The 144,179-nt window shown below is 42.3% G+C and overlaps 1 protein-coding gene across 1 annotated transcript; it reads left to right on the top strand.

Moving 5' to 3' along the window:
* Positions 1-34,236: 34,236 nt before the first annotated feature.
* TRPC6 (transient receptor potential cation channel subfamily C member 6) lies at positions 34,237-110,243 on the top strand. The gene is made up of 13 exons (XM_056115035.1): positions 34,237-34,468; positions 74,152-74,926; positions 82,922-83,107; positions 85,231-85,395; positions 86,906-87,122; positions 90,279-90,512; positions 92,680-92,944; positions 96,503-96,698; positions 97,593-97,796; positions 99,484-99,558; positions 107,293-107,376; positions 109,471-109,546; positions 109,998-110,243. The coding sequence occupies exons 1-13, from the start codon at positions 34,398-34,400 to the stop codon at positions 110,147-110,149; spliced, it is 2,700 nt and encodes an 899-aa protein (XP_055971010.1). The 5' UTR covers positions 34,237-34,397; the 3' UTR covers positions 110,150-110,243.
* Positions 110,244-144,179: the final 33,936 nt, after the last annotated feature.

Below are 144,179 nucleotides of genomic sequence, written 5' to 3'. Positions count from 1 at the left end.
AAACTAATGCAATATTCAGTTCCCAGTCTATCGGGTTCCTCAGTTTGCTTCAAATGGCCAGAGATCCTGGTGCCTTATACGGGGGGATAGGGTGTCTCATCCAGCAATACGCAGTTTGTTGGGAGTTTGCATTTTGATGGTTGCATTCCACTTCAGTATCATGTTTTGAAGAATCCTTGTCTTCTCAAGTATTCGCTCCTGCAGTCTCTGTGCCCTCTGTCCCTGCACTGATCAAGACGCTGAGCCCGGTTCCCATCTGTGCTGTCTCAGAATCTGCACCCGCCCAGGCCGTCAGCAGTTTGGAGAGGAAGGCAGAAATGAATAGCAGCATACCAATGAAGAAGAAACACAAAAAGAAATGGCATGATGAGCAAAACTTGGAAGAATTGGATTTTCTTTACATTTAGAAATTTGGGACAAGGGCATACAGAGAGGAAACATTATAAGTGAAGGTAAAAATAGGGAACAAGATAAGAATCTTTCACAAAAATACTTTTTTGGGGGGCTGGAATGATATTCCAGCAGGGAGGGCATTTGCCTTGCATGCAGTCGACCCGGGTTTGATCCTTGGCATCCTGTATGTTCCCCCACGCACCGCCAGGAATGATTTCTGAGTGCAGAGCCAGGAGTAACCACTGAACATTGCTGGGTGTGACCCAAAAAGTGAAAAAAAAAAAGCTTTTTCCAGATTGTCTACCACTACTATTATTATTGTTATTATTATGTACAGTTTTGTGTTTTAAATTATGGGGGCCACTGCTAGTGCCAGAAGCCCCTGAGAACAGTCCTGGCAGAACTTGGCCAGTGCCAGCCCAGCTGTACTCAAGGGCCCCGACAGGGGTGGATAGAAGCCCCAGCCCACACAAGCCACACACTCTCCATGAGAGCCGCCCCCAACTCCTCTGCCACAAATGTGACACTCACGATGTTTGTCTAGCCACCCAGGGGCCTCATCTGCTAAGAAAGCAGCTATTTCCCTCTCAATTAAGGGTGCGTAAGTGAGTCCTGGAGGTGGAACTGAGATAAAGGGACAGAGATGATTTGGGAGAGTGAAGCAGTCGCCAAAGGGAATCTTACTGAATCTGGTGGACAGATGGACATCGGTGAAGGTTCTGGAGCAGTAAATGGTCACGACAAATTCTTTCTGGCAGATCTATGTGGACGTAAAGTGTGTGGTGGAGTCCCCACGGGGTGAAGGTGAGGGAGAGAGCTCTGGCGGTGAACAATGGCACGTGCTCTCCAAGCGGGCAGTGCTCAGAGGCAGCCGCTGGCCAGCCCTGCCATGCTCTGGCTCACCTGCAGAGCCCAGGCGTCCACACTCAGGCCCTTGCAGATGACACTCAGATACGGTGACTTCTTCATGCAGGACCAAAAAGGCCTGGAGATGGGGTAGGAGTGAGAGGACAGCAGGGAGGGAGTTTGCCTGGCATAAGGCTGGTCCAGGTTCGATCCTTGGTGCCCCATTTGGTCCCCCGAGCCCTCCAGGAGTAATTCCTGAGTGCAGAGCCAGGAGGAACCCCTGAGCATTGCCGGTGTAACCCAAAAAGCAAAAATAAAAGGCCTGGAGAGTTTGTTCCAACTCAGGTCAACCTTGAAAGGTCATTCTGGCTTCTGACTTTCAGGGGGCAGGGGTAGAGGGGAAAGGGAGGGTAATCCCCGGCTGCCCTTGGATCCCTCTCTGGCCTGGCAACTGCCTCCACCCTTCGTTGCTCCACAGGGATCGGTGTTAATAGACAGCGTGTGTCTTCAACTCCACTTCCAGGGAGCTCAGGCTGCACATCAGGGTGATGTTGGTGGCCCCCACAGAATTGCTCACGTGTAGTGGGGAGGAGAAAGACGGTCACTGTCTTCTGATCTACCTCTGCCACTCAGGATTCAGGTTTACTGGATTCCTGTCTCACCTCGCAGAAAGGAATTTCAGGAGTAGACAAGCAGTGAAATTACACAGTTTTTATTTGGAGGTTTTGAAGGGAAGGAGGGAGAGAAAGAGAGTGGAGAGTAATGCTCAAGAGAGAATGCAGGCTTCTCCAAGGATGGAGAGAGCCCCTACACTCATCCCAGCATTAGGCATGAGAGCATGAAAGTACACATCTCAAGAGGGGAAGATGTGGGCAACACATGTGCTCAGCGAATGCATGTGCTTGGCTACATAGGCAGGAGCAGCACGTGGTCTTGGGCAGCATATGCACATGCTTCTTTTGTTAAAGGTGGCCTTTATAGGGTTCTCCAACCTGCCCCCATGTGGGGCTTCCACCTAGGTAAAAGTCCATTACTAGGAAGGTTACCAAGGGGGTTGGGAGTGGTGATGGTCTTCTTTAAAACTCCTTTCCTGACTTTTCTTTCTGTAAAAGCTTCTGTTGGAGGGGGTTGGTCAGGTGTCAAAAGAACAGCCTTGGAGTTTCTAGTGAATCTCTATTAGGTTCTTTTTATTTATTTATTTATTTGTAATTACTGGTTTTGGCATATCGAATACACAATGGATAGCTTGCGAGGTTCTGCCATGCCACCCTCGAGAACATCATGTGACGACTGGAATGGGAAGGAATGGGAGTGAAGATAGATGGTCGGCAACTATACCACCTCTGCTTTGCTGATGACATTGTTCTAATAACACCAAACATTAGCCAAGCGGCACATATGCTGGCCGACTTCGACCGTGAGTGTGGAAAGGTCGGATTACAGCTGAATCTTACAAAGACAATGTTTATGAGAAACAGCCTCGTTCCTGAAGCCCTATTCACTCTCAATGGAATGACCAACTCGGAATGCAACAGCTATGTGTACCTAGGTCATGAAGTCAACATGACAAATGAACTGGAACGCCTTCAAAAGCGTCAAAGAAATAGCTAAGAGGACGAAGAACTTTCGGCTGCAGGCACATCTCTTTGATTCCACTGTTCTTCCTGCATTAACATACGCCTCAGACACCTGGGCCCGACACAAACAGGATGAGAACGCTATTTGGGTCTCCCAAAGAGGAATTGAAAGAGCTATGCTTGGAGCGATAGCACAGCGGGTAGGGCGGCGTTCGCCTTACACGCGGCCAACATGGCCGACCCGAGTTCGATTCCTCCGCCCCTCTCGGAGAGCCCGGCAAGCTACCGAGAGTATTCGATATGCCAGACACAGTAACAACAAAGTCTCCAATGGAGATGTTACTGGGCCCGCTCGAGCAAATCGACGATCAACGGGAGGGCCTTTACTTTACTTTACTTATGCTTGGAATATCACGTTTCACTCAAATGAGAGAAAGAATCTGGAGTTCCGACCTCTGTCGACAATCAAGAATCAGGGACGCTGTCTCATTTGCCAAGCTGTCAAAAATCAGATGGGCTGGTCACGTAATGAGATTTAAAGACGACCGCTGGACTAGAGCTGTTACCGAGTGGATTCCATGGGATGTCAAAAGACTGTGTGGCTGTCCACCTACCAGTTGGTCAGACTTCTTCATCAAGATCATGAACGATCGGTTTGAGGTTCTTCGTGTTCCTAGAGCGAACAGACGCCATTGGGCTACACTAGCACACAACAGGGACAAATGGAGACGTTACTGGTGCCCACTCGAGCAAATCAACGATTAACGGGAAGTCATGTGATCAAGTGATCAAGTGATTTATTTATTTATTTTTTATTAGTGAAACACCATGAGGTACAGTTGTAGACTTACAGTTTTTTGTTTCAGTTATACAATGATCTAGTGCCCATCCCTCCACCAGTACCCATTCTCCACCACCCCTAATCCCAGTATCCCTCCCAACCCCATTGCCCCACCCAACCCTGCCTCTGTGGCAGGGCATTCTCTTTTGTTCTCTCTCTCCTTTTGGGTGCTGTGGTTTGCACAAGAGAAATTGAGTGGCAGTCATGTTCTGTCTATAGTCTACTTTCAGCATGCTTCTCCCATCCTGGGTGGGTCTTCCCAACACCCTTTATTTAGTGCTCCCTTCTCTATCTGAGCTGCCTTACCCCTAGAGTGTGCGGCTGGCCTCCAAGCCATGGAGTAAACCTCCTGGTACTTATCTCGGCTATTCTTGGGTGTTAGTCTCCTATTTTGTTACTTTATGTTCCCCAGATGAATGCAGTCTTTCTACGTCTGTCCCTCTCTTTCTGACTCATTTTAGTTAGCATGATACTTTCCATGTAGTACCACTTGTATGTAAATTTCATGACTTAATCCTTTCTAACAGCTACATAGTACTCCACTGTGTAGATTTAACCAGTCATCTGTTCTCGGGCACTCAGGTTTTTTTTTCAGATTCTAGTTATTGTAAACAGTGCTGCAATGAACAAACAAGTGCAGATGTCACTTCGGCTATACTATTTTGCCTCTCTGGGGTATATTCCCAGGAGTGGTATTGCTGGGTCAAATGGGAGCTCAATTTCTAATTTTTTGAGAATCGTTCATACTGTTTTCCAAAAGGGCTGAACCAGTCGGCATTCCCACCAGCAATGAAGGAGGGTCCCTTTCTCACCACATCCGCGCCAACACCGGTTGCTTTTGTTCTTTTGGATGTGGGTTAGTCTCTGTGGTGTGAGATGATATGTCATTTTTGTTTTGATCTGCATCTCCCTGATGATTAATGATGTAGAGCATTTTCTCATGTGCCTTTTAGCCATTCGGATTTCTTCTTTGAGAAAGTTTCTATTCATTTCGTTGCCCCATTTTTTGATGGGGTTGGATGTTTTCTTCTTGTGGAGTTCAACCAGCACCTTGTATATCCTTGATATCAACCCCTTGTCGGATGTGTATTCAGCAAATATCCTTTCCCATTCTGTAGACTGTCTTTGTATTTTGGTCACTGTTTCTTTTGAGGTGCAGAAGCTTCTTAGTTTAAGATAGTCCCATTTGCTTATTTCTGTTTTCACTTGCTTGGCCAGTGGCATGACATCTTTGAAGATACCATTAGCTACAATGTCATGGAAGTTTTGCCAACTTTGTCTTCAATGTAACTTATGGTTTCCGGTCTGATGTTGAGGTCTTTAATTCATTTTGATCTTACTTTTGTTCATGGTGTTAGGCAGAGATCTGAGCCCACTTTTTTGCATGTAGGCTTCCAGTTTTGCCAGCACAATTTGTTAAAGAGGCTTTCCTTGCTCCACTTCACATTTCTTGCCCCCTTATCAAAGATTAGATGATCATATGTTTGGGAGTAGATGTCTGTATATTCAACCCTGTTCCATTGGTCTTCAGCTCTGCCTTTGTTCCAGTAACATGTGGTTTTAATTATTACTGCTTTGTAGTAGAGTTTGAAGTTAGGGAGGTTGATTCTTCCCATTTTCTTTTTCCCGAGAATTGCTTTAGCTATTCGTGGGGGCTTATTGTTCCATATGAATTTCAGGAGTGTTTTCTCCATTTCTTTGAAGAATGTCATGGGTATCCTTATACGGATTGCATTGAATTTGTACAGTGCTTTGAGAAGTATTGCCACTTTGACAATGTTAAAGTAAAGTAAAGGCCCTCCCGTTGTTCGTCGATTTGCTTGAGCAGGCCCAGTAACGTCTCCATTGGAGATTTTGTTGTTACTGTGTTTGACATATCGAATACATCATGGGTGGCTTGCCAGGCTCTGCTGTGCGGGTGAGATACTCTCAGTAGCTTGGCGGGCTCTCCGAGAGGGGTGGAGGAATCGAACTCGGGTCGGCCATGTTGGCTGCGTGCAAGGCGAACGCCCTACCGCTGTGCTATTGCTTGACAATGTTAATTCTCCTGATTCACGAGTAGGGGATATTTTTCCATTTCCTCATGTCTTCTTTTATTTCCTGAAGTAGCTTTTTGCAGTTTTCTTTGTACATGTCCTTTACTTCCTTAGTTAAGCTAATTCCTAGGTACTTGATTTTCTGGGGCACAAGTGTGAACGGGAATGTTTTCTTCATGCACTTTCTTCTCTCTCATTATTTGCATATAGGAAAGCCATGGGCTTTTGGGTATTGATTTTATAGCTGTTACTTTACTATACAAGTCTATTGTTTCTAGAATTTTTTTTGAGAGGTTTTAGGGTTTTCTAAGTATAGTATCATATCATCTGAGAATAGTGAGAGCTTGATTTCTTCCTTTCCTACCTGGATGCCCTTTATATCTTTTTCTTGCCTAATCACTATTGCAAGTACTTCTAGTACTATATTGAACAGTAGTGGAGAGAGTGGGCATCCTTGTCTCGTCCCTGATCCTAGGGGGAAGGCTCTCAGTTTTTTCCCATTGCGGATGATGCCTGCTGTAGGCTTGTGGTAGATGGCTTTATCTATATTGAGGAAAGTCCCCTCCATCCCCATTTTGGTGACGGTTTTCATCATAAACGGGTGCTGGATCTTTTCAAATGTTTTCTCTGCATCTATTGATATGATCATATGATTTTATCTTTTCTTTTGTTGATATGATGAATTATGTTGATTGATTTCCAAATGTTAAACCATCTTTGCATCCCCAGGATGAATCCCACTTGGTCATGGTATATGATCTTTTTGATGAGTTGTTGAATTTTATTTGCTAGTATTTTGTTGAGAATCTTCGCATCCGTGTTCATCAGGGATATCGGCCTGTAATTTTCTTTTCTTGTGGTGTCTTTGTTTCCTTTTGGTACTAGAGAGATATGGCTTCATAGAAACTGTTTGGGAGAGTTTCTGTTTCTTCAATTTTCTTGAATAGATTGAGAAGAACTGGCAATAGGTTCTCTTTAAATGCTTGGAAAAAATCGCTAGTGAATCTATCTGGACCTGGGCTTTTGTTTTTGGGAAGACTTTTTTGATTACATTTTCAATTTCCTTGATGTTAATAGGTCTATTCAGGTGTTCTGGATCTTCTTGATTCAGTCTTGGGAGATTATAGGAATCCAGGAATTTATCCATTTCTTCTAGGTTCTCTTGTTTTGTGGCATACAGACTTTCAAAGTAGTCTCTGATGATCTTTTGAATTTCTTTGGTTTCTGTTGTGATATCCCCATTCTCATTTCTGATTCAGTTTATTAGGGCTCTCTCTCTCTCTCTTTCTCTCTCTCTCTCTGTTTCTTTGTGAGTGTTGCTAGTGGTTTATCTATCTTATTTACTTTCTCAAAGAACCAGCTCTTTGTGTCATTGATCTTTCGGATTGTTTCTTTGATTTCCATGTCATTGATTTCTGCTCTAAGTTTTGTGATCTCTTTCCTTCTGCCTGATTTGGGCTTCTTTTGTTGATCCCTTTCTAAGATCTTGAGCTGTGAAGTCAAGTTGTTTATGTGGGCCCTTTCTTCCATCCTGAGAAAGGCTTGCAGAGCTATAAATTTTCCCCTTAAAACAGCTTTAGCTGCATCCCATAGGTTCTGGTAGCTCGTGTCTTCATTCTCATTTGTTTCCAGGTATCTTTTGATTTCGTTCTTGACTTCCTTCCTGACTCACTCATTGTTCAGCATTGGTTTGTTTAACTTCCAGGTGTTTGATTTGGTTCTCCGTGTTTGTGTGTGACTTATTTCTATTCTCAGTGCATCGTGGTATGAAAAGATTGTTGATACTATTTCTATCTTCCTGATTCTATTGAAGTATGTTTTGTGGCCTAGCACATGGTCTGTTTTGGAAAATGTTTCGTGCACACTGGAGAAGAATGTGCATTCTTTCTTTTGGGGGTGTAAATCCCTGTATAGGTCTATAAGCCCTTTCTCTTCTATTTCTTCTTTCAAAGCCAATGTTTCCTTGCTGAGTTTTGTTCTTGTTGATCTATCCAGAGGTGATAAGACGATGTTGAAGTCTCCAGCTACTATTGTGTTGCTAGCAATGTCCTCCTTAAAATCTGTTAGCAGTTTTTTTTTTTTTAATATTTAGCTGTTCCCTCATTAGGTGCGTATACATTTAAGAGTGTGATTTCTTCCTGTTGTACGTATCCCTTGATGAAGAGAAAATAGCCTTCGCTGTCCCTTCTAATCTTTTTCAACCTGAAATTAATGTTGTCGGATACTAGTATGGCCACCCCAGCATTTTTGAGGGATCTGTTTGCTTGCAGGATTGTTTTACATCCTTTCACTTTGAGTCTGTGTTTGCTCTGACTGTTGAGATGAGTTTCTTGTAGGCAGCAGAATGTTGGGTTCTGTCTCTGAATTCATTTTGCCACTCTGTGTCTCTTAATTGGCGAATTTAGACTGTTGACATTGAGAGAGATTATTGTTATGGGGTTTTGTGTCATCTTTTTTTAAGTGTCTGTTGTGCTTGTTTGGTTTGTCTTGTCTTATAGTAGTCTCTTTAGTCCTTCTTTTAGGTTTGGTTTTGAGTCTATGAAGTTCCCGAGCTGCTGTTTATCTAGAAAATAGTGTACTGTTCCTTCGAGTTTGAGTGAGAGTTTAGTTGGATAGAGTATTCTTGGTAAAGCATTCATTTCAGTGAATTTTTTCACTATGTCCCACCATTGCCTTTGGGCTTGGAGGGTTTCCTCTGATAGGTATAAGGGGTGCTCCTTTGTATGTGATTTCCTTCTGTGACCTTGCTGCTTACAGTATTGTGTCTCTATCTGGGGCATCGATCATCCTAACTATGATATGTCTTGGAGTGTTTTTGTTAGGATCTCTTTTATCTGGCACCCTTCAGGCTCCTTGAATCTGAATGACTGCATTGTCAAGCTCTGGGAATTTTTCAGCAATGATTTGTTTAACCATGGTTTTTTTTATTGGGATTGTTTCCCTGAGCTTCTGTTACTCTAATGATTCTAATGTTGTTCCTCTTGGAATCATCTCCTAGGACTCTGATTCGCTCTAGAGCTATTTTGAGGTCCCTTGCCATTGTTTGTTGTTGCCTACTGGCTTGGTGTAGCTGATCTTCCAGCTCACTGATTTTGTCTTCATCTGTGGTCAGTCTACTGTTGAGGGCGCAGACTGAGTTTTTTATTTCATCTACGGAATCTTTAATTAGTGACATTTCTGTGCGTAGCTTTCTAATTTCTGCACTCATTTCTTCTTGGATTTTCTTGATTGTCCGATCCATTGTTTCTTTCATGTCCTCCTTCAAGTTTACTGGATATCTGTCTGACTGTTTCACTGAGTTCATTGAATATCTTCATGACTTCGTATCTGAATTCTTTGTCTGAGAGGTCCCTTAGGTAAGTAGCACCTACTGAGGCTTCTGAAGTCCTCCCCAAGTGGTGGGGATTTGCGTTGTTTCTTCATGTTGGTGTGTAGGTATGGGGACTGTGATGTTACACCAAATTTCTTGGTATGACTAAACTACCTGTGGCCACACGAGCAGCCGCCCACCTAAGATTAGGCCATGCCCACTTCTACCAAAGCCACGCCCACTTCTGGGTGTGTAAAGGCTAGGTGGGGAAGAAGATGGGCACAATGTTGGGGATGAAGAGGAAGAGGCAGAGGCTCAGAGCTGCTTTTGTTCCAGGGTCCAAGAGGATGTCTGGGGTGCTTGCATGGAGAAAGCCAAGCCCTGGGTTTGAATACTGATGGATAAACTGACCTGGGTAGGGAAGGACTGGCACAGTGGTGGGGACGAAGAGGAAGAGACAGAGGCTCAGGGCTGCTTTTGTCCCAGGGTCCAAGAGGACGCCTGGGGCGCTTGCACGGAGAAAGCCAAGTCCTGGGTTTGAATACTGGTGGATAAACTGACCTGGGTAGGGAAAGAGAACAGCACAACATTGGAAACAAAGAGTCTACCAGGTTCTTAATTGGTCTCTATTTCTTCTGCTGTCATTCCTGTAGGCGTCAGCCTCTGCAGGGTCTTTCACAGACTGGTGGACTGGTGCCAGATAGTTCTCCATGAGGTCAGGGCTATTGCTTTCCAGGAGATTTACTGCCACTGCCTTGGGAAGGGGCCTTCTCTATCTGCCTGCCTACAACAAAGGTAACCCCAACAGGGCAGGACTAGACTAGGGGACGTCACTTGGCCTAAGAAGGTCAGTGTAAGTGAGGCAGCTCTTCTGTGGGGTTTTGCCCCCAGGTACACCTTCCTGGGGATTTTGCGATTATTCACTAGGGCCAAGTCATTGTGAGTGGAAAGGAGGTTCAGCTTAGTCCCTTCAAAGCCTCTAGAAAAATGTAAATGAGTGAATAAAGCAATGAAAAAAATCAAAGTGAAACAGAAGTGATAAGTCCATTTATATTTCCATGAACAGAGAACGCCCAGAAATAGAGTGTCCCCAGTTTGTAGGACGATGCTAATAAGCTACGGCAGAGCTGATGGGCTGTCTTCACGTCACTGCTGATTCTGCTGTTCCTGGGGATACACAGGATGTGTGATAAGGAGAGAAGAGACAGTGTGACTGTGTTACAATGGCCAGGTCTGTTATGGTGACCAGGGATCGAATCAGGGACATGAGAAACCCTACCCAGTTGTATCTTACCACGGCCCACTGTCAGCAGGGGAACCAGGAAATGGAGATGCTGGTTTTATAAGAGGGCTTGGCAAAGCTTCTCCTACCCAGGACCCAAGACAGGGAAATGAGAGATAGCCAGGATTTGTCTTTAATCAGTACTCATTTCATGAACTATTAAAATACAAACTAGGATGACAAACAGAATTTATAGTAAATAAGCTTGCTTTGCTGTAATATGTCTCTACTAAAGATAGGTAAAGGTAAAGGTAAAGGCCCTCCCGTTGATCGTCGATTTGCTCGAGCGGGCCCAGTAACGTCTCCATTGGAGACTTTGTTGTTACTGTGTCTGGCAGAATGAATAAATATTGGTTTTTGTTTGTGTTTTTTTTGGGGGGGTTACATCTGGCTGTGTTCAGTGCTAACTCTTAGCAGTGCTCAGGGGTTGACCCTGTGTTGTGTCTAGGTCAGTCATGAGGAAGGAAAAAAGCACCTTTCCAACTGTACAGTCTGGCCTCTAAGTGCTGGTAACTGGATTCTAGCTAGTTAATTTCTTATCCTGTAAGAAAAGATCTATCAGGAGGTAGATTAATATTTTCACTGATATAGGCAGCTTTCTTCATTGAGAATGTCCATACCTCTGATATAATAGTCCCGGGACATGAAACTACACTTGATTATAATAATAGCACTGCATTATAGCACTGTCCTCCTGTTGCTCATCGATTTGCTCAAACAGGCACCAGTAAAGTCTTCACTGTGATACTTGTTACTGTTTTTGGCATATTGAATACCTTATGGGTAGCTTGCCAGGCTTTGCCATGTGGGCAGGATACTCTTGGTAGCTTGCTGGGCTCTCCAAGAGGGGCAAAGGAATCAATATTAACAATAATGAAATTAAACAATAGGAAAATTCCTTGAAATTGAGAAATATTTAAGGTAAATTATTGTTATTTTGGTTTCTGGACCACATCCAGTGGTGCTGCATCTAGTGGGTCTGCACATAGCCATCACGCCTGGCAGGCTTGGGGGACCATACAGGATGCTGGAGATTGAACCCAGGTCAGTCACGTGCAATGTAAACGCCCTTCCCACTGTACTATCCCTCCAGCCCCAAGAAATTAATTTTTGCTTAGTACATTATTACATCAAGATAATTTGTATTAATTCCACAATATCTATCAACCACCAAGAATATATTGAATACCACACTCAAGAGGGGGATTTGATGTTATAAAAGAATAAAATCACCCAAAAGAAAAAGGGGGAAATGCAGAGATGGAGGAAAGAAATAAATAAATGCAGAAATGGAGGAAAGTGTCTAAAAGAAGACTATTGAATGGCAATCATTCTGAGGCTTAAAAATACCCTAGAGAAATAGAAAGCATTCATTAGGTTTAGTCGCTTACTCATGATAATTTGTACTCTCTTAGGCTAGACGCCAGAACATGGAGGTTTCAGCTTAGGAAGCAAAATGGATGTGGTGGGTTCTGAGCGTCTTTCAGGGAAAGAGACGTGAGGCAAAGAAAAAAAAGGCAGGAAATGACTTGGTGAGAGCATTCAAAGCAGGGGAAGAAGGTGATTTTTTTTTTTCGGATATGAGAGAATTGACGATATTTGGAGCTAAAAGAAAAAATACTACTAAGGAAAAAATATGGAAAATATAGGCATGGGGCCAGATAAGGATGAGGTAAGAAGGAGGCAACCGAGATGTAACCGCGCAGACAGGCATTGGGCACAGGTTTGGACAATAACCTCAACAACAGCAGCCATAAAAACCAAACTTCCAGCCACGTGGGTCACTCCTGCATATACTTTCCATGCAGTTGAAATATTCCCCAAAGTATGATGTGTCTTATGACTGCCTCATTTCTAAAGCCAAGGTAAGTGAGACTCAAAATGGACTACTGTTGATGCAGACTTGATTTCAAGTGTGAGGAAAGGAGTGAGTTTACAATGAACCTCACTTTATTTTTTTAATTTATTTTTTGCATTTTTGGGTCATACTCAGCGATGCACAGGGGTTACTCCTGGTTTTACACTCAGGAATTACTCCTGCCAGTGCTCAGGGGACCATATGGCATGCTGGGAATCGAACCCAGGTTGGCCGCATGCAAGGCAAACACCTTACCCGCTGTACTATTGCTCCTGCCCCTGAACCTCACTTTAATTCTAAGGGATAGAAAATGAGGAAAATCTGCTAAGCTTGAGGAAGAAGTTGGTAAAGGACTGGAGCTGGATTTTGAAGATTAGACATCATTGAGAAGAGCCTGGAGAAAGGTTAAGTGATTCCCTCATAGACCATCATTTTAATGATCTTTTAATACCACACTTACAGATTAAAGTGTTAGAGCCTAAGTAGTTCAAAACACTTTCTCAAGGGAGTGCAGCCAGTAAGTGGCAGAGTGATACTGTACAATGGAGAGTTTGGCAGAAGTTATGGTATCATGTAACAGAATGTTTAGTGCTGAGAAGCAGACATTTGGAATTTTCTCAGAATTCATACAAAGAAACTTCCAACTGAATCACCAGGAACTGTGGGAAGAAATGAGCATCCCCTTACCACTCGTCCTACAAGTATAGAGAGACCAGAAAGGCAGAACGGGGGTGGGGGTGGGTGGGGTAGGACACACATCACAGCAAAGTGGATGAGCAGAGACGGAGGCAGAGTCAGGTGCTGGGAAGAGCCACACTTTGATTCACACACAGACTAGAAACTTGCTGCAGTTATCTTGTAGTTCCAGAAAATGAACCTTGTTCACCCCCTTTTCCCTCATTATCTATAAAATAGAATAACTGTACATTAGTGACTTCACTCCCTTCATAGTACAGTGACTCCTTTGGCAGAAGGTTCCAAACAAAATAACTCGAGGGCCAAGGCATGACCGCCAGCCCTCACCAAAAGGTCACTAAAATAACCTCTCATTGGCATGGACCACTTTATGATGCCGATATTCCAACCGGTAAGGAACTTCTTTCGTGAAAGGGGGGTGTGGTCACTGCAAAGGAGGAAACACAATCTCATGCATGTTGCAACTGGAGGAATGGGAGCAATCAAGAGTGACATCAGTCACTTAGTAGCCCCCGGAAAGTGTGGTGTGCTTGACATGTGTCTAGTCTGCTGGAATAAGACACATATAAAACTTCCCTGTTTTATCATTGTTTTTGCTTCACTGAGCTTCAGTATATTTGCAGGACCAGATCAGCCCTGCAAGTCTTGAGAATCTCGGGGTGAGAGCCTCACGGCCAGCTTCAGACGGGACCAGGAGTAGGCCTGCTCCCCGGGTTGAGTCGAGATCTACGAAACAACATTCTGAGATTCGCCCCATGGCTGCCCACAGGAGAGAAGTGTGTGGGCAAGAAGACTGTCAGATATTTTTGGTCTCTGAGGCAGACTTCATGTTTTTTCAGCTGCTTTCCATCGTGATGCTTATCACAGGAAAAGGCTTTGCCCCACATCTTTGGGCAGGGTGGCAGTTTTTTCCACTGGGCCATACAAGTCTCTGGTGTATTTTCATAAGCATTAGTCAGAGTCCCAGGCCAGCCTTCTCCGAGGCATTGGCCAATCATGTTTCTGAACCTTCAGAAGAGCGGGCTCTGTCCAGTGGCATTTTCTCAGAAGGCACTGCTGCCCCAGACACATGGCTGGCCTCCCACACATAAAGCATGGACAGTCTGTACGCTATAAATCAAAATAGTGACAAATTGCTTGAGAGCTGTGGAAAGGCATCATGGACACTGAATTCTCCATGTGAAAGCCCAGAAAGTCTCGTGTGTGTGTGTGTGTGTGTGTGTGTGTGTGTGTGTGTGTGAAATCCACCTTGTTGCCAGACAGTTGTGGCAACAGGGCCCTATACTGGAATCTCCCATCATCCTTCTCTGCGGCCGTGTTCCCATTTCCTGAGTACTCAGATCTGTGGAAACCAGACAGAATCCTAGTGCTGTAATAAAATGTCACAGCAGAAAATTTAAATTTCACCTGGATAATTCAGTCTTCATCATTTCCAGCTCTAGAAATGGGTGACTGCCAAGCATGCTCGGTGCACATGTGATCACGCCACATTTCAGGAGAGAAGACAGCTGACCCTAGAAGTCTCTCCCTGAAGAATTCTGTCCGATAATGCAGAAGCACACACCACAGGAAGTATGCTCATCAAAACAAACTTTTCTCTTAAAAAGCTATCCCCACATGTATCGGCGTCATTCTGTTACTGCATTTGACGAACATAAAAACATGAGTAGAATACATATCATTTTCTGAAGTTGTCACAAGAGAGGAGAGAGAGATTTACCTGCATGTCTCATGGGCTATAATTTAAGAGAAAAAGCAACTGACTTGGGGACCATCTTTCTTAGCCAGGGCCCTTGAGGCTAAAGGAAACAGTGTGTTTTTCTCTCTCCTGAAGTAGTGACACCCGCAGTTCACTGATGTTTATTCCGTTCGATTTATTTCCCATCTTAAGAGATCTATAACTATTTTGTCAACAGATGCTGACCTTGTTGTGTGATTAATTCTTATAGGAGACACTAGAAGGAGCACTGCTGTTATGCAAATACACATAATATTCTCAGTATTATGCAAATATGCAGAAACCTCATGCTAGGAATGAGGCAATTTTAGGGGGAAGGTCACTCCTAGCTTTGTACTTGGGGATCACTCCTGGCAGTGCCAGGGGACCAAGTGGTGCCAGGGATCAAGCCTGGGCCTCCTGCATGTAATGCACCCACTCCAGCCTTTTGAGCAATCTCGCAGTACTAAAGATTTCAGAAAACCATTTAGAACAAGTCAAAATAAAGATAAACTACAGATCCCCACTATTTATAGATTAGAGATAAATCTGGAAATAGTATTCTATACTCTGCTGGGAAAAGATTGGTAAATTATATTCATCAACCAAAAGATAATTCTTGTCTAGTGTATAACATGACTGAAAGACAAAACAAAATCATAATTGTTGGGGTGTCCCATATTTTGGGAAGGTTTGGCTATAGTAGTGTCTGTCTCTAGAAAAAAGAAATAGGATAAAGTTAAATCTAATTGGGCACTGGAATCATACCCTACAGAAGGTCTTAGAATTTTGAAGGATGGATGCTTTACCAACCAAGGCCCAACTGGAAAAAGGGAAATCAATTTGGTTCTTACAAAAAAGGCAAATACAAGAAATGGGTTTACAGGTGCAAAAAATGCTGAAAGTTCCATAGTGAGGCAACCTAGAGACAATCAGTAGCAGGAAGACCACAGAAGAAATGATGACCCTCGTGAAGAGTCACAACTGGCTGCTGATGTTGGGAAGGGAGAAAGCATAGAGGTTCAAACTCCTGAGCACAGGGGTTTAAACTTCTGAGCCACGGTGAAGGTATAATTTCTGTTACATGTTAGAAGGAGTAGGGGGAGAGGGAAGAAACACTCACTTTCCTCTTTGATTTTCCTCTTCTTCTTCTTCTTCTTCTTCTTCTTCTTCTTCTTCTTCTTCTTCTTCTTCTTCTTCTTCTTCTTCTTCTTCTTCTTCTTCTTCTTCTTTTCTTTTTGAAAAATGGTTAATGTATTGATTCAATGAAAGTTTTTGTTTTTGAAAACAGTCCTCAATGCATGCAGTTCAGGATTTAGCATCACATTTGCAACACATTGTCCAGTCTCAACACAAAGGTGCCCACAGTCACCCCACTTCCCCAGCCTCCACAGCACCTGGTGGTCTCCCTCTTGGGACGCAAGCACACAGCTTGCGTATGGCATCAATAATTGTCTTCTGATCTAGGTGTTTCCCTGCCACTGCTCCACCCATCTCCACCTTGGGTTCCTTTACAGAGGCAGAACAGAATCCAGGCCGACAAGGTCTGTGCTCCCGCGGGCCCTGCATCTGCTTTCAGAAGGGTTGAGTTCCCGTGGCTGTGACCGGTCAGTCAGCCACTCCTGTTTCTCCCTCCATTCTTCTATCAGTGACACCAATGACAGGGGTTTATCAAGACACCAGGAGGATCCATGAAATGTGTGTCTCTTGGACACAGAGCATGTAAGAAGGAAAGGGTGGGAAGTGGGTCATAAATATAGAAAACCCTAAACTCAGGATACAAAATAAATACATATAATCAGTAGTATTTGCTGAGGTGAGGGAAGAGAGGGAGGGAGGGGGAGAGACAGAGGAGAGAGAGAGAGAGAGAGAGAGAGAGGGAGAGGGAGAGGAGAGAGAAGGAATAGGAGGAGGAGGAAGAGGAGGAGGAGGAGGAGGGACTAGTTCTGTCCACAGAGCGATGGAACTCAAATAGCCAAAGCAATTGTTAATGTTTCCTGAGAAAGAAAACAAAAGCCAGAGACATTAACCATAGATTTCAAATTATGTTACTAAGTTATAGTAGTCAAAACAATATGATACTGGTTTGTAAATAGACACAAAGTCTCACGAAACAGAAGTGAGAGGCCATATATAAGCCCACACATACACGGGCAACTAATGTTTGCCCAAGGGGCCCAGCAAGGAAAAGACAGTCTAATAAAAGGTATGAGGAAACTGGATAGCCACACAGAGAGAAACCAGACTCCTGTTTCACACAAGAGTCACCTTGAAGTGGGTTGAAAACTGAAAGAGAGCACCAGCTTCAACACTGTGAAAAGAGAATGCAGAGAAGCCAAGACAACGGTCCCAGGAAGGCTTATTGGCCAAGACCCAACACCCCAAATAATCTTCCGGGCAAAACACTTAAGTTCCAACTTGGTGCTAGTAATTGGGAGGCTCTTGGAGAAACATGGTCTTTTCTCTTGAAAAGAAAAGACAATCCTGTAAGAGCTGACAGAGTTCACGGAAGAGTATACTGCTGCTAACAAACAGTCACTCCCCCACTCCTGCAGAACAAGCTGCAGACCAGGACCTTGTGCAGGCAAGAGGGCTGAGGTGGCCGATGTCACCACACTAGAGCTCGAAAGGGTTATATATATATATATATATGTATATATATATATATATACATATATGCATATATGTATATATATAGTTTTTTTTTTTAAGAAAGAATCTTTAGGTGGGGTCGGAGCCATAGTACACCAGGTAGGGTGCTTGCCTTGCATACTGCCAACCTGAGTTCAATTCCCAGCATCCCATAAAGTTCCTTGAGCCTTCCAGGCATGAGTTCTGAGAGCACAGTAAGGACTAACTTTTGAGCACTACTGGGTGTGGCCCAAACAAACAAATAAACAAACAAACAAACAGAAAGATTTTTAGACAAAGTCTTAGCATGCATACATATTGTCTAATGATTTGAAAACAAAACTATTTTATAGTCTAAAATAAATTCTAGAATAAATTCTATGTTCTGTAACCTATATTCTTTAGCATTGCCCTTTATCCCATTAGTAGGATCATGATGTCAGGTATTTTTTTTTTATTAGTGAAACACCATGAGGTACAGTTGTAGACTTACAATTTTTTGTGCTTGGGTTTCAGTTATACAATGATTGAGTACCCATCCCTCCACCAGAGGCCATTCTCCACCTCCAGTGCTCCCAGTATCCCTCCCACCTTCCCCATCCCCCCCCCCCCCCCATCCCACCTCACCCCTGTGGCAGGGCATTCCCTTTTGTTCTCTCTCTCCTTTTGGGTGCTGTGGTTTGCAAAAGAGGCATTGAGTGGCACTCATGTTCGGTCTCAGTCTACTTTCAGCATGCATCTCCCATTCTGGGAGGATCCTCCCAACACCCTTTACTTGGTGCTCCCGTCTCTATCTGAGCAGCCTTTTCCCCTAGCATGTGCGGCTGGCCTCCAAGCCATGGAGTGAACCTCCTGGTACTTATCTCGGCTATTCTTGGGAGATAGTATCCTATTTTGTTACTTTATATCCAGATGAATGCAACCTTTCTATGTCTCTCCCTCTCATTCTGGATGTCAGGTATTTTTAAGCTACACATTTTTTTTTTACTCCTCATCCTGTGCCTAAGTTCATAAACTTGTATTTTTTGTTTAGGGAACATTAAAAAGCACCAGTAAAAATAACCAGGAAGATAGTCAAGCATCAGAGCACATGCCAGGCAAGGGGGGCATCTTGAACTTCAGGCCAGAACTCTCTGGACCCCATAGTCCTGATAAAAACAGATCATACACTGAACTTTTGGCACAATCACTTTAAAACTTACAGTACTCATTTATATTACAACTATGGTTATAAAGCAAAGATTTCAAAAGGTTTGTAGTTTGAGTGTTTCTATCTAGCCTCAAAACAAAATAAAAGTAAAATTTTTGTTGTTAATTTTAGGCCACATGGAGTGACTCAGGGTTACTCCTGACTCTGTGCTCAAGAATCACTCAGGGTGGGCTCAGGGAACCATATGCAATTGAACCCAGGATGGCTGCATGCAAGCAAGTGCCCTACCCTCTCAGCCCCCAAACGTTTCCTATTTTATGTAACATTTTTATTCAATGTTTTTAATAATAGAAGGATAGACATCATTAAGATATAAAAAAAATGACATCATGACATCAATTTGATGTTACACGTTATATAAAATTCACTAGTGTCTTCTTTTTTCTCTCATTGCTCGGATATTCCAAGTTGCGATGAAATGGGTCTATTTCTTCACTCTTTGTGCAATTTCTTAAAATATCAAGGTCAAGTGGTCAGTACGTATAGTTCTTGATACATCACAAATGCTCAGTAATTGGAAACTCCTATACTGTAAATTTATTTTAGGACATGACAACGGGAATGGAGATGGCATTAAGGGTTGTTTCTCAGCTGTCTGTAAGGACTTAGTCATGAACAAAGTAGGGCCGAGGATTCTGAGTCACCACTTCAATTCTTTTCTCATGAACCATTTTGTTGCTAATCATTTTCTCTACTCTTAAACAGAGCAGAAATTGTATGTATTCTTTAACTATATGTGGAGAATGAGCCTCTGATTTTCCTCCTTTGGGTAACTGGAGCTCTGATTTGTGAATGGAACAGATTATATCATCTCAGGGAACTAAAATGGAACTGAACTTCTTCCTTAAGTATTAATCCCATGTACATGAAGAGGCCAAGTAATGGGACTTGGGGCAGATAAAACCAGCAATATGGACCCCTAGGACTAGAGAGGGATGCAGGGTACAGCCACGGGGGGGGGGGGGGGGTCCAGAGAGCAAGTCCTCCTCACACAGAACAGGGAAAGTTCACCATTGCTTATTTTTGCTGCTTTGGGCAGAGAATAGGCAGATTTAAATGTGTTTAAGGGTTAAGAAACAAAATGATGTTGAGACTGTCTGGGTTATCTAACTGTTGGACGTTCTTAGTTCCACTGGATACCAAACAGAATCCATCTGTTCCATCTGAGGTGTTCAGAAACCCACATGGAAAGCAGAGACCAACAGGGACCACAAAGCTTCTGAGGTAAACAAAGTTCAAGACAGTTGATATGCCAGGCGTATGGACCCTGCATATGTAAATATCACCTGCAAATGTCACAAAACAAGGAACATCCTGAGCTCAGCACCTAATGAAAGTTAGTTTAGTTCTCTTCCTCAAACTTGTGAATGCATTGGATACACTGAAACGTAAGTCTTAAATTTCTACTGAAATTCATCTTACAAGAAAAACACTTGAATGCAATTGATCTACGTTCGATATCTGATAGTTTATTTCCTAAAAGACGTACGTGTCCCAATCACTAGGTCACTATCATAATGCTCAATGGCACAGACTGGATGGCAAGGTAGAGCCTGATGAGGACAGAAGCTGGTGCTGTGTTTCCTCAAACTAGGAGGATTGCCAAGAATGGAAGCAAGTCCCTCCTGGGAGTCAGAATGAAGGCAAAGGGTGGCAGCGGGCTAACTCAGGCTCATGGTTTTCATGGAATCCCAGGTTCTGCAGAGATAGCAAGGGTCCCAGGTCTGATCCAGGAAGAGCGAAAGATAGAGAGCAGAGCTGGGGAGGAGCACAGAATTACACCCTGCCTAGAACCCTACACGAAAGCAAGTGCAATGCAAGATTTCAGAAAGTTGTGGGTGATGTGAAAAGGCAGATGGGTTAGAAAACAACAGGGCTAGAAAGGCCTTGAATATCTCTCTCCTCTTGTGACTACGAACCACCAGGCAACGTTTTCCCAGCCCCTCTGGCCTGCCACTCACAGCAGGCTGACCTTCCTGATGCTTCTCTGCTTGTGAGTCGCAGAGGATCACCTTCAGGCTGTTGTTCCCTTGAGGGACAGCACAGAGTTTGGATCTGAGAGAATGGATAAAGAAATGGAAGCCTGCGGACTAGAGCAGGAAGAATTGGAGTCAAAGAGACATTTCACTGCTATTCCTTACATGCCTTACACTCAGACTGTAACAACTACACACATAGATGAATGAGACTAAAATCTGAAATTTCGTAAAGCTGAAAATCAATGGTAAGTTGATATTTTTTTTCAAAAACTGTATACCTTTATTTTTATGGGTATAGAAATTAAAATAATATAAATAATCCTATGCTAGTATGTTAAAGGGCTGGAGCCATAGCACAGCGGTAGGGCGTTTGCCTTGTATGCGGCTGACTTGGCCAACCCGAGTTTGATTCCTCCGCCCCTCTTGGAGAGCCCGGCAAGAGACCGAGAGTATCTCACTCGCACGGCAAAGCCTGGAAAGCTACCCGTGATGTATTCAATATGCCAAACACAGTAACAACAAGTCTCACAATGGACACGTTACTGGGCTCGCTCAATCAAATCGATGAACAATGGGAGGGTAGTGCTAGTGCTAGTATATTAAAAAATCTACATTGGATATTTGCTCGAGTGGGCCCAGTAAGGTCTCCATTGGAGACTTTGTTGCTACTGTGTCTGGCATATCGAATACTCTCGGTAGCTTGCCGGGCTCTCCGAGAGGGGCCTACAAATATAAAATTTAGTAAGAATGAAGAGAATGAAAACAACATTGAGATACCATTTCACACCACAGAGACTGGCCCACATCCAAAAGAACAAAAGCAACCAGTGTTGGCGCAGATGTGGCAAGAAAGGGACCCTCCTTCACTGCTGGTGGGAATGCTGACTGGTTCAGCCCTTTTGGAAAACAGTATGAACGATTCTCAAAAAATTACAAATTGAGCTCCCATGTGACCCAGCAGTACCACTCCTGGGAATATACCCCGGAGAGGCAAAAAAGTATAGCTGAAGTGACATCTGCACTTGTTTGTTCATTGCAGCACTGTTTACAATAGCTAGAATCTGGAAAAAACCTGAGGGTCCGAGAACAGATGATTGGTAAAAGAAACTTTGGTACATCTACACAATGGAGGACTATGTAGCTACTAGAAAGGATCACTTAATCATTTAACTTCCCGTTAATCGTTGATTTGCTCGAGCGGGCGCCAGTAACGTCTCCATTTGTCCCTGTCGCGTGCTAGTGTAGCCCAATGGTGTCTGTTCGCTCTAGGAACATGAAGAGCCTCAAACTGATCATTCATGATCTTGATGAAGAATATATAATATCCAATATATTATATATAATACTTAAGTACCTGCATGGATAAGTAAAAGATAATAATAAAAATCCCTATAGATGTAAAAAAAATCACCTGAGTAGACAGAGAATGTTCAATATAAATTAAACCTTAGTTCAGTTAACACAAAAGAAAATTTATACCATGCTGCCAACAAACCATTATGAAAGTCCTGCCACTGAGATTTGCTTTTGGCATGAATAGCTGCAGGGGAAAGTGAAATGGTCACTCAGGTTCCGCTGCCCTGCACGGAGAGCTCAGGGCCAGACCACTTGGCAAATGAGGCAATTGCCCAAGACAGCAGCATTTCCTGTCGCTCCCCTTGCAACAAACCCAGGGAGAACCAGTGACGGAGAGTATTACCATCTGAGGGCTTGCAAAGACATACCTGGTCCATGTGCAAAGGTCACACTTAAGGTTGAAAAAGTAAAAAGAAATCAGAAGAAGAAGAGATCCACGGGAAGAAGGTGGGTTCTATTTTCCTGAAGAATGAAAAGATCAATGTTCTGGAAAGACAGCACAGTGGATAAGGTGTTTGCCTAGCATGCAGCCAACGCAGATTTGACCGCCACCACCTCATATGGTGCCCTGAGCACCACCAGAAGTGATTCATGAGCACAGAGCCAGGATTAAGCCCTGAGTATCACTGGGTGTGTCCCCCCAAAATAAAGCAAAAAATAACAATAACAACAAAATAAACAAAATACAAACCCAAAACAAGATAAATGTAGAACCTGAAATGATTTCTTAGGAAACCTAGTAAAACATACAACTAAAATATAGCGTTGACTTTCTGTAATATACTAAGCAACAGTAGTAATTGATTGCCTATGGGACAGGCAAGTCTCAGAGGGGGTAAAGAATTTTACTCTGTCTCTAGACCTCTCTAACCTAACATGCCCCTTTGTCACTTTAGAATTTCATAACAGTGTGCAAGGTTTTATCAGCAGTGAGAACTTAGCCGGAAAATGATAAGGTTATAGCTAAAATTCAGACACTGTGACACAGTAACACTGTCCTCCCATTGTTCATCGATTTGCTCGAGCGGACACCAGTAACATCTCCATTGTGAGACTCTTTGTTACTGTTTGTGGCATATCGAATACGCCATGGGGAGCTTGCCAGGCTCTGCTGTGATGGAGGGACACTCTCGGTAGCTTGCCAGGCTCTCTGAGAGGGACTCAAGAATCAAACCTGGGTTGGCTGCATGCAAGGCAAATGCCCTACCCACTGTGCTATCTCTCCAGCTCACCTAGATAGGGTGTAGTCTTTTATTTGGTAGGATTGCAGACCAATCCTTTAGATCTCAAAAGGCGTTATGACAATTCTATGAGTGAATGGGGAAAATGCAAGCAGAAGTAACTTGGATGGTTTCAAAGTTGTTTAGGCAATTATACCCAGAGGGTAACCATGAATGAATTGGTGCTAGTTTGGAAGACATAGATATATAGGACTGGAGTGGTAGCACAGAGGTAGGGCGTTTGCCTTGCGCGCATTCAGCCTGGCAAGCCAGGTTCGATTCCTCTGCCCCTCTCAGAGAGCCTGGCAAGCTACTGAGAGTATTCAGTATGCCAAACACAGTAACAAGAAGTCTCACAATGGAGACGTTACTGGGCCTGCTCGAGCAAATCGATAAACAACGGGAGAACAGATATATAGTTATATATAAAAATATCAGCTTCGTTTAAGCTAATTTTTTTTCTAGTCTATTTCCCACAGGCATACTAGAGGACTATTTTGAAAACCTGTCACTAGCCTGCTTGGAACTTTCCAAAGTTTCAACATACACTTCAGGATAATGACCCAATCTCTAGTTATTTCTGGTCTCATAATTCCAATATCCAGCCATGTCAGAGTCTGATTCTTGTTCTGTGACTTCAAATTGCAGTTGTTTTGGTGGTTGTTCTTTCTTAGTATGTCTAATAATATTTTGATAGCTGGATACAATGTGCTGAGAAAAACATCACGGTTGTAAATAGACTTTCCAAAATATGGTGGTGCAATGCATGTGGGACAGGATTGTCAAGAACCTAGAATTGGTCTTAGACTTTTTGTGAGCCTTTTTCTCCAGGACGATGAGCTTCAGAGACTTCTCAGTCCCTTCACACCCCCCACACCCATCACTTAGCTCAGGCATCAACAGACTCTTCTTTCTCTCTCATGGAAGGATAGCTGTATTTCACTGAAGAATCCTGAAAATGTTATGATTTTTTTTGTGGGGGCAGAGAGAAGTGGGTGTGAGCATTACACAAAGCATTTTTGAAAAATGTATATTACTTACTGATTTATTTTCTGATAACTATTTTCCAGTATTTTAAGTTCTTTTGGATCAAGTAAAATGAAATAAATTTGTTATATGCCTGCCAAGGGGAGGTAGGTTGGGGGTGGTAGAGAATCTGGAGACACTGGTAGAGGAAAAGGGACATTGGTGGTGATTGGAGTTGAAACATTTATGCCTGAAACAACTCTGTTATGAACAACTCTGTAAATCATGGAGTCTTAATCCAAAAAATTTTAAAAAAGAAAAACTTTTTATCGAATAAGTTTAAAAAATTTAAAAACATTAAAACTGTGTATCATTTAAAAGTCTTCTTTTTACTATGCAGCTGTTAGAAAAGATGCAGTCATGAAATTTACACACAAGTGGTACTACATGAAAGAAAGAGAGGGACAGACATAGAAAGATTGCATTCATCTGTGGAATATAAAGTAACAAAATAGGAGACTAACACCCAAGAATAGTTGAGATAAGTACCAGGAGGTTCGCTCCATGGCTTGAAGGCCAGCCACACATGCTAGAGGAAAAGGCTGCTCAGATAGAGAAGGGAGAACCAAGTAAAGGGTGTTGGGAGAATCCTCCTAGGGTGGGAGATGTATGCTGAAAGTAGACTATAGACCGAACATGACTGCCACTCATTGCCTCTTTTGCAAGCCACAGCACCCAAAAGGAGAGAGAGAACAAAAGGGAATGCCTGACCACAGAGGCAGGGTGGGATAAGGGGGATGAGGGTGGGTGGGAGGGATACTGGGACCATTGGTGGTGAAGAATGGGTACTGGTGGAGGGATGGGTACTTGATCACTGTATAACTGAAACCCAAGCACAAAAATTTGTAAGTCTACCACAGTCTTCTTTTTAAAACCACTGTATTGGTTTTGGTGCAATGTTGGGATGCACAGAATAGTCATGGATGCTCACTGAAAATGGTGCCGTGACTGCAGTGAAGTACAGAGAGATGGACATTTCCTTTCTCCCCAGGTCACTGGGGCTCTGCTGACACATCAGCAGAATAAGATGGTTCAGTGATTTGCTTTCTCTTGAGGGCATAATTTTTTTTGTTTATAATATTTATTTCTTTGAATAAAAATATCGATGAATAAGCAAATTCAATAATAATATAGAAAATAAGAAATTGTTCAAAACATTTTTCTCTGTTTTTTTTTTAAATTTATTTATTTATTGAATCACTGTGGGAAAAGTTACAAAGCTTTCAGGTTTAGGTCTCGGTCATGCAAATATCAAACATATTTCCCTTTACCAGTACTTATTTTTCACCACGAAGAACCCCAATAAACCCCCACCCCCCCACCCCTCCCGATGCCTGTGAGGCAGATGAATTCTAGTTAACACTCTATCTACTTTGACTAGATTCACTGGTTCGACAAAAGATGCACCATTATTATTTAGAGTTTACCCCCCCTCAATCAGACATGCTGAAAAAGCATTGTGAAATGATTTGCTTTCTAGAGCTGGGCACAAGAATTAAATGATGTTGTGCGGCCGCTATTGCGGCTGTGCGGTTTTGGATTTCTGCTATTTTACTTATTAACCCTGGAAGTATTTCTGCTGAGAGTCAGATAATTAAGAGATTGGTTTCTGTACTCTGGAACCATGGCCGTGCCGGAGAGCCGCTCGTGGGGGGGCAACTGGTGACCTCGGTAGGGTGTGAAGGACGAGCTGGGAACGCCCCCCTTCCCATGAGGTTTTAGTCGCCCCATCACCAAAGGCTCATACCTGGCTTTCCACAAGGCTCCCAAGCGGCTGCCATCTTTCTTTCCAGAGGGAAGAAGGCGGAAGGGACCAACACCCTTTCCCCTCCGGGCAGACATGGTGGCGTGGAATAACGCATAGTCCCTTCACTTTTCTGCTGCAAGCTGCTGGGCTCTGCATTAAGTCCTTGTGCTTCTGGAGCCATGGCCGTGCTGGAGAGCCGCTCGTGGGGGGCAACTGGTGACCTCGGTAGGGCGTGAAGGACGAGCTGGGAACGCCCCCTTCCCATGAGGTTTTAGTCGGAGGGCATAATTTGTTAAGGAAAACAAAACACAACCTGGATTATTTCAGAAAAGGTCCCCTTCACTCCACTGCAGCTAGTAGAGCAGGTAAGGTGCTGCCTTGTTTGCAGCTGGCCTGGGTTCATTTCCCAGCAGCACATAACGGCCCTTAAGCACCACCGGAAGTGCAGGCCAGGAGGAAGCCTTGAGCAGCACTGAGCGTGGCCAACCCTCTGACTCACTCCACATGGATGTGTGGGCAGATTCTGAGGACCAGGTTCCTTTGGGGTTTCTCATCTCTCAGACGCTCGCACACTGTTCTTCAACTTATTACTAAAGCCCATTTTGCAAAGACAATCAGTGGATTGGGGGTTGAAAGGGTGATCTGGGGAGGGCAAGAGAGGGACTCTAAGGATGAAAGTGAAGGGCCCAAGGCAGGCAGGTGGTGGGAATAGTGTAACAGCACTGCAAGTCAAAAAATATAATGTTAGTTCTACTGTTAAAACAAGAAAATAATCAGTAAAATTGAGGACCGAGAGATAGTACGGTAGTAGGGCATCTGTCTTCCATATGGCGAACCAGGGTTCAATCCCTGACACCCTATATGGTTCCCCAAGCATAACCAGGAATGATAAGCTGAGTGCAGATCCAGAAGTAACTTCTTTTTTTTTTTTTTTTTTTTTTTTTTTTGCTTTTCACACCCAGCATTGCACAGGGGTTCCTCCTGGCTCTGCACTCAGGAATTACCCCTGGCGTTGTTCAGGGGACCATATGGGATGCTGGGAATCGAACCCAGGTCGTCCGCGTGCGAGGCAAACGCCCTCCCCGCTGTGCTATCGCTCCAGCCCCCAGAAGTAACTTCTAAGCATTGCCAGGTGTGTCCCCCAAATAAAATACTTTTTAAAAAGTACAGATTAGAGCAGCATTTATTAACCAGGGAACAAGTAAGTCTCCGGGATATTTCAAGGAGCCACAGATGAAGATCATGTATGTGAGGGGCTACAGCACAAGACTGGGGGCCGATCCATAGGACTAGAAGGAAATAAGATCAGAGAAAAGTTGGGATACAGTAATTTAGAGAATTGTTTTTGAGTTCAACCCCTGCTCCCATAGGGGTTACTGCTTCCGTCAGTTTGCTAGCCTGACTCTGGAACTTGGAGGGACAGTTATTTGCTTGTGATTTTGCTTCTCTAACAGAGACTTGTTGATGTTTTGGTTTTATTAGTTTTTTATTTATTGTTCAGATGAAGGGGTAACTTCAAATCTCCTTTAAAGCTGCACTAGAAACCTGTGTCTCGAAACATTAAAAAAATGAACAAGCTTATGTTGAACCCTTTAGAATTGGGTTTGAGAGGATGATCAGAGATAACCAGACACACAAAATTAAAGAGAATTTTCCCATGCTGAGCAAAACCAGATTCTCGATTTACCTTACACACGTCTAATTTATTCAGAGCTGACAACCTCATTATTTCTGCTACCTGTAGTAAGAGGTGGTGCTCGGTTACCCTGGACCAGGCCCATTGAAGGAAATGTTGTGTCATAAAAAAACAAACTTTCCACCTTTTAATTCTCTCTGTGACTGACAGAAAGAGTTATCTTTGGAACATAAAGCAATTTAAAATGTATTTCAGGAATATCTTGGTATCATTCAGCTGGGAAAAAACCAAATTTCTCTCCACATTTCCCTACAATTCCCAGGGGTCTCTTAGGGCAGAATCACAGACTAAAAATTGCTGAGACTAATTTGGGCTCAGTTAGGGAAGCTATTTATCCTGCTGTACATATTTTTTCCCTTTTCAAACATCTAGTCTTTCCATTAATGCTGTGAAAGCATCTATGTGGAATGAACAAGGCTGTTGAATATAGTGAGTCATTTTCATGAAAGCAATTCTCAGAATTAGCTTTTCTTGAACATCTACTTTTCTCCCATCGTATTTTAATACACTGTTACCATATCACAACCAACAATCCTTAACATTTCAGTTAGACAAACAAGCACATTCTTGATGTCCAAATATTCAGATTTTTACTGAAGAAACAGTTTTATACATTATCCATTTTTTACTTCTGGGTTTCAAAGTTTACTCTATATTAAGTATTCCAGTCCACATGTTTCCATGGCCTTGTTTTCATATATGTCCACATATTTATATACTTGGCTGAAGATACTTCATTTTTGTCCTTGCACATTGTGATCATAATTTTTTAATGTTTCATCTATCCATAGGTTTTTCACCTTGTATATTTCAAATCCTTCCTTCAAAATCCTTCCTGCTTTTCAAACTGCATCAATTCTGTTTCTTCATATGGATTCTGATGAACCTTCACTTGTGATTCACTGTGTGGGGTAGCCAGAGAGAACTAAGGCAGGTATGGATCTTTATGGATAAGAACTTTATTGTGGAGGTCTCTTACCCTGTGTTTTAAGAAACCAATCTGTCCTTTAGCAACTTTTAGTTCCCACCTCACTTTACCAACTGTGCCCCCAACAAATGTCAGGTGCTATTATACTATATATACTAGGTCAATACAAGTTGTAGCAGTCAAATCAGTAAGTAATTTTTTATGTGGCCCAGTAATCCTCAAGTACTAACTTTATAGGGGTATCTTCTCTTGGCACTGGGGATTCAGAAAAAAAGAAAAGTTTCCCAATCACGGATTCCACCCAAAATCTACTCAGGAAGAGACTCTGCAGATGAATAAGAACTAGGTTCTAGGAAAACTGGGAAATCAGAACTGAGAGTGAGGGCCTGGATTTCTTTGCCATGACATTATTTTATCTTAATATTATTAATTATTAGGGTACTACTTTGTCTTGAATAGTCAGGGAAGTCTCTGAGTCCATTGCACTTAAGCGGAGAAAGTCTCCTCAGGACTAAGGAAGGGTTGAAATCATGAATGCCTTCATGTGTCGGCTGGGATTTCATCCAGGTTTCTTGCATGTGATCTGGATTTGTCAAAAGCATGAGGCCTCTAGGGATTTGGATTTCTTACGGATCACTCAAACAAACACGTGACCAAGTAGAACTAAGTGCAAACAGTATCATCCTTTCTGACCTTCATTTAGAAGTAAAATGTCATTATTGCCATTACCCTGCTTTGCCAAGGGTATTGGGCAAATTGGGCTGGAGCAACAGCAGGGCTGGAGCAACAGCACAGCGGTAGGGCATTTGCCTTGCACGTGGCCAACACAGCCAACCCGAGTTCGATTCCTCCGCCCATCTTGGAGAGCCCAGCCAGCTACCGAGAGTATCTCGCCTGCACGGCAAAGTCTGGCAAGTTACCCGTCATGTATTAGATATACCAAACATAGTAACACGTCTCACAATGCTACTGGGCCTGCTGGAACAAATCAATGAACAACGGGAGGACAGTGATAGTGACAGTGACTGAGCAAATCATTAAGTCCGGTCCCTAATCAAGGAAAGGAATACAACACATCTCAATAGAAAGAGCATCAACTAATATGCAAGATTTTTAGAATTAGATAACTACATGGCAGGAACTTGCTGGCTGAGGGCTTTGACAAATATGGTTTCCTTATATGCTTAGAAAGAGAATGAAATAGGAAGCTTGAAACTGTACTGAATAGGCCCTACTTAGACACTACAACTTCTATCTCTATTTTCCATTCTGATAGCCCATTATTTACTTTCCATTGTAACTTTCCTCTTTGATAGATACTTTATTATTCCAAGTATGCTGATAAAGAGTCTGTTTTATAGCCTGCCCAAGTAGGAATCAGCAATCCTTGTCCATAGTTAAACGGTAGGCACTTCAGAACTTGTGGAACACTTATGATTTCTGTAGCATATCTGTGTTGATTTTATTTTTTTTACAGTTATTTTAAAATATAAAAAAAACACTCTTTGCGAGAACACAGGGGATTGCCCTGCCACAGAGGCAGGGGGGGATGGGGGGATGGGGGTGGGAGGGATATTATCCATGGTGGTGAAAAACGGGCACTGGTGGAGGGATGGGTATCTGATCATTGTATAATTGAAACCCAAGCACAAAAAATTGTAAATCTACAACTGTAAAAAAAAAAAATAAAAAAATAAAAAAAATAAATTAAAAAAAAAACACTCTTTGCTTGCTAGCACAAAAACAGACTTATTCCACTTTGCTCGCTAGCACAAAAACAGACTTATTCCTGAGCTCGCAGGTTCTTGAAAATTGTATGAAAGGTTTGCAGACAAAACTCAGAAGTTTAAGAAGCTGAAGGTTATTGTACAGTTTAAGGAGATGTGTCCCTCATTGCTTTCCTGTACTTTTAATGTAATTGAATACATCAAAGTACATAGCATTAAATGCAGAAAACTAGATATTGAGGGGTTCTCAGTTATTATATTTGCTAGCTGAAGAATAAACGAGGCTGAGAGATTAAACATCTTTGAAATCACAGACTCAGTGAAAGACATGATTAGAACACAAATCCAGGCTTGCAGAGTTCCAAACTAATGTTCTCTCCACTTCATCGTATCATAAACTCTCTCAGAACCTTCTAAATTTTGTACATTACCTTCTATCACTTGGGAAGTAAATATCCTTGGGATTTATTAGTTCACTACTGACTGTGCTTCAAATTATAGAGGAAAGCATGTCTTAACTTGTCAAGTGAAAAATTGATGCCACATTATAAGTTTATTGTAATATTTTTTCAGTGTGACGATTGTTAACCAAGAATGAAAAACGGTGTTATGAGGAAAGGTACAAACAGCTCAACTATAACAAAAACAAGTTCCATCTCAATTTTTTTTTTTGAGGATGAGCACTTTACCTAACACCACCAGATCTCTAACTCTTCTTTAACTCACAGAGTTATTTTCCCCACAGAGCTGTTTCCTGTAGCTGATGTTCCCAGATTACTTCAGTATTTAAATCAAACACGTCCTCTCAGTATCTGTATTGCAAATCATAATGCCCAAAAGTAGAGAGAGAGTAAGGGGAATATTGTCTGCCAGGAGGAGGATGGGAAGGGGGGATATACTGGGGATATTGCTAGTGCACTGGTGGAGAAATGGGTGCTTGATCATTGTGTGATTGTAACCCAAACACGAAAGCTTGTAACGATCTCACGGAGATTCGATAAAATTAAAAAAAAAATCAAACACGTGTGGACTAATTCCTTCACTCTTCAGCTTTTGAGTTCTGACAGATAGCAATAAGCACAAGCAAATTTCAAATAGAGTATCTTACTGCTATGTATAACTAATAGAAAACAATAAGAGTTCCACATCATGGCTACACAGAGATAGAAAGGGGGTTCTCAGTACTGGAATGGCAGACTTCAGAATGATGAAGGTGACCTTTTTTTTTCTTTTTTTATTAGTGAAACACCATGAGGTATAGTTGTAGATCCACAATTTTTTGTGCTTGGGTTTGATTATACAATGATCACATACCCATCCCTCCACCAGTGCCCATTTTCCACCACCATGGATAATATCCCCCCAACCCCATCCCCCCCATCCCCCCTGCCTCTGTGTCAGGACAATCCCCTGTGTTCTCTCTCTCCTTTTGGGTGTTGTGATCTGCAAAAGAGGCATTGAGTGGCAATCATGTTCAGCCCATGGTCTACTTTCAACATGCATCTCCCCTCCTGGGAGGATCCTCCAAACACCCTTTATTTGGTGTTCCCTTCTCTATCTGAGCTGCCCTTTCCTCTAGAATGCCCGACTGGCCACTAAGCTATGGAGTAATCCTCCTGGTGCTGATCTCAGCTATTCTTGGGTATTAATCTCATATTTTGTTACTTTATATCCCCCAGATGAATGCAATCTTTCTATGTCTATCCCTCTCTTTCTGACTCATTTTGCTTAACATGATACTTTCCATGTTGTACCACTTGTATGTAAATTTCATGACTTCATCTTTTCTAACAGCTACATAGTACTCCATTGTGTAGATGTACCAAAGTTTCTTTAACCAGTCATCTGTTCTTGGGCATTCAGGTTTCTTCCAGTTTCTGGCTATTGTAAAGAGTGCTGCAATGAACAAACAAGTGCAGATGTCACTTCGACTATACATTTTTGCCTCTCTGGGATATATTCCCAGGAGTGGTATTGCTGGGTCAAATGGGAGCTCAATTTCTAATTTTTTGAGAATCGTCCATACTGTTTTCCAGAAGGGCTGAACCAGTTGACATTCCCACCAACAGTGAAGGAGTGTCCCTTTCTCGCCACATCCGTGCCAGCATTGGTTGCTTTTGTTCTTTTGAATGTGGGCCAATCTCTGAGGTGTGAGATGGTATCTCATTGTGGTTTTGATCTGCATCTCCCTGATGATTAATGATGTAGAGCATTTTCTCATGTGCTTTTTTGCCATTTGGATTTCTTCTTTGAGAAAGTTTCTGTTCATTTCATTGCCCCATTTTTTGATGGGGTTGGATGTTTTCTTCTTGTGGAGTTTAACCAGTATTTTGTATATCCTGGATATCAACCCCTTGTCAGATGTGTATTCGGCGAATATCCTTTCCCATTCTGTAGACTGTCTTTGTATTTTGGTCACTGTTTCTTTGGAGGTGCAGAAGCTTCTTAGTTTAAGATAGTCCCATTTATCTATCTCTGTTTTCACTTGCTCAGTCAGTGGCGTGGCATCTTTGAAGATACCATTAGCTTCAATGTCATGGAGGGTTTTGCCAACTTTGTCTTCAATGTAGGTGACCTTTTTTCAAGGTAACTCGCCCTTTAGTGGCTACATACATGTTTTGATTTTTCCATACTTCATTCATTCATCCCATAGGTGAGTGCCACATCCAGAAGCAGGCCCTCTGCACATCCATGATTGTTCCTGTTCTTGGAGATAGAGCTTTTGCAGCACTGACCAAGGAAACCGTCCCTAAGTGGGTGGCTTCTTTCCCCTTCTCTAGGGTTGTCTGCCTTTGCACACAACTTGTCACATGTGCTTCATTATCCACCTGTCCATGTCAGCAGAGGCACATTTACCAACAGAATTTCATACAGTATGAGCTTCATCAATGCAAATGCAATGGAGTTCTGATCTTTCACCTCTCCCAGGATGCTCTGTGTGAAAACTAGCATCTCCTGGGAAAGGTCTCTTTTATCCACTTAATCTGAAGGAATGGGTAGCCAGTGACTAACACAGGGGTCTACTTTCTTTTCACCATAGCCTGACTCTGAAGGCCGCCCTCGTTGACTGACAGGCCTTTTCCCGCCCCCAGCCGACAGGGCGCTTTGACTTGACTGTTTTGCCTCTGAACCCCAAAAGGGGACTAACACCCAGCTGGCACTGAATAAGTAAATTGTTGTTGGGACGAACTAGTTGATCACTGCTTGAACTATTCATCGTTGTCCATGAGTTTTTACTTCTCAGGTGTGTGAAGCCTGAGTAAGAATTGAAAACTTTACCCCCCAAAATGTGTGAAAACATTTGGAAACACCTGGCAGATAGCTAATTCTGACATGCACCAGGAAGAAACATTTTTCTCTTAAGTAAGCAGATTGCCGGCCTTTTTGTGGGCATCTTCAGAATAGCTTTCCTCCTTTTGTTCGCTGGCCTTAAGGCGCTGGGAAGGGACTGTGCTCTCTGGGAAGAGCCGGTAACGCCTCGTGGCTGGGCAAGAGGCCAGAGACAAAAGCCAACCGGAAAAACGCACCCAGGAGTGGAGAAGCAGTCTGGAGTACCCAGGAGGTAGCTCGCGTTCTTAGGGGGACAACAACAGGTTTCCCCCCGTTCTCCAAGAGCCGCTCGGGGGACGCTTCCTAGAAAGTCCCGGGTGCGCCTGAGCCGGCTCCCCCGCAGACGCGCTCCTGGCCCCGCCTCGCCCGGTCCGGCTCGGAGGGTGTCGCGGCTCGGGGCCACGTCACGCGCGTCCCTTTAAAGGGGGATCGTGACGGCGGCTGCGGGGGCAGAGGCGGGAGCCGGGCTGGAGGCGCGGTTGGCACGGGGACTCCGCGGGCGCCCGCTCCTCCAGCTCTGGGCCCCGCTCCGGCCCGCGCCCAGGTGCCACCCGCGGAGACCGCGCCCCGTGCCTTCTGCCACCCCCGGGTGCACTCTGCCAACCACGGGGATCGCTCCCCGGTGCCCCCTGCCACCCCGGGTGCCCTCTGCCACCCGCGGGGTTCCCTCCCTGGTGCCCCTTGCCAACCGCGGGGGTCGCTCCCTGGTGGCCCCTGCCACCCGCGTGGGTCGCTCCCCGGTGCCCTCTGCAACCCGCGGGGATCGCTCCTCGGAGCCCCCTGCCACCCGCGGAGGTCCCTCCCCGGAGTTCTCTGCCACCACGCGCGGGTGTCGCTCCCCGGTGCCCGCTGCCACCCGCGGGGCCGGACGGGGCAGACCCTGCGCCTGCGTGCCCTCTGCCCCCGCGCCGGGTGCGCCTCGGTGCCATGAGCCAGAGCCCCGCGTTCGGGGCGGGGGGCGCGGCGCGGCGACAGCCAGGACTACCTGCTCATGGACTCGGAGCCCGGCGATGACGGCGGCCAGCGGCCCGCGCTGCCCGCCTACGGCTACTACCCCTTCTAGTAAGTGCGCGCGGGGGGCGCGGGCGGCGGGGACCCCCGGGCTCGGCTGGCGTCCCAGCCCGCGGGGCTGGCTCGCTGGGGGCGCGGGCTGCGGGACGCGGGAAAGTTGCCGGGCGAGCGGGGGGCGCTGGGTCTCAGCCCGGGAAAGAGGGACCCTTCAGGCTCCCCGCACGGGCGTCCCGGCCCCGCGAGGCGGCCTGGCCTTAGACAGCGCTGTCCATTCCAATAACCCGGAAAGGAGGACTAAGCGTGGCGCGGGGGGACCCGAGCCCCGCACCCAGGGGCAGCAGGAGAGCGTGTCCTGTTCGCGCTAGCTGCGACTTGTGCCCACGCCCCCCAGCCGTTCGACCGTGCGGTTCTGCCCCCACCAGCGCCAGACCCTCAGCCTGGGCTGCCCAGCGTCTGTCCACGTCTGCCCCAGCGCTGTCTTCCTGGTAAACCCAAATGGTGCGACTCATTTTCCTCCAAATAGAAAAGAAAGAGAAGTTGGAACCGGTTCTATTGGTTCCGTTTGTACAACTTGAAAACATTTTCTTCACTCCTCCTCACCCCAGGCCACCAAGAAATTAAGAATCTCTTTCCCGTACCGTAAAGTTTGAGCCGTTTCAGTTGTACCGTTCAGTGTTTAGGATGCGCACTAAGTCGTGGACCCATCACCATCGATGCCAGGGCACTGTCATCTTCCCGACAACACACGCTGCACTTGGTGCTCGATTAGAAAATACCTCTGCTTACCGGCATGCGGCCTCTCACACTTTAATGAGCCGATGAATTACCGCGGAACCTTGTTGAAATGCGGGTTTTGAGTCAAGAGGCTCCAGGTGCAGTCAAGATTCTGCATTTGTAAGTCACCCTGATGCCAGGCTGCTCCGTGGATCATGATCCCCATGACAAGGGGTCATGACATAGGACACACAGAAAAGCTAGCCAATCCTGGATGCTTTGAAAAGAGCTATTTTCAAATTTACTTTGAGGGTGTATGTTTAAAACAGATGGACTATTATATGTTTTTTAAAACTGGCTCAGATTTAAGAGCTAGGACGCTCCAAGATTATGGAAATGTTACCTATTGCTAAGTTAAGCAACTTCAAAATTTAGACTAGCCCAGAGGCAAAATCTTTTTTTTTTTCCTCTTAATCATCTGATCATCCTATAGTCACTTGTTATATTATCTGTGATAAAAATAAAAAGTGGCGGTTAAATCCTGGTAGCGAGGGAGAATAAATAATGATAAATGACAAATAATAATTTCAAGTTATCTCATTAACACTTTCTTTGAATGTGGTTCACTGCTGTACTAGTTACTTACATTATCTACTATTTAAAGAATATGTAGTTTCCTCCATTCCAGGAATTCCAGGTCACTTAAATGGGTGGGCCTGGGCCCCAAAGAGGTAAATGAAATGGTTTACTATGTGTGTATTATAATGAGTGCTCCTGGGGTTTCATGTTGAAAGTACCATAATGGAGATCTAGATTCATGCCTTGCTCGTGGCTGATCCAGGTTCCATCCCCAGAACTGCATATGGTAACTGCCCCAGACTACCAGAAGTGATCCTGAGTGCAGAGAAAGGAGTATGATCTGAGTACTGACAGATGTGGCCCAAAAACAAACAGAAAAGAGCTAAAGAAAATGACTTGCAATAGGGAGGGAGAGCTACAGCAAGGGTTAAGGCATTTGCCTTGCATGAGGCTGAGCTGGTTCATGCTCAGCACCACATGAGCACAGAGCCAGGAACTGCAACCTCCCTTCAGCTGCAGCGCACAGAGCCAGGAACTGCAACCTCCCTTCAGCTGCAGCACCCTTGGGTGGGTATGGCCCCAACACCAAGGAAGAAAGGAGGAAGGAAGAAGGGAAGGAAGGAAAGAAAGAAAGAAAGAAAGAAGGAAGGAAGGAAGGAAGGAAGCAAGCAAGGAATGGAGGGAGAGAAGGAGGAAGGAATGGAGGGAGAGAGAAAGAAAAGAAGGAAGGGTGGAAGGAGGGAAGGAAAGAAGGAAGGAGGGAAGAAAAGAGGCAAGGAAAGAAGGAAGAAAGAAGGGAGGGGAGAAGAGAAAAAGGAAGGAAAGAAGGGAGGGAGAGAGGGAGGGAAGGAGGAAGAAGGGAAGGAAAGAGGCAAGTAAAGAAAGAAGGAAGGAAGAAGGGAAGGGAGAAGAGAAAAAGGAAGGAAAAAGGGAGGGAGAGAGGGAGGGAGGGAGGAGGGAAGAAAGGGAGGATGGAGGGAAGGGAAGGAAGGAAGGAAGGAAGGAAGGAATTTCTGTCTGATAGTACAAAAAATCTTTTTACATGCTATTGATTTGTGATTAATCAATTTCAAAATATTTTTCCCATGTAGGAAGTGTATTATTTGTGTGAGTGGCAATCACTAGTATACTTTATAGATAGGTATTGGCATTTTCTAAAGTTCTTGAGAATTTTCCCTTACAAGATAACAAGATCCTTATAAGTAGTTATTTCTGTGAATAATTTTACTTAAATAGTGTTCCAGAATCAAACATGTATGATCCTTAGGATCAAACCCAGGGTTTCCACATCAGAAGTTCCTCATTTGTTTTGGGAGCCACACCCGGCAATGCTCAGGGTTTACCTCGGTTCTGCACTCAGGAAGGCTAGCGGTGCTCGGGGTACCATATGGGATGCTGGGGACTGAACCTGGGTTGGCTGCTTGCAAGGCAAACACCTCCCCACTGTGCTATCGCTCTGGCCCAGATGTATATCATTAGAACTTAACAGTAAGTCTGTAGTTCGCCATGCCTGAATACTTGGACATAAAAATAATGTAAGGGATTTCTAAATGTTCACAATCTAGAAAACTGCAACTAAAATTTCAGATTGAGGACTATCAGTAATATTTATTTGTAATAAATATTAAGCACAATATGCTGGAGCGGTAGCGCAGTGGGTAGGGCATTGGCCTTGCGCGCAGCCAGCCCGGCCGAGCCAGGTTCAATTCGACCCCTCTTGGAGAGCCCGGCAAGCTACCCGCAAGTATCTCGCCCACACGGCAAAGCCTGGAAAGCTACCCGTGACGTATTCGATATGCCAAACACAGTAACAACAAGTCTCAAAATGGAGACGTTACTGGGCCTGCTCGAGCAAATCAATGAACAACTTTGGACAGTGTTTTAAGCACAATATTACACTTAATATAAATAATATATATGTTAAATATTAAAACTAAAATATAAACTAACAAAACTGATTATAAATAAATAGTATTAATTTAGAAGATAAAACTATGACAACATAGTCAACTTAACTCATCTGAAAAAATCTGTCAAGACTGGACAGAAAACTGGAACATCACTCAGTTTTATTACCATGTGGTCAAAAACAAGAAGTCAAAAAGCAGCCTGTGAGATGGCAGCTTGTGAATGGACATGGCTAGCTGGAAGATTCTGGACCAGAATGACCACAAAGGCCGGAGACTAATGCTCCCGTGAGTCCAAGAACCTAACGCTTTGCCCTGAGAGGATGTGGAAGTCAGAATGAAACTGTCCCAGCTCCTTGCACAAGACCAGGAACTCTTAAAGTGAAAGTTAGGCTGGAAAAATGCCCCCATGATAGAGTGAGAACAGGAGACCTTGTCAGTAAGAGAAAAAGAAGTCTGTTCCCGTAAGAAACAGTAAATGCTGGGGAGTATGTGATGAAACATGGGTCTGCTGAATTCGGTGGTTCTAGCTTAGGTAGAAAACAGTATGGTGGCTTCTTAAGTGATGGGAAATACATCTGCTGTCTGATCCAGCAATCCAGTCCTAGGGATCTACTAAAAGAGTAGCACTGTAGCACTGTCCTCCCGTTCGTTCGTTGTTCATTGATTTGCTCGAGCGGGCACCAGTAACATCTCACAAAAAATTATAAGATTTATTGTTACTGTTTTTGGCATATTGAATCCGTCACAGAGAGCTTGCCAGGCTTTGCCATGCGGGCGAGATACTCCTGGTAGCTTGCTGGGCTCTCCGAGAGGGGCGGAGGAATCGAACCTGGGTTGGCCATGTCGGCAACATGCAAGGCAAATGCCTTACCGGCGGTGCTATCACTCCAGCCCACTAAAAGAGTACAAAACTCAAATTTGAAAATAAATATATCGATTCCTAAGTTTATTGCTCCTCTATTTACTATAACTAAGATGTGGGACATTTTATTTTATTTTTAAAAAACTTTTTTTTACATTCTATGAAATGAGTCAGAAAGAGAGGGATAGACATAAAAAGATTGCATTCATCTGGGGGATATAAAGTAACAAAAAAGGAGATTAATACCCAAGAATAGCCGAGATCAGTACCAGGAGGATTACTCCATGGCTTAGAGGCCAGCTGGGCATTCTAGGGGAAAGGGCAGCTCCTCAGATAGAGAAGGGAGCACCAAATAAAGGGTGTTTGGAGGATCCTCCCAGGATGGGAGATGCATGCTGAAAGTAGACTATGGACTGAACATGATTGCCACTCAATGCCTCTTTTGCAGACCACAACACCCAAAAGGAGAGAGAGAACAAAAGGGAATGCCCTGCCACAGAGGCAGGGTGGGATGGGGGGGGATGGGCATGGGAGGGATACTGGGATCCATGGTGGTGGAAAATGGGCACTGGTGGAGGGATGGGTATTTGATCATTGTATAATCAAAACCCAAGCACAAAAATTTGTAAGTCTACAACTGTATCTCATGGTGTTTCACTAATAAAAATTTAAAAAAGAACAAAACTTTTTTTACATTCTACAATTTTATTTACTTTCAATTTTAATGAATCATCGTGAGATACACTTACAGACTTACAGACTTTCATGATTGCATTTCAGTCAAACAATGTTCAAGTACCCATCCCTCCACCGGTGCCCATTCCCCACCCCTAATGTTCCCAGTATCCCTCCCCTGACCTCCACTTCTTCCCATCTCCCACCTCTGTGGCAGGCACAATCCCTCTTGCTCTCTGTCCTTTTGGGTGTTATGATTTGTAATACAGGTAACAAGCAGCAATCATGTTTGGTCCGTAGTCTACTTTCAAAATGCATCTGCCATCCCAAGCGATCCCTCCAACCATCATTTATTTAGTGCTTCTCTCTCCATCCCAGCTACCTTTTCCCCTAGCACATGAAATCGGCTAGCAAGTCATGGGGCAGTCCTCCTGACCCTTATTTTAACTGTCCTAAGGTGTTAGTCTCCTAGTATATTACTTTATATTAATGTGGGGCATTTTAACACTTAGGGGTCCACATCATGTATTGTGGAGATATTACCAGGTGTGCCAAAATGCTCGTGTTTATTTTATGAAAAAAACATATGTCTCTAAGAAGACATTGGATAATTTTTTTCTCTAGACACTTACATTCCTTAATGATAAGGAACTTCACAAATAACTTCATTGTTTACATATAGAAATGTTGACAGATTTCTTAATGTGGATGGTGTAGTCTGCAAGTTTACTGTTTTAGTCTATTAATTTCAGTAATTCTTTTGTTTGTATTTTGAGTCACAATTGGCTCAGGTCTCACTCCTGACTCTGTGTTCAGGGGTCACTCCTAGAGGGCTTGGGGAACCATTTGGGGTTCTGGGGATCAAATCCGAATTGACTGCATGCAAGACAAATATCCTACCTGCTGTGCTATATGTCCATCCCCAATTTTTAGCAATTGTCAGTAGAGTCTTTGGGTTTTTATAGATATTATCATATCATTTGAAAAATGTTGATCAGTTGTACTTATTTTTCAATTTGTATTCCTATTATTTCTTTGTATTGACTAATTTCTATTACTAGGCCTTCTAGTACTGTGTGAAATTATTAATTGTGATCATGGATATCTTTGGTTGATGACTTTTTGATAAAAGGCTTTCAGTTCTTCACTGTTGAGTATGATATTATCGGTGAGTCTGTCATATAAGACCTTTTCTATGTTGAGGTATATTCCTATATCTTTATTTTTTGAATTTTAAAAGTAACAAATATTAGATCTTGTCAAATGCTTTCTCTGAACATATTTTCTGATAATGTGATTTTATCTTCCTCTTGTTGATATGGTTTATTGAATTAATTGATTTGCATCTGCTAAACCATCCTTGCATCCCTGGAATTAATCCCACTAAGTCTTGACATTTGATGCCTTTAATGTATTGCTGGATTAAGTTTGCTAAAATGCTCTTGAGAATCTTTATACATTGTCATCAAGGACATTGGCCTGTAATTTTACCTTATGTGTGATGTTCTTGTCTGCTGTACGTTTCAGAGTAATGCTGGCCACTTGTCATGATTTCTTATATGCTTATAGTAATTTTGGTTCATAATTCTGATATCTGATTTCAAATAACAGATATATCTGTAAAATCAAAGAACTAGAACTTAGTAAATGATGTGCAGTATGAAAGCTGCTACTATGTGGAATTATTAGTTGTGATTATGGATATCTTTCTTTGATGACTATAAAAGAAAAGCAAGTGTAAAAAGTAACCTTGGGGGTGGAGGCTACAGCTCAAGTGGCAGAGCTTAGGCTTAGAATGTCAGGTTTGGGTCAATCATTGACACCAAATGGCCATACACGCTGTATTTGGGTGGGTCTGGGCCCCTCGAGGTACCAGCAGATACAGACTCTATTAAAAATCACCTTTAGATTTGCATCCCATTGTTGATTTATGATTATTGTCCCATGCCATTTGGATCAGTGTATCTCTTTTAAATCACCACAGTGTAGCCCGTGTTCTGTATGATCTAAGCCACCTATTTTGCTTTCAAACCTCCCCTGACTTGAAGCAATCAATATACAGATAACAAATTACTCTAATGGATATTTTAAAATTTGGGGATCAACATTCTAGATTGTAGAGATATCATCAGATGTGCTGAAATGCACATGCTTATTCTATGAAAAAATATTATATGTCTTTAAGAATACATTGGATAATTTTTTCTCTAGTCACTGACATTCCCTGAATGATAAGTAACTTCATCTTTGCCTGTTAAAGAGTAAATCATACAAGAAGGACATTTTTTCTTGAGTCCATGCTTATTTTTCTCCTTTCACAAAAATGCTAAATGTAATTGGATTCAAATTACCACTTGTGATTGCTCTTTGTTTAAAATCTTCTGCTGACTATTAGTACAGGAGAAGTACTCATCCATGTGCCAAATTTTAATTAAACTTTAGCATTTAAATTAAATATGAAGTTTAATATTCTTACATCATTGAAAAGAATTGAATAAGATTTCTGCCCTCACTCATTCCTTTATTTTGGATGGGGTGGACTTTGGAGCCAGCTGCATGTAAGGCTAGCACCTAAATGTTCACAACATATATCCAGCCCTGAATCATTGGTAGAAAGACTAATCGATGTACAAACATTTGGGGGAAGAATATATTTGAATACCTACTCTGGAAAAATCCTTTTATAGTTGCCATACAAATTCTAAATTGTGATAGTTGAATATGATTACTTTGGATAAGAACTGAATGCTGAAAGTAGGTAAAGGGCTATATATAATACCTGTACTGCAAACAATAATGCCCAAAAGAAAAGAAACACACACAGAAAGAGAGAACGAAAGAGAGAGAGGGAGAGAGAGAGTGAGAGAGAGAGTGTAAAAGTGCCGGCCATAAAGGCAGATTGGGAGGAAGATTGGGGATTGGGAGTGGGGTGACAGGAGAGAAACTGGAGACATTGGTGGTAGGAAACCCAGTTATGAACAATTTCATAACTGTGTATCTCACAGTGTCTTAATAAAAAAAATTCTAAATTGTTCTTTAGATCAAAATGCTAAACATTGTTCATAGCACTGTCCTTCCGTTGTTCATCGATTTGCTCGAGTGGACACCAGTAATGACTGCATTGTGAGACTTGGTGTTACTGTTTTTGCCATATCAAATATGCCACGGGTAGCTTGCCAGGCTCTGCCATGCGGGCGGGATACTTTCGGTAACTTGCCGGGCTCTCTGAGAGGGATGGAGGAATCGAACTCTGGTCGGCTGTGTGCAAGGCAAATGCCCTACCCGCGATGCTATTGCTCCAGCCCAGTCAGTAAATTGTTGTCAGATGATAAAATCCAAAATTCCTTTGACAGTGCAGGCAGGACCTCTAGACACATGAAGTGGCAGGTCACACCCTCTCAGCATCTCATAAAAATCATGCGAGCACGTGTACAGGCTGGGGACTCAGCTGACAGTGACAGTGGACAGTGTTCTTAGAATGAAGAGTCACCATTTCTTCTCTCTTCACAGGCATGGGAAAAGTGTAGGTTAGCTCTGATCTACCATACAAGATCCCCTATTTTGTGCTCATTATATCCATATTAATACTGGATGAGGGTACAATTAAGAGGGAAAGGTCTGAATAAATACAAAGCTCTTTAGCTTCTACCTTCCCTTTCCATTGAAATGCTTATCATCTTTGGAGATCAAGCTACACATTCCACTGTTTTCAGAATGTAGCTCAGTAGCACTGTCCTTCCTCCCATTGTTCATCGATTGCTCGAGTAGGCACCAGTAACGTCTCTATTGTGAGACTTATTATTACTGTTTTTGGCATATCAAATACATCATGGGTAGCTTGCCAGGCTCTGTCGTGCAGGTGTGATACTCTCAGTAGCTTGTCGGGCTCTCCAAGAGGGGCGGAGGAATCGAACCGGGCTCAGCCTGGGTGCAAGGTAAGCGCCCTACCCGCTGTGCTATTGCTCCAGCCCTGTTTTCAGAATAACAATAACAATTAGAACTATTAGAACTAGAGCTAGACTCTTAGAACTAGACTTCTCAGTGTTTTTCTATACATTAACCGTCCTCTGTTTCTTTAAGGTGTAAACTAATTTATCACTGATAACAAACTATTGAGATGTATATATTTATAAGCACTTTCATTTTGCTGTGTTTTTTCAAATTTCGAAAATGAAACTGGAGATTTTATTATAGGATTTTTATAATTTTAAACCCATTTTATATAGTATTCATCTGAAAGTGATGAGTGCCAGAAATAAATTATAGTGTAGATAGTTATGCTAAGACTGACAGCCTCTGCGAGGCAACTTTCATATTTAAATTAGTCACTCTGGTTTGCAGCAGAGAGCACTTTATCTGGACATGAAGTAGGGTTAGCAGGATATTGGAATCCTCATGGGAATTACTAACAAAATTATCTCAAGGGTGAGAATAAGACTTAGAAATGACATGATTTCAAGAGCTCTTTAAAAAATCTTCCAGGCAGCTAGACTGTTAGAGATCAAATTCATTTTTATTAATACTGTGTCAACATCCTGAAACAATTTTGCACTGAGTTGGTTGAAGGTGGCGGAGGTAGCTGTAAAAATATGGTGTCTGGGCCAAATGAAAATCCTCACAACCTCCCAGAACAATGTTTTTTCCTTTTCCAGAATCCTTTTCTTGTAAATGTATTCAGAGCCAAACACTACTTCATATGGAAGAAGATATTAATTTTTGTTTATAGTTCTATGATCTGGGCTGGAGCGATAGCACAGTGGGTAAGGCTTGCATGTGGACAGCATGGCCAACCCAGGTTTGATTCCTCTGCACCTCTTGGAGAGCCCGGCAAGATACTGAGAGTTATCTCGCTCGCACAGTAAAGCCTGGCAAGTTCCCTATGACGTATTCAATATGCCAAAAACAGTAAAACAAGTCTCACAATTTGTTGTGAGATGTTACGGGTGCCTGCTCGAGCAAATCGATGAGCAACAGGAGGACAGTGCTACAGTGCAGTGCTGTAGTTCTATGATCTAGGAGGTCCATATTTGGGAATCATGACATCACAGTTCATTGAGCCTTATGGGTCCATCAATTATATTCTGACCTGACATTGTATATGATTTCAGTAAACAAGCAAAAAATGTTATCTATAAAACCATACCTTAGACTTTTAACCTTACATTTATTTAAACAGGTATTATATTTAATTAGATATATATTTGAGTCACAATACTTTCACACATATAGTAAAAGAAATTCTAAACAAAATTGACATGTTAAAGTACTCCCAGCACTCCTAAACACCATTCCTTAACAGGACTGGGAATTTATGCCTCACTTTCAACTCAGAATCTTCAAGATCCATATTTTTTTCTATAGGTATTGCTTACTAGATCAAAAAGGACATTTGATGATATAGAATTTAAAAAAAAAAGAATCCAAGTAACCCATGATAGACTAAAAGTTTTTGGTGCCATGCAATCACGATGACTGTAATTATATAAAACCAACCCATTTTGATTAACAGCTTGCCATTGATGCTGAACAAATCAGTCTCACTGCTGTTCTTGACATATGCTGCCTCACTTCCTCCAATATATGTACAGCACACACACATTAATTTGTTTGCTTGGCTTGAAAGCAATACTCAACTAGTGTTTACATATTTATTTTCAATCTACTGTAGTCCATGAAACTTTGTGTGTCATTGCTTCTCTATGAACTGAAATGAAAACTGTGTCATAATAATGAAATGAAATGAACTGCAGTGCAATGAAAACTATGTATCATTTCATAATAATGAATGACATCTAACTGGAGAATATTGAAAGGAGGCTTACATTTTCACATGTTCTATTCCTGAGATGTTCAAAGGAAAGAAGTGTCTTTTGGAATCAATGAAATACGGCATTTAGGCTGCTAGTGTTCAAATAAGTAAGAAAAACGATGAGACCTGAAAGATTACAAGGCAAATGACATCCTTGAGAATCTGTCCAGATCTTAAGAGATTTGAACTTTAGCTGACTTAAAAACAAATAAAAGACTGTGAAAGTCTTTTGCTTTATTTATATTACCTTAATTTATATTTGCTTTATTTACATAACCTTTCTTGATTCTCTAGGAAAAATTTCTTTGTTTTAAATTCCCAAAGGAGGGCCTGGAGAGATAGGAACAGGGGTTAAAGTCTCCTGCCTTGCGTGCGGCTGACTCTTTTTTGATCCCTTGCACCCCATATGCTGATCCCTCAGCACAGAGCCAGGAGTAAGCCCTGCTCACTGCTGGGTGTAGCCCCTACACACACACACATACACACACACGTACACACACACACACACACACACACACACACACACACACACCCCTTCAAAGGAAGTTCCCCAGAGGATTCACTTTTGGAGACCAATTCTTTTAGTGACTTTAGATTCCCTCTAAAAGCCACCATGTGGAAATAAACCTTATTTATCATTTATGTATGTGTGTATGGCTCTCCTTTGGTAACTCAGTATGAGGTGTGGTGTTGGTGGGCCCTATGGTGCCGATATTTCTTGTAAAGTACGTATTTTACTTTTGAAAATGGAAATTTAAACTATTAAAAGATTAGGAGCAATGAAGTTAATTTACGGTTAACTTTGCATAACCGTTCTCTTATCATGTTATAATAATGTCTGATTTATGGGTTAAGAGGAAGAGGACTGAGCTTTAAAAAGTTTGTAACATGAGGCTAAAGAGATGATACCATGGGTCAGGCACTTGCCTTGTATGTGGCATGATACCTGGTACCACATATGGTTCCTTGAGCATCACCAGGAGTGTCCCTGAGTGCAGAGCCAGGGGTAAACGCCGAGCATTGTCAGGAATTCTCCTCCAGCCCACACAAAAGTTTCTAATATGTAAAATAGAAGCTATAAAACTTAAAAACCCCAAAGTCCACATGAGGCACATACCTACACCGAGCCAGATCCCGGCTCAGATCTCTCAGAGAGAGTGCGGGACACAGGAGACTATAGAAAGGAACAAAAGCAGGTGTGTACGAAAAGAAATAAACCTGCCGTGATTATACAGGAACATGGCATATTTTTGCTCCACACCCTATTTGATAAGGAATTTTAAAAACTCACTTTCAATATCATATTTCAAAGCCAGAAACAAGAACAAAGGTCACAGTCACTGTCCTCCTGTTGTTCATCAATTTGCTCGAGCGGGCCCAGTAATGTCTCCATCATGAGACTTGTTATTGTGTTTGGCATATCGAATACATCACGGGGAGCTTGCCAGGCTCTGCCATGCGGGCGAGATACTCTCGGTAGCTTGCCGGGCTCTCTGAGAGGGGCGGAGGAATCGAACTTGGGTCGGCCATGTTGACCGCTTGTAAGGCAAATGCCCTACCGCTGTGCTATTGCTCCAGCCCAATATCAGCATCATGGTCCTCCCATTATTCATCAATTTGCTCGAGTGGACCCAGTAACATCTCCATCATGAGTCTTGTTGTTACTGTGTTTGGCATATTGAATACATCATGGGTAGCTTGTCAGACTTTGTCGTGCGGGCGAGATACTCTCCGTAGCTTGCCGGGCTCTCTGAGAGGGGTGGAGGAATCGAACTCGGGTCAGCCATATTGGCCACTTGCAAGGCAAACACACTACCTGCTGTGCTATCGCTCCAGCCCCAAGAACAAAGGTATTGGACTATTTCAACTCACAACAGTTGGTGGCTGTCCTCGAAGGAGAATGAATCCCATTATTTTATTATGCAAACTTGCAGTTTTGATAGAAATATATGAAATAAAATGTAAGTGATTTGTTCTAAAATTTCACATTGTACAGAAAGATACACTCTCATCAGTAGGGAAAAGAATAACAAGAAAAGAGCTTAAAGAAAATCACAACATGATTTACAATGGGGAGTCCCCTGGAAAAATTTGGGGGCTCAGGATGAAATAATATTCTCCTTGTACTTAGGGACTGCCTCTAATTTGTAGGTTCTAGACACATAACTCAGCCCCGGGTCCTGCACACCAGGGTTCCTCTGCCAGTTTCTTCGTGTGTGAGGCTCATCTGAACTTGTGGAGAGTGGTCTTAAGCATGGCTATGGCTGGTTCCGGAGGTCTTCAGCTGCTGGGACTCTGCTCGGGGCGGGGAGGCAAACACAACCTGCCCCCTTCCAAGGGGCCCCAGAGAGGACAACCAGGCACGGGGCTGGCCCCAGAAATCTAGCCAGGACAGACTCTGCATGGGACCCGGGGCTGAGATCTCCAAGCCTGCTCGAATTGGGACTGGACTTCCTCCACCCAGATACCCCATCTTCCAGTAGCTAGGCGTTATACCCACCAACTGCTCCTGACGCCATGTTATCCCATCAACATCCAAGACCCAGGGACTATAAAACCCAGCTCCTGGAAGCACGCGGCCTCAAATGTTGTCTAGTTCTCACTCTTGGAGAACCCGACAGGTTACCGAGTAAATCCTTCCCACATGGCAGAGTCTGGCAAGCTTCCCGTGGCATATTCGAAATGCCAAAACCCAGTAACAATGATGGCTCTCATTCCCCTGACCCTGAAGGAGCCTCCAATGTGGTACTTGCTAAAATTTCAGGGCTAGGACTAATGGAGACATACTGGTGCCTGCTTGAGGAAATTGATGAACAACAGGATGACAGTGATACAGTGAGACATATAACTACTTGTTCACATCTTTTCAACTACCACTGAAATTAGCTATTTCTATTAACTTCTTCTCTTCCTCTTTGCTCCTCTTTCTAATAGTTAAGTCTTTATTTTTTAATACTTGATATTTCTTCCATTTCCCTTCTATAATACTATCTACTTGGGGAAAAAAGTCAAAAGTATGTATCTATAGTTAAAGCACAAAAATATTTTAGCATCTCAAGATAATTATTTTACCTCAAACTCTCTTCACTCATCCAGATAAATGAAACCATCTTTTTGGATGATCTAGGTTTTTTAGGTATTTATAAGGAATGCCCGAAGAAATTCAATAACAAGAAAAAGGATTTAACTTTCAAAAGAACTTGATTTTTTTAGAATAATTTGTTATTGGACCATTATATGCATGAAACCCTATCACTAATAGTACTCTAAATCATAGCACTTCAAATAAAAATAAAACAATTTCAAAATAATTAATATCAGTAAATTTAAGGTAACCCTAAATTCTCTGAATATTGACTTTTCAAATATTTTTCTGAAAGGAAGCAAGGGAGGGATGAGTTTGTGTATAACTCAGTCCATACAATCTATGTCTAAAACTGGGGTGTTTCTCTCCCTGCGAACATTCACTGAATTGGACGTAATGTGGAAGGACCAACAGATGGAAATCACTGTTCTCTAATATGCACTGAAGTAAAAATTTGGTGGGGTGGTTGGGTGGGTGGGGAGTGGTGGGCTTCTTAGTAGAAGAGGTGGCAAAAGTCTTGTTTATACAACTCATGACATACTCAAACCAACTTAAACAAAAAGACTTCCTGTATATATTTCTGACAAGTCTGATCCTTTTAGCCCATCGTGTATTTCAAACAACAAAGAGGGGAGACAGGGGACAGTGAGACGACTGAGTAGGCACCTGGGTCAAATTCTTGCTATTGGCACTGGAGCGATAGCACAGTGGGTAGGGCATTTACCTTGCACTCGGCTGACCCAGGTTCGATTCCCAACATCCCATATGGTCCCCCGAGCACTGCCAGGAATAATTCCTGAGTACATGAGCCAGAGTAACCCCTGTGCATTGTTGGGTGTGACCCAAAAAGCAAAAAACAAAAAAATTCTTGCTATCATGTGTTCCTTTGCCCCCATGCCCCTGACTTCGGCACCCCATCCCTGCACTGCCAGAGACACAACTCAGTAACCCTTAGTAAGCATCACTATGTGTAGTCCAAAAATAAACCCAGAACCAAATAAAAAGAGTGTGTAGGGACCTCGCTATGAGATTTTATTATTTTCTCTCAGCTGCTGAAATTCTACACAATTTTAGTTTGCCCAACTTATTTTAAATCTCACATTTTATGTTGAAAGAAAACAATAGTGGAGGTGATAGAAGTGAATGAACCTTACAAGTAAAGAATGAATGTTACAAGGAAAACAAATTTATCAGTAAAGAATGAATATTACTAGTTGTATAAAATCCCTGAGGGTGGCCAGGGGGTGGCTGACGTCTCTTCCCCTGGCGCCCAGGTTCTTGGGGGCCCAGGCCGCAGGGGCGGCGCGGGCTATGGGGCAGACGGTGGACGAAATGAGGGCCAAGTCAGTTGATTGATCAGATGCCCTTTATTCCAGTCTCATCCCTGTTCACTCCTGTCTCTGTCTCTCTCCTTCTCTCCCGGTCCCCTATCTGAAATTCTCCTTCTGGCTTTTGGCTCTGGCCCTGATCCCCCAGCCCACTCTTATAGTCTAGTTGAATCCCAAAACCATGAGGGGCTGGGCTTACACAGAGGTGTGGTCACAATCAATAGGGTTAAAGTTCTTTCCCTCAGGGGATGCTGCTTCTAGGACAGATTCTGTTTCAGCAGGATGACCCACCCAAGGGTGGAATCCCATGGGTGTGTTTCTCCTCTCCTTGTCCAACAAACATATAAGCATTCATAATATTAAGCATTTTGTATGCACATAATAAGAGATGAATTATGCTTATAGAATTGTTCTCTTGGGGTCATCCCGATCTCAGACTACAGTGCTCAGGCCAGATTAGTCTTTCCTATCACTAGCAGGGTCCTAGTCTCGTTGTTACTTTTGGATCATGATAGCATTTGTCCATGATCAAGCTCTTAACTTATAGTTAAGAATTGTGGCACTTTGGTCAGATCCATCTTGATGCCAGGGTAATACATAGCTTACCGCTTGCCCTGGTTCCATCCAGTCCCTTGTTGGGACCCTGCTTTTGGGGGCGCTAGGAAGTGAGGGCAACTGAGGCTTAAGTGGAGAAAGCAGATGCCCGGGAATGAATAACATTCGAAGTCAATTAAATCCCAAGTTACAAAAGCATAATATTAGTTGTCTTCTTGTGTCTATACAAAAGGACATTGCTTTAAAGTAAACTATTCAAAAGACATAAGGAGAGGAGAAAGGCAATATTAACTTACAATGTAAGTTCAGTGTCTGAGAAAGATCTGACCTTACAAATTAACAGAATCTGATTAGGGGAAAAAGCTGATTACTGGTTGGGGAAGAGAGCACAGACAAGTGGTTACAGATAAACAAAGCAATGTTATCCTACAACTAGTGACACAAACTTAGGGGCCAGAGCCATAGTACATGGGGTAGGGTGTTTGCCTTTCACGGAGTCAACATGGGTTCAATCCTGGGAACCCCATATCCCCCATATCATCCCTCACCCCCTGCCCTGAGCAGTTCCAGGATTAATTACTGAGTGCAGAGCCAAGAGTAAGTTCTGAGAATCACTGGGTGGAGCCCAATCCCTACCCCCCTCAAAAAACCAAAATAAAACAAGTAACAACTTTAATGTGAAATATATAGGCAAAGAGTTGGAGCAATAGCACAGTGGGTAGGGTGTTTGCCTTGCACGTGGCCCACGGGTCCTACCTGGGTTCGATTCCTCCATTCCTCTTAGAGAACCCAGCAAGCTACTGAGAGTATCTCGCCCGCATGGCAAAGCCTGGCAAGCTACCCTTGATGTCTTCGATATGCCAAACACAGTAACAAGTCTCACAATGGAGATATTACTGGGCTTCCTTGAGAAAATCGATGAACAACGGGAGGATAGTGACAGTGATATAGACAAAAATGGATCTGACAAAAATTGAAAAAAAAAGTCATGAAAAATAACTTTTCCTATCTTAGTGCCTGAAAAAGTTTGAAAGCTGAATCACATTGATGTTTCTACTATAATATTCTCTACCAAATAAGGAAAATTTCCTAACTTCTTTATATTAAAAATGTGAGTTACTCAGAATAATATTAGTGTAGATGTAAAAGTTTCATAACTCTGAGACCCACTTAGATCATTGTTTTTTTATTGACAGCAAGGTAGAATGATTAACATGTCTAATGGTACCCTGAAGCTGTCAAAAAAAAATCCCTGAACATTTTGAACACAATTTCAGTAAAGAGAGATGTAAGCAAGGCATTTTGTAAAGAGTTAAAATCCAGGACTGGAAAGATAGTACAGAGAAGATGAAGTAGCTCTCCTTATATGCGGCCAACACCCTGTTTAATACCTGGTACTATAAGAATTTTTTCAACAAAGGGGCTAGAGAAATAGTGGAGGGGTTCAGCTGCGTGTCTACATCACAAGTCTCCCCAGCCACCCCTACGTGGCCCAGGTAATCCCCAACACCCCAGTATTCTCAGGCTCACAGCTAGCTGCCGGCTCGGTTGGGCAAGAACAGCTGAGAATTTCTGGGATTGGGTCTCTGATCTCCCAAATACTACTTGGGACTCTCCCCCCCAAATATAAATACCAATAAAGGTAACAAAAAAAGTTCATGGTATAGACTTGATAGTATTGTGGGATGTTAATTAGCTTCTTCACAACAATCAAAGATAACCTAAGACCCCACTGAGAGAAACTTGGGGGCATCTATGGTGTCTCTCCCCAAACCCTTCCTTAACATCCCCTCTTCTCACCTTCCTCCTGACCTTCCTGCTTTAGCAACTATCATTATACTTTCACAAAAAAAGCAATTTCTTTCTTTGAACTATTTCTTCAACCACCTGTCCATGGGCTAGGCCTGTCAACAGGTGTATTAAGGTTGAAACCACTGATCTACTGCTATAACTGCTGATCTGTGGGACAAAATGCAGGGCAGATGCTAGTTCCCAGGTGCATAAAGGCCAGACAACACTTGTCTAGATGACCTTTGCCCCCTTTCTTTAAGCAGACCTCCGCTCCACAGAACGTTTTGAGGCTGGAGTTCCATCTCAGAGCAGATGGAGCCTATTGGTCTCACAAACTTGTCCAGTGACTCTGCCCGTGTCGGCTGAATCAGACTTTCAGGTATTGGAGGGCAGAGGCTGGGATTGAGTGATGTTTGTTCACTACAGGACGGTGCATCATATAAAATATCTAAAAATGTCTGAGGAAAGTGAGATGGAATCAATCTTACTAACTCACATACTAAGCAAATAATGAGAACAAGTGAAGCAGGCCTGCTACTAAGCAGGAAATATTGGGAACACAATGACCTTGAGAGACTGCACCCTGGGGAAAAGGAGATTTCAGTGCCACCTGGGTCACTGTTTCCAAGAGGTCCCAACTAGAGGCATGTCCCCCAGTCCTCTGACTTTTAAAAGAGAAGTAAGATTTTTATGTGAAATGTTCTGATTTATTTTAATTTCTTTAGCATTCAATTTTCTTGACTGGTTGCTGATTGAGATTCTGCAGTTTACAATAATTTTAATGATGGTTTCTTATGCACATAATTCCATACCAGTGAACCCACACTTCCTCTCCCTCTCAATCCCTCCCCCCCTCTGAAATATTCTCATTTCTGATTTTAAAATGCCAAATGGTCCAAACAGATAACATAATAAATATACCTTTCAGACCAACATTGTCAAAGAGATTTGGAATAAACAAAACATTAGTTTTCCATGAAACTCTAATGAGGTTGAGTAAATTTTCTCACAACTCCAAAATCTCTGTGCATTCTGTTTGACCCCAGACTCTGACAGTGTTTCCATGCACATGACAAATACTTATAGGGCAGCACTGAAATCAAATGTGAAAAGAGATCATGTGAATTTTGTTTTGGCTTTTTGGGTCACACCCAGCGGTGCATAGGGGGTACTCCTGGCTCTGCACACAGGAATTACCCCTGGCGGTGCTCAGGGGACCACATGGGATGCTGGTAATCGAACCCGGGTTGGCTGCGTGCAAGACAAATGCCCTACCTGCTGTGCTATTGCTCCAGCCCCAATGTTAATATGTTTAATGCTGAACAATGAACTGTGAACTTTCATTGACGTCTCATATAGATAGCAGGCAGGATGCTTGCCTTGCCTCCAGTACTCCATATGGTTCCCAGAGCACTGCCAGGAGTGATCCTTGTGAGCAGAGCCAGAATAAGTTCTGTGCATCACTAGGTATGGCCCCCAAACAAACAATGTAGTACAGAGTAGGTGTTTGCAAAATGCTTCTTTCCCCCACCTCAAGTTTCTTATTTTCCCTTGTTATATGGCATATGGAATGATAATAAATGTTGATTTTGGTAACAGATAATATGGGGCTGCAGTTCGTCTCTTTAAAACCAACATGGGAATCAAAGGAGACAGGAGTATGATAGAGGAGCTCTTCCAATGTACATGAAAGAATAACTGAGCAGCAGCCTGTATTATATAAGGTATGGATGCACGAGTATTATTTGGTTTAGCCTGACCTCCAAAAGGATCTGTTGGACTAACAAGTTAATAGGAATTAAGTGATAGTGAGATATCTGAATTTACTCTATGGTATCATCTTATTTTTAAAAATTGAGTCTGAAATAGGATACAAGTCATAACAAAAAATTAGGGTGAACATTACAAAGCCTTTGTAGGGAGGAAGAAAGAAAACCTAGTATGGGGGGCAGAGATATAGTACAGCAGATAGGGCCCTTTGTGCCTTCAATGTGGCCAACCTGAGTTCAATCTCCTGCATCCAAAATATCCGCCCCCCCCCCCTCCCCGAGTCTTCCAGGAGAGATTCCTGAGAAGCTCTGAGCACAGCCAGGTGTGTCCCAAACAAACAATAACCCTAAATTAGTGTGAGTTAAAGCTGAGGGAAGTGTCACTAGACCTTTTCCAACCCAAACTGTTGCTGTGTGAGTTGAACTTCACATGTTCATGGACCAACTCGAACACCAACTCAGACAGCGTCTTGCTGAGTCAGGCATGAATAAAAGAACTGGCGGCCTCTTGACCAAGCTCTGCCCTGGACCCCCTATCTGACTTCCTCTTAGTGCCCAACTTCCTGAATGTCCGTAAGCCCAGCTTCTCTTTTTCATAGCAACTGATGTTATTTTCCCACCATATTTGGAGAAAAGGATGATTTTTCTGGCCCTGATATTTTCATCTTATTTCTGCCACTCAACAGCTGCACCATATAAAGTCTGACAGTATTTTAAACTGTCCATGTCTTCGCATTGTTGTTGTAGCCACAGTCCAGAATCCAGAATTAGACTGATAATTCGTTCACCGGGGCAAAACAGGCAGTATTAACAGAAAATAATAATGTAGGATTATAGAGAAAAATGACCGGTTTAAGATATATAATGTCAGTTATATGTGTTTTTAAAAGAAATTAATAATCTGATAGCCAAGACTGTATCTATTTTGGGATTTGTTGTTCAAGTATCAACCCACTAATTGTTTTTGCCTGGGGCAACAAACAAGCAAACAGAGAGAAGAAATGATGTCTCAGAAGCAAAATGATATTTCTGGCTGACCCCCTTCATTTCTGTTCTATGCCAGAATGAATTGATTAAGGTTTTATTATTTGGGCCAGATGCTTCCTGGACCATTTTTATTTTTGAGATACAAATTACTGAGACAGAAGGTGATAAAAATATTTAGGGCCAAGTAATCTGGATGGTTAGGAAACTCTAATACCCATGGCTGCTCCTTCACTTTTTTCAAATATGTGGGGTATGAGGGTGGTGATGGGTATTGAACTTGGGTCAGCTACAGACAAGGCAAGTGCATTACCCTCTATACTAGTTCTTAGACCCTGTAAAACTGTATTTTAAGAAGGCCCTTTTTGTAGAAATTTGTAGGATTCTGATAACCTTTACATAAATCCCATTTTAGTCCTATCACTAAAATAATAACTTCTGTATTCACAGAAAAAAAACCCTGCTCTGTTCTGAATCACCTTCAGGAACATTGAAGTCCAAATTGGCATCTCCTAGAAACAGCTTATGTGTGAGAAGTATGTGGGAATATATTTGAGTGTAGCATATTTATTGACATAGCAGTTACGTATTGATGTCAGAATTGGCTAGTCATCACATTTTAGCATGCTTTAGTCTGCAATGTAATCCTGAATATCAGTCATTAATGAGCAGCAGAGAAGACAATAGAATAAGAGTGTATAGTGCTGCGACAAAGGAAATGCTGCATTACATTAATTCCTCACTTTAATATTGTCATGGGGTTCTTGGAAACTGTAAGTAACTGAAGCAGAAACATCCAACAATGAAACTAATTTGACCATAGATGATTGACCATAGAAAAACTTCTAGTTCCTATGACGAGTTTCTGATCACAAAAATATCTAGCTTCTAAAGACCTCAACACTTCTAATATTAAAGAGTAATCTGTATTCGGGCTGGAGCGATAGCACAGTGGCTAGGGCGTTTGCCTTGCACGAAGCCAACATGGCTGACCCGAGTTCGATTCCTCCGCCCCTCTCGGAGAGCCCAGCAAGCTACTCAGAGTATCTCGCCCGCACGGCAAAGCCTGGCAAGCTACCCGTGATGTATTCGATATGCCAAATACAGTAACAAGTCTCACGTTGGAGATGTTACTGGGCCCGCTTGAGAAAATCGATGAACAATGGGAGGACCTGTGACCGTGAATCTGTATTCATTCATTCATTCACTGGTTTTCCAACCTGCTTATTCTAGTTCAGGGTTTACAGGCGACCTGAGCCTGTCTTAGCAACTCAGGAGACAAGATGGGGACCCACTGTGGCCAGGACACACTTCTACCACAGAATATAGCACCTACACATCTACACTCACTACATTATGACATGTCTTTGGGATGTGGGAAGAAACTGATTCCCAGAGAAAGTCCTTAAAGGCATGGGGCAAAGAACACATTCCACACAGACGGTGGCCCCAGCTGGGAATGGACTGTTTTCATCACTCGCATTAGACTGAAATAATGGTGAATGAAATGATGCTGTAACCTGCCACATAAATATGCTCCTTCTCCATATCCCTTTGTCAGTACATGCCAGACTTTGGGGCAGTCTTCCGGGATAAAAGTCACAAACACAGAAATGTTACCACCTGGATTTCTGTTAAGATCTTTGTCTCTGTACCAGGTTTCCAGGAACTCACTGTAAGTTACGGGGTGGGGGGGGGGGGGCGGAGAGATGCCACATACTGAGCTATAGCAGAAGTGGACAGTGCCGGGGATACTCCTGCTCAGCTGGCAGCTCTCCTGCAATCCATAGAGAACAGAGGTTTCTGTTCCTTTGAACAAAGGAGGGCTTGGAAGGTTCTAGGTTGGGGACTAGAATCCTAAAAGATATTCTTGGCAGCAGACCTTTGGTCATGTCCTTTACACTATATAGCTTCACAGAACTCAGTCTGCTTTGTTACTTCCCACAGTAAAGAAGAATTTTTATCACGTTAATGTTTGTGAACACCTGGGGATCTCTGGCCCTTTCAGCAACAAGTACCAAGATCCCTAAGAGATATGGAAACTGCACCCCAAAAAGCTTCATCTCTTTCACGGATGTAATATGCCAATGTCCCTCCGTCTGACCACAGCTGGAGACTCTGTTTTATGAACCTTCTCTCCATTCACTTATTTATCTCTCAAGCAAACTCATGGTTGCCTTTCAGGGTCTAGGGCCAAGTTACTTCCCCTGAAGGCTGGTTTTTAATGGGAGGGGGGTTGTGGGACCTAGCAAATACAATAAGCAAGGCCATTTTTACTTTTACTAAAATTACATATTTTTTAGAAAAATGAAATCGATAAGTGGGACAAGATATGATAGGATGGAGAGCCACTTCAACTTAGACCAGGCAAGAAAATTATGTTCCAGGAACAGAGCTAAATGGCAGCATTGAGACAACAATACATACATAGGTCAGGAAGGAAGGTTATTCCAGGGATGAGGGAGAAATCTGGAAACACTAAAGACAACATAGCCAGAGTCTGCAGTCTGAGCTGTGTACGGTCAGACAGTTTACTACCCTATTTGGTTTATTCCTGACAAGTCCTGAGACACTCAGTGCAATGGGAAGTTATTAGACTGCATCTTTTATAAAAGTAAATATATGATCTGATAAAGTTCAGTAATTAACAGTTTAACTAGAAGAGCAAATTGAAGCAGAGAAGTATGAAAGATTCTTAATCTATTATTTAATGCTTTAACTATAAATCAAAATTGATTCACAAATAAATCATTTACTTATAAAAAATGTGGGTCTTGTTTGAAAGAGCATTCTTCAAAATGTGTATGTTGGAAAGGGGGCAGGAGAGGAAAGGGTAAAATGAAAAATTGTGAAAGTGTCTTTTAGCGATTTCTTAATAAAAGGGATAGGAAGCAAAAGAGAAAAAGTCTTCTTTTCTTGAAGACAATAGTTAACGCCCTAAAGGGTGAAGCATAAACCCTTTCCCAACACCAAAACACCCACAAACCTCTACAATATCTTTATTTTGTAATACTGACAGAAGAGGGTGCCATTGAATTAGGGATTTGTACAATGTAAAAAGAGAACTGAAAAATATTCTAACCATCCTTCATCCTCACTAAAATATGGTATAATGACTTTTAATTTAATTTCATGTCATTTTTTAAAATAATGTAGGAGTGCTGCTATTTGTTCAGCCATTGAATAATCTGATTGAATTGGGCATGAACTCCACATTATTTTTTTTTATTGTATCACTGTGAGATAGAGTTACAAAGCTTTCACGTTTGAGATTCAGCCATACAATGATGAAACACCCATCTCTCCACCCCTGCACATATTCCACCACCCACATCCTGGTCCTCACCCTGCCGCTATGGCAGACAATTTCCCCAATACTCTCTCTCTCTCTCTTTCTCTCTCTCTCTCTCATTTTGTCATTTTGGGCATTTTGTTTTGCTTGAAATTTCCCACCACCTTTCAAGCCTACCTGCCAGGGGCAGAAGCTAGATAATTTATTTTCTATTGCTCATTTTGAATATCATGAGAGCACACATTGGCCACGATTGTAAATGTAAATTTCTATATTATAAATGGTTGGGTTCCAAAGACATTTCTGGTTTTTTTTTTGGTGCTGATTGATATATGTTTTTTAAAAAATTTTTGTTAGTGAAACACCATGAGGTACAGTTGTAGACTTACAAATTTTTGTGTTTGGGTTTCAATCATGCAATGATCAAACACCCATTCCTCCTCCAGTGCCCACCCTCCACCAACGCAGGTCCCAGAATCCCTCCCACCCCCCCATCCCCCCATCCCACCCTGCTTCTGTAGCAGGGCATTCCCTTTTGTTCTCTCTCTCCTTTTGGGTGTTGTGGTTTACAAAAGAGGCATTGAGTGGCAATCATGTTTGCTCTACAGTCTACTTTCAACATGCTTCTCCCATCCTGGGAGGATCCTCCCAACATCCTTTATTTGGTGCTCCTTTCTCTATCTGAGCTCCCTTTTCCCCTAGAATGTGTGGCTGGACTCCAAGCCATGGAGCAAAACTCCTGGTACTAATCTCCGCCTTTCTATATGGCACTAATCCATTTTGGGATTCAACTGGGAGTTTCTGGGCTAGGGCTGTTGGTGTGCTAAGATGGCACCTGGAGGTAAATTGTGGGTGTGACAGCCAGTCTGCTGGGTGGGCCTGGGGAAGGACAGCCTGGGTCCTCTGCTACCATTCGTCCTGGAGACTCTTAATTTTAACTAAAATAATTCTAATAGGAATGCAGTAATATGATCTTTAAAGTATATTTTTATAGCAAAAGCATTTAATTTTTGGTTTTCAGGCCATACCCATGCTGTGCTCAGAGGTTACTCTCAGCTCTGTGCTCAGGAGTGCTTGGGGTATCAGGGATCAACCCTGGGCCTCCTGCATGAGAAATCTGAGCTCAGCCTGCAGAGCCATCCCTATAGCCCATGTAGTGGCATCTCAGAGTGGTTATGACTGCATTTAGTTGTCAGTATTACATCATTATTGTTTGGGCTATGGGGCTGCAGCGGGCAGTGCTCAGGAGCATCTCCGTTTAGTGCTCAGGGGTGGGTCACCACTGGCTATGCTTGAATCTAAGCCCCTGCAGGCTGAGCATGTGCTCCAGCTACCGGGCTGCCACCCCAGTCCCCACAGCTCCCCGTTATTGACTCATAACGTTAATCATCTTCTCTTATACTTATCTGCATTTATATTTATTTTTTTATGATGTGTCTGTCCTCTGATTAATTTTGCTTGGAATCTTGTTTTTTTTTTGTCATTTTCATTGTATTTCTATTCCATTTTCTTTCTAAAAACAAGTGCTTCATTACTTATCATGTAGTTTATTTATCACTTACCAGGTAGTTTATTTGCAAATATTTTTTCCTAGTCTATTGTCTATCTTTAACTCTTTAGACTCTTTAAAACTAAAATTGTGGTTTTTGTTTTCTTTTTTCTTTTTCTTTTTTTTTTTCTTTTTGAGTCACACCCAGCAATCAGGGGTTTCTCCTGGATTTGCACTCAGAAATTACTCCTGGTGGTCCTCGGGAGACCATATGGGATGTTGGGAATCGAACCCAGGTCAGCCGCATGCAAGGTAAACGCCCTACCCACTCTACTATCACTCCAGCTTCCAAAAAACTAAAAATGTTTTAAATTTAAAAACATCTTGAAAAATTAAGGTATTTAAAAATTTTTGAAGCACAACTTACCAATTTTTTTTTATAATTAATAGTAAAGTAAAGTAAAGGCCCTCCCGTTGATCATCGATTTGCTCGAGCGGGCCCAGTAACATCTCCATTGGAGACTTTGTTGTTACTGTGTCTGGCATATCGAGTACTCTCGGTAGCTTGCCGGGCTCTCCGAGAGGGGCGGAGGAATCGAACTCGGGTCGGCCATGTTGGCTGCGTGCAAGGCAGCCGCCCTACCCGCTGATGTAGCATGTTTATGGAGTTATATCTGAAGATCAATCTTTTGCTAATCAAAGCTGTCAAACTTATAAACATAAACTTTCTATAATATTCTCCTCCTCCTCCTCCTCCTCCTCCTCCTCCTCCTCCTCCTCCTCCTCCTCCTCCTCTCTCTTCTTCTTCTTCTTCTTCTTCTTCTTCTTCTTCTTCTTCTTCTTCTTCTTCTTCTTCTTCTTCTTCTTCTTCTTCTTCTTCTCTCCTCCTCCTCCTCCTCCTCCTCCTCCTCCTTCTTCTTCTTCTTCTTCTTGCTCAGAGCTTACTCCTGGATTTGCACTTAGGAATCACTCCTTGTGTTGCTCAGGGAACCATATGGAATTCCAAGGATAGAACCTGGGTTGGCCACATGGAAGGCTGGTGCCCCCACCCACTATACTATGGTTCTGATTGCCCTGTCCCTTTTCCTATTATTCTTTCAACATCTGCAGAATCTGCAATGATACTACCTCTATCATTCTTGACTTTGATTATTTGCATTTTCTGGTTTTTTTTAAAATTTTATTTTAGTCGGAAAGGGCTTATACTATTTTATCCTCAGTAATTATCTACACAACACTGGTGCTGAAATTATAGCAAGCAAATTCTTAGAGGTATCCAGTCAATCCTGGTTCTATCTATCTAATTCTGGTTCATGCTTTACTAAGAACTCACTAGATGCAGGCACTATCTCAGACATTGAGAAATAACCATGCCTTTATAGAATTATAGAATCCACATTCTTGTGAGAGACAGACAATAAATAAAATAAGTAAGCAAAAATACAGCTGTGGGTGATTTGCAGGGCCTCCACTGTCCTGCAATTCATCATGGTGGAAAAGGCAGGAAGAGAGAATTGGAATGTATGCACTAGTGTTTGACTTTTAAATAAGACCCGGGGAAAGTGTTGCTGAAAGGTGAAGTTCTGCAGGAACTGGACTTGCAGTCCTATGTTGGGGGCAGGTGTCCAGGGTAAGAATAGCAGAGAAAAGCAGAGCCTGGCGCAAGCCTGCCCCACACGGGAGGGAAGGGTGACTGGAGCAAAGGGACTGTGTGGGGGAAGGAGCCCAATGTAAGGTGAAAACAGAGGCAGTTCAAGGTCAGCTGGCTCTTCGCCTTGAAGGTCTTAGCAAAATCGCTGCTTTTATTTTGAGACAGATGACCCGGGGCTGAGATCTCCAAGTCTGCTTGGATCGGGACTAGGCCTCCTCCACCCAGATCCCCCTTCTTCCAGTAGCTAGACAGCTGCGCCCACCAACTGCCCTGTAATCCCACCAACAACCAAGATTCAGAGACGATAAAACCAAGCTTCAGGAAGCTGGAGGCCGTATTTGTGGCCACACGACCTTTTGTTGTCTAGTTTTCACTCTCAGAGAACCTGGCAGGCTACCAAAGTATGCTTCCCGCATATTTGCCTGACTGGGAACACTTGTAAAGATGATTAGAGGCTGCCCCAAAAGCCTCCATCCCTCTCAGAGAGCCCGGCAAGCTACTGAGAGTATCCCGCCCACACGGCAGAACCTGGCAAGCTACCTGTGGCTACACCATATGACAAGAACATTAACAATGATGGTCCTCATTCCCCTGACCCTGAAAGAGCCCCCAATGTGCCATCATGATACACTAGCACGTGTCAGGAACGAGTGGAGATGTTACTGGCACCCACTCGAGCAAATCGATGAACAACGGTAGGACAGTGATACAGTGATCCTGTAGGGTTTTGAAATGGAAAGGGGGAACCTGACTAATGTTTGAAATGTTACTTTAGCCACTATGTTGAGTGCTCACTGTGGTGTGGTGGATACTGCAGGGACACAATGGAAGCAGACTGAACACTGAAATAATGATCCAGATGAACGTGGTCGAATTATACAACAAAAAGTACTGACATCTGCCATCTGTTTTCAGGTGCAGCTGAGAGTGGATTTTCTAAATGAACTGTTTCTAGGGTATCAAAGAAGAGAATGAGACAAGGGTGCCATCAGCATTTTTCCTGCGAGACTAGAAGGCCACAGTGATAGTAACTGAACTAGGGAATAAGAGAAGATGATCTTAGAGAGAACATTATAGGACATTTCTCCCTAATTCTCAGCTCACATAGGTTATCCAACTAAGTTTCTAATTCTTAGATGCAGAGGTGAAGGTATTTGTTGTAAATTTTATTATTAAACTGGAAAGTGAAGTTTTCTTCAGCATGCATGTTTTACATTCATAAACATCAAATTTAAGATATGAAATGTAACCTCTTCAAACATAAGTTTACACTTTTGCTTTAATCAGTTATTGTTAGTATAAACTTAGAGTTTCTTATATATCGCAACTAATCCAAAGCATTGTTTTTAATAGTTTTATTAAAAATAATATTAACACTTTCCTTTATGTACAGAATCTCTGTTTAGAACCAGCTCCTCAACATTTCTTCATGATGGGTGAAGTGGAAATAATAAAGCCCATATCACAAATCAAAGTGAAAATTCAGTAACATTTGTTGGGGCTGGAGTAATAGCATAAGCGGGTAGGGTGTTTGCCTTGTACACAGCCAACCTGGGTTCAGTTCCCAGCATCCCAGTTGGTCCCCCGAGCACCGCCAGGAGTAATTCCTGAGTGCAGAGTCAGGAGTAACCCCTGTGCATCGCTGGGTGTGACCCTAAAAGAAAAAAAAGAAGAAAATTAAGTAACATTTATAAAGTGATGGGTACATAGTAAATATTGAATAAATGTCATTCTTAATCATCCAGTTCCATTCAAACTACTTAATTCTATATATACATATTATGCTCAGTTTTATTTATAAACTAGAAAGATATGAATATTTAGTGAATTTATAATTGACAAGAATCTCCTGCCTCCGCGCCTGGCTGTCCTCACCGGGGACCCTTGGAGCGGGGGGGCGGGTTGAGTTTCCCTCCCCCTGCCCCCCAGCAGAGGCCCAGAAGCTGAGGACCTCCAGAGCCAGCCACAGCCATGCTGGGACCACTCTCCACACGTCCAGACAGGCCTCATGCATGAAAGAACTGGCAGAGGAACTCAGGCATGCGGCTCCTGGGGCTGAGATCTCCAAGCCTGTTCGGATTGGGACTGGGCCTTCTCCACCCAGATCCCCCATCTTCCAGTAGGTAGGCGTCACACCCACCAGCTGCCGCCAGCACCAGGTGGGTCCCATTAAAGGCCAAGACGCAGTTACTATAAAACCCAGCTCCTGGAAGCACGCGGCCGCATTTGTGGCCGTGTGACATCTTATTATCTCATTTTTCCTTTGGAGAACCTGGTAGGCTACCAAAAGTATCCTACCCACACAGCAGAGTCTGGCAAACTTCCCATGTCGTACTCAATATGCCAAATACCAGTAACAATGATGGGTCTCATTCTCCTAACCCTGAAAGAGCATTGAAATGACTCTTTTAAAATCTCAGGGCTAGGAAGAAGGAGACATTACTGGTGCCTGCTTGAGGCAATCAACGAACAACAGGATGATCGTGATTGTGATAATTTACTTGATACAATAGCATGCTCAAAATAAAACCTAACAAACTGCCATATTTCATTTTTACTAAAGGTAAAAAATTTTTATTTAATTTTTTACTTAAGGTATATAAATACATGAGTTTACAAGTAAAAATTACTTTAGAATACAGTAGAATAATGGTTATTAAGGCTCAGCTTGGGGCACTTGCTACTGTAAGTGGTAACTTCTTTCTTTTGGGGGTTGGGAGTAGCCCCAGTGGCACTCAGGGGTTACTCCTCCAGCTCCGTGCATGGGGGTCTCTTCATGGTGTTCAGGGGACCATTGACAGTGGGCATCACACCACCCGCCCTCCCCCACCCCTGCACTCTGGTGCCTCATGTTACCTCAGTGAGAATAATAAGAGCACCTATCAAAGGCGATTGTTTAAACAATTAATTAATACTAATAGAGCTCTTAGGAGTATGCTAGGTCTACAGTATTTTCTGAATGGAATACATACGATATTACAGCCTTCCCACAGATCCTTTGAAATAGGAACGGTATAATTTTGGAGGAAGCCAGAGCCAAACAAAGGGCCAAGAGAGAATTGAACCCATTCTTTGACTCTCCAGTATCTGTGCTCCTTTTCTCCATTTTTCATCAGGGACCTCTGGCATGCTGGGAGAACAGAGCGGTGGTGAGCCAAGCCAGGGATCAAACTCGGGGCCTCACACATGCCAGGCTCTACCACTTGACTATCTCCAAAGCCTTGTTTTCACTATTTTAAAATAACTTTTCCTAAAAAAATGATGCCAATTTATGAATTTAGGGCACAGGATTAGAGAAACTAATTGTGTAGCTTAAAAATATTTGACATGAGGATACTGCATGATATACAGAACAAAGCTATAGAATATAATTTGCTTTCAAAATCATTGGGCAATGTTTACAATGTATTATGCTTTCTAAACCATGCCCCACCTGCTTTTTCCCTGCAGTGCTAGAGCTGGAAGCCAGGCACAGAGCCAGGCCCCAGCCCCTGCCCAGTCTGTTAAAGGCATCACCCCATTGAAAAAATCATATTTCGTACTATTGAAAGATATTAATTGTGCCGATCTAGTATGTAAGAATCGGTTGACTTCTTCTCATTCCTCCTTTCATATTCATATATAAATTTATTTTATTCCTGCAGTTCTATGATCTGAAAACCAGTGTGTTATAAATTAGATTATATCCTTCTGGCAAGAGATCTTAAATGAACAGACTTATTTTATAGGAGATGAAGCAAATAAAAGGGTTTTAACTGCAGAGTAGTCTCCCTTCCCTTCAACTATCTGAGTCATGCTTACTTAACAAACACAGGATATATTTCTTTTTAAAATATAGCATTCTGATGGCAGAGGAAGTTTGTGTGGGATGGCTGTGACACATATGCTTATTGATTAAAAGTGACATTCTAACTGTGTGGCAAAAATATAAGTTCTTGACCTTGAATTTAAAAAAATGCAGAAATTCCTAAACATGTGACAAAGCTTTGAGTGTGTGTGTGTGTGTGTGTGTGTGTGCGCACCCAGGCTTGTGTTTGGCATGAGAACTATAATATGAATATGAGATCAAGTTCAAAAATTAGGTGTATACAAAACTGGTAAAGGAAATCCTCAATCAGAGGAGGAAGAGAAAAGAACAGAATGCAGTTTCAGGATAGTTTTAGAATATATTGAAGATTATAAAGAAAATACCAGGGCACTGAAAATACATTTTAAGCTATGTTAGTGTGTAGAGCAAGAACAGAGGACAAAGAAGGGTCAGTGTGTTATTTGGGGCATGGAGTTCATGCTTAAGAGACAGCATCAGGGACAGAGAAGTTATTTCATGTCTACGTACATAGCATGCACATTTGTTTATTGCATATTTTCAAACCGGAAAAGGTTGAACATTTATGATTAAGAAGTGTTTGAAGTCTATAGATCTATGAAGTGCTAAATAATCTCACACTAGCGGTAGGGTGTTTGCCTTGCATGCCTTGCATGTGGCTGGCCTGACTGAGTCAGGTTCGATTCCTCTGCCCTCTCAGAGAGCCCGGCAAGCTACCCGCATGGTACCCAAGCTACCCAATTGGAGGACAGTGCAGTGCAGTGCAAGTTTCACTAATTACTAAATACAGAATCACCATACAAAGCAACTATATCTCTGGAGCATCTGAGACCCAACTCGCCAGAGGAGAATCAGGCTTCTCAAGAATGCCTTTTCCCCCTTCAAAGCTAGATTCTTCCCTCTAGTTCGGATAGTTCCCCAGGACCCCTCAGCTCCAGCTCAGCCACACTGTATTTGCCCTTAATTGTTTCTGTTCCCCTCAGATTCTGTGTCATGGTGTTGCAGATTGAAGGCAGGTATTCTCTCTATGTGGCATGTGCTCTGCCACTGAGCCTGTAATAGCCCAATAGCTACAAATGGTGAAGAGCCAAATGCTATTCGTTAGAGACTTGAAAGCTGAGTTCTGAAACATATCTTCTAAATTGGAACCCTTAGTTCTGGGGGACTTATCTAACCTAAATTATTATATTCTGCCTTAAGGATAAGCCCTAAGTAAGGAACACTCTAGAACCCAGTGTTTTTTTTTTGCTTTTTGGGTCACACCCGGTAATACACAGGCGTTACTCCTGGCTCTGCACTTATAAATTACTCCTGGCGGTGCTCAGGGGACCCTATGGGATGCTGGGAATCAAACCCGGGTTGACAGCATGCAAGGCAAATGCCTTACCCAACTATTGCTCAAGCCCCTGGAACCCAGTTTTGAATACCTGAACTGATTGATGAATAAACTGCTAAGTTGCTAGTGGTGGACATGATATTTTATAGTGGCATCAAAGACCCAGAGCCCCTGAGTAAAAGAAAGGTTTCCCACAATTTCTCATTCCATCAGTCAAATAATGCTCCACCCTGTCCCACCTTCTCTTTCGGTACATTTGAACTAGCTCATAATTCTAGTCTCCGAGTGATGAAACCTCACTTTGAGCATTTGGATTTAGCCCTGTGGTGGTGATTGAGAACACACTGTAGACCTGTTCCAAGTTTCTAAATCAGAGTTCTCTCTCTCTCTCTCTCTCTCTCTCTCTCTCTCTCTCTCTCTCTCTCTCTCTCTCTCTCCTCTCTCCTCTCTCTCTCTCTTTCTCTCTCTTTCTCTCATTCTCTCTCTCTCTGTCGGGGGTGGTGTGGCAGTGCTCAGGGCTTACCCCTGGCACTATGCTCAGGGACCATTTCTGGCAGTGATGGGGGGTGGGTGTCCATGTGTGATGCTGGGTTTTGAACGTAAGTCAGCCATGTGCAATGCAAGTGCCCTCCCTGCTGTGCTATCTCTCCAGCCCCTGGAACACCAACTTAGAATACAGATGGTTGAATCGCAGCTAAGGTCTCTTTCTAAAAAGATAATGAACTGCCTGGAATGGAATGTGGGTGTCTTTCCTGACATACAGCTTAAAGAAGAGAAAAATAAGCTCAGAAAGGTGAGAAATGATGATGCATCAGTGACTCATTATAAGGAAAAGTATACTTACTGTTTTCTTAGTGTATATGTTTTTTTTTCTGAAGGAATTAATCATAACCAAGACAAATTGCTCTTCAACATTACACTCAGTCTTTTATAGAGGGGGATAGAACTGGCGAAGGTGTAGAGGGACTACACCAAAGGCTACCTTTGTTCTTGGACTTTGGGTTGGGTGCCACCCACCAGATGGCTGGTGGGATGTCAGCGAGCAGGAGGTCAGTCCCCTGGCTCTCTCCTTGAAGGTTAGTTGCTCCTCTCAGTTAGCCTGCCTAACTTCTGGTACTTCTCTGTCCTTATGCCTCTTCAGATCCAATCTACAGTCTTAAACAAAGCACCAGGTGGTTCCATGTTGGATTTCCCTAACATCGCCCACACATTCCTAAGAATCTTTTCATTAAACTCTTCAAAGGGAGAGGGTACACTAGTGATGGGTGTGGTGTTGGAATTAGATGGACTAGAAATCATCGATAGACCCACCAGACCACAGAATATCAGTAAAAAATAAAAAAATTCTTTTTCATATAATTATATACTCCTCAGATTACCTGATTTAAATATATTGTATTTGTCTATCTGAGCTGTCTTATATAGGACTTATTTTTGGAATGTGACTATATGTTAAATAATACACTGGTTTTGGTGGAAATTAATAATAGTAGCAAAGGGTTGAAACCTCTTGCTTTGTTGAAAAGTTAGATATATTTTGCTCATATTATACATAAAAACTTTAATATCCCAAAGACTACTCGATCAGAATAAATGCATGTGACTAGATATCTACTGAAGATCATTTGAAATGAGGAAGAAATGACATATGAATAAATAAAACCAGAAGCAGGGGCCTGAAAGAAATAATGATATTTCAGATTCAGTAATTTGATTAAAAGTCAAGTTCCTATAACTGTTTCAATATTTACTCACGTTTACATTTTCAGTTTCTAATGCACATAAACAAGATTCCAGTGAATGATGAAAATGAACACATGATGAATATGTGATGCGCACAGTACACTTTCCATCCATCTTGCTGGTGCCCAACTCACAATGTAGAGTCCAGGCTTCATTTTGTTGGTGGAGTGAGGAAGGAGTGGTGCCATGTGACCGGTCAGAGACAAAGTATTTGATGGACTGAGAGGCATTCAAGGAGAAGACAGAAACTAAATGAACATGAAGAAAAACTGAAATGTATTGGAAAGTGAAGAGGGATTTAATAGTACATTGTGCAGATAGGTGGTTATGCTATGCATGTGGTGCCAAGGATAGGCAGAGAGCAGAAGTGAGACAGTATCTGTTCAGAAAATCATGAGGACAAGCTGCAAGGATGCTATTAAGAAGTATCTTTTTGGAAATGATCACTCAGGACAAGAACTGAGTGCTGAAAGTTGGTAAAAGAAGGAAAAACATGATAACCTTTCAGTACCTGTATTGCAAACAAGAATGCCCAAAAGTGGGGGGGAGGGTGGAGAGAGAGAGACAGACAGACAGAAATAGAGAGAGAGAGACAGAGAGAGAGACAGAGACAGAGAGACAGAAACTGAGAAACAGAGACAGAGAAGAAAAATGCCTGCCATAGAGCAGGCTGGGGTGGAGGTGGGGGAGTTGGCAGGAAGGAAACTGGGGACATGATGGTGGGAAATGCACACTGGTGAAGGAACAGGTGTCAGAACATTGTATGAGTGAAACCCAGTTACAAGTTACCTTGCAATTGTGTATCTCACAGTGATTGATTCTTAAAGAAAAAGAAAAGAAAAGAAAAGAAAAGAGAAGAAAAGAAAGAAAAAGAAAAGTGTCCTTGAACTCCTTTACTCCCTAATGTTCCCTTTCTACCTTTTATTTTTTGAAATGTGTGTAAACTCAAAAAGAGCACAGCAGCGGCGGCTCTTTCCCGCCGCCAGCGTTCGGTAGTCTCGGGCCGCTTCCCCCACCCCAGGGAGGTCGATGGCGATGGGCAGGCGAGGGAAGGAAACGAGGGCCAGGCTGGCTGGTCTTAGTTGCAGTTTATTCCATTCCTCTCTCTGTCCACTCCTGTCTCTGTTCTCTGCCTCTCCTTCTGCGTCTTCCTCCCCCATGCTACTTCATTCTCCTTCTCAATCCCCCTTCACCCTCCTTCTCTGGAGTCTGGATTCTGATTCTGATCACTCAGCCCACTCTTACAGTCTAGTTAAATCCCAAAGCATGTGGGGTTGGGGTAACAATTACACATAGGTGCAATCACAATCAATTGGGGTAGAATTCTTTCCCTCGGGGACATCCACTCCTAGGACAGATCCTCATTATCAGATCAATCCACTCTAGAGCGGACTCCCCTGGGTGTGTTTCTCCTCTCCTTGTCTAACAAACATATAAGCATATATAATATAAATCATTTTGTATGGATACAGTAAGAAATACCTTAAACTTATAGAATTGCCCTCCTAGGGCCATCTCAATCTCAGACTACAGTGCTCAGGCCAGATAGTCTTTCCTATCCCTATCAGGGTCCTACTCTCGTCGTTACTTTTGGATCATGACAGCATTTGTCTATGATCAAGCTCTTAACTTATAGTTAAGAATCGTGGCACTTTGTCCTGGCCCATTTCGATGCCAGGGTAGCTCACCGCTTGCCCTGGGTCCATTCAGTCCCTCGTCGGGACCCTGCTTTGGGGTGTTAGGAACCAAGGGCAACTGAGGCTTAAGTCGAGAAAGCAGATGCCCGGGAGTGAATAATATTCAAAGCCAATTAAATCCTAAAGTTACAAAAGCATAATATTAACTGTCTTTCTGTATCTATACAAAAAGGACATTGCATTAAAGTAAACTATTCAAAAGAGGAGAGGAGAAGGGCAATATTTCACTCATACATATAAAATTTAGATTTCTGAGGAATCTAACCTTAACAGAGTCTGATTGGGGGGAAAGCTGATTAACTGATTGGGGAGGAAAGCATAGAGAAGTGGTTACAGATAAACCAAGGAATGAGAGTGATTCGGGAGCACTGTGATGGGTGTAACCTGATAAACCTAACTTCCTTGTGGAGAAAGGGAGAAAGGACAAAGCAATGTCATCCTACAGAAATGGAGATAAAATATTCTTGAACACACTGTGGCTCAGTCTTTATACTTTGTTATTTTTTATTTGTATGTTTTGGAGCCACACCTGGCAGTGCTTTGAGGAGGTTACTCCTGGTTCTGTGCTCAGAGTACCGTGCTGTCCCAGGTATGGAGCTCTGGTCTCCCACATATGGGGCATGCATGGCAGCCTTTTGAGTTCTTGAGCACCCATGTTTTGCTCATCTTTTTGTTTGTAGGATTGTGCATCCTTGTGGAAGCTGCTGGCTTTATAAGGAAAAAAAACATGCTCTAAACTTTTACTCCTGTGATGAGAAGGATTTATGCACTTGGCAGTTACGTATGAAATCACTGTTTCCCTTCTCCTACACATTGGCGATCCAGTGGAGATCAAGGCAGAAGTCCTCACTCTCTCAGAATGAAGGGGCTCCAGGGTTGTTTTCTGCTCCTCCAGTCTCAGCAGAAGGGACAACCAGGACAATCAGTGTCAACCAGGAAGTGTCATGTGGCCAGTGATGAAGTAGACAGAGTAAAAATAGCCTAATTGTTATAAAATTAGAATAAAACTATTTTTATCATCCATACTCCTAAAGTGGTCTGTAAAATTGCTAGTTGTGTTGATTATTAATCTTCATATATCAAAGTCTGACTTCCCCACAAAGAAAATTGTGTATGTAATAAAAATACATAATATGAAATTTCTTCATTTCCTCATTCCCAGGATGATTCCAAAAGTCTGGGTTTTTCTATGCTTCCTGGAATAGTTACATGCCATTTGTATCTTTAAAGCCTTTACTTTAGTACAATTATGGTTTGATTAAAAATTTTTCATGGATTCTTAAAGAAAAAAATGAGTTGAGCTAGATATTTCAGATGGGCCTGAATTTGTGGAGACACAGTTCCATTTGATGAAAGTGCATCATGTTTGAGCAGGAAGGAGAGGAAATTAATGCACATGCTCTGGTCTCAAGAATACAGTCCATTCAGCTCAGAAGCTAATTTGTGCTGCTGCATTTTCAGTACAGATGGGTCATTCCATCTCCCACTATCCAGGGAAGCAGGCACTATTTCACCAGCAGAAAGAATGAGGAAAATGAGGTACGTAAAAACTTAGTTTTCATGACCTAATCAATATTTGAAAGCTGTAGGGGACATTCTTTCCTAAGAATTGTTTACATTGTGATGAAACAAATTTAAAAAGTACAGACACTTAAATGTACTAAATATTATGCCTTCTATGGTTATATGGATAAGGAACAATTAAAAAACATTTCTCTAAAAATAGAAAAGCTAACTTTGCAAAAGCGTGTCCTTTACAACTAGATGGAATAAAATATCTCTTTCACTGCTATAGTACTTTGAGCTGAAGTCTCTCTAGAAATGGTTTTTCCTAGGTTCTACTTGTAATTAATTTTCAATTCTACAATACCTATTTTAAAATTTAAAATTCTCAGAGAGGCACCCTATCAACATTTAGTACCTTTATGGTAAGGTTTAAATTTTTTGTTTCTTAAAGTTATTTATACTGCATTTGAAAGTCAAGGATTAAATCTTAGTGGCATAATAACTTATGTGGGAGCATTTATTCTTTACTGCATTTGGGGAAGGAAAGGAGAGGTTGCAAAGCATGCGTTTTGTTCTGTCAACATGCAAGCTGCTTGTCCTTTCTCTTCCAACCATGCAAGGAGGTCTGCCTTCCTGCATGCAATGTTTATCTCTGTAAGCAAGCTCAGATGGCTTCCATAAATATTCTATGTCTTGTCTGGTGACAGTGCTAAAGTGATGATGATAACACAGATCTTTTTTTTTAAATAAAACTATGTAAATTTATGTCACTGCATATGATTAATATCTGTGGTAATAGAATAAGACAGGCAATGCTTTAAAGCTGAAGAACACAATTTCCATGGAAATGTCCTTCTAAAGGATGGAAGCTATAGGCATGACGTTATAGTAGTTTAGAAGGAAATTGGATATATCCTTAGGATTAGTGGCTTATCAAGATAAGGCATTGAAATAAATCATTATTTTAAAATTATGGAATTAAATATAACCAAATCTGACTTATTATAACTCAATGTAAATTTAGATATGTCAATAAGTAAATATTTGAAACCAGGTTAAAATTTAAATCATGATTAAGTTTACCGATTATAATTTGTATTTCTGTAAAATAACTAAACCCACCTACACACATTTACCATTGCAGCCTTGACTTTTTATGGATATTTCAACTAAGTAACAACTAAAAGTGATAAAGCCACTGTCATTATTGCTAGATAAAGGCATACAAAAAATGATGAGACAGAGGTTATCAAAAAATAACAAAATCCAAGGTTCAGTATTCTTTACATGTCTAATTTCAACTGACCCTGGAAATAATCCTGTACAATACGCTGGGCTATTCTTTTTTTTTGTCTTGTCTTGGGGGCCACACGCCATGGTGCTCAGGGCTGGCTCCTGGCTCAACACTCAGGGATCACTCCTGATGGGCTTAGGGGACCCTCTTGCGGTGCTGGGAATCAAGCCAAGGTCAGCCACATGCAAGGTTAGCACCCTATCTGCTTTACTTGTGCTCTGGCCCCACTCATTCAAAATTTTAACAAATACTTATCAAATACCTCCTAGGAGCTAGAACCAGATTCTAATCTGGACCAGCTGCTGTCTAGACTTGAGGAACAACATATGCTGCATTATTTCCCAGTTTCCTTTTATTTTGCTTGTGTTTGACTACGGTCTATATCCCAGATCCTTCTCTTTCTTATTTTATCCCTTTTCCCGGTACAGAACCCTTGCACTGTGGTGTTCTTAGTAACTAGTGTTCCTAGTTAGGAAAAGAGATTCAGGTCCTCTAGGTCTGCTCACATTGGAAGGAAAGATGGTTGGAGTGGGGCAGGGTATCTTCACACTGGAAAATTTGGGACAGACATTGAGGAGAAATGTTCTCAGAGCTTTTTTTTTTAGAGAGGAAATATCTAACCTCAATCATCAATAACACTATTATTTTTTCTCTTTAAGCCCCACCCTATCCTGGCCTTTTCCTATTCTGCAGGAATTGATGCTCTCTGAATTTTTAGTAAGTGATAATAATAATGCTCAAATGACTCAGAGGGTCCAGAGAGATGGTCCTGCGGGTTAGAAACTTGTTTCAGAGAAGCCAACCTGGGTTCAATCTCCAGCATTACATTTCTCTCCCCAGCAGAGTTAGGAGTCAGTTTGAACACTTGCATTGTGGCCCCCCAATTTAAAAATGACTCTGAGATAAAAGTTATGAATCAAAAAAGAAAAAATATCCTTGATGGCATTTTGACCAAAGGAGAAATCTTTTTCCCCCTTCCTATCACACACCAAAGGCCCACAAGTGAATGCTGGATGCCTCTTAGTCCAATGTCTACAGCAGCAGTTATTATTGACTGTCTTATCTTAATTACAATTTTCTCGAGTTCCCAGTGATTTCTCTTAATAACACCTAGCACAAGTCAACCTCTGGTTGTTCCTATGAATAAAACTAATGCTGTCATACTTAGCTGATTTCCTCTCTGGCAGATCTTCACCTGTACCCGACCTGTCTCACTCTCCCAAGACACATTCTCACCCAACTCCTCATCATCCTTGCATTAACTTTGCCCCGTTAGATTCCCCTGACACAGATTTATTGCAGCAAATAGGTAATATGTTTGCATCCAACTTCCCCCTTAGACTTTAATATTTGTGACAGCAAAAAAAGATTCTTTTCTTTTTCGCCATTAGTTTTCGTGGGTAGTTTATAGTGCCTGACTCAAGAATAGAATAGACTCAATAAATATGCGTTGACTTGAATAGATTTGTTACTCTCTCTATTTAAAAAATGTTTCATACCCTATTTACTACTTGTAACTAGATTTATTTTATGTCTATACCATCTGTAGTTGAAAGGTACATATTAGTCTCTATGTGAATAGCACACAGAGATTAGGGAATTGCTCTATGCTCCCTCCCAAATTTGGAGGCTCAGATCTACATAGTGCTTGGTATTCTCAAAAAAGTTCTTAGAGTCCATTAACGAATAAACATATCCTCATTTTAAATCACTGTTGGCCTACCAGTGACGAGAAAGCATCTAATATACTTGAAGATGGCATTAGTTGAAGGGCAGTTCATTTAGCACACTAAAATGCTCTTAATACAATTTGTTGACAATTTTTCTATTTTCTTACAGTCGGGCCACCGACAACAGACTGACTCACCGGCGGCAGACGATTCTCAGGGAGAAGGGCAGAAGGTTGGCCAACCGGGGGCCAGCGTACATGTTTAATGACCACTCCACCAGCCTATCTATTGAAGAGGAGCGCTTTTTAGATGCAGCTGAGTATGGCAACATCCCCGTGGTGAGGAAGATGCTGGAAGAATGCCTCTCACTCAACGTCAACTGTGTGGATTACATGGGCCAGAATGCTCTTCAGTTGGCAGTGGCCAATGAGCATCTGGAAATCACAGAACTTCTGCTAAAGAAAGAAAATCTCTCTCGTGTTGGGGATGCCTTACTTCTAGCTATTAGCAAAGGTTATGTTCGGATCGTGGAAGCAATTCTCAGCCATCCGGCTTTTGCTGAAGGCAAGAGGTTAGCAACAAGCCCCAGCCAGTCTGAGCTCCAACAAGATGATTTTTATGCCTACGATGAAGATGGGACACGCTTCTCCCATGACGTGACACCCATTATTTTAGCTTCTCACTGCCAGGAGTACGAAATTGTGCACACCCTCTTGAGGAAGGGTGCACGAATTGAGCGTCCTCATGATTACTTCTGTAAGTGCAGCGAATGCAACCAGAAACAGAAGCACGACTCCTTTAGCCACTCCAGGTCTAGGATAAATGCCTACAAAGGCCTGGCAAGTCCAGCTTATCTGTCATTGAGTAGCGAAGACCCAGTCATGACAGCTTTAGAACTTAGCAATGAGCTGGCAGTACTGGCAAATATTGAGAAGGAATTCAAGGTAGGTCTTTAACCATTGGAACTTCACCCTCCATAATCCAAGTCAAGGCCTAGTAACAAGTGTCCACTCTTTGTGTTAACTGCTGTGGACAGTATGTGCTTTTTTTCAGCAGACTCTTTATTATAATATTGTACAGTAAAACTTGTGAACATCACCACTTAATGTGATCTAATAAACACTGCACATTTATTATATTCAATCCTTATCACAATATTGAAATAGCACATTCTTTCCATACAAAGGTACAGAAAGGTTAAATAAGTAAATGGCAGGGCCCAGATTAGAATCCAGGTAACTGCATCTCCAAATCCAAGTTATTTCTGCTCTAAGCATTATTTCTCTATTGTTAATTCTAAACTCCCCCTGCAATTTACCTAACCTATTCTATATGCTCTTCACTTGATCCCACTAGTGTTAGTTCTCATGTATTTTTTCCTTTCCTCTGCTGTATGTTGTTCGGATTCTGGTCTGATTGATCAAGTATAGGTTTTGCAATGACAAGTATTTGTTTACAAGAGACATTTGTTGCAAACAATATTTGTTGTAGCATTCCATAGTTGATTCCATGCAGATGTGAGAATCAGGCCATGGGAGATAAATCTAACAATGAGAGGTCAGAGACACAGAACCAACCATGGGCGTGAAGAGCTAGCTGCAGGTCGCTGAGGTGAATGGGAAGACAGAATGTGTACGCATATACACACTAAGAATATTCTATCATAGCTGTGATGAGGGAATTGAACAAACATGGCAAAAATGTGCAAAACCAGTTATCAGGTCAACAAATGTAAGGTATATGATGTATAACATGATGACTAGAGTTAACATCACTGTGTATTTCAAGTTGATAGTAAATCCTAGAAGTTATCATCTCAAGGGGGAGTAGACCTTCCTTCTTTGTTTTATATTCATGTGATATGATACATGTTAAGTAACTAGCTGTATCATTTCATAATACATGTGAGTCAAGTTCTCATATCATATAATCTTCTACAAAGCTCTATGTCAATTACAAGTGAATAAGACTGAAAGGAAAAAAATGGGATGGGAAAAACTTTTTAAATGCAAACCAAAAGTGATATTTGGTGTTTGCCAAAAATTCTCTGTGTTGGTAGCATGACACTTCAAAAACCTTAAATTTAAACTTGAGCTATATATATATTACTGGCAAGAAGCACTAAATAAATTAAAAAACAAACACACCGCCCCCTCTCCCCCGAACTCGAAATATTTGATACCGAAAACAAAGTCACATATTCAGGCTTCTTGCCTTAACTCAAGCCTCAGACCTGATAAAGAAGCATAATCTTTAAGACAAGAAATCAATACCAGGTTTTGTTGGCAAACGCATTTACTCAAATTTCTAGTTTCTTACTTTAGTAGCCTGCTATGTACCTATGACTTAGGTCTCCAAACCCTTTTTATGACCCTGTTTTTATTTTAGGTCATCTATGGTAATGAACTCAACCCACCCTCCTCCAAGGGGCCCCGGTGAGGACAGCCAGGTGCAGAGGCAGGAGACTCTGTGCTATTCTCTTCCAGGAGCTGGGTTTTATAGTCTCTGGGTCTTGGCCGTTGATGGAATTACATGGCTCCGGAAGTAGTTGGTGGGTTTAATGCCTACATACTGGAAGATGGGGGATCTGGGTGGAGGAGGCCCAGTCCCAATCCAAGCAGGCTTGGAGATCTATGCCCCGGGTCCCGCACACCTGGGTTCCTCTGCCGGTTCCTTCATGCATGAGGCTCGTCTGAACGTGTGGCGAGTGATCTTAAGCATGGCTGTGGCTGAACCGGAGGTCTTCAGCTGCCGGGGCTCTGCTCGGGGTGGGGAGGGAAACCCAACTCACCCTCCTTCAAGGGGCCCCAGTGAGGACAGCCAGGCACAGAGGCAGGAGACTCTGCATTGTTCTCTTCCAGGAGCTGGGTTTTATAGTCTCTGGGTCTTGGCCGTTGATGGGATTACAAGGTGCCGGAAGCAGTTGGTGGGTGTAACACCTACATACTGGAAGATGGGCAATCTGCAGAGCCAAGACCCAGAGACTATAAAACCCAGCTCCCGGAAGTGCATGGCTGCAAATTCAGCCGCACTATATCTTATTATCTAGTTCTTACTCTGGAGAGAACCTGGCAGGCTACCAAAAGTATCCTGCCCACATGGGAGAGTCTGGCAAACTCCCCGTGGTGTATTCAATATGCCAAAAACCAGTAACAATGATGGGTCTCATTCTCCTGACCCTGAAAGAGCCTCAAATGTGGCACTTTCTAAAATCTCAGGGCTAGGATGAAGGAGACGTTACTGGTACCTGCTTGAAAAAATTGATGAACAAGAGGATGACAGTGATTCAGTGATGGTAATGGAAAATGCTCTTTTTAATTGTCCGATAGTCACTAATTTTATACACCAGGATTTTCCTCAGTTCTGCCATTATGAATAAGTAGCTTTCATGGGGCTTTTTCCAGATCCTTGGTGTCTTTCTGGGAGGGGGGGGGTCTGTTCCAGGGTTAGCACATGACCCTCCAGGTGCCTTTCCTTTGACTCTGAGGAAGGGGAAGGTGTAGATGACCTGCCATGACCCTGCCATGTCTGTTTGGAAACCATTGCAATATTCTGATGTCTAAATGTTCAAAAAAGCCTGGCATTGTTTGAAAGAGAAACATCTTTTAAGAAACTCCAGTGAAAAATATATTTTCTTAGCAGGAAGGAAGTGTGACTATTGTCAGGCATGAGTGTCACTTAGAAGCTAAAGTAGCCTGCAATGACAGAATCATTGCAACAGAAGTACAGGGCTGGAATTCAAACCAAAGTGTAAAAGAAAACGTACCACGGTGATCTTTGTAATTTTGTAATTAAAGTTAGCATATAAATCTACGTGATTTATATGCTAACTTTGTGACATGTCAACATCTTCATTTCCTATAACAAGGAGAAATGAGCAGAAATCTAGAAAATTAAATAGCCTTTCCAAGATGACAACGTTTTTAAGCAGTAGAGCAAGCCTTGTATCTGGGCATGCCTTTCACCCTGCCATTTCCTCTCTAACAACAACAGTTTTTATTAACCTACCACTTGCCACATAATTTTCTGGGTTGTGAGGACTCAAAGATGAGTAAGAGATAATGTATATTCTGGAGGACATTGGAGTTTTTTCAAAAGAGGCAGATACACAGCCAAATAGATGCAGTAAAAAATGGCTAGGTGCATGTGTTCTTGCCTTTGAATTTCCTATTAGAGAAAGAGTTTGTTTGAAATAGATGGGCAGAAAATATCTCATTCTAGGAGAAGTGTTAAATCTCTGACAAGCTGAAAGTCAGGAAAGAAAGTTAAGTGTCACAATTTGCCTCATGGGCTGCCGAGTGCCCCTGAAGTTGCTGATTCCCTTAATCACTGCTCCTCACACTATGCAAAAGGAACAATAGAAACTGGTTATCAAACACTAAACTGATTTACATAAATAGCCACTACTGATGAAAACCAACATCAGAAATGTAAGTCACACCTGACATGCACTGTAGCACTGTCTTCCCGTTGTTCATCGATTTGCTCGAGCAGGCACCAGTAATGTCTCCATTGTGAGACTTCTTGTTACTGTTTTTGGCATATCGAATATGCCACGAGGAGCTTGCCAGGCTCTGCCATGTAGGTGGGATATTCTGGATAGCTTGCCTGGGCTCTCTGAGAGGGATGGAGGGCTCGAACCTGGGTCGGTCACTTGCAAGACAAATGCCTTACCCACTGTGTTATCGCTCCAGCCAGTTGGGCTGGGGCATCTGACATATCTAGGAAAAGTATTTTCTTCAATTACCATTTGAAATATCTCTTTTCTTTTTATCTTATCTCTATTAGCATCTCAGTGATACTTGATCTGAGAAGTGTTTAACTTTCATGTCCCTCATAACCCCACACAGCACACATAAATGCTTTATCATTCATATTCGTTGTGACAGAACTCAATGATTAACAAGTTGCTGGTGACAATTACTCTGAAAGCAGGAATACTGTAGAGTTACTAACCAATTGTACATAATTATCACTGTCACTGTCCTCCCATTGTTCATCGATATGCCAGAGCGGGCCCAGTAATGTCTCCATTTTGAGACTTGTTATTGTGTTTGGCATATCAAATACGTCATGGTTAGCTTGCCAGGCTTTGCCGTGCAGGCGAGATATTCTGGGTAGCTTGCTAGGCTCTCCAAGAGGGGCGGAGGAATTGAACCCGAGTCGGTCGGGTCGGCCGCATGCAAGGCAAACACCCTACTGCTGTGTTATCACTCCAGCCCATACATAATTATATTATTTATAAAATATTTTTATATGATTATTTTTATAAATAATTATAAAATCATTTATAAAAATAATATTCTATATTTACTCCTCAAAGACATAACTAATTCTTTAAACCCCCATTTAGTAAAACTGTAGAATAACTGTTACATAAAGCATATGGTCAAAGAATGCATGAATGAATAATTGTTTTATTTTCAATGATGCCCAGGAATTCCACATGACCTTAAAGTTTCTAGCTTCATATTTGTTACATATGCTAATAATAAAATCATATAATTTGGTGTTGAGGAACTGAAAAATATTTGGTATTATATATGAAATACTGAAAACAACAGTAATCACCACTGACCCAACAATAACTGGACCAGGAAGCTGGTGTTTTTTACCAGGACAATCTCCACAGCAACTCTTAGAATGGGGCCTCTATCAGTCTCATTTTACACAGGAGGATGTTGAGGGTTTCCACAATTAAGTCATTTGCTCGAAGTCAAACAAATAGCCACTGGCTACTCCTATCAACCAGATGGACCCTTCTTCAAAGCCCCCAGGGCTTGCCAGTTATTTCAGTAGCACTGTCCTCCCATTGTATCGATTTGCTCAAGGGGGCCCAGTAATGTCTCCATTGTGAGACTTGTTGTTACTGTATTTGGCATATTGAATACTTCCTGGGCGGCACGGGTATCTTGCCAGACTTTGCCATGCGGGTGGAATACTCAACGGTAGCTTGCTGGGCTCTCAGAGAGGGGCGGAGGAATTGAACCCAAGTCGGCTGAGTTGGCTGCATGCAAGGCAAATGCCCTACCCGCTGTGCTATCACTCCAGCAATTTCTATGAATCAAATGTCATTTCTTGCATAGAAAGAAGAGCCAGATAATCGATGAACAACGGGAGGACAGTGACAGTGACAGTGACAGGATAAAATAGAGAGAACCCTTTGAGAAGGTAATTTTTACGTGGGCACTTTAATTATTATCTCTAAACTCTGCTCTGTTAGCCCACTGTCAGCTATTTTCAATAGAAAGGTTAATAAGTGAGCACCACTTCTCATTTATTAATATATTCTGTGGAGATGACCTCGAGATATTGAACCAAACTGCCAGCTTCCCTTTCTTTCCTTTGGAGACCCAGAGTCACGACAGCACCCTCTGCCACATCCGTCCACACTTCACTGAAGTGAGGCTCAAAGGCTCCTACTACCCATCTGAGAGAAATTCAAGTAGGGAAATATTTATAGGGAGATTCTCAAGGTGGGAATAAGTGTGTATTTCTAAAAACAAAAATCTTATTTTAAAAATGTTTGTTAGAGAATGTCTGAAGAATGAGTAATGAGTTGGAAACCAATTTCCAGTAGCACCAAGATCCTGCACATTAGTCCCCACTGGGGACATCAGGACCTTTATAAATATGCAACCTCACTTAAATCTTTTCTGGAATTCTAGAGATTTTGACTATTACAGTTTTGTCATTGAAAGAACTGATGATATATCTAGACACAAGCTTGAGAGGTGAGGTGCATTGAATATTGTGAAAACTCCATGGTATTTCACATGCCAAGGAGTGGTTTGTTTCTGATTATATTTTTAAATGGGCACTGGTGGAGGGATGGGTATTTGATCATTGTATAATTGAAATCCAAGCACAAAAATTTGTAAGTCTACAACTGTACATCATGGTGTTTCACTAATAAAAATTAAAAAATAAATTAATTAAAAAAGTAAAAATATTATTTCCAGAAAAAAAAGTTTTAGCCAGATATTTATAAAAGTTCAGAATCCTGCTAAGTATGCATCAACTCTTTAAACATTGATTTAACCTAACTCAACTTGGTTTTTTTACATGTAAAATTAGGCTAACATGGTCAGACAGCTCAATGGACTAAGTACATGCTTTTCATGTGGAAAGGCCAGGGTTCAGTCTCGGCCACTGCAGGGTGCCCTGAACACAGAGCCAGGAGGAGTTTCTGATCAACTTTGGGCATATTCCTAGAACAAAAGAGAAATAGAGAGAAATGCCCCTACTCTAGAGAGTGGTTTGAACTTATCTAAATCACACGAAGAGCTGAATTTGACTGTAGCTGTATCTAACTTTAAAGTTCCTAACCAACATATATGTGTTCATACCCCAGAGTTTGTTCAGATAGGGGCTGGAAATGTGGTTTAAGTGACAGAGCACATACCTTGCATGTGTGAGTTTCTGGGTCTTGGTCTCCAGCATCTAGTAGTCCTTGGGCACTGCTGGATGTAGCAACAATAGACAAACAAACAATAAATGTTTGTTCCCATGATCCTAGTTGACTGCTTCATGAATGGAGTGACAATGTCTGCTTGCAAGTCTGCTTCTACTATTTTGCCAGATAGCTTATTTGAATCATTCTCAGTCAAGAAAGAATTTATCATTTTGTTCTAAAATAATCTACCTGGATCTGCCATTAGTGAAATAATTTAGAAGTTATTGAGGTCTTCTGAAAGATCACTTGGCATGACTTACAAAGGGGAGTCCAAGTACGAATTTCACACATACCCAGCACGAGGCTATTTGCAATACACACCTCCTCCAGAATTACTTTAGTAACTGGCCAGAGCAATTCATCTTTCTCCATCTCTTCTTCACTTGAGGCTCCTCAGTGATCTTTTCATTCTACACCACGCTGGTAGCTTCAAGATGGAGACAGCTTCCCCTAAATTTGCAAAGCTGAATTTTAGAATAAAGTCTGCCATGGCAGCTATGGCAAAATGTGAAATGGTTTAACCTGCTTGTGTCCTAGTTCTTCAGAGATCAATGCAGGAACTCATTTTACAAATAACCAAAGAGGCAAATTCTTAAAGGCAAAGAATTTGGGTCAAATTGATTCTGACACTTACGGCTGCATGATCTTTGACACGTTATGTAACCGAGTTTAGCAAGCGTACCATATGGATTAAATGAGATCAAACAATCCATGTGTAATAGGTCTTCATGACACTGGGTTACAAATGACTTATCTCAATATAGGAGAGTTAAACAAATATTTGAAAGATCTAGATGAAGATATACGTGCATGCGGCATATAAACTTGGCATGAACTGTTGTGTCTGAATTGATCTGTAGTATCTAAATCTTTCCAATAGAATTAGGTTGCCAGCAAAAAATCACAACGAAAACATTTTCATTAAAGCTCCTTTTAGCCAAAGAATCTCCGCTAACAGCTTTTACGCTATTGTCCTTTGACTCTGTGACATTGAACATAAAGTTCCTCAGTAAACATTTACTAAACAGATAAATAATTGTAGCTTTCCTATGAAAACTCAGAAAATATCCCATCTCTCAAGTTAACCAAAATCATTTACAAGATTTATCAATGCACATTTTGTTGATGAAATTATGAACACAGAAGATGGGATGTTTTAAAGGAGGGCAAAGCTGCTTACTTTCCATTTCTTCAGAATCAGTCAGAATTTGGCAGAGTATACTGCCTCCTGGTCATTTTGATTATGCACTAGGAAAATTTCCTTTTTAAGGATATCAAGAAAATCTTTTTGAGCTAAGATATTTCAGAGAACATTCAGCATCAATTAAGATGGTAAAAGAATGGTAAGCCACCCCTTCCTGCCCCAAGGAAACTCTGCTTTTCCCCTCTACCCAATGAAGTCACTGAACAGTTCTGTTGTATGACACAGTAAAACATGCCACTTTCACGTCACTGCTTTTTTGTCTTGCTTTATCTTTTCTAGAATGACTACAAAAAACTGTCAATGCAATGCAAAGATTTTGTTGTCGGTCTCCTCGATCTGTGCAGAAATACTGAAGAAGTAGAAGCCATCCTGAATGGGGATGTGGAAACGTGTCCCAGCGGAGCAGATCAGAGCCGGCCAAACCTCAGCCGCTTGAAACTCGCCATTAAATATGAAGTGAAAAAAGTAAGGTCAGGCACAAAGCCCCGTTTATCTCATTGCACTTTTTATTGGTGCTAAATGATCAAGGTTTGATGGAGGCAGCAAATTTTCTAATTAGCAGCTGTACAAGACAGGCTCCCTAATGAGTCTTAGAGGCCTTGTGTGAAGCGGAGCTCAGGCTAAACATCAGGCTTGTATGACATATGTACACACAGCAACACACTGACCACCACTTTGCTCTACTTACTAATCATCTCCAGCTTTATTGTTTTTTGTCATGTGGCAGGAGCATCAGTTTCTAAGACCTGACCCTCAAATCCTTCCGTATTGTATTTAAACCTACAACTATTATAACTTTATTACGTTGCATTATTTCCAGTTTCTCTTCATACAGTTCCTCCCAACCTACATCCTTGACTGGTTCCTTAGGTTATAATGAATACATTAAAAAGAAAAGAAAACAGTTTGGTGGGGGGAGGGCAATGGAGAGAGGAACTGAAAAGAAGTGATAGCATTGTACAGGAGGCAGGAGGCTTGCCTTGCATGGGTTTCATCCCAGCACTAAATAAGGTCCCTTCAGCAGTGCTGGAACTGATCCCTGAGAGGTAAGAATAAGCCCTGAGCATTGTCAGGTGCAGCACCCCCCAAATAAATAAATTAAAAAAAAATTTTATACCTAGGTTATATAATGAAAGTAATATTTGCTAGTGATAAGTTTCCAAAAAGTATTAACATGTACCTCCACTCTTAATACACTTTGAGGGAAAGTAGTTAAAATCTGTATTTCTCTTCACAAATTTTTATGTTGCATATGTTTGCTTGCATATCACTAAATAAACATCCATTTAAGTTTTCTCAAAAGCTGCTTTGTTGTATGTGATATTTGGTCAGGTTAGTAAGTGCTCATTATTTTCTTTAGGCTTCAATTATCACAGATGGTCCAGCAAATATACTAGTTTACTTGCATGAATTTATTTGTAGACAAAACTCCTAGAAACAGAATGAATGTGGCAAGTTTCTACTTTTCAGAACATTTCAGAACATCTGCTAAGTTTTTCTTGAAGACAGGTGCACCTGTTTACACACATGCCAATTATTGTTTCTTCCACAGTAGATAAAAAGGATACAGTTGTATTTTACCATTATGAAAAGATACACATTGTGCATTTTCTATTATCCTCAAGATTAGCCATCCTTAACAATCATTTGTAGTTCCTTCATGTAACCTATCCTATATAAAAACTTTTATTATCATTTACCAATTTTTATTGGGAGTTTTAAATTTTTATATACTAAATAACAATGCTCAGTGTCAAACCTAAATTTTATTTGTAAAATATCGGTATGTGAGAATAAATGTCATAAATGAAAAGAAGTAAAATTTAATTACAAAGTTTTTTTTTCATAGAGAGACTTATGGTGCAGAAATAAAAAAAATATATAAACAGGATAGCATGTGCAGTCAACAAATACACCCAATTCCATATAAATGAGAATTTGGTATAAAACAAGTGTATTAAGGCCAGAGGTAACTTAAAGGGCTGGGGAACATGTTTGCATGCAAGCGGCCTGAGTTTAATCCCCAGCACTCTATGTTTTCCCAAGCACCACTAGAATTACTACGCCATAATTACCCCCAGGTTCACCTCTGGGAAGAGGCTGAAAGAACAAAATACACACACACACACACACACACACACACACACGTAAAACAAGATCATTTTAGATGAATGCAGAAAAGGTGATATACTTTCTTTAAAATGTAATCAGGTATGTGGGCTCACAAAAATTTTATATCACTCCTTCTAAATAGAAAAATTGTACTCTAATAAAAAATCCTTGGGCAAAACATTAATGACTTCTTTTTAAGATGATAAATTTCCAAAACTGCCTATGTTTTGAAAAAATACCATTAGTCATAAAGGAAAGTTTGATAAATTGGAATCTTCACATTCAGATAGTACATATCAGAACTTCCTGCCGTCTTGCTGGATACCTGTCAAGTGGATGCTTTATTATAATCATTCTTTAATTTAAACAATATTTGTATGGAAAAGCACACAACAAAAAATAAACACAAAGGAATGATGTCTGCACCAAGTCTTTCTTTAATCAAGCTGTGAACTATACTCTCTCCTCGCTGCTAGTTTGTGGCTCATCCGAACTGTCAACAGCAGCTTCTGTCCATCTGGTACGAGAACCTGTCCGGGCTGCGGCAGCAGACAATGGCTGTCAAGTTCCTCGTGGTCCTCGCGGTGGCCATCGGGCTACCCTTCCTGGCGCTCGTGTACTGGTTTGCTCCGTGCAGCAAGGTATGTGCAGAAAGCACGGAACTCTGGGATCTCCTACAAGCATGTCAGAGCCGGCCAAGCAAGGAAAATTCTATTTTCCAAATGAAAATTTCAGAGGCATCAGAATTGAGTTTAAATAGTCCTACAGGTTTTATTATCCCCCCAATAAGAATTTTTTTTATTACAAAAAATAAAAAGAAATAGGGAGCAGAAAAACTTCACCCGCAATATCACAACTGAATGAAAGTTAATTATTATGTTTATGTTGGTATATTTCCTTTTTAGTTTCTCACTAGGTGTGTCTATGCATCTATCTTGATGTCATAGTAAGCACTGAATAGAAGGATCTTTTAAAAATCCTAAAAAATGGGGAGATAGTACAGAGGTTAAGGTGCTTGCCAACCCATGCAAAGCAACCCATACTTCAATCTCTGGTACTGCTAATAATTCCCAAGTACCTCCAGGAGTGACCCTTGAGCCAGGAGTCCACCCTGAGAAACATCAGGTGTGACCCCAAAATAAAAAATCCTTTACGAATTAATATTTCAACTTTTTCTCCTCATTAAAAATTGAATTGATAGTTGTTTTATTTTTAATTTTACCAATTATGATAAATCTTGCTTTAAATGAATTTTGTAAGTACTAATAATGTATTACTTGATTCAGTGAAGAAAATCTACTTTAGGGACTGAGACAGAAAGCCTGCCTGCTTGTAACAATGATCTTCTTCGGCTTTGGAGAAAATACTGTGTTCAGAGAGACCCAGCCCTTCACTAGTGTGACAGAGCCAGCTTGCAAATGTTGACCTGCTCCCTTAGCAGACACAGTTTTCTGTTCAATATTGTCCAATGGTCTTCTTCTACATAGTTTTGAAAGTACATTGGGGAACTATTTAAGTTTCAACTCAAGAGTCAGGCGGAGATCATTTCAAAGCAATGGGCTAATGTGTCTGCTGCACCATCAATTCATATACTGTGTATAAATGTCACTTCCTGAACCACTTACTGTTTCCTAACATGGACGATATTCACTCAACTATCTGCAATTCTTTGAGTGCAAACACCTAGATCATCACTGCCAACATACAGTCTTCTGACTCTCGAGCACAGAGTCAGTGCACTAGACTTAAGATGCTAAGGGGCTCATGGTAAAATCAGGTGCTGCCTTGTTAGTATTTCACACCTACTCCATTAGGCAGTTCCTTGTGAAAAATGCAAATATTCTGCTCTACCTTTTGTCATGACTATAAATTTTTTATTCTTTTGTCAAAATTACATATTTAAGAACTGAAGTATTATTTAATAGAAAATGTATTCACCTACCAATCAGGAATACCAGCATATGTGATGATAAACATTACCAGATTTTGTAACCACCTAAAGTTTATTTTTATATCACTACTTCTATAAATTACACCATTACCCTAGGATATAATTGGCATGCACAGGTGTTTTTTCTTGTCTATGTGTGCCTGTGTTTTGCAAGGCATATGAAGCAAGTTAAACTTTTCCTTTGGTATGTGTTGTGGCAGATGGGGAAGATAATGCGTGGACCGTTCATGAAGTTTGTAGCACATGCGGCCTCCTTCACCATCTTTCTGGGACTGCTAGTCATGAATGCAGCTGACAGATTCGAAGGCACCAAACTCCTTCCTAATGAAACCAGCTCAGATCATGCAAAACAGCTGTTCAGGATGAAAACATCCTGCTTCTCATGGATGGAGATGCTCATTATATCCTGGGTAATAGGTAAAGACTGGATTTTTCTGTCATCATTTATTTTTGCAGCTTTAGCAATTGGACTGAATGACACCAATGCCCGCACAAGTAAGATAAATGTATACAAGACAGCACATGCTATGATTTTTTGAGTTTATTTATTTATTTTTATTTTTAATTTATTTTTTAATTAGTGAAACACCATGAGGTACAGTTGTAGACTTACAAACTTTTCTGCTTGGGTTTCAGTTATACAATGATCGAGTACCCATCACTCCACCAGTGCCCATTCTCCACCACCAATGACCCCACTAGCCCTCCCCCCACCACCCCATTCCCCCTCATCCCTCCCCACCTCTGTGGCAGGGCATTCCCTTTTGCTCTGTTTTCCCTTTAGGGTGTTGTGATTTTCAATAGAGGCATGAGTGGCCATCGTGTTGGGTCTATAGTCTTCTTTCAGCATGCATCTCGCATCCCGAGTGAATCCTCCAAACGCCCTTTACTTGGTGTTACCTTCTTTATCTGAGCTGCCTTTCCCCCCAGCATCTGCTGCCAGCTTCCAATTCGTGGAGCAGACCTCCTGGTACTTATCTCAACTATTTTTGGGTATGATTTTTTGGGTGATTTTCAACACAAAGAAACCTTGAGTTATTATCTCTGAAATAGTCTTCACTTGTGCAGTGTGATATTTTAATTGAAAAAAAAAACCATGATGAAAATGAACAGTACAATATTAGCAAAATCCTTCCAGTGATGAAAAACCTGTCACTCATATTTATGGAGAGCTATGACTTATATAAGCTTAAAAACAGCTACACTCATTTATGTCAAGATGTAACAGTAACTGAAGTCCCTCACATTTGATGAGCATTTGTACCGAGCACTTTACATATATCAAATCACACCATTTCTCTGTGCCTCACATTTCTAATGTATACCATAATAATAACAGCTACCTGATAGCACTTGTGTGAGATCATTCATTTGCTTTTAGCACTTGTGTGAGATCATTCATTTCCAGATGGTAAATGAAACAGAAGAAATGCAATCTTAACTACTACACCATTTGTGTATAGAATCACTCATAGATGCAGTGTGTCATTAAACATAATGCACATGGGAAATCTATTTCAAGAATATATTTAAAAGCAGGGCTGGGGCGATAGCACAGCGGGTAGGGCATTTGCCTCACAAGCGGCCAACATGGCTGACCCGAGTTTGATTCCTTCACCCCTCTCGGAGAGCCCGGCAAGCTACCGAGAGTATCTCGCCCACATGGCAAAACCTGGCAACTAACATGATGTGTTCGATATGCCAAACACAGTAACAATTGTCACAATGGAGACGTTACTGGGCCCGCTCGAGCAAATTGATGAACAACGGGAGGACAGTGACAGTGATTTAAAAGCAAATACTTTTACCTATTTGTATACAAGTAATTTACAAGCGACACGCAGCAGTGTTCAGGGTTTACTCCTGGCTCTGTGCTCAGGAAACCAGGCACAGCACAGGGGACTGAGCTGAACCCACAACACCATGTGCAAGGCAAATGCCTTCATCCCTACTCTCTCCAGCTCCACGGAAGTAAGCACTTAGTAGGTACCAAATGCCTTTGTTAAATAATGAGGATAACTCAGGGAATGGCACAGCACTTCCTGGAAGTCTGGGAACAGGTTGGCAAGTGCATTAGTAATGGAAGTCTGTGTAAGAAATACATGTAAGGACACATAGGACATGTCCATCTGAGTGAGGGGACAGAGTAGACAACCCTAGACAATGTCTTCAGTCTGAAGTTTTGAAGAGAAGGAACTGTCAAGTGGGCGGAGTGATTCTTGTGGGGAGGAAGTGTGAGTGAGGAGCACTACGAGGTTAGAAGCTTGTGTGCTACGCTCAAGCAGAGGTGCACCTGTTGGTGTGGGGATGAGGGACGGGAGAGCCAGGCATGGTTTCCTGCTGTTGGGATGGAATTCAGTTCCCCTGTAGAAAGAATTCCTCCCTGTGTTTGTGAGATAGAGTGAGGGAGTGAGGAGTGAGTTTGGAGGATGGAAAAACAGCTGGAGGGAGGAGGGGGATGATGATGAAGAAGAGGAGGAGGAGGAAGAGGAGGAGGAAGAGGAGGAGGAGGAGGAGGAGGAGAAGGAGGAGGAGAACTCAGGCACTGGGGGAAAGAGTCTGAGAGCCTCTTAAGAGAATGTGGAGAGTGAGCTTACCTGGAGAGAGCCGTGGGTTCTGCTTGGATTAGTAGGTGCTGAGTACAGTTTGCTAAGAGAGAAAGTATAGAAGGAAAATCATGAATGCCATTTTAAAAATCCTTTTTAAGATCGAAGTAACACTTGTTTATAACATTATATAGATTATAGGTGAAGATTTTTGTATCAACATCTGTGTAAAGCATGTTTTTGTTTTTTGTTGTTAGTTTGGGTTGATGTTGTTTTTTTGTTTGTTTGTTTTATTATTTGTTTTTTTGTTTTTTGGTCTTTTGGGGCCACAACCCAAAGCTGCACCTAAGGCTTACTCCTGGCCCTGCACACAGGGATCACTCCTAGAAAGACCGGGAGGATCATATAGGCAATGCCCGTGTCAAAGTCGGGTTGCCTGTGTGCAAAGCAAATGACCTACCTGCTGTATTATTCTTTAGGGCCTGAAGCGTATTCTTCTGCTACTAGCCCCATGGTAATAAAATCTAGCTAATGATTTTAGTCATGTGGAAGTCCCATTACTTCTGTTCTGATTATGTAAGCTGAGTATATGTTTTGGGTGTTTTAGTTAAAGATTTCTACAAGGGTTAGAAATGTAAAGCTTTGTCTTATATGTATGAGACTTGGTTTTGATCCCTGGCACCTGGCACTACCTCATCACCATCACATACATACATACACACAGACACACACACACACACACACACACACACACACCCTACAATTTGATATTTTTATGTGTAGAACTAAAGAACAAGAATATTGATCGTTTTAAGGCTCTTGATCAATTTACTCAAATTACTTGCAGGCAGTGCACTAACATTGGTGAACTATGGAATTTGTTGGGAATGGGATTTGTGGCTCGCTGAGTGGGTAGGGTAAGATTTTAAAAGATTTGGTGCTAAAACCTTTCAGATTTATTTCATTTTGTTAAACAACTAAAGCTACAGTGAAACTGGTTGACATCTTAAGTCCCTTTCTAATACAGGCATGATATGGGCTGAATGTAAAGAAATTTGGACTCAAGGACCCAAAGAATACTTGTTTGAGTTGTGGAATATGCTTGACTTCGGCATGCTAGCAATCTTTGCAGCATCGTTTATTGCAAGATTCATGGCGTTCTGGCATGCTTCCAGAGCCCAGAGCATCATTGATGCCAACGATACTTTAAAGGACTTAACAAAAGTCACATTGGGAGATAATGTGAAATACTACAATTTAGGTGAGTTTACAATACATTTTATTAACTTGAAAAAGTACTTTGAAAATTTTCCTTGTAAGGGAAAATGTCAATACTCACTACTTAATTCTCATATAACTGCTGGTATGTTTCTAGCTTCTTTAGTATACTGTAGCTAAGATAAATCAGGTTTGTACTTCCAATTTATTTACTCGCTGGAAAACTGATATTCACAGATTTTTTTTTCATTTTAGCTCTGGGATCAGTTTACTATCAAATTCCATTGAAAATGACTATACTGTGTCTTGTGTTAGTTTTTTTTAATCTTTTGTCTATTATAAATAATACACATTTGAGTGACTTTTTCATTTAAGACATAAAAACTCTTTGGAAGTGGGAGAACTGTTGAAGAGTATGTTTGTTCCCTCAGAGAGAGCTCTCAACACTATTTTCCACCCAGGGTTTGCACTAGATGAGAAATAAGATAGAAAGTTAATTTGGAGGACAAATGATCACCTCAAAGACCAACGAGGTTCAGGAAACTTGACAAAGCTCTAAGTCTGTTTGTCCCTGGCTCCATAATTGTGAACCCCATGAACAGGCAGATGCTTCCCCCAATTTACCTACAGTAGAAAGGAGGCCATCCTTTTCAAAAAGGACTATGGCTGCTAATGTCCAGTCAGATGAGGGTCTTCCAGAGAGGATGAGTGGTACATTCTTAAAACAAAGAGGGCAGAGAAGAACTAAGAATACCTAGTACTTCTTTCAACTTGAGCACACAAATCATTCTTTACAACAAAAAAGCGACAAGTGGGATAAAAGTTGGTCCAGTTATTTGCTTAAGACAAATCATTTCATGTAAAAATCTAGAGTGGAAAAAAAGATTCCCTTTGAATATGTGTGGCAGACCTTCTTATAAGAAATGAGTTAACATTCAATTAACATCTCTATGGGTTTACTTATGTCATTACATAAGGATTTCTTTTTATTACTTTTAGTTTGGCTTACTGCTTAAAGTTTCCATATAAAGGTTTGGAAATTAAAACTATTCTTTATATATAATACTTATATTTAAAGCACTAAGAAAGGAAACTACTCCCATTAGTTTCTTGTATCCTTTCCTAATTCTCGATCTCAGAAAATAACCAAATACAAATCTATAATATTTTTCCCTTTCTTACACATTATTTTGTATTTTCCTAAATAGTGGTTCTTTTTTTTTTCTTTTTGGGTCACATTCAGCATGCTCAGAAGTTACTCCTGGCCCTGCACTCAGGAATCACTCCTGGCAGTGCTCAGGGGACCATATGGGATGCAGGGAATCGAACTCGGGTCAGCCGTGTGCAACACAAATTCCCTACCCACTGTGCTATCGCTCCATCCCCTACGTAGTGGTTCTTAACTAAATTTTGATGACCTTATTTTTATGATATTATGATAAAATAAATTTCAGTAATAAATGGAAATTACTTTCAGTCAGCAGAAATCACTTATTAGAAGTGTTCCAAAAGCAAAGACAATATTAAGATTAAATAATATTCTACTATTTATTTAGTGTCAGGGCTGGAGCGATAGCACAGCGGTAGGGCGTTTGCCTTGCGCGCAGCCAACATGGCCGACCCAAGTTCAATTCCTCCGCCCCTCTCGGAGAGCCCGGCAAGCTACCGAGAGTATCTCGCCCGCACTGCAGAGCCTGGTAAGCTACCCGTGATGTATTCGATATGCCAAACACAGTAACGACAAGTCTCACGATGGAGATGTTACTAGGCCCGCTCAAGCAAATTGATGAACAACAGGAGGACCGTGATTTAGTGTCAAGCATTTTCTAAACACATGTACTGAACTCTCACAATAGTGAAAGGGAGACAAGAAGTGACACTATCTAACTTTTTTTCATAGACGGGAAAATGAAATGAAGTAATTTGTTCTAGTTGTTCCGTAATATGTGGGTATATTTGTCAGTAAGAGTATGTACATGTATCTGCTCTATAGTTTGAAGTTATTAACCATTATGCTATCCTCATGAAAACCAGTCAGCAAACTAGGAGAGTCATTTTCTCAGTAAATGTAGAGTTCAAGTATATCTGACACAAGAATATTCTTTAAGATCAGAGACTGGATTGCTAACACACTATTACTTCTTCCTCAGAATGGAAGTTTTCCTGATAAACAAGAACTCACCATAACTTTTGTCTTTTCTTTTTCCTAGCCAGGATAAAGTGGGACCCCTCTGATCCTCAAATTATATCTGAAGGTCTCTATGCAATTGCCGTGGTTTTAAGTTTCTCCAGAATAGCTTATATTTTACCAGCAAATGAAAGCTTTGGACCTCTGCAGATATCACTGGGAAGAACAGTAAAAGATATCTTCAAATTTATGGTCATATTCATCATGGTATTTGTGGCCTTTATGATCGGGATGTTCAATCTCTACTCATACTACATTGGTGCAAAAGAAAATGAAGCTTTCACAACGTATGTGATCTCAATCTTATGAGGACAGAAACTGATGATAAAAGAGATATTAGCTTAACAGTTGTTATAAATATTCATTAAGGTAGTTTTGATAAAGACTTCACCTCCAATTAATCTTTATATTTAGCAAAATGAAATAGTTTTAAAATGAATTGGAAGACTCCCAAAATATTAAACAAAAATAGCCAAAATTTTTAGAGCCAAACATTACAATAAATTTCTCACACCATTTTATTATCTCTGTTTCACAGGAAGGGGAAACTCAAGTGCAAAAAGGTGAATCTGTTGAACGTCGCATAGTTGCTAGTATGTGAAAAACAAAACAAAACAAAACAATAGACTGGGAGGTGGCACAGAGGGCTGGAGAGTATAGTTCCCATGCAGGAACCCTGGGTTTGAACCCTGGCAACATCGGATCCCTTGAGCACTGAGCTTGGAGCAATTCCCAAGAAGGACTGGGGGTGCCCCATCAAAAAAAAGGACAAAAACAGTTATCAGGGTGATCCCATATCTGTGCTCCTAAGTATTGTGCTCTCTGTCTACAGGAGTTCCCTGGGGCATGGCCTATGAGAACAGCTGACATCTAATTCAGTGTGTTGAATCTTATAAAGATCCAAAGTATCAAAAATGATGAGAGTTTTGACTTGATCACTTGATCACTTGATCCCCCGTTATTCATCGATTTACTCGAGTGGGTGCCAGTAACGTCTTCATTTATCCCTGTTGTGTGCTAGCATAGCCCAATGGCATCTGTTCGTTCTAGGAACATGCAGAGTCTCAAACCGATCATTCAGGGTCTTGACGAAGAAGTCTGACCTTCTTGTAGGTGGGTGTCCACGCAATCTTTTGACATTCTGTGGAATCCAGTCAGTAATGGCTCTAGTCCAGCGGTTGTTTGTAAACCTCATTACGTGTCCAGCCCATCTGATTTTTGATGCCTTGGCAAATGAGACAGTGTCCCTGATTCTTGAGCGTTGACGGAGATCAGAACTCCGGATTCTATCTCTCATTTGAGTGAATCGTGATACTCCAAGCATAGCTCTTTCAATTTCTCTTTGAGAGACCCGAATTGCGTTCTCATCCTGTTTTCGTAGGGCCCAGGTCTCTGAGGCATATGTTAATGCAGGAAGAACAGTGGAATCGAAGAGATGTGCTCGTAGCTGGATTTTCTTTGTCCTCTTAGTTATTTCTTCAACACTCTTGAAGGCATTCCAAGCCGCTCTCTTCCTCCTGCACAACTCAGGTGCCAGGTCATTCATCATGTTGATTTCTCGACCTAGGTATATATAACTGTTGCATTCGGAGATGGTGGTTCCGTTGAGAGCGAATGGAGCGTCAGGAACAAGGCTGTTTCTCATAAACATTGTGTTCGTAAGATTCAGCTGTAGTCCGACCTTTCCACATTCACGGTCAAAGTCGTTCAGCATTTGTGCTGCTTGGCTGATGTTTGGTGTTATTAGAACGATGTCATCAGCAAAGCGGAGGTGGTGTAGTTGCTGACCATCTATCTTCACTCCCATGCTTTCCCATTCCAGTCGTCGCATGATGTTCTCGAGGGTGGCACTGAAGAGTTTTGGTGAAATGGTATCACCCTGCCGAACCCCTCTCTTGATATGGATGATTACTTCTTTGTAGAATGGTGAGATCTTGGTAGTGAATCCGCAATAGAGCTCATGAAGGATCCTGATGTATTGAGTTTGTATGCCCTGATTGGCTAGGGCTTCCATGACCGCTTCCGTCTCAACAGAATCAAAGGCCTTCTTTAAATCAATGAACGTTAGACAGAGCGGCATCTTGAACTCCCGAGAAACCTCAATGAGCTTAGTAATCGTGTGGATATGGTCGATGGTACTGAATCCTTTTCGGCATCCGGCTTGTTCACATGGTTGTCCTTCATCTAGTGTTCTGCTAATCCTATTCAGGATGACTCGAGTGAACAGTTTGTAGATGACAGACAATAGGCAGATTGGGCGATAGTTGCCAATGTCATGGATGTCTCCCTTCTTGTACAGTAGTACGGTCCTTCAGGTTTTCCATTGGGATGGAACCTTGCATTCAGACAGGTAGTGTGTGAAGAGCCGAGCCAGTGTATTGATGAGTACTTATGGTAAGTTCTTCAGGTGTTCAGGTCTGATCTTGTCTGGGCCAGGTGCTCTTTGTTTCTTTACCCACGAGATGGCATATTGGATTTCGGAAGGGAGAACATTGGGAACGACATATCCATCATGCAGAATGTAGTATGTGGGCAAGTGGACGTGGCTATTAAAGAGATCTGAGTAGAAGTCATGAATAATCTTCTTCATTGCCCTTCTGGAAGATGTGATAGATCCATCAGGATGTCGGAGGGCAGTCATCTTGGTCTTGTAGTTGGTGAAGGAGGCGGGCGTTACGAATGCTTTTCCCGGCTTCTGCCGAATCTACCAGTACCGCTGCTCTCCTGTCTTTGAGGTCATCCTGATGAAAGTTTTGACATGTGTTAAAAAAACACCATCTATACTTCTTATAAATTAAGTTTGGAACAGATCATTCAGTGTTACAGTGAGAAGCATCCACTGAAATGTGACCAACTTTTATCCCTGTTCCTATAACATGAAGTTTAGCAGAAAAATTAAATCACCTGGGTTATGCGTGGTGCTTAGTTTTGATCTGTGATTGAACTTCTTAAATTTTCCCACTCTTAATCTTTCTTTAATTCGAGAAATTGTTACAATGACTATGGTCATAAGGTATATAAAATAGGCATAGAAATTAAACATTTACTGATAACAAAACAAAGAATTATATTTAAAAGAAAATTTTAAGATTTTCTGTAACTCCCACATCCAGTTACAGGGCCAACATGGGGTTACAACCTCCAGTTTAAAAAATAAGGATCTATAATAATGTCTAAAGTTTTGAAGTTCCTACCTAATTCATGTAATTGCTTAAAAGATTTGCTAAGTTTGTACTTATATTTTCCATGAGACTTATAGTATCCTCTATTTATGTGAGTTCAAGTATAGATAAATAGGAAACTTAAAAGGACTCTAACAAGTTTATTATTTTAATATATTGACTTTCCATTTCATTGTCAAAGTAGTGTGTTATTTAAATATTAATATCTGTAGTTAGGAAGTTGTATCATTCACTGAATGCTTATTACATGTGTAAGATATTGAGTTGTGTGGCCTTTATCTGAATGGGTCTTTTTTTGACCGTATCCAGTGGCATTCAGGGTTTACTCCTGGCTTTGTGCTCGGGGATCACTCTTGGCAGGCTTGGGAGAACTATATAGGACTCAGGGGATTAAACCCAGTCAGCAGCATGCAAGAGCCTACTTGTGGTACTATGGCTCTGGCTCCAAGTTGTATGTGTGTGTTTTATATTATTACCTCGACCCAATATAATTCTAGAAGCAAAAGGTTATTGTACCTATTTTGCAGAAAACTGAGGTTCAGGGAAGTAAAAAATTTTTTTTCTCCCAAATACCAAATAGTTTGGAAGCTATAAAATGAATTTATTTTTATTATTACCATTTATTCATCAGTGTTAATTCCTTTCTCTTTTTGTTTTCCCCAGGGTTGAGGAGAGTTTTAAGACATTGTTCTGGGCAATATTTGGACTTTCTGAAGTGAAATCAGTGGTCATCAAAAACAATCACAAATTCATTGAAAACATCGGTTATGTTCTGTATGGAGTCTATAATGTTACAATGGTCATCGTTTTGCTAAATATGTTAATTGCAATGATCAACAGCTCATTTCAGGAAATTGAGGTATAATTACCACAGTATCACTGCTGTACATCTTTATGCTCTCTGTCCCTGTTCTTACTTTTGTTTTTTAATATTCACTTGAGGATCTGTGATGTACAGGACTGCTAGTGACAGGGCTTCACGCATGCAGCTTTCAGTTCCAACACCCTCCCACAGTGTCCACTTTCTTCCACTGTTACCTTAGGGTCCCTCCAGTCCACCCTCCATCCCCCCTGCTGTGTGTTTAAATTATCCCAGATATTAGCTCAAGAAAGGTGTTGGAAGTACATATGTCCCCTATGCTTTTTTCTGTCCCTGTTTCATATACTTGCTGGACTAGTAATCTAGAATATTTTATCTCTTTTTCTCAAATTCAACTTCAGTGGGTTAGTGTGACTATAAAAAAAAACGGAGGAAAAAATGTCTGATTTAGCATTCTAGAAAAAGCTCTAGGGATTCTATACCAACATAAGTTTATATTTTATTTAAATATTAATTCTCCAAAAAATTTTTAGAGTGATGTTCAAGACCAATCATTCTTAAGTTTAGAGTAATAGCATAGAATACTTTGTCTGTGTCATGAATTAATAAAATAAGCGATCTGTTGCAGAATAAACAAGAGAATAATTTTTCATACTGTTGCTCAGAATATAGAAAGATACATTCATAACTGTCAGTGTATTTATAAATACATGCAGGCTTTGAGATCTATAGTCCTGAAACCCTGATAAAATTCCAGACAGACTTAGGAAAGAGTGAGTGAGTTGAACACTAACACAGTGAAACTCTTTTGGAGTCTGTTGGGACCAAGAGTGTTTGCAGGCCCCGTTACTTCTAGCCACACAATGTCAGAAGCATCGTAATAATTCTGTTTTCTTGCATTCCCTTACTCAACTGTCATGTGCATTTGTCTAGGATGATGCCGATGTGGAGTGGAAATTTGCCAGGGCTAAACTTTGGTTTTCCTACTTCGAGGAGGGAAGGACCTTGCCTGTCCCCTTTAACTTGGTGCCAAGTCCAAAGTCTCTGTTTTATCTCTTACTGAGACTTAAAAAATGGGTTTTGGAGTTGTTCCAGGGTCATAAAAAAGGTTTCCAGGAGGATGCAGAGATGAACAAGGTAATTTAACTTAACTATTATATATTGTAAATGCTGCAACAGTTAGTACCACTTTCCTACACATTTATTTATTTATTTATTTATTTAAGTCAACCATGATGACCAGTTCATCACTTTCCAAATGCAGGTCAGCATGGCTCGTTGATTTGAGTCTGTTCAGTAGGAACACTCTGGACATCTACTACTCAAAAGAACGACTGTAGGAGTCATGAAATGTAACTGAAATAATGTGTTCCATTATCTGGGGACTTAACGGGAGAGCTATTCGGTGTCCCATTTTCACTACTGTACTGCGAGTCTCCCACTTCATCTTCGATATTTTGAGGTAGAGAATCAGATGTGGATATGACTGGATCTAATAAATCATTAAGTAAATTCAATATTGAGAAGTATTGAAATCTATCACGTAACTGCAACATGGGAGACAGACTTGGCAGTAGATGGTTAAAGAAAGATCTAAGGATAATAATTTGAAACTATAAATAAGAGACAATGCAATCTCAAGACACCATAAAAGCAGTATAGAGCCTAGGAGAGTTGGTGGAGAGTTCAGAAAAGTTTAGAGCATGTGTAGAATGCTGTGTGTAACTCTGTGTGTGTGTGTGTGTGTGTGTGTGTGTGTGTGTGCACGCGCGCATGCGCGCGCGTGAGTGAGTGAGTGAGTGAGTGAGAGAATGAGTATGGAGATTTGCTTTACAGAGGAACTCTGTTAAAGTACATAATTCTACACGAAGGAGAACTCAGAGATTAGATGTTCCCAGGACAGGGGCAACTGTGGTGCTGAGGTCATCCTACAGGAAGTCAGAGGGGCTGTTTCATCTGAAGACCTGGGGTAGAAGCAGGACACAATGAATATCTTTGAATTTTCCACTTTTGTTTAGAAAGTAAAGTCTGCTATTCCTTCAAAAATAGAGAGGCAGTGTACAAAAGTTGAAAGCTCATTCGTCTTAATTGTATGTAAAAACAAAACAAAAAGATCTGTCCAGTGCACACCTGGGCTGTCTGAGAAAATGGCGAACCCTCCCTATTGTGATTTCTGGATAAATGCTGGAGAACCCACACAGGAATTTACAGACCTTTCTACATGGGGTGAACATTAGAGTAAAGTATTATAAAGCAGTTCTAAAATTCTACTATTGAATAACAGAAATGTTCCAATCCCTGCTCCACTTGCCACTAACTACTTGGGGTTATCAAGTGGGTAATCAACTCCTGCGGCTTTGGTTTCCTCAACTGTATTGGATTAATAACAATAAAATATAATAATAACAATAACTATTTATAGTATGACGAGCTACTCAAATTAACATGTTGAAGTGCTCAGAAAAATCAAAAGCCATCTTCAGGTCAGATATTATAAATATTCTATGTAAGAATTTTGTAAAATTATATCATCTACAGATGATACTCTTTCAGATTTATCATTTATGGCACTCTGTGTAGAGCAGCAAAAATATTGATCACTTTCCTTAATGTTATTAAGTGAGTTGCTTACAGGGGGGTAAACAAAACCGCAAAAATGTCTGAAAGAAATGTCTAAGTACTTACAAAATAATACAAACAGAACATGTCTAAACTTGTTTACAGTATTAGGCTAGGTTGCTTTCATAATATGGAATAAAGAGTAAACTTTACCTTGTAATTCCAAATGTACAAGTGTACTCATTTTACTATTTATCTTTAAAAGAGAAATGAAGAAAAGAAATTTGGAATTTTTGGAAGTAACGAAGCCCTTTCAAAATTGTCCCTGGACAAAAAACAGGTAAGATCATATGTGAAACTATGGAAGTTTCACAATACATGTGAAACATATATGAAGTTGTGCACATTATCAGGCTTACTTTTTTTTTTCATAAGAAGGGAAATGACCAGAATCAATTTTCAGAAAGAAAAAGATAATAGCCACTAAATATTTTAACTATTTTAACAACATTCAAAGAATCTGCTTAAGAGAGGTGGAGATAAGCTTATTGTCAATTAATAAGCAAAAGAATTATATGTATATTTAAGACAGATATTAAACATATTTTAGAATACCCATAGGTGATGAAACACAGAAACAGTAATGTAAAGAAAGAAAATTTTAGATAACAGAGGATCTGTTAGGATTTTGGTGAAGCTACAATGAACTAAGCTTAGTTGAGAGGAAAAGCACACACATCTTGAAGAGGCTCCTTAAATGGTTATTATGGTTGTTAAACCAAGATTAAGTATGGAAGGGTCTAAGAGGTAGCACAGCGGGTAATGTGCTTGCCTTGCACGCAGCTAACCCAGGGTTGGGCTTAGGCACCACTTAATGGTGCCCTGGCCCTGCCAGGAGTGATCCCTGAGAGCAGGGCCAGGAGTAAGCCCCGAGCACCAATGGTGTGGCTTAAAACACAAAATCAAAAAACTAAATTAAAAAGGTAAAATATGGGAGCAAGCACTGGGAAACTTCAATATTGAGTGTAACCAACAGAGTTCCCAGGAAGCCTCGTGTCCTGGAGACGCATCCACTCCGGTGATCGGGAAATCTGCTTCTTTCTTACAGCATGCACACAGCAGAGAGGCAGGGCACGTCCAGAGCCAGACCTCAGAAGGCTGCTGGCAGGGACGATTTCCTGTTGCTCCTCAAGGGTTTTTGGTAACAGATGCACAATGGGAGCTTCCACCTCTAACACACTTTTCAGGCTTGAAGAAGGGATAAGGGACATCAAGTGGGACATGACAACTGTATCTTTATCTACCCTTAGGAGCACTTCCGGCGATTTCTGTCATTGTAACTCACTGAACAGAGCTATACTACAGCAAACCCCTCCGCAGCCCCCACCTTGCCAATGAGGAGATTATTTAATTTTGTTGTTGAGTATGTAACTGTCCCCAGTTGTCCTCAATAAAAGAGGTGTACTCCTAATTAATTAAGTCTTAGTTCAGTATTTCTGTAATACGCACTGGGGAAGTTCAGCTTCTTTTCATTTCTTTCCCGTTCGCTATTTAATTAACTTCTCTGAACATCAATTTCCTCATCTGTAAAATAGGGATGATATAATTATATCATCTGACGGAGGGTGTGATGGTGGAATGCTTTATTCATGAAACCCTATCATTAACAGTTTCGTAAAGCCCAGTGCCCAAAATTTAAAAAATCAATAAAAATTCTAAAATAAAATAGTCCAATTATAAAAATTAAAAACACTGTACATCACAGAAGGTTGTTGGAAGTTGTTAAATTGGTGCTTTGAAAATTAAAAGCTATAAAACATATCATAGAAAGATGGCTCCTTTTTGCTAGTTGGTATAAAAATCAAACAAATTAGAAATAAGCAGTATATTGAATTTTATAGTTTCACAGTACCCAAATACTTGTGCTATGTAACAAATATAACATTAAATCTTTAGACAAAAGTTCAATGGAATTAAAATGCATTTTAAAACTTTGTAATAAAAAAGTATACTGTCTTTCAAGATAAATAATTTTATTTTCTGTATAGTTTCTCCCAAAATAATCACTTAATCAAACTTAACTTCCCGTTAGTCATCGATTTGCTCGAGCGGGCGCCAGTAACGTCTCCATTTGTCCCTGTCGCGTGCTAGTGTAGCCCAATGGCATCTGTTCGCTCCGGGAACATGAAGGGCCTCAAACCGATCGTTCATGATCTTCAGGAAGAAGTCTGACCATCTGGTAGGTGGGCGGCCACGCGGTCTCTTGACATCCCGTGGAATCCAATCAGTAACAGCTCTAGTCCAACGGTCGTCTTTAAATCTCATTACGTGACCAGCCCATTTGATTTTCGACACCTTGGCAAATGAGACAGCGTCCCTGATCCTTGATCGTCGACGGATGTCAGAACTCCGGATTCTTTCTCTCATTTGAGTGAAACGTGATATTCCAAGCATAGCTCTTTCTATTCTTCTTTGGGAGACCTGAATGGCGTTCTCATCTTGTTTGCGTAGGGCCCAGGTCTCTGAGGCATATGTTAATGCAGGAAGAACAGTGGAATCAAAGAGATGTGCCCGGAGCCGGAGGTTCTTCGTCCTCTTAGCTATTTCTTCGACGTTCTTGAAGGCGTTCCAAGCCGCTCTCTTCCTCCTGCGCAGCTCGGGTGCCAGGTCATTTGTCATGTTGACCTCTCGACCTAGGTACACATAGCTGTTGCATTCGGAGATGGTCGTTCCATTGAGAGCAAATGGGGCGTCAGGAACAAGGCTGTTTCTCATAAACATTGTCTTCGTAAGATTCAGCTGTAGTCCTACCTTTCCACACTCACGGTCAAAGTCGGCCAGCATTTGTGCCGCTTGGCTGATGTTTGGTGTTATTAAAACAATATCATCAGCAAAGCGGAGGTGGTGTAATTGCCGACCATCTATCTTCACTCCCATTCCTTCCCATTCCAGTCGTCGCATGATGTTCTCGAGGGTGGCACTGAAGAGTTTCGGTGAAATGGTATCACCCTGCCGCACCCCTCTCTTGACATCAATGATCACTTCTTTGTAGAATGGTGAGATCCTGGTAGTGAATCCGCAATACAGCTCACGGAGGATCCTGATGTATTGGGCTTGAATGCCCTGATTGGCTAGGGCTTCAATGACCGCTTCCGTCTCAACAGAATCAAAGGCCTTCTTTAAATCAATGAACGTTAAGCAGAGCGGCATCTTGAACTCCCGAGAAACCTCAATGAGTTTGGTTATTGTGTGGATATGGTCGATGGTGCTGAATCCTTTGCGGAACCCTGCTTGCTCGCATGGTTGTCCTTCATCTAATGTTCTGCCAATCCTATTCAGGATGACTCGAGTGAACAACTTGTAGATGACAGACAATAGGCAGATCGGGCGATAGTTGCCAATGTCATGGATGTCTCCCTTCTTGAACAGTAGTACGGTCCTGCTGGTTTTCCATTGGGACGGAACCTTGCATTCAGACAGGTAGCGAGTGAAGAGCCGAGCCAGTGTATTGATGAGTACTGACGGCAGGTTCTTCAGGTGTTCAGGTCTGACCTTGTCTGGGCCGGGTGCTGTTTGTTTCTTTACCGACGAAATGGCGTGTTGGATTTCGGAGGGGAGAACGTTGGGAACAACATACCCATCCTGTGGAATTTGGTATGTTGGCAAGTGGACATGGCTATCGAAGAGATTTGAGTAGAAGTCATGGATAATCTTCTCCATTGCCGTTCTGGAGGATGTGATGGATCCATCAGGACGTCGGAGGGCAGTCATCTTGGTCTTATAGTTGGCAAAGGACAGGCGGGCCTTACGAATACTTTTCCCGGCTTCTGCCGCATCTACCAGTACTTCTGCTCTTCTCTCTTTGAGGTCTTCCTTGATCGCATCTCTGCACTGCTTTGCAAGCTCGGACGTTAGCTTGCGGTTGCCTGAGGCATGCGCCAAACCACGCTGGCGAATTAGCTCAAGAGTTTTCGAAGATAGGCGACTTTTTGTGGCTATCTCTCTCTTGGCGTTCCTCGCACATTCATGGAGGTGCTGAAGCAGTCGATCGTATTCCTCATCAATGTTGTCAACAATGGCATCTTCCCATGTTGCCGCAATAGTACCAAAGAGTTCCCAGTTGGTGGTCATTCTGGGAGTTCTCTTTTTGAACTTTGCAGCCCTTTCTCCCCGCTCTGTGAAGTAGAATTTTGCACGAAGGAGACGGTGGTCCGATCCCGTTCGAAATTTTGGGACAACAGCGACATCAGTCAGGCAAAACCGTCGATTGAATATGATGTGGTCTATTTCGTTGTGGAATCGTCCACCGGGAGACTCCCATGTCCATCGTTTAGATTCTGCCTTCTGGAACTGTGAGTTACCATGGATGGTCTTGGTCGACATGATGAACTCTGACAGTCTCTCACCCTGTTCGTTCCATTCTAGGCCATGGGTCCCGATGTGAAGTTCTTCAGCTGATCTTCTCGGTCCTATCTTGGCATTAAAATCACTCACAATGATCTTGTAGAACGTGTGGTCTTCTTTATAGAACTTTTCTAGCTCCATGTAGAACTTCTCGATTTCTCTTTCATCATAATGAGATGTTGGTGCGTAGACAACGAAGATAGAAACTGCAGGCAGTGAGCCACATCTATTCAAATGTAAACATCTGATTTGGGTTGTTAGGCATTCGAATGAATCAATGCTCTTGGCCAAGTTTGTGTTGACAAGGACACTGACGCCTCCAACACCTCTTTTATCGCATGTTCCGAGGAACAATTCTTCTCCAGTGTCGAAAACGGCATGGTGAGATTCGTGCCTTCTTGTCTCGGTCAGACCAATGATGTCATACTTGATCATTTGCACTTGTACCATCAGGTCCTCGATGGATGCATCTGATGCTAGCGTACGTGCATTGAAAGTACAGACGATCATTTTTGTCTTCCTTCGTTGTGGCAGCCTAGGTCGGCCTTGAGATTTTATTGGCCTCTCCTTTCTCATCCTTCTCAGTGCTGCCATGTCGGTGAAGCCTTCAGGGTCAGGTGAATGAGACCAGTTGTAGTTACTGGTTTTGGCATATCGAATACACAGCGGATAGCTTGCCAGGCTCTTCCGTGCGGGCGGAATACTCTCGGTAGCTTGCCAGTCTTTCCGAGAGGGATAGAGGCTTTTGGGGTGACCTCTAATCACCCTTGTAGGTGTTACCATATTTGAACCCTATCAAATATGGTACGACAATTCCAGAAGATGGGTATTTAGTGTCTTATGATGTGTCCGGAAAGCATCCTGGAGTGTGGCGACGGCTGGGTAGTGGAAGTCGTGTGGAGAGTGGAAGTCTGCCAGTGGGGTATTTATCTGGGTAGGGTGGGTCTCCTGTGCACAATTCGATCCCTGGGTGGTTGATGGAAGCAGACAGGGCAGGGTAGGGTGGGGCTCCTGATTAGAATCCCTTTGTCACCTGTGGTGGTGGGAGCAAGCAGAGAAGCTCTGTCCCTGGGTCCGCCGAGCCTGGAGTCCAAGGTCTCAGAGAGTTCCGCTTATCTTGTTCTGTGGGTCTTCAGTTGTGCGTGGGTCTCGGCCGGAGCTGCCGCGCGGGTCCGGAAAGCGTCCTGGAGTGTGGCGACGGCTGGGTAGTGGAAGTCGTCTCCCAAAATATAAACAATTAAATATTGGATCTAAATTATCCAAAATTCATGGAGCTGGGCACACTGGCACTATTTCAGGGCCTAGTCCTGGCTATGGGCACAGGACTGACTTTGACAAGGCTTAATGTCTATTTTCCTCCATCCAAAACAATTGGGGGATATTTTGGGTCACACCCAACAATACTCTCAGGCTTTACTCCTTCCTGCTTCTGAGCTCAGGGATCACCCTCGCTGGACTGCACCCAAATCGGCCAATGCAAGACAAGAGTCCTGCCTACTGTAATTTAGTGCCAGTCCTGCTTCATTCAAATTTTTAACAAAAACTTATCAAGTACCTATTATGTATTAGAAACTGATTTGGAAGCTTTCTAAAAGAACATTCTATTTGCACTCAAACTCATATTCAGATTTAAAATAGAACTAGTATCATAAAAATTATTCAAAAGAGTTCACAATTGCTTCATCATATGCCTTTAAATTGGTCGTTCCCAAGTAAGGGTGACTTGTCACCCCCACCACAAGCATCCTCGGGTTCATTTGTGGTACCTATTTTTGTATTGTCACAACTAGAAAGGAACAGCTATCGCCATTTAGTACACAGAGGCCAGGACAGTTGCTGAACATTCTACAGTACAAAGGAAGCTGCCCAGAAGAAAGACTCATTCCTGCCCAAATTGCCAAAAAGTCACATTTTAGAAAACCCTGAGTGCAGGTAAAGCAGAATAAAGAGAATTGTGCGGAAATTGTTTGAGTACACGAAAGTGGCCGCTGTCCTCTGGAAAACCCACAAGTACCCATGTCCTCAAACAGAAAGAATCTCATTTTCTGGCTTTCCTGGCACTGACAACTCTTTTGTGCCACCCATATCATTTGTAAGATGTCGGCCTTATGCCTCCTAGTCACTCCCTTATGTTGTGGGAGAATTCTCAGCACATAACTGAGCTATACCACTTGGTCCCTATACCTGGGCAGAACAGGTACTGCGTGTCTAAGAAGTCAAAAGGATAATAAGTACTCTTCCTTCGTCTTATCATCTAACAGTGCTCAGACCTTATGGTGTCTGGGAACCCCAGGACATCCCAGCAATGCTGGGAGCCTTGAGAAACGCACCTGCTGATGCTTTAGGGAGCCATGTGATGTCAGGAATTAAACTCAGGCAGGGTACGTGGTAGACATGAGTCCTAGCCCTGGGGTGCCCCCAGGCCGCGTGTGTAATATGGGTTTTTCTTTTGGTTCTGATAAGACTGGTCACATTTCCCTTATTATTGTACCTCAGCTAGATCATAACTGAGTTATGTCTGTTCTTTCCTGGATACCCAGAACTTAGCACAGCACCTTATATAGAAAGGACACTCAGTATAAACCAGTTGACTTGATGAGTATGGACTTGGCTGTTTTAAATCAGCATGTGGCCATTTAAAGCATCAAAACCTTGGATTTAAATCAAGGATTTTAACTGAGTGTCACCGAACTGATTTAGCACGTTAGGTGTCACTGGGAAAAATAAATCATGTCCATCTTTGAAGGCAGGCTTCAAGTTTTCATCCCCCAAAAAATATTTCTACACCCAACACATATACATCTAGGGCTGCTCTGTCTTTCTCTTATTCTCCTACATTTGTTTATAAAACCATCTTTGGCTTTAGGAAACTCTTTAAACAGTTTTTAGTCATCCTCATAGCTTATTAAAGTGTGTTAACACTCTTTTTTTTCCCAGATTGCTTTTTTTTCCTTTTGGGGTCACACCCGGCAATGCTCAGGGGCTACTCCTGGCTCTGCACTCAGGAATTACTCCTGGCGGTGCTCAGGGGACCTTATGGAATGACGGGGATTGAATCTGGGTCAGCTGCGTGCAAGGCAAATGCCCTTCCCGTTATGCTATCACGCAGGCCCCTCAAATTGTTTTAATTCTTTGTTATTGACCTGTTAAAACAAATACATTCTTCTAAACTGTTTGCCCAAATGTGGTGTTTTGCAGATCCTAAAGTCCAAGTGGATTAATTTGTGCACTTTTAATACTTACATTCTGCCCCATAGCAAAGCTTTACCTTGGTGCTTTTTGGGGAAAGTCCATGAGACTGTCACGCTGCAGTTCATCTTCTTGCAATCATCGTGCTGGCATGCTGATCCCACAGCAATAGAACTTTGTGATCACCACCATTATTTCCCCAACTGGATTTTCTCTTTCTCTATATCACAAGATGAAATGTGTGAAGGATCAAGCATGACAACTCTCGTCATGTGGCTGACCTACAGCCACAAGATCCTAAAGATTCCTCAGACAACTACTAGGCATTGATAGACTAAATTGTGACCTGTCCTGGAAGATAACATATTAAACAAAATAAGTTACAATGTCATTAAATATGTAGATTATATATAGAGAGAGGTTTATAAATGTGGCTGATATATATTACTTAAATCAGTTCCTAATTATTTTCAACTTACAGCTTGGGCACAGTAAACAGTCAAGTATAAGGAGTTCAGAAGATTTCCAGTTAAATAGTTTCAATAATCCTCCAAGACAATATCAGGTAAGCATTAGTTTTTAAAGAAAAAAAGCTAGTTATCTATAATATGTAGAATCTCAAACTGTGCTGTTCTTTAAATCATACTGAACTACATTTTTCTTATTTCAAGAAGTATTTGTGTAGTAACTGTCATGTATCATATATTTACTAAGTACTGGAGATAATGAAACAGATAAAATCTTGACATCATGGGTCTTAGGGTCTCCATTTTTTAAAAGGTAATCTTTACAAAGAAACAGAGGAAGTAGAATTTATCTCAAGTCCCAACACTGAAACACTGCTCTCTTGTTGTTCGATTTCCTCGAGCGGGCCCAGTAACGTCTCCATTTTTTGAGACTTGTTGTTACTGTGTTTTGGCATATTGAATACGTCACGGGTAGCTTGCCAGGCTTTGCTGTGCGGGCGAGATACTCTCGGTAGCTTGCCAGGCTCTCGAAGAGGGGCAGAGGAATCAAACCTGGCTTGGCAAACGTCCTACCACTGTGTTATCACTCCAGCCCAAGTCCCAACACTACACTTAAAAATTAAAAAAACTTTTGGTGAATATCCTCTGGATGATTTTAAGTGTATATAATTTTACATATATTTAATACTATTATGCACGGCAAAGCCTAGCAAGCTACCCATGGCATAGTCAATATGCCAAAAGCAGTAACAATAACAGGTCTCATTCCCCTGACCTGGAAAGAGCCTTCAATATGGCAGCATTTGGAAAGACCAATAAGAAGAGGCTGCTAAAATCTCAGGGCTGGGAAGAATGGAGACGTTATTGGTGCCTGCTTGAGTATATTGATGAACAACAGGATGACAGTGATACAGTGGCAGTAAATACCGTTATGAGTGAGTTTAATATATTTATAATAGAAGAGGGGCTAGCGAAGTAGCCCCATGGGCTGAACCCACGCTTAGCATGAAGGAGGCCTGGATGGGTTAAGTCCCCAGAAGTACATGATCCCTTAACACAGTGCAAAGAAAGCCCCCAAGCACCACTGGGCACAGCCTCACCCCAAAACCCGTAATAACAAAGAGTAATGGATTTTTAACCTACAAAACATATTTATATTAATTTTTGGTGAGTAGCTTAACTTTGTACAAATAATGATATGAAGTTTCCTGCTGATGTATACTCATGGGTTTACTTTTGCTGCTATTTATTAGTGCATTATTAAAACACTTGTCTAGACATCCGATTATATACATAGAATAAGATCTTGAAAGTAAAATTGTGCTGTCAACCCTTAAATTGGGGGCTTAGATGTAGAATTTGGTTTTGCTATATCCCCCCCCTCCCACCAAGATTCCGTGCAAATTCTGAGTCTGTTTTTCATTTAAAAAATATGTATACTTATATATACAGCAATATATATGAATATATTTATGATATATATTTATGTATATATCAGTGCTATGGGCTGGAGTGATAGCACAGCAGGTAGGGCATTTGCCTTGCATGCAGCTGACCTGGGTTTGATTCCTCTGTCCCTCTCGGAGAGCCCAGCAAGCTACCCAGAGTATCCCGCCCACACGGCAGAGCCTGGCAAGCTCCCCATGGCATATTCGATATGCCAAAAATAGTAACAATAAGTCTCACAATGGAGACGCTACTGGTGCCCGCTCGAGCAAATCAATGAACAACAAGAGGACAGTGCTACAGTGCTATATATCAGTGAAACTATTTCTTGCCAACTAGTACAAAATCACAATTGATTACATTTCTTGATAAGAGATAGTAAAAGATAAAAAAAGTACACACTTTCCAGTCCCACATGCAGTAGTCACATCCTTTATCTGTCTAACTTAGAGGCTGGGTGCTGCTTTAGTATTTCTTAAATAAAAGACAAGCCACAAACATAAAGGATTGGATCTTTGCTGTAAACCTATTCTTTTCTCCAGAATTAACTTTTGAGTCATTAGCTTAGGTGCCGGGAAAATTGTTCAGAAAATCTGGAGAGAGTATAAAATATTCCCTGTCAGCTAAATCATAATAACCTTTAACAGCCATCACTTCTAAAGGGAGATAGACTCAAAAACCTATTTCAAATGAGACGTCTGTCATGAACAAAAAAATTGAAATAATTTTATCCATTCTCTCCTTAGAAAATAATGAAGAGGCTCATTAAAAGATATGTACTAAAAGCCCAGATAGATAAGGAGAGTGATGAAGTAAATGAAGGTGAGTTTAAAACCAAGGACACCTCATCCCCTTAATGTACCAGATCCGAGACACGGGACTTGCAAGTAGGACTGAGAGAGAGCCGGAGAGGGGCATGGGAAGGATGAGTATCAAAAGGAGAAAAAGACAGGCTCTCACTAACTTAGCAGTGCCATAAAATACTGACTTGGGAAATGGGCTGTGGAGAGATGCCGTTTGCTAAATGAGAAACTATTGTTTGCAAAGGGAGACTGAATGGAAAAGCAAATGGGGAAGAGAAGAAAGAGGCCAAATCCCTACAATGTCTGCCACCAAGTTAATTAAGAAAACAGAAATTTCTCCTTTGGGAAGTTATTTCTTTTGATAGAATTTAAAATATAGATGAATATGGAGCTAGGTGTGACTGATCTCTCCCTGTCTTTCTGTATCATGCATTTATATTTGACTTCTTACTGTTCTTGTTTTTTCAAAGGGGAACTGAAGGAGATCAAACAGGACATCTCCAGTCTCCGCTATGAACTCCTTGAAGAAAAGACTCAGAATTCAGAAGATTTAGCAGATCTTATCAGAAAACTTGGGGAGAAACTCTCAGGGGAAGCAAAACAGGAGGAAAGCAAGAGATAATGTAAAGACTTCCCTAAAATTTCACCTATCTTCGCCAGAAACCATATATTTGAGTTTGTTTTAAAAGTGTCAGTGTGACTGCATTTTAGGCCAGAAAAGGCAACTTGGGTACCCAGAGCCCTACTGTTTAAATTGTGATTAAATTCTATTGCTCAAGTTTACCAATTATGATGAAAATTAGGGGCATGGTTTGGTGCTTGTTTCAGCCAGCGGAACTCTTGTGACTGCCAGGACTGGGCATTCCCCTGGAGGGGCAGAGTGCGGTAGTCCAGCCCCCCTCTCCTCATCCTCACCCCCACCAGGGGAAGACTAGCCCCTACCAGTGTGGTACTCCAGCCCCGCCTCCCTCCCCGCCCCTGCCCTCCCCACTTCTACTTCCTTATGGTCATTTCTTTCTTTAAAAAAATTTTTTTTTTCTCCTGGGAATATATCCCAGAGAGGCAAAAATGTATAGTCGAAGTGACATCTGCACTTGTTTTTTCATTGCAGCACTCTTTACAATAGCCAGAATCTGGAAAAAACCTGAGTGCCTGAGAACAGATGACTGGTTAAAGAAACTTTGGTACATTTACACAATGGAGTACTATGTAGCTGTTAGAAAAGATGAAGTCATGAAATTTACATACAAGTGGTACTACATGGAAAGTATCTTGTTAAGCGAAATGAGTCAGAAAGAGCAGAATAGACACAGAAAGATTGCATTCATCTGGGGAACATAAAGTAACAAAATAGGAGACTAACACCCAAGAGTGGCCGAGATTAGTACCAGGAATTTTGCTCCATGACTTGGAGGCCAGCCACACATGCTCGGGGAAAAGGCAGCTCAGATAGAGAAGGGAAGCACCGAATAAAGGGTGTTGGGAGGATCCTCCCAGGATGGGAGAAGCATGCTGAAAGTAGACTATAGACCAAACATGATTGCCACTCAATGCCTCTCTTGCAAACCACAGCACCTAAAAGGAGAGAGAAAACAAAAGGGAATGCCCTGCCACAGAGGCAGGGTGGGATGGGGGAGGGTGGGGGCTGGGAGGGATACTTGGACCCGTGGTGGTTGAAAATGGGCACTGGTGGAGGGATGGGTACTTGATCATTGTATAACTGAAACCCAAACACAAAAATTTGTAAGTCTATAACTGTACCTCCTGGTGTTTCACTAAATAAAAATTTAAATTAAGGTACCATGATTTATCAAGTTATTTATAGTTGAGTATCAGGAATACAATCCCACCACTAGTGTCCATTTTACTCCACCAATATCCACAGGTTTCCCCCATCCCCGCCTATCTCCTTGGCAGGCATACTTTTAAGTTTGGTTTTTGTGGTTTGGGTCTCATTCTTACAGTGTAGTTAAAATCAATTCACACACCACACATTGAAGCCCCAATGTGCCCCTGTCCTGCCCCTGTTAGTTCCTTTGTCCTCTTCTTATTTCCCTCTCCATTTCCTTCTTATCCCATGTTCATTTCAAACCCCTTCTGTGGGGTTCCCATCAGGTAGTGACTTCCAGTGCTGAAATCGAGAGGGGAAAATACTCGATGGTGGTGCTAGAGAGTTCTGCGAGTAAGGTGCGTGACTTGCATATGGCTGGTGTGGATTTGAGCCTCAGCACTCCATATGGTCCGCCAAATTCTCCCCCCGCCAAAACAGAGATCTCTGAGCACAGAGCACTGCCCGGAGTGGTCCAAAGACCAAAATCACAAACCAAAATCTATATGGCCATTTAGAAAATGCTATTTAGTCATATACCTAACTTAGCTCCCTCAGAATGTGATTAATAATGCAAAGATAGTCATTATTTCCTAAGATTTTGGATTCATCTCTTTGAAGATACTACACTGACAGTGAAACTGTCTGTCCTCCACATGAGTCATGGAACAAACTAAGCTGTTTGTCTGTATATCTGCATGTACACAACTGCACATGCAATGCTTCTTTGCCTTATTTTCTTTTCCAGCCAACATTGATACGAAAATCTCTTTATGCTATTTTTTACCATGACTGAAACATTACTGCTCCAGTAAGAGTACTTTATTGCAACATTCAAAGTCAATAACAATTCTGGTCATTTGATCCAATTATAGCACAATTCTGTGCCACTTCCAAGGTCTTTTTCAGGTGAATTCCCACATTTGGCATCAATTGAAAAGGGGAAAGAGTGTTGAAGGAACTTGAAGATATGAATCTGTTATTCTTAGTATGTTCTGTCCTCCTTTCAAAATATGTAAAACACAAATTTGCATTCATGAGCGTTCCCCAAGAAGTTATTACTCACTGGTGTAAGGCAATAGCTAAAATAACTATAGGAGAAGGAGAAGGTTTGAGTCGATCAATTATCCAAAGCCTGTTAACATTTGATGATTTAAATTCAATAAAGGGGCTTTCAAATGCATCTTTCTAACTTCATTTAAAGATGCAATGGTCCCAGAAAATCTGTTTGTGTTCCTATTTTGACTTATAGAAAACAAAGAACCTTTATGTAACCGCATCAGAATTTACAGCAAACATTTCATAGCTTGTACTTGTGGATATTATTTGTTAAGTCCTCTGGGGCTGGAAAGATGAATAGCAGGTAAAGACTCGCACACAGCTGACCTGGGTTTGATCCCCGGCATTCCACATGGTCCCCTAAGCCAGCCAAGAGTGATTCCTGAGTACAGAGCCAGGAATAGCCCCTAAGAATCACTGGGTGTGACTCCAAAACAAACAGAAAGACCTCTTGGTCATTTTAGTGATACAGACAAGTTTTATTTTCAAATCTTTCCTGGCAATATCAAAAGTTATAAAAATCTACCTCATACCAAATCACTATCAGCAAATTAAAACTATTCTAACCCCCACAAAGCTTATACATTGTGCCATGCAAAAGACTAGCCTCCATGCCAAAGTATGCTCTGTGATGGATCAGAGGTAAACTACAGTGTCTCTGGAAATAATATTCCGATTTCTCAGTGTCTAAAACTGGATTAGTTAGAAGAGACACGAGTTTGGGAAGACACACCAGAGATGATGGATTCCCGTGTCAAAGGCATCGACCAACGAGTGCAACACATTGTCATCTGAAATCACTGTCCTAAAGTCAGAGTTTCCTCAAACTAGATAAATTGGTACCTCTCCTGATTTCCTTTAAGTTTAAAGATGAAAAGAGAAACTATTTTTTAAGGAAGGAAGGGTTTAAAAAATTCCAAGAAGAGCTCAATTGAGGACATTCTACAAAGGAAAATGATAAACTCTTTCCCATCCTCACTGTCCTCCCGTTGTTCATCGATTTGCTCGAGTGGGCCCAGTAATGTCTCCATTGGAGACTTTCCCATTCTATTCATGTTAAAATCAGCTTCACCTTTGAAAATAAAGTGATTAATAAGTTAACATTTATTTTTCTAAACTGCTCTCTCTGTGATGTTTTTCCCACCCACTCTGGAGCTTTCTTGGGATTTGGACACCACTAAGAGATTAGAACCAAGATATTCAATACCCCGCAGCCACATCCTGCCTATTTCTTATGGTGGAACCTCCACCACCAAACAAATGAAAGAAACTGTTTACCAATAACTTGTCCTCTTCTCTCTTGTACTCACTACTTTGAGAAATAACATAAATTCAGCATAATTTTATTAGACATATGAAATCAATAGCCAAAAAAATCTACTCCCTACTTAAAACTCTGAAAGGGATTAAAAAGAATAAGAAATGATCTTCTAGCCTCAACAAACTTGCAACCGAGAAGACAAATGGTACTAAATACAATTTGAAAACACTTCCTGAGTACCTACCACATGTCAAGTAGTGGGATAAATGCTCCCCATGTATTATCTAATTAGATGTAACTCAATATTCACAACTGTCTCAGATAAATACTATTATTATCTTTATGGTAAATGAGAATACCGTAAATGAGAGGCTTTTAGAGACTGAGTAACTTGCATGTAAAGGGCCAGAGCAGAAACAAATTTGAGCCAACCTCATGGCAGAAGCTTTACTGTGCTCCTGGTAAGCTGTTTATTTAAGTCTGCTCCTTTCTTTAAAAGCTTGCATTTCAATTTTTGAAGAGGAAATATGGGTGATTTGTGAGAACCCAAAGTTTCATTGTTGGTTTACACTCCAAAGAACAGAGTACAGCATTAATCAAGGGAAGCTGAGATAAAGAGAGTGTTTAGATTCAGAAGAGAAGCATATGTACAAAAGAGTTAAAAGAGACATATACTAAAGGGTGGGGATAATGTGAATGAGATCAAGATTTGGTATCGCTAGACAAAATCATTATTAACATTTGAAATAAATACTTCCAGTCATATGGAAAAAATAAAGAGCTGGGATTGAGGAAGGTGCTCAGTGCAACGGGTAGCCTCTGTGAGAACAGATCGGCTAGAAGCAAACACAAGGGCTTCAGTCAGGTTCCATCCTTCCTAAACTAGCCCAACATCAGAGAATCTTATTGTCATTTGAATGAGAAAAGAAATAAAGTAAATAAGAAAGTAAACTTACAATTATAATGAGCTATATGTCGGTATTTCAAAATGGGCCGAGTGACCAGATGTCCATCCCTAGCTTCTTAAATTGTGGGTCATGAACATTCTTTAAATAAGTATGGGGGTCGGGTCATGAAAATTGTTGATAAGTGAATTTATGATTTATTATCATAAATGTCTGCTTTTATACATATTTTATAAACCTAGAGTTCCATAAAAATTTTTCTGGTGAAAAGGAGTTGCCAGTGGGAAAAATATTCCTAAGCACTGGTCTCATGCCCAGTAGAAAATTCTCAGGACCAAGTCCAAGCTTCAGGCTAAGGAAGGGATGTTTCTTTTCTTTTCTTTTTTTTTTAAAATTTTTTATTAGTGAAACTCCATGTGGTAGAGTTGTTGACCTTACAAATTTTAGTGCTTGGGTTTCAGTTATACAATGATTGAGTACCCATCCCTCCACCAGTGCCCATTCCCCAACTCCAATGCTCCCAGCACCCCTCCCACCCCCCCACCCCCCATTTCTCCCCCCACCCTCCCGTGGCAGGGCATTCCCTTTTGGTCTCTCTCCTTTTGCGTGCTGCGGGTTGCAAAAGAGGCATTGAGTGGTTATCATGTTCGGTCTATAGTCTATTTTCAGCATGCATCTCTCATCCTCCCAACACCCTTTATTTGGTGCTCCCCTCTCTATCTGAGCTCCCTTCTCCAGGAAGGGATGTTTCTTCAAGGGTCACATTTTCAGTATGGCCTTTTGATTCTAACAAGCAGCTATAGCTTTCTTCCTTCTGAGTCCCTCCTAAACCACGGGCTTCCAGAAGAGGCATGTCACTTGTCCCTGCAGTCAGGCTGAATGCTGCTGGCGTGTGTTCTTTATGTTTAGTTTGGGCCTTTTAAAAAATGGGAAATGGGCACTGGTGGAGGGATGGGTATTTGATCTTTGTATAATTGAAACCCAAGCACGAAAATTTGTAAGTCTATAACTGTACCTCATGGTGTCTCACTAATAAAAATTTTTTTAAAAAGATAAAAAAATGGGGTGGGATCTTCACACACTTTCCTCTAAGAAAGCTTTTTGGGATCATTTTTAGTGGATTATTCATAACAAGCTGGAGCAAAAGCACAGCGGGTAGGGCGTTTGCCTTGCACTTGGCCAACCCAGGTTTGATTCCTCCGTCCCTCTTGGAGAGCCTGGAAAGCTACCGAGAGTATCCCGCCAGCATGCATGGCAGAGCCTGGCAAGCTCCCCACGGCATATTCAATATGTCAAAAACAGTAACAAATCTCACAATGGAGATGTTACTGGTGCCCGCTCGAGCAAATGGATGAACAATGGGACGACAGTACGACAGTGCTACAGTACACTCATAACAAGCAATCACTTAATCACTTATCACTTAATCCCTGTTATTCATCGATTTACTCTAGCGGGTGCCAGTAACGTCTACATTCATCCTGGTTGCGTGCTAGCGTAGCCCAATGGTATCTGTTCGTTCTAGGAACATGTAGAGCCTCAAACCGATCATTCAGGGTCTTGACGAAGAAGTCTGACCATCTTGTAGGTGGGTGTCCACATGATCTTTTGATGTCCCGTGGAATCCAATCAGTAATGGCTCTAGTCCAGCGGTTGTCTGTAAACCTCATTACGTGTCCAGCCCATCTGATTTTTGATGTCTTGGCAAATGAGACAGCGTCCCTGATTCTTGAGCGTTGACGAAGATCAGAACTCCGGATTCTATCCCTCATTTGAGTGAATCGTGATATTCCAAGCATAGCTCTTTCGATTCCTCTTTGAGAGACCCAAATAGCGTTCTCATCCTGTTTTCGTAGGGTCCAGGTCTCTGAGGTATATGTTAATGCAGGAAGAACAGTGGAATCAAAGAGATGTGCTCGTAGCTGGAGGTTCTTTGTCCTTTTAGTTATTTCTTCAATGCTCTTGAAGGCATTCCAAGCCGCTCTCTTCCTCCTGCACAACTCAGGTGCCAGGTCATTTATCATACTGATTTCTCGACCTAGGTATATATAACTGTTGCATTCGGAGATGGTGGTTCCGTTGAGAGCGAATGGAGCGTCAGGAACAAGGCTGTTTCTCATAAACATTGTCTTCGTAAGATTCAGCTGTAGTCCGACCTTTCCACATTCACGGTCAAAGTCGTTCAGCATTTGTGCCGCTTGGTTGATGTTTGGTGTTATTAGAACGATGTCATCAGCAAAGCGGAGGTGGTGTAGTTGCCGACCATCTATCTTCGCTCCCATGCTTTCCCATTCCAGTCGTCGCATGTTGTTCTCGAGGGTGGCACTGAAGAGTTTTGGTGAAATGGTATCACCCTGCCGAACCCCTCTCTTGACATGGATGATTACTTCTTTGTAGAATGGTGAGATCTTGGTAGTGAATCCACAATAGAGCTCATGAAGGATCCTGATGTATTGAGTTTGTACGCCCTGTTTTTTTTTTAATATAAAAAAAAACAAGCAATACAAAACAAATTATTTTGGTTCTGCTTTGGGGGCAGGGTTTGGGGTTCAGGATGGAAATGTGGTGGTGGGAAGGTTTGAAATGGTGATGGGATTGGTGTTTGAATATTAAATGTAATCAAATATTGTGAACAACTTTATAATAATAAAATAAATTTTAAAAAATTTAAAATGGGGATGGGGACAGCTCTCAAGTAGTACTCAGGGACCTGGAGGTAACTCCTGGTGATTCTCAGCCAACCAGCCAGCAGGATAATACAAGGGTCATTATTTGGTGCTGCTTGGGTCCTGTCAGATTACCCAGGCTGCGCCAGTGGTGCTTGAAATGCCTTTTCATAAAGGGTGCACAGGTGGACTTACAAAAGGATAAGCATTCCCGACTCAGGCACTGTACACGGGAATGAGCTAATTAGCTTTCCAAGTCAACAAGTTACACAAAGCTTGTGTAGGAAGGCAACCTGGCGCCCAAAAGGATGGACATTGGAAATCCAGGTCAACATCTGTTATTGTGCAAAACAATGACTCATGATCGGAGATTTTTCATTTTGATGTAGCTAGCTGGGTAAAAGATACTCCAGGAACTCTTTGAAAGACACAGGTAATTAAGGCAAATGCACTCCCCCCCCCCTTAAATCACTGAATGATTGCTTACATTTCTGCTTTACTCTGTTGACATCCATAAACATAAAAGGTTCCACAGATGCTTGAACATTTTTCCAGGAAGAATGTGAGAAAAAACACCAATTCACGAACCATAAAAGCCTTTCAATTTTTTAATCATTTTTTGCAGGGATTTTTGCCAAAAACTGAGCAAATAACAAGAGACACTGATAAACTACATGAGAGATGTTTTCATATTGATAGCATCTGATGGCTAGATTATAGTCATATTTATACATGTTTTTCAAACAGTTATAAAAACAACATACCATATAGCCAGTTATTCAATGGCAAAGAGAATTATGCCCACAACTCATCTATTCATTATCATATATTCATATAAGCCATAGTACGACTTGAGTATGTTATCTAGGACACTGAACAATCTCAGAGTAAAAAGTCTGTGAATTGTCATGGCTCAGACTAAAAGAACAATAATAATGCTTGGTTTTGCCTTAACCTTTTCAGTATTCGCCGTATTCTGTGATTCAGCCACCTGACATTTACCCTTTATTCTTCAGAAAATGGGCTGTCCTCAGAATAACTAGAAAAGGTTGAACTTTAGTGTTATATTTCAAAAAACATTAACATGTTACATTGTTCTATTTTGAATATGTAGAAAAATGCATCAATCTGTACATATTTATAACTCCTGTGACATATAATATTGTATTACAAGTGTATGTGATATATATGCACATATATATATATATATATATATATAAAATAAAGACTTTTTTTGCTTTTGGGCCACAGCTGGCAGCATTAAGTTCTTACTCCTGGCTCCGTGCTCAGGGATGACTCCTGGTGAGACTTGGAGAATGATATATGATACCACGGATGCAACCTGTGTCAGCTGCCTTTAATGCAAGCACCCAACCCAATATACTATCTCTTCAGCCCTAAACAAAGACATTTTTAAAGTATAGCTATGGTCTTACAAAAAAACCGCTTAGACAGACTTTACTATTTCTTTTTTGTTTTATTTCTATGATTTCAACTCTTTATCTGTCTCTGTTACCTACTGCTTTTACTGAGCACTTTGCAGCCTAGTCCCGGAGAGGCTAGAATGGAGAGCCAGCACAGGCTTGTGAGTCCTGTCTCTGACACTTTCCAGCTGTGCATTCTACAGCTCCCTAACCTTTCAGAGTCTCATCATCCTCGTTTTACAGACACATGAAAACTAACATTAGCTCTTGCACAGAATTTCTTAAATATGAAATTAGCTAGCACATTTTAGGCTGAGGTAATAGCACCTGGCATCTAGGAAACATTCAATTTATGTCAGCAATTATAGAAGGGATCTTGCTCTAAAAATTCCTTTTCTACATCCCCCTTTTTTTGTTTTAAACCACCCACCCAAAAAACTTCATAAAACTAAATGAAAGATAGGTTTTTCCATTCTAATAACTCATGAAAGTTAAACTTCAGCTTTGATGAGTTTGTTCACAGTGTGTGAGGCCCCGGATCTGACGGATTTTGAGGCTCCTAGTGAAGAACAGGGAGAAAGAACAACACACATACCATTAGTATGTCTCCATGGACACCAGGAGTTGGCCCTCATGCCAAGTTCCCATTCCTGATAAATATATAACTGTAAAATAAAGATAGGTCTTGTTTGGATATTTGGAAAAAATTTCAAGGCACATTTTTACCTTCTTTAAAAGAATCTTTGGCCATGCCTGGCATGTCCTAAGATGTGCTCAGTGGGTGGTGTGGTGCCAGGAATCGAACCCAGACGTACTGCATACAAAGCATGCAGCTCATATTTCTCAGAGTATTTTGAATATTGAAAAAATATTTGCTGGATGGTAGAGCACTCGCTTTCAGGTCTCTGCTTCCTGGGTGCACCCAGCCCTTGCTCTCTCCTCCTCTCTGCTCCATTTTCACCCTCTCTCTTGCTCTCTTAAACACACACTGTTCACTGTCCACATGCTCTGCTTTGTAAGATGAAGCATGGCAGGGCCAGCAACAATCACATACCCCGAGTCGCCTTTTAGCGCCACCCTGTGGCAGAGGATGGGTAAGTGTGCTGTTCTGTGACCTGAAGGAGGTCACTGGTAGGTGCTGTCTTGCTCATCACTTAGACCCTGAGGACCAGCTGAAAATGAAGGCAGCTGTATCACCGACCCACGGACTCAAGCTGTCCGCCCCAACAGTGGATAGGGTACTTAGGCTGCAATGATTGTGTTCAACTCTAAATGAAGTACATCCAGGCCAGCAGCAGGACAACTGTCCCTGCATGCATTAAGTCCCTGTGTTTAGTGCCCAGCGCTGCAAGGGGAGAGTTAGAAGCAGTTTATCACTTTAACGCTTTTATCATTTAAAATCATTACGACTTGTAAAGATATAATATTAATCAGTAACAGTTGTCATCTATAGAGCACACTTAATAGCAAAGTCTGTGCTAAGCATCGCCTTATCATCTTCATGGCCAACCTCGGACGTTGATGTTGTCTATTGGAGATGAAGGAATTTAAGAACAGATGACTTGCCTGAAGCCAGACAGCCAGCAAGTGGTGGGTTCAGGAAGGGGCTTGCCTGGAAACTGCAGTGAGTGGGAAGGAGCGCAGGCCTGAGATCTGACCTTCTGTTCACCCAGGGCAGTGCTAGCTTCGAGCCCACAGGCTCATCTGCACATGCTCAGTCATGTTGCACAGGGGGACTTGTACTACATGAATGGAAATTCTGTTTTCGGCTACAGTCCTCAGCCTGTAGGGAACATCTTGGGGAACTCTGTCAGGAAAGAGTGTTCTTTCTTCTGCCAACATGTAAGACAAACTATCTATTTGGTTTGGTTTGGCCCAAGACTTCCAAACCCTGTTTCATGAAGCTAAGATAGTAAGATGAAGTTAAGAAAAGGATGTTCAGATGACTGTTAATTTTGCTCCTGGCCGAATGTAATTTCTGTTTAATTCCCATGTCACATGAGTTAAAGCCAACCCCTAATTCCCTAGTTGGAAATCATGGATGTCAGATCTCTACAATCAATTGAGATATACAGAGAAGATTCTGCAAGGTGTATAGAATAATATTTAATGTTATTAAATAACACTTAATACTATACTTTATAAATATTATTAAAAGGTTCATTTAAGAATCACTAGGCCCCTCTGGTTATTTTAATAATCTGGATTTCATCTGACTACTAGAGTTGAATATCTGTCATCCAGACTTAGAAAAAAATAGGTGAGTCACCCTTTTAGAGAATACTTAATGAGTGTGCACCCACTTCTCTCTGGGAGGACTTCCTGGGATACCTTGTTACATTCTCTTATTTTTTTTTTATGTAGAAGTGCTGCTATTTATTCAGCCACTGATTAGCTGATTGAATTGGGCATGAACTCCACCTTACTTTTTTTTTCATAATTTTATTTATCTTTTTCTTCTTATATTGAATCACTGTGGGAAAAGTTACAAAGCTTTCAGGTTTAAGTCTCATTCATACAATGATCAAACACCTTTCCCTTAACCAGTACTCGTTTTTCACCACCAAGAACCCCAATACACCCCCCTCCCACCCCTCCCAATGCCTGTGAGGCAGATGATTTCTACTTAACTCTTCTCTACATTGATTACATTTATTATTCCGACAAAAGATTCACCATTATTGTTTAGAATTTCCCCTCCAATAATCAGAATTGCTGAAAAGACATTGTGAAATACTTTGTTTTCTATAGCTGGGTACGAGAATCATATAATGTCGCATGGTATCCCTATCGCTACTATGTGATTTTGGATTTTTGCAAAGAGCCAGATAATTACGAGATTGGTTTCTGTGCATCTGGTATTACGGCTGTGACGGAGAGCCGCTTTTGGGGGGTAACTCGTGACCTCGGTAGGGTGTGAAGGACAAGCCGGTACCGTCCCCCTTCCCATGAGACTGCAGTTGCCCCGTCACCGTTGGCTCATACCTGGCTTTCCAATAAGCTCTGAGGTGGCAGCCACCTTGCTGCTGGGGAATGGGGGGGGGGGGGGAAGGCGGAAGGGAGCAACACCCTTTCCCTCCCGGGGGAGGCATGGTGCCGTAATTTAACGCATGGTCTATTCACTTTTCTGCCGCAAGCTGCCAAGCTTTGGATTAAGTCCTTTTGCCTCTGGAGCCATGGCTGTGCCGGAGGGCCGCTTTTGGGGGGTAACTCGTGACCTCGGTAGGGTGTGAAGGACGAGCTGGTACCGCCCCCCCCTTCCCATGAGACTGCAGTTGCCCCATCACCACCAGCTCATACCTGGCTTTCCTATAAGCTCTGAGGTGGTGGCCACCTTGCTGCTGGGGTGGGGCGGGGAGGCGGAAGGGAGCAACACCCTTTCTCTCCTGGGGAGGTATGGAGTCGTAGTTTAACGCATGGTCCATTCACTTTTCTGCCGCAAGCTGCTGGGCTCTGGATTAAGTCCTTTTGCCTCTGGAGCCATGGCTGTGCCGGAGGGCCGCTTGTGGGGGGCAACTCATGACCTTGGTAGGGCATGAAGGACGAGCCGGTACTGCTCCCCCTTCCCATGAGACTGCAGTTGCCCCATCACCGCCGGTTCATACCTGGCTTTCCAATAAGCTCTGAGGTGGTGGCCACCTTGTGGTCCAGATGCATTTCTTCCAAAAGCCGCTGGGTTTTGAGATTTGTTTCTGAGTTTCTGGGATCATGGCCTTTAAGCAGTTTGATCAGGAGCCAGAGAGGCCGTTTGAAGGCGGCGACTTGGGGTCTCATTGGGATGTGGAGGAAAGGGCCGGTTCCACCCCCATCTGGTGAAGCCCTGCGTGTCTCATCACTGCAGGCCCAAACCTGACTGTCCTGTGGCTTCTGGAGGATGGCGATCACTGGGCTGCCAGGAGGAACAGGCCAAGGCACGAAACCTATTCCCACCTGGAGTGGACCAGCGCCAGTAACCTACTGCAGGAACAGAACGCATTTCTGCCAAAAGCCCTTGGGTTCCAAGATTAATTTCTGAGTCTCTGGGATCATGGCCGTTAAGCAGTTTGATCAGGAACCAGAGAGGCCATGCCTCCAATTATATAGCTGAGCCGGAGGTGGCTTGTGGGTGTGTCTCCCACATACCTAACTTTTGGCTGTTTACTTTCTTGGTAAACTTTGCCCCAAGTTTTTGAGGTCTGGCCAAAGGCATAGCAGCAATTTTGGGGTATCTGAAAGTCTGACGGTGCAATCAGGCTGCTGATGCACTCGCCTCACAGGTACAGATTGACCTGCTGGCAGCATCATACCCCCTCTCTTATTTTTTTTTCAGATGTTCTTATTTTATTTCTCACAGCAGTCCCATATTGAGTCGTAGAGAAAAGAAGTAGCACTGTAGCATTGTCCTCCCGTTGTTCATCGATTTGCTCGAGCGTGCCCAGTAATGTCTCCATTTTGAGACTTGTTGTTACTGTGTTTGGCATATTGAATATGTCACAGGTAGTTTGCCAGGCTTTGTTGTGCAGGCGAGATACTCTTGGTAGCTTGCTGGGCTGTCCGAGAAGGGCAGAGGAATCGAACCTGGCTTGGCCAGGCCAGTTTTGCACAAGGCAAAGGCCCTACCACTGTGCTATCGCTCCAGCCCAGAGAAAAGAAGTAGCAGTCATTATTCCTAACTTGAGACCAGGATGCCAGACTGAGGTCAGCACTAAGACTAATATTTTACTTATGTGAACACATATCTGTCAAAGAAACCAGCTCCAAGATTAAGAGTGTTGGGGTGTTGGTCAGACAGGTCAGGTTATGCCTATCTATTTACCAGGTGCAAAGCTAGGAATGGATTTGTCTTTCAATTTACCCACAAAAGGCATATTTGACAAAGTTTTTCCACTAGAGGGAACCATAGCCCACCTCTCACATGGGACAGGATCACCAAGATGCTTGCCCAAACTGCCTAACCAGGTCCTGATGAGAGGTCGAGACAGTTGAGGACAAACTCATCTGCTTTCTTCCCACTTCCTCTAAATACACAGGAGGCTGAGTTTCAAAGACGCAGGTATTTTCTGTCTTTGAAACTATCTTCAAATAACTCCCTTTCATTTTTTTAATTAACTAGAAAATTTATACGTATATATTTAATTTATTTATTGAATCACCATGAGAAAAGTTACAAAGTTTTCAGGTTTAAGTCTCAGTCATACAATGATTAAACACCCACCCCTTCATCAGTGCATATTTTCCACTACCAAGAGCCCCCATATACCCCCATGCCACCCCTCCCTGTGCCTGTGAAGCAGATGATTTTTACTTAACTCTCTCTCTACTTTGATTACATTCATTATTTCGACAAAAGATGCACCCTTATTATTTGGAATTTTCCCCCAACAATCAAACCTACTGAAAAGGCATCATGAAATCATTTGTTTTTTTATTGCTGATTATGAAAACCATACGATGTCTACCGCAGCCTCGTGATTTTGGATTTCTGATATTTTACTAATTAAGACTGGAGGGATTTCTGCCAAAAGCCAAATAGTTTTGAGATTGGTTTGTGTACCTCTGGGTCCATGGTCATGCCGGAGAGCCACTCGTCAGGGGCAACTCATGGTCTTGGCAAAGCAAGAAGGACATGCCGATTCCGCCCTCCATCCCATGAGGCCACATTTGCCCTGCCACCGTCGGCTCATTCACCTGGCTGTCCAATTAGCTCTGAGGTGGTGGCCACCATGCTGCTGGGGGGAGGGGGGAGGAAGAGACATTCTTTCCCTCCCAGAGGGGCACGTCACCTAGCTTACTGCATAGTCCACTCACATTTCTGTCAGAGGCTGCTGGGTTTCGAATTAGGTCTGTGTGCCTCTGGGGCCATGGCCGTGCCGGAGAGCTGCTTGTGTGTGTGGGGGGGGGGGGGGCGCAACTTGTGATCTCGGCAGGGCAAGGACATGCCGGTTCCACCCCTATCCCATGAGGCCGCATTAACTAGAAAATATTTTTAAGCAACTAGATGAGACCTCAGAGGGAAACCAAGATCTCATATTGTCTTTCTTGGAATAGCTTTAATGTGCTCTTTTAAGAGACTCAAACTTTGAACTTTGGCATGGAATGATCACTAAATATCACCCCCCCCCCCCCAGTCATTACCAGCTCCAAAGTATCATTCAGTTACCTTAATTAGCTTGGGAATAAAACAATGAACAATACTGAGACTTCTATCCACAGTGAGCACTTAAGTAAAGGGTGGATGTGTAAACTCTCAGTTCAAGTTCCCACCACTGTCCCCAGCTGCCCCTTGTGCAGTGGCCTGTGCTGACCCACTTCTCTGAATCAGTAAGTTGAAGGTCAAGAATATACAATGTTTTAATTAGTCTTCTTTCTACTGGTGGTTACACATACAGTCTTAATTTCATGACAGATGTCTCACAAATGCCTGGTGAGCTGAAAAGATAGGAATTCCTATCTTTTTATTCCTATGGGGAGTAACAGGATAAATTGAACTGAGCTATGGACAATTTAAGGAGGCATCATAAATACTGCAATCTGTACAATCTGTATATGGAATCATGTCCTGTGAACCGAGGACTGTCCTCCTAAATAAGACAGAAAGTCAGTTTAGCAGCCTCCTTGCTGCAAAAATACAATGGAGGATGAAAGAACAGAAGTTCAGCACAAATGTTCTAATGGGTCTTTCCCCCCATGTTGATTTTCGAGGAAAGAAAAAACATTCTGTAATACTCTGGGCAGTTTGACCATGGTGATTTGTGACAGCTATAGGTCACATATCTTATTTTCTGTATGACAAGGATGACTAGCAGCTGGCGGCTGCTATAAACCCAGATAGCCTGTTCAGATGATAAACTTTTTCCACCTGAGCTAGAGAGGCAGGAGGGCTTGAGCTGAACGCTTGCGTGTCCTGGAAACTTCATTGGAGGTAAGTGATTTGGGCTGCAGGTTGGGGAATGAAGCTTAATGATTCTAAGAACTGTGGCCTTAATTTTCTCCTGAGAAGGGAAAGAAAACAGGCTCTGAGCTTCTTGCCTTGCCTCTCCATCCCCTCTGTGGCCACGTCAATTCAGTGACGTCTAATATATTCAAGAGAGCCTTTATCAAACATCTGGCACTGCTCTAGGCACTGAGAAAGCGAGATAAAAATGCTACCTCCAGGACTGGCTGAATACAGAGGCAGGCCATCAATGAGGGTGGTAATTGTAGTGACCGCTTCATGCATAAAACTTACGAGGTGCAGTATAGGTGAGGAACTTTGAGTGAGGAGAACTGTGGAGAATGTTTCAGTTCATGATGAAAAGAACACCAGAAAAAGGAATGCAAATGGATTTCTGGAACATAATCTTAATTCTCTGTCCTATAAATTGGAAATAAAAAAATAGCTGACGGGTGAAAGCCTGCCCTTACCCGAATCTCGAGGGGGTCTCCCGGCACATCTGCCTCACCCGTTCTGAGGGAAAGCATCTTTTTCGGCCTGCCCTCATGTGCTCCCATTAGGGTCTGTGTACCCAACTTCACCTTATTAATTCTCTTTTGCAATTTTTTGGTAATCTTCATTTTTTTAACTTCTTTTGGGGAAACACACACACACATTCTGGGAATGTGACCAACTAGACTGTTCTTGTGCTCAGCAGACCAGAAGTACCCACTTTTCCCAGAGGAAAGGGCACTGTCAAAGTGCATGGGGGTCAGCACAGGTGAATGCATCCACTTAGATTGCCCACATTAAATTACCAACTATGTGGGGTTCCCCAGTCTCTTATAGTTTTTTCTTTCCTTTTCACCCCGGTCACACCTTGCAGTGAAGGTGGCGTGATGATGTGGCCACTCTCAGCCACGCTCAGTCCAGGGTGCAGACCCGATTGTTAACGCTAGGTGGCGCTCTCACCTACACTGGGCAGGTGCTCTACCATTTGGTCATAAACCTGCCTCTTCTAGTTGTTTTCAACAAGCTCCTTAGCTCTCTCCTCATTCCTCCCTAATCCCTTCTTAAGGGATCGTCCCCCAATTCTTATACTCAGGGTCCTCTGCCAGGCTTGCCTATTTATGCCTCAGTAACTAGGCTGCTAGAGATGCATCATCTTGCTACCAGGGGAAAAAGGGGGTGGGGAGGGGCTCTGAGAAAGGTCTAATGTTCCACTGCCACGGAAACGATAATGGAGTCCACTTTCGCAGTCCTGATCAAGAGCATTCAATATGGGTATGGAACACTTGTATTCTGGAAATCATCAATGCCCTTAGATGCTTAGGGGAGGAATAAGAGAGTCACAGATATAGGACAATACTGAAGGAAAGCTGCAGCGTTATGTGATGAGATTCCTGGAGAGTTGGAGCGCTGGAATGTCACACCCAAACACTCCACTGTGTGGTGGCAATTCCCTGCTCTTCCTGGGCAGGTCAGAAGCTGCTTCCTCTTGGCCTATTGAGAATTCCAGCTACCGCCAGCTGTCAGACAGCCTGAAAACTACGCAAACCAGCAAAAATGTTTCAACCAGTACTACCCTCAAATCATATCCCCAAATGCCTGGAATTTGCTCTAAATATTTTAAGATGTAAAAGCCAAACAATTAAATATTTCATTGATTCACTCTTGACTAAGGGTAAGAAATGTCTAGTCTGTGGGTCTTATAAAACCCATGAAATTTATAAGTATGATGTGGCAGACACATGTGCTTCCTTTCTAATGTTGTGGCTCGACATCTGTATTGGTCCACAATACAGGTAGGTGAGTGGTACAGCCATCTATCCAAAACACAGACTCAGCAACACTGAACACAAGAGATCTAAGCTGCAACCACTGAATCTTTCTAATGTCAAGGTAACAGGTTGGGGTGTGGAGGGAATCTGGGAACATTGGTGGAGGGTAGTTGACACTGGTGGTGGGATTGGTACTGAAATATTATATGCCTAAAACTCAACTTCAATAACTTTGCAAATCACAGTTCTCTAATTAAAAATAAGAAAACTATGAAACAAACAAAATATCTAGAGGGCCCTTGGCAGGAAAAAAAATATTTCCTATCTGATTACTTCTCTACTGCTTTCTGTTTGGCCACAGTACATGCTAGGGAGCCTCCTAGTTATGCCTCAGTAACTAGGCTGCTAGAGATGCATCATCTTGCTACCAGGGGAAAAAGGGGGTGGGGAGGGGCTCTGAGGAAGGTCTAATGTCCCACTGCCACGGAAACGATAATGGAGTCCACTTTCGCAGTCCCGATCAAGAGCATGCAATATGGGTATGGAACACTTGTATTCTCGAAATCATCAATGCCCTTAGATGCTTAGGGGGAGGAATAAGAGAGGAATAAGTGTACATATACTCTGGAGGGATGCATGTACCCCTACAGAACATCAGGGGGGTGATTTGCATTGGTTTCACAGTGGGGTATGGACCCCCAGCTCTTAAGGGCATCACCTCCACAAGGACAGTCCGACTCAGGAAAAGCTTGAAGTTTTACTGCTGTCAAAGGAGATCTTCAGGGGCAGAATTCAACACCCTTCCCTGCCAAATAAATCCAAACCAGGGCCTGTTTGAGTTCATCCATAGAAGCTTTGATTTCTGATGAGAACTAACTGGAACTGGGAAAAGGGGTTGTAAAATACAAGCTACGTGGTTCCCAGTCAACCCTGGCAATGTTGAAAGCTGAGGACAGGGGCTAGGTCAACACTTCTGCGTTTCATTGCCAGAAAAGCTTCTAGGACTGCAAATCAAACTGTACCTGGTCCTGCTGTTCTGGCAGCGAATACAGAGGGCAAGAAGAGACCTGCCTTCTCCAGCAGAGACTCTATACCTAGTCAGGAGACAGCATTGCACATTTTCCCCCTGGCCATCCTTGAACTTCGCACAGAGGCAAGTTTAACTTGCAAGTATAAGAACAAATAATATGAGTTTTCTGGAAAATTGTATTGGAAATTTTATATGCTCTGTTTCCCTCTTAAAAATTTACAATGCTCTTAGGTATCCTAGAAACGTTCAAAATTCCTAAAGTCAGGGCCAGAGAGGTGATTCAGGGGTTAGCTAAGATGTTTGCCTTCCATGCAGAAAATTCTGGATCAATCCCTGGCACCACTAGAAGTTCACACCACTAGAAGTTGTCCCTGAGCACAGAGCCAGGAGTCAGCCCTGAGTATGTGCGGCTGTGGCGCCCAAATTAAAAAAAAATCTAAAGTCAAAATGTTTTCATTTTTTAAGATTCCATAATTTTTCAATTAAGCATTTCCAGAGTTTGAGCGTTGTTACAGGATAGGCTGAGGTGCATGGTCAACATTTTAAAAAGTGAGCTAAAATTCATGTAAATCAGGAAGTGCCAAATCAAAGTGATTAAGGTTGCTCCCACAATCTTAGTAAGAAGCAAAAAGAAGAAAGTATTTGACGGCCTGAAGTCTTGAGCCTTGCTGACTGTGACTGGTTGATCTGAGGTTAGATATCTGTAAACTTGAAGCAGATACAGGCTTAGATTTTGCTTAGCAGGCCAACGAAGGCATCAGAATTACCTCAGTATGGAGGGCTGGGTGGAGAAGTGCATGCTTTAATTAAACACCAAACAACCAGTGTAGCAGAAGTCATTAGCATCTCAAGCAATAAGTTACACAATGCACACTTTCGGGTGGCATACAGCAGTAGCACACAACAAATTCACATGATGTACAACTATGTGGTGGTGAGGATGGGTGCATGAACGATATCTGTTCGAATCCTTTTGGATCAGCCTCCTAGAACACTGTGATAAAGGCTTTAATAGTGGTTGCTAATTTGTTCAGTGTGACTGGCACTGGAGGGAAGAGACTCATCTCTTGATATTCCTTTCAGCCCCACAGGGGCTTTTCCGGTAGGTCACAGTAGTCCCCAAACTTTGTCAGAACCACAGGATGATTCATCCAGGGTAGGCCATCTGTGGGGACAGGCCGCGTGACTCTATAGGGCGCTACCACCACATTACCAGAAATGAAAGCAGAGAGGGAGACAGAGACCATGCTGGAATGAGATTAGAAAACTTGCCTCTGTGCTCCGGATCACCGGAAAAAGCTGATTGGGAATGCAAACCCAGAGGTGCAGAAGAACCCGATGGCCTATGGGAGGCCTGGACGGCAGTCCAGCTATTCCCAGCCCCACTAGAGTCAGCTGTGCTTCGCCCTGAGTGCTCTGTGGGGAGCAGCCCTCGGGGAAGAAACTCTTTGTCTGGGAGCACAGGAAGAATCTGAAGGCACACAGCCCAGTACTTTGTTGTTTACAGGGATCTGGGTGGGGTGAAGATTCCAAATTCAGGAATAAAAATTTTTTTTTTCTCAAGATAAAACACATTTTTTTAATGGAGTTTCTAATACCCAAAGGCTCCTCTGTGTTAGTTTGGCCTCCTAGAAGCAGACTTGATACAAGATGAGATGCAAGAGAGATTCTTTAGAAGACAGTCATGTGTGGCTAAGGAGGGAAACCAAGAGGGTGGGCAGTGTGAGGTGGGGGCAGGGTGGGGAAGGGAAGAAGGGAGGCAGAGACCATGCTGGAATGCGATTAGAAAACTTGCCTGTGTTCAGGATCACCAGATAAAGCTGATTGGGAATGCAAACCCAGAGGGCAGAAGAACCCGATGGTCTACGGGAAGCCTGGACGGCAGTCCAGCTACTCCCAGCTGGACAGTGTGAGGTGGGGGCAGGGTGGGTTTGGGGAGGTGTGACCTGTCAAAGAAGTTTCTGAGCAGGCCAAGGACCTGCCGGTGGCATCTGGTTTTTCGTAAGAATAAACTGATCTTGGGGCTGAAGAGATAGCACAGCGGGTAGGGCATTTGCCTTGCACGTGGCTGACCCGGGTTCGATTCTCAGCATCCATCCCATATGGTTCCCTGAACACCACCAGGAGTAACTCCTGAGTACAGAGCCAGAAGTAAACCCTGTGCATTGTGGAGTGTGACCCACCCACCCCCCCAAAATGAACCCATATTGTAGCTCTGGTTTCCCAGCCTTCCCCCCACCACGGCCCTCTGCAACCTATTTCCTTCTTGAGACCCCCACCCCCACTCTACCTGCTGGTCCCTTATTTCATGCCATGTTTCCCCACTTACAGAATTTCACCTGCGACCTCCTTAGAGCACCATAGGGGACCCTCTTCAGGCCCCTGAAGAGAAGCACCAAGCAAGCTGTGTTCATTGGGTGGCTGATCCAACTTGACTAGTTGGTGATTTGGCTAGAACTCAGCTTGCCTGAGCCCCAGTCCATGGTTAATCATCCATACTGGGACTGGACGCCACCAGCTGAAAAACGAATCCTTAGCTGCAGACACTGCCCAGCTCCTTTGGACACCAGAGACCGGACTGTGATTCTGCCACTGGGACCCTCCACATGCCCACCCTCAGACCTACCCTCATTGTTTCCAGATTTCAGGACCCACAGGGCCAGCAGCAGTGTGGTGCCCACAGGGCAGGCTGCATTCCCTCAGCCTGGACCTTGGACTCTCTCACTGTCACCTGGCCCAGGGGCCAAATTAGCTCTCCTGCGGGTGACAGCAAAATACCCATTAGGAACTATGCCAAAGGTCTTTGTGAGAGAAGCCATAAGGCAATCATTTATCTTATGTTCTGAAAGGGGAATCACATACGTTTCTGACTATAGGACTCCTAGAAGTGCAGGCCCCTAAATCTCCATGTGGATTTCTCCCTCCAGTTCTACCCTGTAGTCATCTTTCCATGGAGCGGAACTGTGAAATGTTCTGGAGGACGTCCAAGAGACCCAGGTCTTTTCACTCTATATTATGGCCAAGTATGGGGAAGCTAACATACCGCAAGATAAAATTAACTGTATTACTGTTCATCCCATGTAATTGCAAATAATTTATCTTTATTTTCTAATTGGAATAGGAAAAAATTAGTCAACAGTAACTGTACACCACATACCAGAGGTTTACAAATCTTCCCTAGCAATAAAATACCCCATCTTCATCCTTTACTCATGAGATTATCTTTCCCAGGATGAGTATCTTTCATACCTCATTTTGGCTTATGTCTAGTAACTGATCAAGGAACTCTTCAATAGGACAAGCCATCCTCAGCCTCCTCAGCCTCCTATTCTCCATACCCCTCACCCCCAGCTTTTTTTGTGGTGGTAGAATTTTAGACACCCTTAAGGACTGCCATTTATTTTGCTCCTAGGCATTTAATTGACCATTTTCCCATCCTCTCTAACATCAAATCCCTCGGATAGAGCTAAACTGCTTAGGCCATCCTTGACAGTTATGACTGATTATGGTTTCCTAGGTTCCTGCAGGTATCACTGCACCTAGCCTCTGATATAGATACATAGATATAAATAGAGATATAGATACATAGATAGATATGGCTTCATCATCCCCATTGACAGTTCTGTGGCCATCTTTTCCTCTCTAAGTTCTGGCCTTTGGAGAGTCATTACCAAGCTTTGTAAGTGGACCTTCTGCCCTGCCATCAGCACACTACAATGGCTTTAGTGAAAAATCCCATGAAGCCTGTCATGGCCCTTTTTTCCTTCCCTGACGAACAGCTGCTGACTGGCTGACAAAGCCATCTGACCTCTACAACAATTTATCACCCTTCACTCGTGCACCCACTGAAGTTTCTTCACTTTCATTTACTCATTACTGCCTAGAGAATTATTTGTTAAAATTTTAATGTGGCAGAAAATTTTCATTAGTATATAAATTGTATCTTGATTCTAAAAATAGGTGAACCAAAAAAGAAGGAGGGGTGCTTTACTTCTCCTGATCCTCAAAGGGTAGACAGAATTTTGTGGATCACATGTCTGCATTCTCTCATACCTAGAAAGAAGTCAAACCATACCTTACATTTTCAAGCATCAACTGGAGAAGGTGATGCAGAATGTTCATAAAAAATAAAGAACCTGGGGGGTATGGTGTCGCCAGCAGGTCAATCTGTACCTGTGAGGTGAGTGCATCAGCAGCTTGATGGCGGTTTCAGACTTCCAGATGTCCCAAAATTGCTGCTGTGCCTTTGGCCAGACCCCAAAAATTTGGGGCAAAATTTACCAAGAAAGTAAACGGCCAAAAGTTAGGTATGTGGGAGACACACCCACAAACCACCTCCGGCTCAGCTATATAATTGGAGGCATGGCCTTTCTGGTTCCTGATCAAACTGCTTAATGGCCATGATCCCAGAGACTCAGAAACAAATCTCAAAACCCAAAGGCTTTTGGCAGAAATGCGTCTGGTCCCTGCAGAAGGTTACCGGTGCCGGGCCACCCCAGGGGGGAAAGGGTATTGTCCCTCCGCCTGCTCCCCCTAGGCAGCTTGGTGGTTGCTATTCTCCAGAGACCACTGGGCAGTCAGGTTTGTGCCCTCAGTGGTGAGACACATGGGGCCTCATGGGATGGGGTGGAGCTGACCCTTTCCTCCCCATGCCAATGAGACCCCGAGTCACCGCCCATGAACATCCTTTCTGGCTCCTGATAAAGCTACTTAACGGCAATGATCCCAGAGACTCAGAAACAAATCTCAGAACCCAACAGGTTTTGGCAGAAATTCCTCCAGATTTAAGTGTTAAAATTTCGGAATTTCAAAATCGCACAGCCACTATTGCAGCCACGCGACATCAAATGTTATTCATAACCAGCAACAGAAAACAAATTGTCTACTGTTGCCTTTTCAGCAGATCTGAGTGTTGGGGTAAAATCCCAAATAATAATGGTGGGTCTGGTGTCAAAATTTTGAATGTGATCAAATTAGAGAGAGAGTAATGTGGAAATCATCTGCCCCACAGGTAGGGGGAGGGCATGGGATGGGGGTATACTGGGTTTTTTGGTGGTGGAGAATGGGCACTGGTGAAGGTATGGGTGTTTCATCGTATGACCGAGACTTAAACCTGAAAGCTTTGTAACTGCTCTCATGGTTATTCAACAAATAAAATTATAATAAATGAAAAAAATGTAAGGTGGAGTTCATGCCCAATTCCATCAATCGGCTAATCAGTGGTTGAATAAATTGCAGTACTCCTACATAAAAGTAAAATAAAAATAAAGAAACTGCTACCTTAAGGTAAAGGGACTTGGGCCAGAGAAGAGAGGGGATTTCCCATTTTACATAGCAATATTTTCCACATTTACAAGCCTTCTTCAGGGTCCTATTCAAGGTCCCTTGAGCTCCCAGCAAGAAAACCCTGTTATAAAAGGTGCTAAATGGGCAGCCTGAAGAGAACTGAAGGGGTTGAAGTGATCAAGCAGAAGCCATGCCTCCCACCTAAAGGAACAAAGCATCACCCACCCCAAGCCCAAAGGAATCTTCCCCCAAATGCATATAGCCTCAGTCCAACCCTCCACCCCATTAGAAAAACCATCTCTGGAATGTGGGCAAACTTAAGGACTCAGCCAGTGAAAGCCAGAGAAGCAGCAACAGCCGGCAGATAGAGGAGCACTCAGCCACCCGCTCAGTTTAGGAACAGACAAAAGTTTGTATGGTGAGCCTGGAACTCAAAAGCTCAAAAAGAAATGGAGATGGACAGGAAGTAGCTACAGGCAGATCACACTTCTCCACTCCCGCCCCCCCCCCCCCCAAGCTAAAGAGCGCTTCCCCTCCTCCATTCCACCCACCTGGCTTACAAGTAGAAGTTAGATTGGTCCTAAATGGAAGACTGAAATTTTAAGCTTACTAGACTTGTTTTGTTTTTGTTTTGGGGCCACACCTGGCAGTGCTCAGGGCTTCCTCCTGTCTCTTCACTCAGGGATCACAGCTGGTGGGACTCATGGGATTATATGCGGTCACAGATTGAACGCAGGTGGGCCATGTGCCCTACCCACTATGGTGTTGCCCAGTACATTTTTAATAACAGAGTAGACTTTTGATAACAAAAAAATGATCCGGGTGCTTGGAAATCTGTTCAGAATGTCAGGAAAGACCCTATGTCTCAGCGGGGAAGGGAGAAATTTTTTTAAAAAATTGAGGTTATATCCCACCAAATAGAAATACTCCAAGAGGTCAGTTGTAAGAATATGAAGTTTCCTCGGGTCAAAAAGGAATATATGATTCGAGAAAAAGGGTGGTCTCGAAGTGAGTATTCATAGTCGCCATTCAAGATTTCACTTGGCACACTGTGGAGAATGGAGCAGGAATGAACCTATCAGTGTGTGCACCATGGCAGAAGGGTGGAAATCCAGGCAGAGAGGAGCAGACCATTTAGAATGTGGAGAGGTGTCAGTGGAAATGGAGATAAGCAGATGAACTGTGAAATATCAGCTGAATTAAAAGGCATTTGAAATAAATCGGATAATGGGGTGGGAGGAAGGAGAGAGGTCAAAATAACTTCCACATTTCTAGCCTGAACAACCGAGATAAAGGTTGGTGCTATTCACCTGAATGAGGAGCATAATTAATAACAACTTTGGTACAAGATGATGATTTTAGTGGTAAACATGCTCATTGCCGGTATTGGCAAGAAAATCAGATGAAGGATGATGTTCAGTAAACTGCTCTATGCTCTGATCTGGTCTTCAGGAGAGAAGAGCAGAATCTGAGTGGGATATTCAAATGTCGGTATGAGAGCTTAATTCTTCTTTTTTTTTCTTTCTGCAAGGCCATTATCTGTTTAGGTTTTCAAAGAGTTCATCCTACCTATGTACAAGGCCTATTCAACCATACAAAGCTTCAGTCAGAGGAGAGGGGGAGGGGTGGGGAGGGCCGAGGAAGGGGTAAAAAGACTGAAAGAAGGAAGGTAATGAGGGAGGAAGAGAGGGAAAGGAAGGAAGAGACAAAAGAATCTAGATGTATACATTGCCAAGGAAATGAAGAAATTTGAATAAACAGGGATCTTGGTTTGCATTACAAAGGACTATACTAGATGAATTACCCTAGAAATCTGAATGCAGGATTCTAAGAACTTACATTATATATGATATGATAATTTTCTACAGAAAGAGACGTGTTAAATGCAGACTTTTGACCCAGCCTGTAAAAACACAGTAAAGAATATCTTTTAACTGGTCCACACTTGATAATAGCATACACCTGTACAAATAACTTCGAAATGAATTCTGAAATTTTAGAAGCATATTAGATAGCATGTAAAGACTAAGCACATTAAAAATCCAATACACTAGGATTCCAATGAGCATACAATAAATTTTAAGCTGCAGAAAAAATTCCCACTTGAACTGTTTTATTTTTTCAACTCCCATGACTAAAACCTTTATCTAAGTGGCCCAGATAGGGTTTCTGACCTCACATGTATCTATCCCATCACTTACATGACATTAAAGTGACTGGATTTTTAGTCAGCTTTCCTTTGTTTGAATTTGAACTTCCTAAGGACAGCAACTATGTCATTTCTTTTTTTTGTTTTTGTGATTGTTTGGCATACAACTAATGTTTAATAAATACTGAATAAATGGAACTCTGTTCACTGCTTAGCCCCCAACATGTTAAAAGAATAGATGAGAGTTGGGAACATAGCTCAGGTAGCCCTGAGTTCAATCGTTGGCATTGCAGGGAGCCTCCAATTCACAGGCGGGAGTAACCCCTATATGCAAATGGATACGTTCAGAAAGATGTTTTAAAAAATGCTTGGTGCTGGAGAAATATAGGACAGAAAGGAAGGCACATGCCTTGCAAGTGGCTCATCCAGGGTTTGATCCCTGGCACCACATATAGTCTCCTAAGCCCTACCAAGAGTGATCACTGAGCACAGAGCACAGCTGAATGTGGACCCCAAATCGAACTAATACTGTACTGTTAGCACTGTCCTCCTGTTGTTCATTGATTTGCTCAAGCGGGCACCAGTAACATCTCCATTGTTACTGTTTCTGGCACGTGGAGCTTGCCAGGCTCTACCGTGAGGGTGGGATACTCTTGGTAGCTTGCTGGACTCTCTGAGAGGGATGGAGGAATCAAACCCAGGTCAGCCACGTGCAAGGCAAACGCTCTACCCACTGTGCTATGGCTCCAGCCCTAATCAAACTAAAACAAAACAAAGCAAAACAAAACAAAACAAAACCAATTTAAAAATATTTCTTCAGCTACAGCCAACTGAAGATACTCTTTTATGACAATTTTTCTATGATAATGCTCTATGTGGAGGTTTTTCCTTGCGCCTTAGAGGAGGTTTAGCAGCACTGGTGGCTTCTACCCATTGCCAGCAGCACCCACACTACGTGATGACCACAAGTGTCTCTAGACATTGCACAATGTTTTAGGAGGGCAAAAACACCCCAGGCTGAGAACCACTGCTCACGACTGTCTTGGATTTTATGATGTAAAGGGTAAATAATATAAAAAATGAAATGAAACCCAACTTTTGTTTAAGGAGTGTCAACTGTCATGTACTCTCGAAGACTACAAGCCTCAGAAGTGAATGAAAGAGTCAGAACAAGGACCTTGGGTGGGTTACACTGGAAATAAAGCCATCTCCAAAGGTTCATGGACAGAGTGATATATGACGAAATGTACAGGAATGTCTGATATTGTTCCCAGCACATACGAATCTTGGGAAACACTTGTTGAATCTGAATGCTGATGCAAGATGCCCTTGGTAAGGCATGTTAACTTAGCAAAAATCAACAAAACATTTTAGGTCTGTCATCAGCATAATCAGCTGCTTTTAGTTTTCATGTTTCAACATTTCCAGTTTCCACACTTTGAGTCTTTGCTGTCCTACTTCAGTTACTGCAGTGGTGACCCAGAGTAGGATACAACAGCTCATCTCTCTGTCCTAGGAATACCCGTACACAGTGAGGGAGTGATTCCCATTATCAGTGTAAACATTTAATTATCGCTGACAACATTCTTTTTTTTCATTTTTTATAATTTTATTTATTGAATCACCATGAGAGCAGTTAAAAAACTTTCGGGTCTAAGTCTCGGTCATACAATAAAACATCCGTAACTTCACCAGTGCCCATTCTCCACCACCAAAAGCCCCAGTATAACCCCAACCCGCACCCTCCCCCTACCTGTGGGGCAGATGATTTCCACATTACTCTCTCTCTACTTTGAACATATTCAATATTTTGACACCAGACCCACCATTATTATTTGAGATTTTACCCCAACACTAGGATCTGCTGAAAGGCAACAGTAGACAATTTGTGTTCGTTCTATTGCTGGTTATGAATAACATATGATGTTGCAAGGCTGCAGTAGGGCCATGTGATTTTGAAATTCCGAAATGTTAACACTTAAATCTGGAGGGATTTCTGCCAAAAGCCACTAGGTTTCGAGATTTGCTCCTGAGTCTCTGGGATCATGGCCGTTGAGCAGCTTGATCAGGAGCCAGAGAGGCAGTTCGTGGGCAATGACTTGGGGTCTCTTTGGGGTGGGGAGGACAGGCCTGGCTCCCACCCCCCTATCCCATGAGGCCCAACAAGATTCATCACTGCGGGCCCAAGCCTGACTGTCCAATGGCCTCTGGAGGATGATGGCCACCGAGCCACCAAGGGGGAGCAGGCGGAGGGAAAACACCCTTTCCCCCTGGGGTGGCCTGGCGACAGTAATGTACTGTGGGGTCCGGACGCATTTCGGACGCCACTGGGTTTCGAAATTTGTTTCTGAGTCTCTGGGATCATGGCCATTAAACAGCTTGATCAGGAGCCAGAGAGGCTGTTTGTGGGTGATGACTTGGGGTCTCATTGTGGTGGGGAGGATAGGACCGGCTCCACCCCCATCCCGTGAGACCCTGCGTGTCTCATCACTTGGGGCCCAAACCTGACTGTCCAGTGGCCTCTGAAGGATGGCAGCCACTGGGCCGCCAGGGGGAACAGGACAGGGCACAAAACCTATTCCCACCTGGGTTGGCCCAGCACAGGTGACCTACTACAGGGACCAGACGCATTTCTGCCAAAAGCCGTTGGGTTTCAAGATTTGTTACTGAGTCTCTGGGATCATGGCCATTAAGCAGTTCAATTAGGAACCAGAGAGGCCATGCCTCCAAGTATATAGCTGAGTCGGAGGTGGTTTGTGGGAGTGTTTCCCACATACCTAACTTTTGGCCGTGTACTGTCTTGGCAAACTTTGCCCCAAGTTTTTGGGGTCTGGCCAAAGGCAGAGCAGCAATTTTGGGGTATCTGGAAGTCTGAAGGCGCCATCAGGCTGCTGATGCACTCGCCTCACAGGTACAGATAGACCTGCTGGCGGCACCATACCCCCTGCTGACAACATTCTTGTTTCACCAATACACAAATAATGTGCCCTTAGCAAAGTAAAAAAGTAAAATTATCTCCTGGAAAGAAATAAAGTTAAAAATGCTTGAGAGTCTTTACCTGTAGAACCACTTGCAGTGGTTTTATTTTTCTATAAAAATAGAAAATTGTAGGAGATGCAGAATAATAAAATGGGTCACTATTAGTGTTCAGTTCTTTATCGTCACTACTTTTACAACCAATAATATGATAGGGCTGTAGAGATAATACTATAGGTAAGGTGCTGACCTTGCAAGCAGCCAACCTGGTTTGCCAACATCCCATATGGTTCCCTGAACCCACCTGGAGTGTGAGCACAGCTGAGTGTGGCCCAAGAGTCAAAATAGAATGGTTTTTTCACTTAATCACTTAATCACTTAACTTCCCGTTAGTCGTCGATTTGCTCGAGCGGGCGCCAGTAACGTCTCCATTTGTCCCTGTCGCGTGCTAGTGTAGCCCAATGGCATCTGTTCGCTCCGGGAACATGAAGGGCCTCAAACCAATCGTTCATGATCTTGACGAAGAAGTCTGACCATCTGGTAGGTGGGCGGCCACGCGGTCTTTTGACATCCCGTGGAATCCAATCAGTAACAGCTCTAGTCCAACGGTCGTCTTTAAATCTCATTACGTGACCAGCCCATCTGATTTTCGACACCTTGGCAAATGAGACAGCGTCCCTGATCCTTGATCGTCGACGGATGTCAGAACTCCGGATTCGTTCTCTCATTTGAGTGAAACGTGATATTCCAAGCATAGCTCTTTCTATTCTTCTTTGGGAGACCTGAATGGCGTTCTCATCTTGTTTGCGTAGGGCCCAGGTCTCTGAGGCATATGTTAATGCAGGAAGAACAGTGGAATCAAAGAGATGTGCCCAGAGCCGGAGGTTCTTTGTCCTCTTAGCTATTTCTTCAACGTTCTTGAAGGCGTTCCAAGCCACTCTCTTCCTCCTGCGCAGCTCGGGTGCCAGGTCATTTGTCATGTTGACCTCTCGACCTAGGTAGACATAGCTGTTGCATTCGGAGATGGTCGTTCCATTGAGAGCGAATGGGGCGTCAGGAACGAGGCTGTTTCTCATAAACATTGTCTTCGTAAGATTCAGCTGTAGTCCTACCTTTCCACACTCACGGTCAAAGTCGGCCAGCATTTGTGCCGCTTGGCTGATGTTTGGTGTTATTAAAACAATGTCATCAGCAAAGCGGAGGTGGTGTAATTGCCGACCATCTATCTTCACTCCCATTCCTTCCCATTCCAGTCGTCGCATGATGTTCTCGAGGGTGGCACTGAAGAGTTTCGGTGAAATGGTATCACCCTGCTGCACCCCTCTCTTGACATCAACGATCACTTCTTTGTAGAATGGTGAGATCCTGGTAGTGAATCCGCAATACAGCTCACGGAGGATCCTGATGTATTGGGCTTGAATGCCCTGATTGGCTAGGGCTTCAATGACCGCTTCCGTCTCAACAGAATCAAAGGCCTTCTTTAAATCAATGAACGTTAAGCAGAGCGGCATCTTGAACTCCCGAGAAACCTCAATGAGCTTGGTTACCGTGTGGATATGGTCGATGGTGCTGAATCCTTTGCGGAACCCTGCTTGCTCGCATGGTTGTCCTTCATCTAATGTTCTGCCAATCCTATTCAGGATGACTCGAGTGAACAACTTGTAGATGACAGACAATAGGCAGATCGGGCGATAGTTGCCAATGTCATGGATGTCTCCCTTCTTGAACAGTAGTACGGTCCTGCTGGTTTTCCATTGGGACGGAACCTTGCATTCAGACAGGTAGCGAGTGAAGAGCCGAGCCAGTGTATTGATGAGTACTGACGGCAGGTTCTTCAGGTGTTCAGGTCTGACCTTGTCTGGGCCGGGTGCTGTTTGTTTCTTTACCAACGAAATGGCGTGTCGGATTTCGGAGGGGAGAACGTTGGGAACAACATACCCATCCTGTGGAATTTGGTATGTTGGCAAGTGGACATGGCTATTGAAGAGATTTGAGTAGAAGTCATGGATAATCTTCTCCATTGCCGTTCTGGAGGATGTGATGGATCCATCAGGACGTCGGAGGGCAGTCATCTTGCTCTTATAGTTGGCGAAGGACAAGCGGGCCTTACGAATACTTTTCCTGGCTTCTGCCGCATCTACCAGTACTTCTGCTCTTCTCTCTTTGAGGTCTTCCTTGATCGCATCTCTGCACTGCTTTGCAAGCTCGGACGTTAGCTTGCGGTTGCCTGAGGCATGCGCCAAACCACGCTGGCGAATTAGCTCAAGAGTTTTCGAAGATAGGCGACTTTTTGTGGCTATCTCTCTCTTGGCGTTCCTCGCACATTCATGGAGGTGCTGAACCAGTCGATCGTATTCCTCGTCAATGTTGTCAACAATGGCATCTTCCCATGTTGCCGCAATAGTACCAAAGAGTTCCCAGTTGGTGGTCATTCTGGGAGTTCTCTTTTTGAACTTTGCAGCCCTTTCTCCCCGCTCTGTGAAGTAGAATTTTGCACGAAGGAGACGGTGGTCCGATCCCGTTCGAAATTTTGGGACAACAGCGACATCAGTCAGAAAGAAGACCACACCTTCTACAAGATCATTGTGGGTGATTTTAATGCCAAGATAGGACCGAGAAGATCAGCTGAAGAACTTCACATCGGGACCCATGGCCTAGAATGGAACGAACAGGGTGAGAGACTGTCAGAGTTCATCATGTCGACCAAGACCATCCATGGTAACTCACAGTTCCAGAAGGCAGAATCTAAACGATGGACATGGGAGTCTCCCGGTGGACGATTCCACAACGAAATAGACCACATCATATTCAATCGACGGTTTTTGCCTGAATGGTTTTTAAACAATAGAATTAAAACCTTAATTATTTTTAAATTATTCACTTGGGTCAAATATTAATTTCAATACTACCTTGTTAAAATTCACTATAATAATGTAATCCAGACCCTCACTATCACCAAATTAAGCACTTGTCAAAAGTCATTACATAAACCTAAATTTGTAATGTCTTCTAGGAAGCTTTAACCATCTTTAGTTGTGACTTTTACATAAAAATTAAGGAGCGGTATTCAGTCTAACTCTATATATTTGTTGACAATTCACTGAAGACAGTACAAAATTATTACACAAAGGAACAAATTTAGTCTTTCAAAATATCTCAGACCCAAATGTTTTCATTGATAAACTATTTCAAGGAGAGGTTTTTAAACATGCTTATGTTATAAGCACATCACACAACATTTTCTAGAAACCAGAATGAAAAACTATTTACTGCACTGGAAATACTGCTTAAGCAGCAGAATCTACCCCGGTGCCAGGCCCAGGCTTGACCAGGAAAGGTCACATTGTCCTGGTGAACGGCCTCTCGGGCCTTGGGTGTGCTTTAATTTTGCTGTGGGAGAAAGAATACAGAACTGCTCTCCATGCCTTTCGGGAAGGAGCAGCTCATCTTTTGGCAAGCCCATTTGCATTCCTCCTGGTTTGGGAAGCAGCCCACACGGCATCCAGGTCTTACTTTTATCCCATGCCTCACACCCTCCATCCTTCACCTTTATGGAGGTGCCTTAAAAATGTCTCCAGCGGCTCTACCTTTCCGTCCCATTGTTTCTACTGGTCAGAGAACTGTGACTTCCTGCCTCTCATGGTAGCCCTTATAAAAAGGATTTTCTGTATTCTTTTTCTTTTTCTCTATTCACAGGGACCATTATTGTGTAAGGTTTGGGATTTACTCCTCCTTAAGAGAGTACCTCCAAAAATAGTGAAGGAGTCCGTCAGGGGTCTTAAATAGTTGAGGACTGTACCTCTCTTACCTCACTTTCACAGTCATCTGTGCAGAAGCTGTGATCACACTGACCTGAGCTTAACAACAGAACTGAAGACCATTCTCATGAATAACATCATTTCAGAGAAAAATGGTGCTGTTTCTTGTCTATGCTACCTACAGGAACAATAAAAAACATCTGCACCAGGTATCCTGGGAAATCAGAGGCTCTCTGGAAATGAGAGAGATAATGGATGGAGAAGTGAAAATCTTTATACATTAGGATATGTCATTGTTATGAGAGGTTCTGGTGCCTTATTGAGCTTATGGTGATGGTGTGGAGAGGCTTCTAAGAGATACTTTCACAAATGAATTTAAAACGGCATCAGTTTTTGGTACTTTGATCTTTTTAGAAACACAGTTTGGTTTGCATATTCTTTTGTGACAGAGCTGAGTTTCAAACCAAACCCTTGACTGAGGCAAGAAAGGATGGACCAGCAGTCAATGTCTCACTATCTCAGATGAAGACAAAAGTCAGGATGACGTCTGACATGCTTGCTTATGGACAGTCATATCTCAGAGCAAACCTGGAGCCTTAGTCAAGGTTTTTATTGTTCGCATTTTTGGGAAGAACCCAAACTAACACTATTTAAAAGCATTTCAATAAAGTGGCTACAAATGCTTTTTGAGCACTACAGTAATTCTGAAAAATCCACCAGACTTTTGATCATATGGGATGATCAAACCCAAAGGGAAAAAAGCTGTAAAATTAGAGTAGTGAAAGGAAATGATGACACTCAAGAACTGGTGCATGTGAAGACCACATGAGTGCCAACCTATAAGCCCCCAAGTGTTCTCTCCTAATCAGTCCTGTGTCTTTCTAACGATGTCTGAGATTTGACTCTGAGAAAGACTTTCTTTTTTTTTCCTTTCTTTTTTCTTCTTCTTTTTAATTGAATCACAGTGAGATACAGTTATAGAATTGTTCATGATTGGGTTTCAGTCATACAATGTTCCTACACCTGTCCCTTTACCAGTACACTTCTCAACCCAAATGTTCCCAGTTTCCCTCCCTCTTCCCTCCCCACCCCCTACCTCTATGGCATGTACTTCCTCCTCCTCCTCCTCCTCCTCCTCCTCCTCCTCCTCCTCCTCCTCCTCCTCCTCCTCCTCCTCCTCCTCCTTTTCATTCTCCTCCACTCCTCTGAGAAAGACTTTCTTGACCCAAGTAACTCTGTGGCTCTAGTCCTTTCCTTTCCCACCTGGAAAAGAAGCCCTTTCTCATGACCTCAGTGTTGCTGACTGATTTAGATATTTAGCTCTATCACTCTTTAACACCATCAGTGTATCTTGACCCTTGAGCCTGTTGCTTCTCATCTGTCTCTTCTCCTCACCCCCCACCCCCACCCCACACTAGCTTATTTTCCTTCTCCCTGTACTTTGGGACCAAAGGTAATCTAGGTATCCCCCCTTTAAACCATCCAGTTACTCTAAATACCACATACAAGTGATATCATCTACTGTTTGTCCTTCTTCTGAGTTACCTCACTTAACATGATATCTTCCAGTTCCATGTTGAAGCAAACTGTATGACTTTCATCATTGCTTACAGCTGTGTACTATTCCATTGTGTATG

The sequence above is a fragment of the Sorex fumeus genome, unplaced genomic scaffold (assembly GCF_029834395.1).
Source record: "Sorex fumeus unplaced genomic scaffold, SorFum_2.1 ptg000028l, whole genome shotgun sequence".
NCBI classification, from domain to species: Eukaryota; Metazoa; Chordata; class Mammalia; order Eulipotyphla; family Soricidae; genus Sorex; species Sorex fumeus.
Note: the sequence above shows the minus strand (reverse complement) of the source record. Positions and strands in the feature narration are given on the sequence as shown.

What these genes read in the sequence shown, in the direction of transcription:
- TRPC6 (XM_056115035.1), top strand. Translation starts at nt 34,398, where the DNA reads ATGGACTCGGAGCCCGGCGATGACGGCGGCCAGCGGCCCGCGCTGCCC. An exon ending in TACGGCTACTACCCCTTCTA is followed by an intron (nt 34,469 to 74,151) that starts GTAAGTGCGCGC and finishes ATTTTCTTACAG; the next exon opens with TCGGGCCACCGACAACAGAC. An exon ending in CATTATATCCTGGGTAATAG is followed by an intron (nt 87,123 to 90,278) that starts GTAAAGACTGGA and finishes TTTCTAATACAG; the next exon opens with GCATGATATGGGCTGAATGT.